General features: G+C 37.1%; 11 protein-coding genes and 4 pseudogenes across 15 annotated transcripts; 5 read left to right on the top strand and 10 right to left on the bottom strand.

The window, feature by feature from the left end:
* The first annotated feature begins 3209 nt into the window (after nt 1-3209).
* Nucleotides 3210-7671, top strand: LOC137726585 (heat stress transcription factor A-1e-like). Of its 2 annotated transcripts, XM_068465521.1 has the most exons (3): nt 3210-3747; nt 5326-6648; nt 7107-7671. In XM_068465521.1, exons 1-2 carry the CDS (start codon nt 3502-3504, stop codon nt 6601-6603), a joined length of 1524 nt encoding a protein of 507 aa, XP_068321622.1. In that variant the 5' UTR covers nt 3210-3501; the 3' UTR covers nt 6604-6648; nt 7107-7671. The 2 variants fall into 2 exon arrangements, with proteins under 2 accessions (XP_068321622.1, XP_068321621.1); XM_068465520.1 differs by lacking the exon at nt 7107-7671 and having other exon boundaries at nt 3211-3747; nt 5326-7079.
* A 1557-nt stretch (nt 7672-9228) lies between these two features.
* LOC137724717 (G-type lectin S-receptor-like serine/threonine-protein kinase At4g27290) lies at nt 9229-13970 on the bottom strand (annotated as a pseudogene).
* Nucleotides 13971-21949: 7979 nt separating this feature from the next.
* Nucleotides 21950-30576, bottom strand: LOC137726534 (G-type lectin S-receptor-like serine/threonine-protein kinase At4g27290; annotated as a pseudogene).
* A 769-nt stretch (nt 30577-31345) lies between these two features.
* LOC137724716 (uncharacterized) lies at nt 31346-38232 on the bottom strand (annotated as a pseudogene).
* A 152-nt stretch (nt 38233-38384) lies between these two features.
* Nucleotides 38385-39502, top strand: LOC137724397 (heat shock factor protein HSF8-like; annotated as a pseudogene).
* A 2575-nt stretch (nt 39503-42077) lies between these two features.
* LOC137726533 (G-type lectin S-receptor-like serine/threonine-protein kinase At4g27290) lies at nt 42078-45509 on the bottom strand. The gene is made up of 7 exons (XM_068465466.1): nt 44180-45509; nt 43923-44057; nt 43664-43818; nt 43376-43586; nt 43061-43298; nt 42816-42966; nt 42078-42639 (listed from the first exon to the last, which is right to left on the bottom strand). Exons 1-7 carry the CDS (start codon nt 45465-45467, stop codon nt 42343-42345), a joined length of 2475 nt encoding a protein of 824 aa, XP_068321567.1. The 5' UTR covers nt 45468-45509; the 3' UTR covers nt 42078-42342.
* A 4790-nt stretch (nt 45510-50299) lies between these two features.
* On the bottom strand, nt 50300-51385 carry LOC137724715 (uncharacterized). Its single transcript, XM_068463433.1, has one exon. The coding sequence runs from the start codon at nt 51383-51385 to the stop codon at nt 50300-50302; it is 1086 nt and encodes a 361-aa protein (XP_068319534.1).
* A 27847-nt stretch (nt 51386-79232) lies between these two features.
* Nucleotides 79233-80289, bottom strand: LOC137726292 (G-type lectin S-receptor-like serine/threonine-protein kinase SD1-1). The gene is made up of 4 exons (XM_068465202.1): nt 80215-80289; nt 79944-80098; nt 79656-79866; nt 79233-79573 (listed from the first exon to the last, which is right to left on the bottom strand). Exons 1-4 carry the CDS (start codon nt 80273-80275, stop codon nt 79335-79337), a joined length of 666 nt encoding a protein of 221 aa, XP_068321303.1. The 5' UTR covers nt 80276-80289; the 3' UTR covers nt 79233-79334.
* Nucleotides 80290-80382: 93 nt separating this feature from the next.
* Nucleotides 80383-81756, bottom strand: LOC137724714 (G-type lectin S-receptor-like serine/threonine-protein kinase At4g27290). The gene has a single exon (XM_068463432.1). The coding sequence runs from the start codon at nt 81754-81756 to the stop codon at nt 80455-80457; it is 1302 nt and encodes a 433-aa protein (XP_068319533.1). The 3' UTR covers nt 80383-80454.
* Nucleotides 81757-87076: 5320 nt separating this feature from the next.
* On the bottom strand, nt 87077-90930 carry LOC137726291 (G-type lectin S-receptor-like serine/threonine-protein kinase At4g27290). Of its 2 annotated transcripts, none has more exons than XM_068465199.1 (7): nt 89528-90929; nt 89271-89405; nt 89000-89154; nt 88712-88922; nt 88394-88631; nt 88150-88300; nt 87077-87985 (listed from the first exon to the last, which is right to left on the bottom strand). In XM_068465199.1, the coding sequence occupies exons 1-7, from the start codon at nt 90870-90872 to the stop codon at nt 87689-87691; spliced, it is 2532 nt and encodes an 843-aa protein (XP_068321300.1). In that variant the 5' UTR covers nt 90873-90929; the 3' UTR covers nt 87077-87688. The 2 variants fall into 2 exon arrangements, with proteins under 2 accessions (XP_068321300.1, XP_068321301.1); XM_068465200.1 differs by having other exon boundaries at nt 87769-87906; nt 89528-90930.
* Nucleotides 90931-102988: 12058 nt separating this feature from the next.
* LOC137726532 (uncharacterized) lies at nt 102989-104981 on the top strand. The gene is made up of 2 exons (XM_068465465.1): nt 102989-103650; nt 104496-104981. Exon 1 carries the CDS (start codon nt 103239-103241, stop codon nt 103626-103628), a length of 390 nt encoding a protein of 129 aa, XP_068321566.1. The 5' UTR covers nt 102989-103238; the 3' UTR covers nt 103629-103650; nt 104496-104981.
* A 122-nt stretch (nt 104982-105103) lies between these two features.
* LOC137726531 (uncharacterized) lies at nt 105104-119662 on the bottom strand. 2 transcript variants are annotated; one of them, XM_068465464.1, is made up of 10 exons: nt 119413-119662; nt 118592-119248; nt 116780-116909; nt 115416-115903; nt 115118-115198; nt 114891-114995; nt 106929-107042; nt 106718-106801; nt 106166-106237; nt 105104-105778 (listed from the first exon to the last, which is right to left on the bottom strand). In XM_068465464.1, the coding sequence occupies exons 2-10, from the start codon at nt 118910-118912 to the stop codon at nt 105512-105514; spliced, it is 1662 nt and encodes a 553-aa protein (XP_068321565.1). In that variant the 5' UTR covers nt 118913-119248; nt 119413-119662; the 3' UTR covers nt 105104-105511. The 2 variants fall into 2 exon arrangements, with proteins under 2 accessions (XP_068321565.1, XP_068321564.1); XM_068465463.1 differs by having other exon boundaries at nt 118592-119662.
* Nucleotides 119663-123472: 3810 nt separating this feature from the next.
* LOC137725884 (cold-responsive protein kinase 1-like) lies at nt 123473-127468 on the bottom strand. Of its 2 annotated transcripts, none has more exons than XM_068464718.1 (7): nt 127209-127468; nt 126457-126599; nt 126200-126312; nt 125861-126071; nt 125411-125645; nt 124705-124855; nt 123473-124190 (listed from the first exon to the last, which is right to left on the bottom strand). In XM_068464718.1, the coding sequence occupies exons 2-7, from the start codon at nt 126527-126529 to the stop codon at nt 123747-123749; spliced, it is 1227 nt and encodes a 408-aa protein (XP_068320819.1). In that variant the 5' UTR covers nt 126530-126599; nt 127209-127468; the 3' UTR covers nt 123473-123746. The 2 variants fall into 2 exon arrangements, with proteins under 2 accessions (XP_068320819.1, XP_068320818.1); XM_068464717.1 differs by having other exon boundaries at nt 126200-126315; nt 127209-127466.
* A 7556-nt stretch (nt 127469-135024) lies between these two features.
* Nucleotides 135025-138947, top strand: LOC137726313 (uncharacterized). The gene is made up of 9 exons (XM_068465225.1): nt 135025-135222; nt 135342-135441; nt 135967-136147; nt 136502-136577; nt 136681-136860; nt 137312-137409; nt 137624-137712; nt 137811-137984; nt 138570-138947. Exons 1-9 carry the CDS (start codon nt 135057-135059, stop codon nt 138739-138741), a joined length of 1236 nt encoding a protein of 411 aa, XP_068321326.1. The 5' UTR covers nt 135025-135056; the 3' UTR covers nt 138742-138947.
* Nucleotides 138948-140153: 1206 nt separating this feature from the next.
* Nucleotides 140154-142161, top strand: LOC137723511 (photosystem II 10 kDa polypeptide, chloroplastic-like). The gene is made up of 5 exons (XM_068462714.1): nt 140154-140380; nt 140553-140611; nt 141051-141106; nt 141666-141718; nt 141873-142161. The coding sequence occupies exons 1-5, from the start codon at nt 140221-140223 to the stop codon at nt 141962-141964; spliced, it is 420 nt and encodes a 139-aa protein (XP_068318815.1). The 5' UTR covers nt 140154-140220; the 3' UTR covers nt 141965-142161.
* The last annotated feature ends 1415 nt before the right edge of the window (nt 142162-143576 follow it).

Here is a 143576-nt window from a genome sequence, read left to right as displayed (position 1 = left end):
CTGAGCGTATTTATATACACCAGTCTGTCGTACAAACCACTATAGGTGGTTCCTGTTGGAAATGTGCCCTAAAACCAATCATATGATGATACTTTACGGACATTTCACAATGTTAAACTAATCTAGTTTAATATTAAGGGCAAACATTATTGTTTGAGCCGTCTCATATAAATGTTATATGCTTAAACGATAAGTCCAAGGAATATGTGATTGGGAGAATGCGATCTAAAGAAGTTAGATTCATGAGACCATTCTTTCGTTGACACATCCTAAACATTCCTGATCATAGGATTGTCAATTGGGCATTGACAGTCCGTTAAGATCAGTACGTGCTATGTCTTCTCTCAGGGAGAGTGACTAGTCTCGAGTCATTGGTGTGTGTGACATCAAGACAAGCATGTAGGTGCTCAATAGAGAATGAGTTCACTGAACACGATCAACGAGGGGTTCTCATATTCATGTCACATGAGAACTCATGGTTGGGATAATGCAAAGTAGTCCTTTGATCTGAGGCATCACAGCTGTCTTGTGGTTAGGTCCTTAATCTTTGATTATGTCAAAGTCACTCCATCAGGAGGGTGTCCACGGCATCGTCGGGGTTAAGCCACTTAGCCATGGAGGCAAGTGAATGCGCAACAAGGGATCTCTAACCTTCAAACTGTTTGAGGGAGAATACTCTATGATATGATTTAGAATCTCTGGCCAGAGTATGAATGAGATGTTGGAATGCGTTCCAAATCACATTCAAGGTAATCATATAAGCACAAGACTCACATTGGATAGTAGACATGAATAAACTATCAAACCAAACAATGTGGTCAAGAGTATTGTATTAGAGAAAGACCGTATTGCATTTGTAATCCTAAACTGAATAGGTTCTCCACCTCTTCTGATTAGCTTGGGTAACCATGACATGCTGCTAGGCGTCAACCATGGTTTGTGGAAGCCCTAAAAGTGTATTATCACTAACGGGAGAATTGAAAGTAAGTTTCAATTCACAATCGATTAGAAAGAGTTTTAATCGCCCACTGCCTCGCTAAAAGGAACCTAATGGATCGTTCACCGAGTAAGGTAGAGTTTGAAGAAACAACGGAGATGAGTAAGAATAATTAAATGGTTTAATTATTTATCTAAGGCTAGGATTAATTAATATGTTAATTAATCAAACGAATAAGTTCGTTAAAGACCTCGGGTTAGTTTTTGGCCGCAAGGCCCAATGGGATTTGAATGTCAAGCCCATTAACTCAAGTTGTATGACAACTTGAATAAACAAAGGGCTTGAAAGCCCAATAAACCCTATGGCCGGCCATGTTAGAAGAATAGGGCATTTGGTCCATTAGGTCACTTATTTGAAGGGACTATATAAAGGACTTTATAGCCTAAAATTCATTAAGGGTTATTTTTGGGGAAAGGATGAGAATACAAGCTCTCTTTTCTCTCTAAAATTTCGGCCACCTTGGAGGGATCATCTAGCAATCAAACTCCTCCAAGGTCACTCATTTCTTCTTCATTATGCCTTGGTGATGAATCATTAGAGGTTCTCAATTTTGGGAACTTGGAGAAACCTTTTCATCCATCCAAATCCATGGATCTAAGATGCAAGGAATGAAGGCCCTCTCTTTGGGTGATTAGCCTTTGCTTATGCAAAGAGGAATCTACAAAGGTATTGATTTTTCAACTCACTTTGTTTTGAGTTGAGTCTTGGTTCACCTATCTACTAGGCTTTGAAGTTCATGGGTTAAGTTTTGTTTTTGAGTGCATATAAACATGATTCCGCCTTTTAATTGTTAATTGCATGTTGTTGATGTTGCTCAAATGAACTTGTTTTTCACAAATCTTCCTTCAGTTCCGACTCATGTGCAGGATAATGGTTGAGGAGCTATAGATTCAGCCGTGCAGTCACTCTAGGTGACTCCGGCTGACGTGTTAATATTACCGGCATATTATGATTTGTTTATCTCAACTGCTTGATGCTTATACTGTTTGATTGGATATTTTGACATGGCATATTCTGGCATGGCATATTTGAGCTTTATCGTTTTTTTTTACATGATTGGGTATACAAGTACATATAGTATTTATGGGAAAGTATACGGGTTTTACAGAGAGTGGTAATAACTTGATATTGAAATGGTTTGAAAAACAAAAACTTTGTTTTTGCCCACTCATGTTTTCTATTTTGCGCCCCTCCAGGTTTTAGGTAGCGGTGACGTTGGTGGCGAACGAGGCATCGGGGCAGTTTTGACTGAGCACCCTCCATGTAGGATTTTCTAGTTATCGCTTGTGTAGTACTTGTTTATTTTGGACTGCACCTAGGATACTTGAACTTCTACTTTGCGTTTTTCCTTCCGTTTTCATCACTATCACTCACTGATCTTTTTATTGTAAATTATCTTGTCGGCTTTATTTCCTTGTATTTTCACTCTAATACTTTCGCATTGCGCACTTGGCTACGTCACCCTCACGTAACGGCTAGCACACCCCGATATTTGGATTGGGGTGTGTCAGGACATGTGGCCCACCCAAACATTTTTTATTTTTTATATTTTTCTAAAAAAAATTTAAAGCCAAAAAAACTAGACCGTTGATATGGAAATCAAACGGTTCAGATTCAAAGTGACTGAGTAGGGTTGACACGCGGGCCCCATCGTCTGAAAATTTGTCGTGAGACGCTCCTCCACGCGCCTGGCACAAATTTTTTTTTTAACGTGGTTGACGTCAACCTTGCATTAGTCTCCCTCAAGCGCTTGGGCTTTGGACTCCCACCTGCCCTCTCCCACGGGCTCCCCCTTGCCCAATTACCCAAATGGCCTGGAGCTAGTTTGGGAGGGGATTGAGTTGCTTTTGTTCCCTGTCCACCGAGCTAAACAGCACACTGGATTTGCTCTTCGAGCGGAGAGATTCGGGCTGGAGCTAGTTTGGGAGGGGATTGGGTTGCTTTTGTTCCCTGTCCGCCGAGCTAAAGAGATTTGCTCTTAGAGCGGAGAGATTTGGGTTGGAACTAGTTTGGGAGGGGATTGGGTTGCTTTTGTTCCCTGTCCGCCGAGCTAAAGAGATTTGCTCTTAGAGCGGAGAGGATTTGTTAAGTTTTGGGAATTCAGTCACTTAATCGGTTGGGCAAATTAGGAGGATGGTGGACTTGCTTTAAGTGAGAGGTAGTTTTAAATAGAAAAACTCGTTATTAAAATTGCTTCTGAGGATACGTGATTTTGAGAAGCAGCAATTCCAAACGCGTTCAGCTTCCAAAACCCACAAATTTATGCCAAAGCGCCAACGCATGGGAAAAACTACTTAAATGTAAATAGTACCAATTTCCGTGTAAATAATTGGACTTGTGTGGGCTGTTGTCATCGAAACTTGCCGCGACTCGTGATTTGTGACTAATGCATCTTCCCCCATCCCCTTCTCCCTCATCATCTCCTGCAATCTAGGGCTTTTCTCTTCCCACTCTCTCTCTCTCTCTCTCTCTCTCTCTAAAACACCCAGTTCTCCCAAACCCTGATGCAAACAGCCATGGAGGGAGTCGAAGACGCCGCGTCGGTCATCAACTCCGCCAACACTCCTCCTCCGTTTCTCAATAAAACCTACGATATGGTGGATGACCACTCCACCGACGCCGTCGTCTCCTGGAGCAACGGCAACAACAGCTTCGTCGTCTGGAACGTCCCCGAGTTCTCGAGGGACGTCCTGCCCAAGTATTTCAAGCACAACAACTTCTCTAGCTTCGTCAGGCAGTTGAATACTTATGTGGGTATTTCTTCCCTTTCCTAAATTTTGATTCTTTTGTGCTTTTCTGCATTTGATTCTTGTTTTCGCGGTGATTCCGATTGGAACTGTTAAATTTGGAGTGGTCAAGCAGGATCAATGTCCGATTTGGTTTTGCAATTGTTATTTTGGCAAAAGGGTTATCAATTTCAAAGGTTGTAAATAAGTAAATTGTGAATTCTGTTTGTGTGTATTTATATCACATGATTTAAACCATTGTTGTTGAATTGGATTCTTTGTCATTCACTGGGTTCCTTTGAGTCCATGCGATCACCATGTCATGTGATCGAGTAGAAAAGATTTCAATTTGTTTGGTTTTGTTTTGGACTAGTGGAAAACCTAGAAGGAAAAAGGACATTAGAGGTAGAACTACATTGAGATTTAAATTTCGAGCCAACTACTTATGCACAAACTGCCATATTTTATGTGTTTCTTTGAAAAATTTGTTCCGATTGCATTTTATTTACAATTGATGAAGATATTTTCTTTATAAAGTAAGACTGGAATTCTTTTTCTTTTCTGTTTTTGGTATTGAATCCATTCTGTATAAAGTGGAATGAAAATTTTCTTAGACGTGCTGATAATGTCCCGAAATTCCCATCTTATCTCGATGACTGAAAGGTTTTTTTCCCTTGCAGTTCATTAAAAACCTGGTGATAGGCATTGTGATCTTTTAAGCCAGTAGTTTGGTTTTTCTACATGTCAACCTAGTTAGTGATGTGATAGTTTGACATGTTGAAAATGTTTCTCTGTACAAGGACGATGTAGTTATATGCATAATACAAAATGTAGTAATACATGTTGTCTGAACTCTTACAGATAACAGGTATCAAGTAGTGATCCGGTTTTGGTAAATACTTATTGGCATTGTTAATAAAAAAACTAGCGAGGTGTAATAATTCATATGAACTGGTATGTTCTTGAGGTTTGTTCCTTTCCTCTTCTTTTACTTTTAGAGGTTTTAAGTTAAGAATTACTTTTTTCTTCCTTTTCGATTCATACATTCCCATCAAGACTTACTGTTTTAGAGTATACATGATATCAGCTTCTCTTTTCTAGTTTTTTATTTTTGGTTTAGAAAAAAACATGAAAGGTGAAGTTAAGCTATTTTGTTTCTGTGGTTGCATTATCCATGTGAGTATTCATCCACAAATAGATACATACATTTACATCCGTACTTATATACCAAATTGTCTCCTGCTCACAGTTGAACTAGAAAAAATGCTTGTTCACCAAGCAATATATCATAATCAAATGTCTAAAATATGTGTAAAGGAAGTTGTACTTGCGTTCATTATTGGAAATAAAGAAATAAATAGTGAGAGTAGAAAAAGAGGCAAAAGCTAAGGAGTTGCTCAGCAGCATTGGGCTGTTGGAGGTTGGAAACCACAACTAGGAGTATGAGAGGTGCTTGTTACCTAAGGCAAGATCATGAGATGAGAGAATCTGGCTCTGCCTTGTGCTCCAAAATAAATTTTTGTTTATGTTGTTTGTATAACTTCTAACTGACTATTTTCATTATATAGAATTAGTATTTATGCTTTCACATTCAATTTGCAGGGTTTTAGAAAGGTTGATCCAGACCGATGGGAATTTGCAAATGAAGGGTTTCTTAGAGGCCAGAAACACCTTTTGAAGACTGTAAGCAGGCGAAAACCAGCTCATGTACAGAGTCATCAACAACCAGCACCTCAAGTGCAGAGCTCTCAGGTTGGGGCATGTGTAGAGGTTGTAAATCCTGGGCTGGAGGAAGAGGTTGAAAGGCTTAAAGGAGATAAGAACACTCTTATGCAGGAACTTGTTAGGCTGAGGCAGCAACAGCAAGCAACAGATAATCAGTTGCATAATGTTGGGCAACGTATGCAGGGAATGGAGCAGCGGCAGCAGCAAATGATGTCATTTCTTGCAAAGGCTATGCATAGTCCCGGATTTTTATCACAGCTTGTACAGCATCAGAATGAAAACAATAGGCGCATCACTGGAAGCAATAAGAAAAGGAGACTCCCAAGGCAAGAAGATGAAATTTTAGTTGGGAACCTTGGCAGCAAAGTTCTTGATGGACAAATGGTGAAGTACCAGCCTTCAATGAATGAAGCAGCAAAAGCAATGCTGCGGCAGATCTTGAAGATGAATACATCTCCAAAGCTGGAACCATCATTGATCAATCCTGATGCTTTCCTAATTGATAATGTTCCTTCCAATGCAACAGATAGTAGGAACACCTCTAGTCGGAACTTAGGGGTGACCCTTTCAGAGGTTCCACCAATTTCTGCAGAGTGTTATATGCCTGAAGAGTCTAGATTTCCTGTCAGTTGTCATTCTACAGCCATTTCTGAGATCCAGTCTTCCCCTTATGCGGTTGCCAACTCTGCTAAAGAAACTCAAGTTTTGGAAGAGAACATGCATAATTTTCAACAAGATACAGCTATCCCTGAACTAACTCAAATGCAAGGTATTGTTTCAGAAAGCAATGCGGAAATCCCCAATGCAAACTTCATCAGCTCTGAGACTGGGAATGCAGGATACATGGGCATGTCAGCAGGTTTGGATGGGAGACTGTCTACAGATATTGAACCATTTTCTCCTGAGCCTGATTCTGATGCCTTGCCAGATGGGGTCTCTAGCCTTCCGAGCATTAACGATATCTTCTGGGAACAATTTCTTACAGCAAGCCCACTGCCTGGTGACACAGATGAAATTAGTTTGAGTTCCGATGATGGAGTGGCTGTGAATCAGGATTTGCAGTTGGGGAAGGAGAATGGATGGGAAAAGAGTCAACATATGAATCACATCACTGAACAAATGCAGCTCCTTGCATCGGGGAGCAGAACTGGTTGATCTCATCTTTCCAATTGTATATACATGTTTCTTGCTTATCAAGAGGTAAATTTACAATCCACCATTTACGGTTAAAAGATTGTGAATAGTTACCTTCCCTCAATATCAACCGTACCGAAGGCAGTCAACCACTCACGGTTGATCTTAAAGATGAAAACGTGTGTGCCTTTGCATGGATAACTTTTAGCTTTACAACTTATCTCTTCACCTATGCATCAATATATGCAATAATAGCTGTACTACTTACTCCTAAACACACAGAAACTAGCTTAAATAGCAACATTGGTTTCCAATTTGTACGAGCGATGATGTGCAATGCTTCTGATGCTACTATTTTGAAATCCCAGTCTAGTGAGGACTCTTCTTTTTTTGAGCTCCGACCGAACATCTGTTGCCTTTTATCCTTGGAACTGTTTTTCACTCGATCTGTTAGCAATTCAATTATGCTGCAGGAATATTAATATTGAGTTTCCAATTTTGCAATTTTTATGATGTTTGCACAGGTTGATGTTGTGCCCTGATGAGCAGGAAAATCTTGTATTCAAATGACTACTGACCACCTAGGATCCAAGTTTAAGGAACTCTTATCCGCCGTGTTGTATCCGGAATACCGGTATTTCTTGTTGCATTTTTGTCCAAGACCTTTACGGGCGCATATAGTGAAGTTTATTGTCACTAATCTAATAAGCGGCCTATCCTGTTCCGGGTTAGACGTAAATAGGTTGGGTGGTTGTTACTAATTAGGCATGGATTTTTTCTTCTTGTTTATTTGCATACGTGTATGTTATGTGCCTCTTATGAGGGAGAAAATTTTCGGTGGGTTAGGAACTTGGTCTAGTGCATCAAGTGTCATGATACAAAATTATATGAAAATTGAGCTTAATGCTAATGGCATGTTGAATCAAAGTAAAATGTTGGATCCTGGTTACGGACCGTTCATGGCTTACTAATCATAGAGGAATTAAAACCCAAAATTAAGAATTTTAACTTTCGAATTTGGAGGAATTTTACTTTTGAAGCCAAGTGGTATTTTGATATCTGGGGAAGCTTGCCATCGGAAATTCATTATTTTACTTGCACTCTTAAAAGAAAAAATTAGATTCCCCCACATCTCTTTCGCAGGTTTTAGACTTCATTCATTTTAAATATTCGGGAAAGGGATACTCTCCGGATCCCTTCCACCAAGGCCACAAATCCGGACTTTTAAAATTTGATACATCAGCTAAAGCTATTATAACTTTATTATCAAGGTATATAATTTTTTTTCTTTTTCCTGAATCTTTTGTTGGATGCAATCGTTTTTTGGTTTTTTTTTTTTTTTTTTTCGGAGGGACTATGTTTTGTTTGCATATGAGTGTTTTGTGGTTTTTGTTTGCATATTTCAGTTTTGACTATTTGTAGATAGTATTTCTCAATAAATAATGAAAAATGGGTCTCTGCTTTTTTTGAAAAAGGGAAATGGTGTGTTGTGAGTGATTGAATAATATTTACATTGCAATTAATAAAGTTAGCATGAATTGTGGTCAAGTCAATTGTAAATTATCCAAAATGACAATATGATTGGTAACGTTCTGGTTACGGCAACCAGCAATCTGTGATGTTGTGAAGATAACAATTTTAGTGTTTTTGGATTGAAAGCCTTGATTAAGAATGCCAAACTAATAAATTTATTGAAAAATTACAAGATCTAAAAAATATGCAGATTTGAAAATGTGTAAAATTGTATACACAAAGCGTAAGGATTGATGAGTATGGTTGGTTAAGAAAATTGGTTTTCTTATGTTAATCGTTGGACAAAAGCTTAGTGGGACTGATGGAGAGTATAATTTTAAAGAGAGTATATGTATGGACTTAGGTGACAAAATAGATTGAATACGAAGGCAACAAATTGGTTGCTGACAGCGCGATAGGGAGAGGTTTGCTTAGAGACTGAAATTTCAAAGATGGAGATATCTTTGTTTAAATATTTTTGAAAACAACAGTGCTGTAAAATGATAAAAGAAAGAGATTTTCTTAACTGATCAAATTGTTTATCATGACTAGCTTGCCTCTTTTGGGTTAATAAATGTTATATGCATTTTTAATATGTTAATTACAGAATTCTGCAAATGGCCTTTTACCACAATAGTGGAAAGGAGTTGAGCCATTGCATGACAACGTTGGTTCGAACACCGTCGGTGTTTAATCTAACAAATCTATCATTTGACGAAAAAAAAAAATTACAGAATTTTCTTTATATTTTTCAAATTTATCAGGTTTAGGACTATAATGGTTAAATCTAATTAAGTTTTTGGAATTTTCTAATCAACAGTATTTTCGTTCGTTGCAGGGTTTGGTGATTCTACTATTGAACTGCACAGAGTTGAGAAAGAAAAAAAAAAGACCATTTTGTTGGCAATCAATCTAAAGACATAATAGAAAAGGTATGAATAAAATTCCTTTGATGAAATCTCAAAAAATTTAATTCGTGTTTATGTTTTCTTATTTATTGGTTATCAATGAACTTGCCGTTGTTTCTGGACATCAAACATTCCAAATTGTATTTGTTTTGCAAATTGACCTCTGTATCGTGTGTAACCATGATGATCAGTCGTGGTAATTGAGTATCAATTTATAAATTGAGTATCAATTTATTTTAATGTAAAATATCATAACCTTGTTGGTTAAACTTGCATGTCCAAGAAGGTTGTAGTCATGATTTGGATGACGAAATACCCTGTTCTTCTTCCTACTCAACATCTCAAGCAGTATGACTCCCAAGCCAAACACATCAGATTTCATCGAGAAAATTCCATCTGCTGCGTATTCCGGAGACATATAACCATTGCCAGATTAATATGCAGTGACCAGTGAGAGAGAATTTCAAAAGCAGAACAATAAAATTATAAACCACAAAACAAGTCTAAGCATGCTTACTAGGTTCCAACCACTCTGTTTGTATTGGCCTGACTTTGGTCACCGCATAATGTTTTTGTTGGATAATGGCCAAATGTTTCCTTGTTTTGTGGCTTGTTTTGTGGCTTAATTGCTCCATGTTTTGTGGCTTTTTCAAAGCCATGTTTTGTGGTTTTTTCAAAGCCATGTTTTGTGGCTTTTTCAAAGCCATGTTTTGTGGGAGAATGCTTGGATTAAGAAAAGCATAAAAAGAGAGCATTTGGCAAAACAAGGATACGGATGTGAGAAGGAAAGCATCCAAAAGAGATGGTGTGAGCATTTTGGCTCTACCATGGGCATGGATGAGAGAAATCAAGAGAGCTAGAGTGAAAGATCTCTTGTGAAAGAACTCTTGGGGTAGAGTGAGGCTCTTGGGAAAATTCTGTGAGTGGGTGTACAAGGGTTATGGGATTGGGTTATGTCGATTTAACTCATGTGTAACTTGTACTGTTTTTTTTTTCTCATAGTGAAGAGCAATATCTCTCCGAGGACGTAGGCAGTTTTTTGCCGAACCTCGTAAATTTCTCGGTGTCTTTATTTCTTGTATTTTAAACTATTCAACTGTGTGTGATTTTGGTGAGGTTGTAATCTGAATCTCGGTTCCGCACTAACGAACGGGCCAAGGCACAACAATTGGTATCAGAGCATCGTTGGGGGCTTTGGTTCGTTGGAGGTCCAGATTTGTTGTTCACCATGGAATTTTCAGTTGAGCAGTTTAAATAGAGAGGCGGTTTTGCTCTTGGTAAAGGAGAGTAATGGAAGCCTGAAGAAATGGAAGCCGTGTTTAGGGATGCTTGGATCAACTGCGAAAGTTGATGTTGAGGAAGAAGACAAAGGCCTCTTTCTTCTTACCTCACTTTCAGATTTGTACGAGAACCTTGTGAAACTTTACTGCAAGGAAAGAAACAGTAAGTTTGGAGCAGATGCAAGTTTCTTTGGTGTGGAATGATACACACAAGAGACCATGGATGATGGTGGGCACAAGACTGCTTAAGCTATTCAAGGTTGAAATCGTGGAAGAAAATTGGAAAGAGGATCTGAGAGAGACAGCAGGTTCGGATCCGGTTCCGGAGGCAAGGGTCCACAATGCTACGGGTGCAAGGCCGGGTTAGCAAGTTTGTGGTGGAAGACTTTGAGTATGCCCTCTAGGTACTCGAAGCAACACTTCTCCTGGTGATGTTTAGTCTCAAGTGTTGCAGGGGTTTTGCAGCAGGTGGAGCTATGAGATTCACAGGTGATGAGAAGGTCCTGAGGTAGGAGGAAGTGTGGGAATTTTGTCTGGCTCGATGGGTTGTTGCTAGAAATAGGCGCGCTGACGAATTTCCAGGTTGCAGACAATGAAGAGGAGGAAAACCTGCTGGAGGAGACGAGGATGTGTTGAGATCCTGTCTGAAGCTAAATGGTGATTTTTAGCTTGCAGCAGCTGCACATGCATTGGCAGTAACTGAATCGGAACAGGACCAACGAGGTTGATTCAGAGTGTGCATGCTGGTACGTAAGGCCAATGGACTTTGGTACAATTTGGCCAAGGTGGAGATTGTTGGATAATGGCCAAATGTTTCCTTGTTTTGTGGCTTAAATTGCTCCATGTTTTGTGGCTTTTTCAAAGCCATGTTTTGTGGTTTTTTCAAAGCCATGTTTTGTGGCTTTTTCAAAGCCATGTTTTGTGGGAGAATGCTTGGATTAAGAAAAGCATAAAAAGAGAGCATTTGGCAAAACAAGGATACGGATGTGAGAAGGAAAGCATCCAAAAGAGATGGTGTGAGCATTTTGGCTCTACCATGGGCATGGATGAGAGAAATCAAGAGAGCTAGAGTGAAAGATCTCTTGTGAAAGAACTCTTGGGGTAGAGTGAGGCTCTTGGGAAAATTCTGTGAGTGGGTGTACAAGGGTTATGGGATTGGGTTATGGGATTGGGTTATGTCGATTTAACTCATGTGTAACTTGTACTGTTTTTTTTTTCTCATAGTGAAGAGCAATATCTCTCCGAGGACGTAGGCAGTTTTTTGCCGAACCTCGTAAATTTCTCGGTGTCTTTATTTCTTGTATTTTAAACTATTCAACTGTGTGTGATTTTGGTGAGGTTGTAATCTGAATCTCGGTTCCGCACTAACGAACGGGCCAAGGCACAACAGTTTTAGTCAGGCCGAAGTATGAAATCTTCGTGTTCATATTATTATCTAGCAGAATATTACTACATTTCAGATCTCGATGTATAATCCTTAATCTAGAGTCTTGGTGAAGATAAAGAAGCCCTCGAGCAACTCCACTGATAATGTGGAAGCACTTAGGCTAGTCGAGCAATTTTTGTCCCTCCTGATCTGAAGAAACTTTAAGCCTGTTATTTCAGTGCCACATTGAATCCTAGTATAATAAGGTTGAAAATTTAAGGATCATACCAAAAATATAGAAGTCCAAGCTTTTGTTGGGCATGAATTCATATATTAGAATCTTTTCGTCTTTTTGAATGCAACAACCGAGAAGCTTAACAAGATTGCGATGCTGAAGTCTGGCTATGAGTATAACTTCAGTTTTGAACTCTCTCATTCCTTGTCCGGAATTCTTTGAAAGCCTCTTTACTGCAATTTCTTTTCCTCCTATCAGTGTACCCTATGGACCATCATTTCGAAAAGGCTTAAATTTTGTATAGCAATTTAGCTAATTTTGATTGCATGAATTTATGTTACCTTGTACACAGGTCCAAAGCCACCTTCTCCCAGCTTGTTGCAGCTTGAAAAGTTGTCAGTGGCTTTAGCTATGGTGGTCAAGTCAAACAGTGGTAACTCCATCTCTTCCCCGTCTTCTCCGAGGTACTCGTCTCTGCAATCCTTTCTTCTGTGTCCTGGAATAGTAGGAAATTAAATACTACCTTATCTAATGCATTTTTAATGTGTCTGAAAATGGTTACCTTCATATCTGAGTTTCTTCTTCCGTATGTACAATATTGTTCCAACGAGAAAAACTGCAGAGCTGAGGAGAATTGCTAGTAGCTGTCTCTTGTTGAAATTGCTCTTTTTCTTAACATGATCTGAAATATCCGTATAAAACAAACTTTGCAAGTGCTCGTAGTGTTGCAGTAACTGTGGTTCTTCTAACACTAGCTTATTTAAACCCTAATTTGCATAATTGCAGATAAAGGTCTTAAGACGTACCTAGTTCTGAAGCTGCCATCCGTATATAGAGGTCTTGACCACTGCCGGGAGTGAATTCTTTTATGTCGATGAGGTTACCAAACCAATGCACGCAGCCACTTCCTCCCTCCCTGATGTCTAGATTTGCACACGCCGTGCAGGAGCAGTTTCCCCAACATAATCCCTTGCATTCCGCCAGGCTCATGCTTTTATCAAACCATGAGGAAGATGTGTCTGGCAATTTAATCCCACTATACTTAACGAAGCCATCTCCATCGCTGCAGGCCAACGGAGTCCTTCGAACACATCCATCAGACCAATATCCCGAATTCCAATCTTTCAAAGATTTTGGTACAAATCCCTTCAAGCATGCACATATTGCAGAGTTACTATTGATACTGCAACTAGAAAATGGACCACACAAGGCATAACCTTCACACCGATCTGTTAGGAATGTAAGGGCAAGTTCCCAACTCTCTGTTTGGTACACCCATGTGAACCGCTCTATGACCCCTGATGAGTTCAATACATATCTCGAGAACGCTGACATGTTCTGGAGCCTGTACTCATAATAGACCTCATCCTTGTTCATCACAAATTCAGACCCGGATATTGGATTTGGTTCTCTGACACCATATCCGTATCCTGTCAAATAAAGGCCATTCCATGACCCTCCTCTGGCTTGTATCTTAGCTCCTTTCACAATAAAAAATTGTGGTAAGCCACGCTGATCCATTCATGCCGAAAACTCTCCCGGAGCTCTGTGCTATTCCAAGACGATACATCCCTCTCAAAACCGGTAACCAAGTCCCAACCAAGCTTCATTTCCAGTAGGAATGTGTCACAAGGATATTCAAAACTCTGCCACAAGAAGTTATCGGGGTTAGTTTCTTTCCCATCTTGTACCACAAGATTTCCAGAATCCAATAGTTGCGATATAGGATTCCCCGCAATTCTTGATGAATTCGATGACCACACAATGCTGTTTGAGCTATTCAGGAGGACTAGAACTCCTTGTTCAGTGAGCTTCAAAAGTCCTGAAGAATCACCAAGTGGTGTTCCTCTGTTGGCTACCCACACAACTGCATCAGTAGAAAAAGTGTACCGTATTCCCAAGTACCGACTTTTCGATTTACCAGGGCTAAATAATCCCAGTTCATAGCTTCCACCTACTGAAACCAGAGTTTCGCCATCTCTTATATATCCACTCGGAGTGATCGTGACAAGTGCAGTTGCAACTGAGATTCTTAGGAGGGAGAATAAGAAGAACAAGCACATAAAAAAACTTGTCAAGGCTTGCATCGTTGTTATGAGATTGCATGCTCTATCCAAAGAAATTAATACAAAAAATTATGCAAAGAAGATGGAAAAATCAAAGTAAATTCAAATACTTGGGATCTCTTGATTGACCCAACACCTTTGGTTTGGAAAGTAAAAAAAAAAAAAATTGTACAAAAAAATTAATTATTAAAAAATATTGTTAAAATGACGAAAATACCTGTCTTATTCGATGCATTATTTTGGGATTCTTTTGAATTTTTTTTAATCTTGGGGGCATTTTTGTTCAAATATTTTTGTAGAAGCTTGATGACACCAAAAACACTATTCACCTTTGTGTCGGCTTTGTATATAAGATTCTTTAAAGTAATTTTATATATATTGTTGATTGGTACGTATATATTATGTCAATCATATTTTTATTATGTATTTATAAAAAATAAAAAAGATCGATTACCAAATGAAGACGTACCATTGCCAAATGAAAGCTATCGAAGACAAACTAAATCATATCAACACTAAATTAAAACATATTGATGCCAAATGAAGAAGTACCAATGTGAAATGAAACAGCCCAAGTGCAACCCGAACTGTGAGTTTAGAGCATCTCCAAAAGATATGTCAAATATAGCATGTCAAAATTTTATATGATGGTTGATATGGCAAATTGAATACAAATGCTAAATTGTCACATCCCGGCCCAGGGCGGATCACTTCCCGAGCCCACTCCACCACTGTAGCACAATATTGTCCGCTTTGGGCTTACCATTCCCTCACGGTTTTGTTTCTGGAAACTCACGAGCAACTTCCCAGTGGATCACCCATCATGGGATTGCTCTCGCACGAACTCGCTTAACTTCGGAGTTTCGATGAACTCCAAAGCCACTGAGCTCCCAAAATGTCTCGTGCTAGGTAGGGATGGGAATATACATATAAGGATCACTCCCTTGGGCGATGTGGGATCTTACAATCCACCCCCTTAAGGGCCCGACGTCCTAGTCGGCACACCACGGCCAGGGTTAGGCTCTGATACCAAATTGTTAAACGGAATGGTAAGCCCAAAGCAGATAATATCGTGTTATGGTGGTGGAGCGGGCCTGAGAAATGATCCGCCCCGGGCCGGGATGTGACAATTGGTATCAGAGCCTAACCCTGGCCGCATGTGTGCCGACGAGGATGTCGAGCCCCTAAGGAGGGTGGATTGTAACATCCCACATCGCCCAGGGGAGTGATCCTTAAATGTATATTTCCATCCCTACCTAACACGAGGCCTTTTGGGAGCTCACTGGCTTCGGGTTCCATCGAAACTCTGAAGTTAAGCGAGTAGCGCGCAAGAGCAATCCCATGATAGGTGACCCACTGGGAAGTTTTCACGTGAGTTCCCAGAAACAAAACTGTGAGGGCATGGTCGAGGCCCAAAGCGGACAATATCGTGCTATGGTGGTGGAGCGGGCTCGGGATGTGGTGGACCCCAAGCCGAGATGTGACATAAATCTTCTTCTTTTCTAGTGGATGTGTCAAATATTTATTTTATTGGGTCTAGAGTTACATTAACTATTAAAAAATAATCAAAATTAGTTTTAGTTTGTATTCTATTGATTGTTAACGGGACTCATACATTAAAAAAATTAAATAAAATATATTTGACTCATTCTTTGTTTGTTGTAAAAAAAGGTAGCTAAAAAGTAAGGAGTCAAATGACTCACATGGAACATCATATATGGCATATCCATTGGAAAACACTTGAATGTCTTTTAATCATATTTGGCATATTTGACATCTCCTTTGGAGATAGTCTTTGGCTACCTCAAAGCGCTCCGTTTGGTTCACGAGAAAACGTGAGAAAATATTCACTCTTTGTTTGTACCCAAGAGTGAAAAATCCAACGCACAACCAGATTTCTCTTGATTCAACTCACCATAAGAATCCATTGCTAACATTGATCTAAGGAACAATTTTAGGTTATGATGATATCAACATTGTGGATAGTGCAGACGAAATATTTAGCATATAACGATAATTGTAACAACACATAGCTATTGTAGACAACATTGATAATTATAACAACACATCGACAATCTATAGTTATTGTTGACAACATCGTGGACATATAGACAAGGTACTCACATTATAGACATAGTATCAATAATGTCTAAACAATATAATAATAACATATACTAAAACTCAACAAAAAACTTACTGTTTATTAACAGTAAACGGGCGAAAATACCCTCCAATTCCTTTGTTATTAGCCTTTTTTTCCGTCTCCACCTGTCGATCACTTCTCAGCTTCTGTCATTTTCAATGGCATAATTCTACACTTTTGTCTATCTGACGTCCTTTTGGTTGGTGGTTGTGCCGTCGGCCTTTAGCCGGGAAAAGGATCCTCTCCTGAGCACAGGACATCCTGACCATGAAATTCGGACCGTTCAAATTTAATCAAACGGTTACAATTATTATAACTTTTAAAGAACCTTCTGTTTGGATCCCCATCCTGAGCTCAAGAGAGGTTCCTCTTCCCTCCAGCCGGGTCTCTTTGACCCTGTTCTTAGTTTTCTAAAGTTACACGCAAGGTTTTGTGGCACAAAAACAGATTAAAATGATAATGTAATGGGTTGTTGGACAAAAAAATAAGATTAAAAAAATGTCAGGAGTTAAACACAAGTACATGATTTGGAATTCCATGATCGTAATTGTTAATCGTACATCATGCAATTAGTTTTCATTAAGTATTATTTATATTTAATTTTAAATATTAAATATTAAATTTTGAAATGATTTCTGACCATATAATGTATAATGAACGGTCACGATTAAGGAATGTTCAGGAGATCATAGGATCCTTAGAAAAAAATCCGACGAGAATCATTTTCCCATGATCTGTGGCACAGAAAATAATAAATAATGATAAAGAAATTAGTTAGAAAGAAAAAAATGATTAAAAAACTGTGAAAAGCTGGTTTGGTGTGTTCATTTTTATATGCGGTTCAGGTGCTTGAGATGTGCATTTTAGAGTTGTTTGCCTTTTTTTTTCGTTGGTTTTAATTCTGCTTTGCAGGCTCTGAACCCTTAGGCAAATATACGTATAAATTATTTGAGAAAGCAATTGGAAATTTTCTGGTTTGTAGCCATGTGAAGGGAAAGCAATTGAAAATCAATGTAGCTTTTGTCCATGTTGCCAAAAGCATTGAACCTGAACAGGATAGTTTCACTGCAAAAAATCCCTTTGTTCCATATTTTTAAAGGAACAAAGCATGCCATTTTAAGAGTTTCTATAAAAAATTATGTAAACCAACTAAAAATCCGACTTTTTTCCTACTTTTGAATGGATGAAGCATGCGGTTTGAAAATCAATCTAACTTTTCTTCATGTGGTCTGAACCATTGAACCAAAATAGGGGTAATTTGAATTCAAAAATCCTTTTTTTTTCCCCTACTTTTGAATGAATTAAGCATGGCATTTTAGGGCTTTGCATGGAAGATTATATAAACCAACTAAAAATCCTATTTTTTCCTACTTTTGAATGAATCAAACATGCCATTTCAAAATGAGTGGGGTGGATTGATATTGCCATAAAAAAATGTTGACTCTTTTTTATGACTTATTTTTGATGAGATTTATAATGTTGTCTGACACACCCTTTGATGAGATTTATAATGTTGTTTGACACACTTTGATTCGGAATGTTCACTTGAACTCCCAATCGAGTTGTGCTGACCGACACCTAAAATGTGACGAAGCCATAAAGTGTAGTGTAGTGGAAAAAGGATGTGAATAAATTTAAACCTAAAAGTGCCTAGTCAAAAGAGTGCGCGGGTGAACGGGATTGAACCCATTTCACACGTGATATCAGAACATAAAATAGTATAGTAAATAGGATGAGGGTTATACCACTGAAGATAACCATCTCCTGAGATTTGTTAGAATCGTCATTTACACATAAGCACAGCTACTAATCCCGGAGGTGTGAGAAAACAAAGTTAAGTGGGTTAGCAACAACATTTGTAAGAAAACCTTTATTTTCGAACATAGTAACCCCTCATTGTAAAACAAGTATAGCTTCCTTAAAACATACTACGTAAGTATGTAACAAAAGTACAACAACAATATAACTAGAAATATGCCAAATCATGATATATCAAATGCCGCAGTAATATAATCATGTGATAATCAAGTATAACTAAGTGCTCATCCATCTAAGCTGACACACGAGTTCGTATAGATAATTTCTGACAAGAATAGGACTGGGTGTAATCAATACACTCTAGTACTATGATCATGTGAACGCTGGTGCAGAAGCACAGTCACATACGAGTTAGGATTGCCTAATGCAATTTGTACGACAGAACTGGCACCTAACTTGGATCCAAGGCGAGCGAACGATGCGAATGTGAACATACACGTGAAGGACTGGCCCTGGGGCAGAGTACTAACACAGGGGTGCAGCAAGATGAGAATATACAAATATGTATGAATGTCATGACAGTAATTTCCCAACCATATAGTAGCATTTATCACATTTAATATCACAATAACCATACTTGGCAATATAAGCGTAAAAATGAAGTACATACGCATTCATGGAAACTATAACTATATATAGGTATAAAAAAAAATTGCCCACTCACAGATACGTAGTCAAAATGAAGCTTTCGAGCCTTACTTGACCCCATACACCCTCAGGATACATTTCCCCTATATATGAAATTACTAATTAACTTAGTTTAATAACACATAAATGGAAACTTAAATATAACCTCCGCAGATTGCTCAAACATAGGGTTTGAATATATGAAATCAATCTACTCGACGTCTCGGACCTACACAAATTTTTAGAAAAAATTTTGGACGCCGGACGCGCCGTTTATGGCATGGCCACATACGCATGCAGAGCTGACGGAGACCTAACAACCGTTAGGAATATTCCATGGAATTTTCTGTTAAATCCTTAACAAAAGTTAACGACATTACCTGAAGTCGTTAGAATATTCCATCAGAATTGATAGAATATTCCGTCATCTTCTTTGGTGATCCTCATCGGTCGCCGCCATCGGAACTTGTCGAAAACTGGAAAATTTCGATCGTGAACACGTCAATCTAAAACTCATCCGATTAGGACCCTCTGAGTTTGCGAGTCAAAACTCGTCCGTTTCGAGTTTGGTTGGTATGGTTGTGTTCGTGGAGTCAAGATGAACACAATGGTGCGGTTTTTGGGCTTGATGTGCGAGTTTTTGTGCTCGTTCATGGCGATTACAAAGAATGGGAGACTTCGGGAGGGAGGGAGAGAAGGAAGATAGAGAGTGAGAGTTGCTTTCTGATTGGTGAGGTAAGAAAGGGAAGAGCTGTGAGTGGTGGAGAAGGATTTGAGGGATTTGATTGGTGAAGGGAATCGGATCCACCAATTAATGAAGGGATTGGTGGATTTTGTACAATTTTTAATGTACAAAATCTGCCTCCCTATAGTGTTTCAAGCACTGATAAATTTATACGTGTTTGTACAAAATATCCGTAATTAACGTATTTTAACGGAGCGTAACTTTTTCGTTACAAATCCGATTCAGGTCTAACTCATTTTAAGAGTTTCTATAAAAAATTATGTAAACCAACTAAAAATCTGACTTTTTTCCTACTTTTAAATGGATGAAGCATGCGGTTTGAAAGCCAATCTAACTTTTTTCCATGTGGCCTGAACCATTGAACCAAAATAGACAAAAAATCACGTAATGCTTTGGAAAATTCCTTGGTGATTCTATTTGGTATGCTTTGAAAGGCCTCATCTTTTTATTCTGGGTTATTTTCCCCTTAATATGTATTTGTCCTGTTTGTGCGTTTGGTACAAGTCTGTCTTCTTATTATTTTACTGTCATTTGTGAGGATTATTTTTTACTACTTTCGTAATGTTTTGCAGGATACATAGATGATAGATTTCGTATGAGCTACCTGCGTCCAACTATGTAAGACAATGTTCTTTGTTTCATTTAAAATGACCTACAACGACATCAATTGTTTGTCTTCTTTGTTGTCATAGAGATTGGATTCAATGTCTTTGACTGAATTGATTGTTTCATTATCTATACTTTCATCTGTTTGGTTGTTGGAAAAATGTTGGCAAACAAAAGAACTCAATTTTAGTGCTATTGTTGTGATGAATACTTAGTTTGACAAACTCATAAAATTTTGGATATTTTAGGAATTTGAGATCTTGAGTTTTAGTATTTTGTTATAAAATTGTAATGAATTTGCAAATTTGTCAAGTATATTGATAGGGATTTTACCACACACACAAAAAGGTTAAAAACTCCTATAATACTTCCAAGAATGACAAGGTTATTGTAGTATAAACGGATTTCGCAAGGTCATTCTCCACATGGATTATTAAATAATTCGAAATAAACCAAATTCCAATTAATTATTGTAATGCAGAAATGTGAGATGATTGATTTTTATGACCTAATTTAATAAAACGAATTTAATTAATAAAAATAAAACAACCTGCAATGTTAAAGTTGAAGGAAAATGAAGCAGTTTTTTTAAATATCAATTTATAAAAACGCTAGGATTCCACCATCACCTAGCAATCCTATGCATTTTTTTACTAATTACTTATGATCTACCAATGCCACTTTGAAGGTTAGGTTTTCCTAATATATATCTTACTTGGAACCTCCAACATATAACGTATATCTAACATGCAATCCGTCCGGACGTTCGGATCAAATATGAACATGAGAGACTCATTAAGTTTTATGAAAACCCATTGAAAAATCATGCAACCCTTAAAACGTGGTGTTCATCTTAAGTGAAATTACAATTATTAATCACAAGAAGCCAGCGCCAATTTCAGGGAACCTTCCGACCAAAATTGCATCAAATTACTTTTATAAAGATCCTAATGGTGATCAGGCATTAAGACAATTAGATAGTTTTAATCACGGTGATTAATAATTCAAAGCATGCATGCAATCAATCATAAGCAATTAAATAGAAATTACATATTCTTGCTAAGGCTCAAGGCTTCGCCCTAGCAAAATGAATTAGTTACGCATACTCATAATAAAAATTAGAGAAAATATCATTAACTAGAAAAAGAATGAAAACACCTTGTATGTAAAAAGTCTAAAATTCTCCAAAGGTTTGTTAAATTCTCTCAATGTCACGTCCTGAACTCTAATGGCTAAAAACCTTATTTATACTACCCCAAATTAAAACCCTCCTAGAAAAAGGTTTTCTAAAAACTAGGAAATAAAATAATAAAATGATAATAGGAATTACATTTCCATTACGACTACGAAATCTGCCCAACACAGAAATAACCACGTTTCTGGACATTTAGGACTCCAAAATAGGCCCAAAATGACTCAAATTAAAGATTAGGACCTCCTCTTCAAGTTCCATGAAGAGCCCAAATCCAAAATCCATCATGTTCCAGCCCAAAAATCACAAATAAGCTCTGCGGCCCAATCTGCCAACACTGCACGCTGGGCATAAATTAATTTGTCACGATCAGATGCTTCGGAATAAAATTATAAAATTTTGACACAACCTTCTTGACAGATTCACAAATCGGCTCCAATTGGAATCACTCAAAAAAAAAATTCCACCGTTTGATTACTTTATGCTCCAAACAAGTTCGCATGTCCTACATTAAAAACACATAGCAAAGCATCAAAATCTCACCAAAATAATAACCAAAATATACCAAGAATAGGGAATAATATATAGTATAAAATCGACTCATCATATATCTTACATTCATGGTTCCATATTCACTTTACCCATAACTATTGAATTTTGTCTCTCAATTGGATGGATTTTTATAGTTTCCAGGATCTACAATTGCAATGCCTTTGATGGATAAAGCTATGAGGACCCGGCTACTCTTAAAGAGCTTCTTTAGCATCGTAAGTTAAAATTGCATATCATTTTTTTGCTTCACGGAATTCGTTATGTTTAATAGCAATTGTTATCTTAGCAGTTTCTAACAATTGGTAAAGTATGGATAAATGTGTAGAAGTTTGAATTATACATATGAAAGTTTCATCTATTACACTCCTTTACTAATTTTTGTTACACAATCAATCATTCATAGGTAATGCTATTCATAGAGTGGTTCAAAGAATTCCAAGAGCTCATTCACCCAATTTATACGCTTCATGTAATTTTTTTTTTTCAAAAAGCTCAAACATCTTTCAGTGTAGATAACATTAACATTCTGTAACAATATATTATAGCTTTGGAACATATTTTTTCATACAATTTCTAATCTTGCAGCAACGCACGGGCCATATTTCTTGTTAGTACTGTATGATATTAGCCAAATATGGCAATTCTTTAAAATGAATAAATAATAAACACAACTTTAGCTATAACTTCAATTTCCTTCAACAACCTAACAACCCCAAATCAATTCTTTGTTATCATTTAGGAACTACTAAACTTGTAATCATAAATATTTTTCATGCATAGTTATAATTGCATGTCTAATTGTTTGCCAGCAAAGACTATAAGCTTCATGTCAACCTTCTGAACACGTTTTATGATGGTAGATTGAAGGACTACCAAGCACTTCAATGTTGATCTACCGAGCTTCTATCATCGTAGTGCTGAAAGTATTCTCTGAACATGGAAGCGTCCTTGCTGGTGATTCATGGATGCTTCGTTCAGTGTAAAAACCAGGCTGCTTTGGAGGCGGCAAGACATCACCACTGCTTAGCATCAGAACCACAGATGACATGCTTGGTCTATCCTCAGGTACTCTTTGCACACATAATAGCCCCACGTGAAGACACCTTACCACTTCAGACATGTTGCGCGAATCACAAAACGTTTTATCGATCAGTTCTAGTGGTTTATCTTGAATCCATAGTATCCATGCCTTCAAACAAATTGAAACATGTATGATATGTTAGTGGCCTAATATGTAAAAGGGGCTTTGCTGCAGACCTCCTATACTGTTAAATGCATGTCATTAGAAGACCGTGCTTCGAAGAGCACCGTCTAATTCACTCTTCTTTTTAAAGTAAAATACCATCACCTCGTTTGTTATACTCACATGTCCAAGAAGGTTGTGGTCGTGATCTGGATGACGAAATCCCCTGTTCTTCTTCCTACTCAACATCTCGAGCAGTATGACTCCAAAGCTAAACACATCAGATTTCATCGAGAAGATTCCATTTGCTACATATTCTGGAGACATATAACCACTGCCAAATAAATATGCAGTGACCAGTCAGAAAGAATTTCAAAAACAGAACAATGAAAATTATAAACCACAAAACAAATCTAAGCATGCTTACTAGGTTCCAACCACTCTGTTTGTGTTGGCTTGACTTTGATCACCACCAAATGTTTTAGCCAAGCCAAAGTCTGAAATCTTCGGGTTCATATTATCATCTAGCAGAATATTGCTAGGTTTCAGATCTCGATGTATAATCCTTAATCTAGAGTCTTGGTGAAGGTAAAGAAGCCCTCGGGCAACTCCACCAATAATGTGGAAGCACTTAGGCCAGTCGAGCATTTTTTGTCCCTCTTGATCTGAAAAAAAAACTTTAAGCCTGTTATTTCAATGGCACATTGAATCCTAGGTAAATAAGGTTGAAAATGAAGGATCATACCAAAAATATAAAAGTCCAAGCTTTTGCTGGGCATGAATTCATATATTAGAATTTTTTCGTCCTTTTGAATGCAACAACCGAAAAGCTTAACAAGATTGCGATGCTGAAGTTTGGCTATGAATATAACTTCAGTTTTGAACTCTCTCATTCCTTGTCCGGAATTCTTTGAAAGCCTCTTTACTGCAATTTCTTTTCCTCCTAGCAGTGTACCCTATGGACCATCATTTCGAAAAGACATAAATTTTGTACAGCAATTTGGCTAATTTTGATTGCATGAATTTATGTTACCTTGTACACAGGTCCAAAGCCACCTTCTCCCAGCTTGTTGCAGCTTGAAAAGTTGTCAGTGGCTTTAGCTATGGGGGTCAAGTCAAACAGTGGTAACTCCATCTCTTCCCCGTCTTCTCCGAGGTACTCATCTCTGCAATCCTTTCTTCTGTATCCTGAAATAGTAGGAGATCTCTTCAGCATGGATAAAAAGATGCGAACAGTTAGCTACACTATCGAAATTAAATACCACCTTATCTGATGCATTTTTAATGTGTCTGAAAATGGTTACCTTCATTTTTGAGTTTCTTCTTCTGTATGTACAATATTACTCCAACTGTTAGCAGTCCCATGGGAAAAACTGCAGAGCTGAGGAGAATTCGAGGTAGCTGTCTCTTGTTGAAATTGCTCTTTTTCTTAACATGATCTGAAATATCCATATAAAACAAACTTTTCATGTGATCTCGTAGTGTTGCAGTAACTGTGGTTATAACACTAACTTATTTAAACCCTACTTTGCATAATTGCAGATAAAGGTCTAAGACGTACCTAGTTCCGAAGCTGCCACCCGTATATAGAGGTCTTGACCACCGCCGAGAGTGAATTCTCTTATGTCGGTGAGGTTATCAAACCAAAGCACGCAGCCACTTCCTCCCTCCCTGATGTCAAGATTTGCACACGCAGTACATGAGCAGTTTCCCAAACATAATCCCTTGCATTCCTTAAGACCCATGCTTTTATCAAACCACGAGGTTGATGTGTCTGGGAGTATAGAATTTTGAATGTCTATATTTGTATATGTGTGTAACTTACAAGGAAAGCTCATATATATATGAGCGGAAGAAAGGAAAGCAAAACATAAAGAAAGAAAAAACAAAGCATGAAACATGGAAGCATAAAACATGGAAGGAAACATGGAAAAGTAAAAAGCAAAGCATGAAACATGGAAGGAGAAAACATGGAAGGAAACATGGAAAAGTAAAGTTTCTTCCAATACTCCCCCTCAAGCTGGATCAAGGGGATTAATTGATCCAAGCTTGAACAAAAGACGTTGAAAATCAGCAGAGGGTAATCCTTTTGTGAAAATATCCGCAAGTTGATCATGACTGCGCGTGTAGTGAGTGTCGATCACCTTGGACTGAACTTGATTTCTGACGTAGTGACAATCAACTTCAATATGTTTAGTTCGCTCATGGAATACAGGATTCGATGCAATGTGCATCGCGGCCTGATTATCACAGTGTAGGGACATGGGTTGTTGATGAGGAAAACCTAAAGTCAACAGAAGGCTTTTGAGCCAAATAAGTTCACAAGCAGTGGACGCCATAGCACGATACTCTGCCTCTGCACTAGAGCGTGCAACAACACTTTGTTTCTTGCTTTTCCAGGTAACTAGGTTGCCTCCCACAAATGTACAAAACCCAGTGGTAGACTTGCGATCGAGAGAATTGCCTGCCCAGTCAGCATCGGTATAGCCTGAGATCTGAGTGTGACTATTGTTGCACATAAGAATTCCTCTACCAATGGAACCCTTAAGATAACGTAGCACACGATGAACAATCTTCAAATGATCCATGCTTGGAGAGTGCATAAACTGGCTAACAATGCTGACAGCATATGATATATCAGGACGTGTAATAGTCAGATAAATGAGTTTGCCAACCATTCTTTGATAGTAACTTAAATTGGGAACTGGATCACCGTGAGTTTTTAGCTTCAAGTTGCTATCCAAGGGGGTACGAGCAGGCTTGCAATCTGTCATTTTTGCTTCGTGAAGAAGATCCATGACATACTTGCGTTGGTTGAGGAAGAAACCCTTGTGAGAGTGTGCCATCTCGATGCCCAGAAAGTATTTGAGAGTGCCAAGATCCTTGATAGCAAACTTGTTGTTGAGATACTGTTTAAGAGCATTAATCTCTGACATATTATCACCTGTCACAATTAGATCATCAACATAAATGAGCACAACTAGTTTACCCACTAAGCTGGAACGAACAAATAGGGAAGAATCCGCAATACTTCGACAAAAACCAACCCTTTCCAGAACATGACTGAGCTTGGCATACCATGCACGTGGACTTTGCTTAAGACCATAAATGGATTTATGGAGTTTGCACACCATTTCTGGATTGTTTGATTGAGGATGACCTGGGGGTAGCTTCATGTAAACCTCTTCTTCAAGTTCACCATGCAGGAAAGCATTTTTAACATCCATTTGAAAGAGAGGCCATGCATTGTTAATTGCAACCGACAACAATACTCTAACAGTGTTCATTTTTGCCACCAGAGCAAATGTCTCTTTATAATCGACGCCATAGGTTTGTGTAAAACCTCGAGCAACCAAGCGAGCCTTATTCCTTTCGATTGTGCCATCTGAATGAAACTTAGTTTTGTACACCCAACGACTCCCCACTGCCTTCTTTCCTTTTGGAAGTTTCACTATAGTCCATGTGTTATTTTCATGGAGGGCTTGAAGCTCCTCTGCCATAGCATTTCTCCACTCACTGTAAAGATTGGCTTCTTGAAAACTTTGAGGTTCTCGAGCTTCATTAATGGCACTTAGGAATGTAGCAAAAGAAGATGAAACTTTGCTATAATCAATAACATCAGTCACGGGATACCTGGCAGTGTAGGTCACATAATCATGCAACTTGGATGGAAGTTTCCTCTCTCGTGCAGGATTGCGACGAACTGTAGGAGATTGAACTACAGGTATTTGAACAACATCATGGTTGGAAGGATCACTGGAGGGTGCAGTGTGAATCTCTGATGAGGAAGGGTTTTCATCTTCAAGATGTTCCACCGATTGAAGGTTAACATCATCCGGCACATGATCACTAGGAGTGCATGTTGCATCTTCTCCGTTTGGATATGGAAAAGGAAATAAGTCCATCAAATGCTCCCCCTGTCTAGAGTAATCCATTGATTGTGAGAAGTAAGGAACATGTTCTTCAAATTTAACATCCCTTGAAACAACCATTTTTCTAGTTGTTGAATTATAACACTTGTAACCTTTTTGGGTAGATGAATAACCTAGAAAGACACATTTGGCAGCCCTTGGGTCTAGCTTGTCACGATTTTGAGTTTGAATGTGAACAAAGCATGTACACCCAAAGACTCTCAAATGGGAAAAGTTGATCTTTCTATTTTTCAAGACCTCATAAGGTGATTTAAAATTCAACACTTTACTAGGCAATCTATTGATGAGATATGCCGCAGTAAGGACTCCTTGAGACCAAAACTTCTTAGGCACATTCATGTGAAACATAAGAGCTCTAGTCTTCTCAAGTAGATCTCTATTCTTCCTCTCGGCCACCCCATTTTGTTGAGGTGTTCCAACACAGCTTGTTTGGTGTAATATACCATGCGTGCTCAAGTAGTGTGACATGTTATGAGACATATATTCTGTGCCGTTATCTGATCGTAAAATATGAATTTTTGAAGCAAATTGGGTGGCCACAAGTCTATGAAAATCTTGAAAAACTTCCATCACTTCACTTTTAAATTTCAAAAGATACAACCAAGTAATCCTTGTGAAATCATCCACAAAAGTTACAAAATATTTGTATCCATCAAAAGACTCTATAGTTGGTCCCCAAACATCGGAATGCACAATTTCAAAAGGGTTACTAGCCCTAGACAAAGAGGAAATAAATGGTAATCTAGTAAACTTAGAAAAATGACAAACATCACAAGGACTTGTAACTTTGCACATATTTGGGAACAAGGTGGATAGAACTTTTTCAGAAGGATGTGCTAGACGTTGGTGCCAAAGTTGTTGTTCTTGAGCTAAGCTTGAAGTGACTTGAAAAACCTTGGGAACTTGAATATGCTTGGAAAGATAGTAGAGACCATTTAAGAAAAATCCTTCACCAATCGTCTTCTTGGTGACTACATCCTGAAAGATTACATTTTTGGGAGAGAAAATGGCAAGACAATTTAATGAGTTTGTGATCTTGCTAACAGATAAAAGTTGAAAAGGGAATGAGGGAACATAAAGAGCCTCAGACTCGACATCACTTGAGATCAAATGTATTTTTCCTTTTCCCACAACCATAGCATTTTTTCCATTGGCAACTGACACTTGGGATGGAATAGAAAATTTTTCAAATTTATGCAAGTTTGTAGACTTGTTAGTCATATGATCAGTGGCTCCAGAATCTATAATCCAATAATCATGCACATTACCAATGCTGAGAGCAGTTGAGAAGGAGTGTAAGATACCTGGGATGTCCCTTTGTACCACGCCTTCATTTCCAGCCATGAAGCCAGCAAACTGTCCTAGTAGTGCAGTTTGATTGTTGTCACACTGATTTAGTGGTCCTTCACTATCTCCAAGACCTTGTTTCTTGTGAAGAAACATAGCAAACTCGTTGATCAGTGCATCTAGATTAGTGGTGAACTTCAGTGCTCCATCAGAAGAAGTTGTGGCAACATGATTTGCCTTGTAAGAATGGTTGTACGAGCCTTTCGAGACACCTTTGTTATCCCTAGGAAACTTTGGTTTTAACTCTGGATGAAGAATCCAGCATCGGTCTCTTGAGTGCCCACCAGCATCACAATGGCTACATTTTAAGCCAATTTTCTTTCCTTTGTAGCCTCTCTCCTCACCAAGTTTTTGGTTAGAGAAGTAAGCCTTAGCTTCTGGTATATTTGCCTTCATGTCCAAGGTCATGACTTTCCTTCGAACTTCTTCTCTTTGAATTGTGGCACACACACTTGAAAAAGAAGGCAGGTCGGGATTCATGAGGATATGGCTTCGAAGATCTTCGAATTCAGGGCTCAGGCTTGCTAGGAGTTGGAATATTTTGTCTTCCTCGGCTCTTTTAGTTAGCACAGCAGCGTCGATGGTGTGTGGTCGATACACATTCAGCTCGTTCCACATAGTGGTCAGCTTTCCAAGATGTTGCACAAATGGCTTCCCTTCCTGTTGCAAACCAGCAATGTCCTTCTTTAACTGAAACACTCTAGCCGCATTGTTCTGATTTCCATACATTTCCTTGAGATTTTTCCAAAGAGTCATGGAGGATTCAGCATAGCTAAAAATTTCTGCAATCTTACGATCCATGGAATTGAGTAGCCACGACATGACCAACTGGTCTTTGCATAGCCAAGCATCATACTCCGGTGAGGTAGTCTCAGGCATTGGAATAGCACCATTAACATAACCAAGCTTTGATCGTCCTCCCAGAGCAAGAGAAACTGCTCTCTCCCATGGAAGATAGTTAAACTCATTTAGCAAAACAGAACTAAGACGTTGATTTGGGTTGATATCAATATCTGAGTGTGGTGATGGTGGAGTAGCATGAAAGCCGTCTCCTTCCAAATTTACTAAGCTTTCTTCAGCCATGATTGAAGGACAAGAAGCTCACAAATCTCTCAAGAGAACACCACAGGGACAGGCCGGTTAGGGTCACTGCTCTGATACCATATAGAATTTTGAATGTCTATATTTGTATATGTGTGTAACTTACAAGGAAAGCTCATATATATATGAGCGGAAGAAAGGAAAGCAAAACATAAAGAAAGAAAAAACAAAGCATGAAACATGGAAGCATAAAACATGGAAGGAAACATGGAAAAGTAAAAAGCAAAGCATGAAACATGGAAGGAGAAAACATGGAAGGAAACATGGAAAAGTAAAGTTTCTTCCAATAGGGAGTTTAATCCCACTGTACGTTATGAAGTCATCTCCATCGCTGCAGGCCAATGGAGTCCTTCGAACACATCCATCAGACCAATATCCCGAATTCCAATCTTTCGAAGATTTTGGTACAAATCCCTTCAAGCATGCACATTTTGGAGAGTTACCATTGCTACTGCAACTAGAAAATGGACCACACAAGGCATAACTTTCACACCGATCAGCTAGGAATGTAGAGGCAAGTTCCCAACTCCGTGTTTGGTACACCCATGGGAACCGCTCTCCGACCCCTAATGGGTTCAATACAAATCTCGAGAACACTGACATGTTTCGGAGGCTGTACTCAAAATAGACCTCTTCCTTGTTCAACACAAATTCAGTCCCAGATATTGGATTTGGTTCTCTGACACCATATCCTAGTCCTGTCAAATAAAGGCCATTCCATGACCCTGCTCTAGCCTTTATCTTGGCTCCTTTCATAAGAAGAAGTTGTGGTAAGCCACGATAATCCATTCGTATCGAAAACTCTCCTGGAGCTCTTCCAAGACGAGAGATACCTATCTAAACCAGTAACCAAGTCCCAACCAATCTTCATTTTCGGTAGAAATGTGTGACAAGGATAATCAAAACTCTGCCACAAGAAGTTATCCGGGTTAGTTTCGTCTCCATCTAGCACCACAAGATTTCCAGAATCCAAGAGTTGCGATACTGGATTCCCCGCGATTCTTGAAGAATTCGATGACCACACAATGCTGTTTGAGCTATTGTGAAGGAGGACCAGAACTCCTTGCTCGGTGAGCTTCAAAAGTCCCGAAGAATCACCAAGTGGTGTTTCTCTGTTGGCTACCCACACAACTACATCAGTAGAATCAGTGTACCATATTCCCACGTACCGGCTTTTCGATTTACCTGGGCTGAAGAATCCCAGTTCATAGCTTCCACCTACAGAAACCAGAGTTTCGCCATCTCTTATACATTGACTCGGAGTGATTGTGCCCAGTGTAGTTGCAGCTGAGATTCTTAGAAGGGAGAATGAGAAGAACAAGCACGTAAAAAAGCTTCTCAAGGCTTGCATCGTTGTTCTGAGATTGCATACTTTATCCAAAGAAATTTATACAAAAATTATGCAGAGAAGATGGACCGTTGGCCCAATGAAAAATCAAAGTAAATTAAAGACTTAGAAAAAAAAATTAAAATACTTAGGTTTCTTAGTTGACCCGACAACTTTGGTTTGGAAAGAAAGATGGACCGTTGACAATTCAGGGACAGCTGATAATAAGATCACATCTTCAATGGTGGATTGCCAAAGAAATTCCTATGACAATTGCCTCTCTCCCAGCTGTCATAAAATGGACATACTCATAAATTCTCATGACCGTTGTTACAATGTATTTGTACACAAGTCAAATATTTACGTGTCAAAATTAAATGACATCCATGGTGAATTGTTGAAATTCAAACCATAGGGTTATGCAAACGATCATTTGATAGCATCTTGTTTTCAGTTTATTTGAGGAGGTTACGTGTTCAAATCTTAAAAAATAATGCTAATCTTCTTATTTGAATTTTTAATCTACATTACTGACTCTTTTTTTTTATTTTTTATTATGCAACATTGCACCATGATTCGAAGAGTAAATTTTTTAAGTCACTTTTTAATTCTCATACCAACATTATATAATATTGTGCTAAAAATATGAGGTGTCAGAAAGTTAATAGAGAGTTCCAATTTTGAGAGTCTCCTTTGCATTTCTCATATGCAAGAATTTAACAAACTCTAAGATCGTTTAGTCATTTAACAATTATCCAATAAATAAACAAACTATAATATTTATTAAATACTAAAATTTTAACAACGTAATAAAAAATTCAAACTATTTTTTATTTGATGACCACACAATGCTGTTTGAGCTATTGAGAAGGTGGGCCAGAACTCCTCGCTCGGTGAGCTTTAAAAGTCCCGAAGAATCACCAACTGGTGTTTCTCTGTTGGCTACCCACACAACTGCATCAGTAGAAAGAGTGTACCATATTCCCAAGTACCGGTTTTTCGATTTACCAGGGCTGAAGAATCCCAATTCATAGCTTCCACCTGCTGAAACCAGAGTTTCGCCATGTCTTATATATCCACTCGGAGTGATTGTGCCCAGTGCAGTTGAAGCTGAGATTCCTAGAAGGGAGAATAAGAAGAACTAGCACGTAAAAATGCTTCTCAAGGCTTGCATCGTTGTTCTGAGATTGCATACTTTATCCAAAGAAATTAATACAAAAATTATGCAGAGAAGATGGACCGTTTGCCCAAAGAAAAATCAAAGTAAATTAAAAGACTTGGGTTTCTTAATTGACCCAACATCTTTGGTTTGGAAAGAAAGGCATGGACTATTGACAATGTAGACCCAACAAAGTTGACAGCTGATAATGACACTGGTCACATCTCCTATGGTGGATTGCCAAAGAAATTCATATGACAAATACCTCTCTCCCAGCTCACATTAAACAATAATTCACTTATTATACGTTTGCGGAAATCAAAAAATGGACAGACTCATAAATTCTAATGACCGTTCAACAATGTATTTGTACACACGTCAAACTTTTACATGTCAAAATTATATGACATCCATGGTGAATTGTTGAAATTCAAACCATAGGGTTATGCAAACGATCATTTGATAGCATCTTGTTTTCAGTTTATTTGGGGAGGTTACGTGTTCAAATCTTAAAAAATGAATGCTAATCTTCTTATTTGAATTTTTAATCTACATTACTGACTCTTTTTTTTATTTTTTATCATGCAACGTTGCACCATAATTCGAAGAGTAAATTTTTTAAGTCACTTTTTAATTCTCATGCCAACATTATATAACATTGTGCCAAAAATATAAGGTGGCAGAGAGTCAATAGAGAGTTCCAATTTTGAGAGTTTCCTTCGCATTTCTCATATGCAAGAACTTAACAAACTCTAAGATCGTTTAGTCATTTAACAATTATCCAATAAATAAACAAACTATAATATTTATTAAATACTAAAATTTTAACTACTTAATAGAAAATTCAAACTATTTTATATTTGGCTATTACAAAGTCTTACAAAAAGGAAAAAGAACAAACAAAACAAAATAAAATGCAATCTGGTGGAATGTCGTTCCATGCCTAAAAATAAAGCTCATAAACGCACGGAGCGTGTCGCTTATTACCTGTCTTGGTGCGAAGAAACGGTACTTCTCAACTGCTTTTCAAAAGCACTTGCAAACTCGAAGCTTCTCCCTGCAGATTACAAGATGCAAAAGCCATTAAAACAATAATATCACATGCTTTCAAAGCTACCTACCAACGTCCCGCCTCACCTGAGCCTTAGGTTCTTGAAAACCTACTGTAATTCCGGCGATTAACAACGTGCACGCCGCCTGTTCAATCAAATTCCCGAACCAGACCTGCGTGCGTGGACCGTGCTAATATCAGGTTACACGCGACATGGGTTCCTCAAGGAATCCATAAATCTTTATGCTTGGCTCAGAGCTCGGCGAATTGTGCCCGATAATCTTCTGCTTCTGTCAGTTGCTAAGGCGTGTGCTGCTCTTGGTGATGTTAGAAATGCTAAGGAGCTTCACGATGATGCAATTTAATTCGGGTTTCATTCGGATGTCTCTTTGGGCAATGCAATGGTCGATATATTTGGAAAATGTAAATATGTTGATGGGGCAAGACGGGTTTTTGATGCCATGGGGGTGAAAGATGTGGTGTCTTGGACCACTTTGTGTTCTTGTTATGTTAACTGCGGGGTGCCTAGACAAGGTTTAGACGCATTTCACGAGATGGGGTTGAATGCAGTGAGACCCAATGTAGTAACAGTTTCTTCAAACAGTTGAAAGCTGGATCTCATCCCTGAAAGTCACGAGAGCACTTCTGAACTTGTAACTCTCAAATTCCTACCTTTATTTACAGTCATTTCTGCAGTTCTGACATGCAACTCACACTTCAGTGAAATATTGTTTTGTTGTTTAACACGTTGATAAATGCATGTGAGGACAGCAGAACTATTTGCATAGGGTGAGAAAAAGGTGTTTCAGGGTATACACAATTAAGCTTGGAAAAATAGCACGAAAACTAGTGTGTAAAATACCTTATGTGGCCTATTAAAGACCAGAGTTCCTTTGTACTCAACCCATCCATCTCCATCCTTTGCTTGGTCACATTGACAGCAATCCTAATTGCACAACGGATCCGATACATCAGATGCATACAGCAATGATGCGAAAAAAAAATGAGAAAAGTACCATATTTGACACTGAAATTAGTTAAAAAGAACGGTAAAATCAGACCTGACACCATCTAGCCTTGGCCTTGCTTCTGTTTGTGCATACCCATATATGCGAATTTCCACACTTGGTGCACTGTATACGTCTCGACTCTTCAGAAAAATAATCTGGACCATCCTGCTTATACACAATTAAATAGGGGTTATATAAAAAAGCAGTAAATTGACTCAGGAAAATAACCCTGTGAAATACAGATTTATCATCGGGAAATAAGATGCGGAGTACAATGCAGACTGCTATAAAAAACAAAGATAGCTTCTTCTACATTGCATAATAATTGATGTAAATTGGAAATTATGCACCATACAAAATTTAATTAATATATTTTGAATTCACAATTACTAAGACAATATAGAAATATGGATTAATCTCAGTTTATTACCTTTGGTTTTCAACATTTGGTACATCAAGTTTTTTTTTTATCCCAGAATGGTACTTGAAGTCATAAATTTGGACCACTTTCATACATCCGTTAATGTTGCTGTTAAATCAGCTGTTAACTGATGACGTAACGTCTACATGAATAATGATTGGACGTCACGTGTCAATATGGGTCAACGTAAATATTTAAAAAAAAAAAGTTAAAATATATGGGCAACCCAACACTCCCTCCCTTCTCTCATGCGCCCACCCAACCCTCCCTTCTCTCCTCTGCGCCCACCCAACCCTCTTTGATCCCCCGCACATCCAACCTTCCCCCTCCCTCTTCGATTCCACTCTTCTCTCCCCTGATCCTTCCATACCCAACCCACCTCTCCCTCACCACCATACCCCAACCCCACCCATTTGACGATCGATGGTCAACAAAACCCAGATTTATTGCCAGAGAGTCACACCTACCAGATTTGACGGCGATGGAGAACAAAAACCTAGCGGACGATGGTGGGGAGCACAAACCCAATGGCCAAACCGATTTTTTAATCTTTTCAAATTTTCTTTCGATTTTTGCGTTGAACATGGCCTCTGTTCTGCCATCTGTTATGCAAGATTTGGTCTGATTTGGATTTTTTTCTACATTTGTTGTGGATTCGGATCCCAGGTGCCAAATAGGGACAAATAAAGTGAAAAGGGTTGGGTGGATGTGAAAAGGGAGTACAAGAGTATTTATCAAATGTAGCCAAAAATTCACATTTAATGTCCAAAATGTCATTTTTTCTAAAATCTTTCAAATATATCCAAAATTCCACTTAAATAGACACAAATACTCTTAAATTTAACAACTAAATAAATTAAAAGCATTTTAGCCAAAAATGATTTGTGACATTGACATAACTCCTCAATCTGGTCCTTAAATAATTAATGATAATCAATAGTAGTGTTCTTGAATTTATCTATTGTGAATCATTTTAGTCTTTCCTGAAATTTGTCCATCGTGATTATTTTAGTTTTTTCGTGAAAAATCTGTCAATTGCTCTGTTAGTATGATGATGTGGCGCCACGTGGGTCTCACAAATACAATCATATAACGATATGTGGTTTAAATTTAAAAACTATTTTTATATTTAAAACTAAAAATGGTATTAGTAAGGAAAAAGGCGTTGAAGGCATGATTGAAATTCTGCTGCTCCCACTTGCGGTAACCGTGGCTGTGCTCAATGTCGATGATGAAGGGGTCGAAGGGGATAGGGTTATGGTGGTGGAGTGTAGAAGCGAAGGTGAAGTTGGACAGGAGCTTGAGGCGACAGTAGCTAAAAAACTTTTAATTTATTTAATTGTTACATTTGAGGGTATGTGTCCATTTAGGTGAAATTTTGGATATATTTAAAAGTTTTTATAAAAAGTGACATTTTGAAACTAAGAGTTAATTTTGGTTATATTTAATAAATACTCGGAGTACATATTTAATAAATACTTGGAATACAGCGTTGCCCAGATTTTTTAATTTTAATTTTTTTAGTTTTGAATATCTACATGGGCCCATATTGACACGTGATGTTTAGTCATTGTCTATGTGGGCGACACATCACCAGTTAACAGATAATTAAACAGCAACCTTAACAAATGTATGAAAGTGTCCCAAAATTATAACTTTAGGTATTACTCTAGGATGAAAAAAACTTGATGTAACAAATGTTGAAAACCAAGAAACTTCAGGGTAGTAAACTGAGATTAACGCTAAAAATATTATAACTGCTCTCGTATCTATTGTTATTGATGACCACCATCAAAATGACAATCAGATAAATCTCAGGAATGTGCATGACACCACAACAACAACAACAATGCGCTCGATTCTGTGTCATGTCATCCGTTAGATCCAAGTACTCTAAGTCTTTTCTTAGAGTCTCTTCCAAAGTTTTCCTAGGTCTTCCTCTATCCCTTCAGCCCTGGACCTCTGTCTCGTAGTCGCATCTTCTAACCGGAGCGTCAGTAGGCCTTCTTTGCACATGTCCAAATCACCGTAACCAATTTTCTCTCATCTTTCCTTCAATTTCGGCTACTCCTACTTTACCTTGGATATCCTCATTCCTAATCTTATCATTTCTCATGTGCCCTCACATCCAACGAAGTATCCTCATCTCCGCTACATCCATTTTATGATACAGCATCGTTGGCCTTATTACCGTCCTGTAAAATTTTCCCTTAAGCTTCAATGGCATACGGCGATCACACAACACACCGGATGCACTCTTCCACTTCATCCATCTAGCTTGTATTCTATGGTTGAGGTCTCCATCTAATTCTTCGTTCTTTTGCAAGATAGATCCTAGGTAGCGAAAGCGATCGCTCGTTGGTACTTCCTGATCTCCGATCTTCACCCCTAACTCATTTTGGCCTCCTTTTATACTGAACTTGCACTCTATATATTCTATCTTTGATCAGCTTAGGCAAAGATCTTTAGATTCCAACACTTCTCTCCAATGGTTAAGCTTCGCATTTACCCCTTCCTAAGTTTCATCTATCAACACTATATCATCTGCGAAAAGTATACACCAAGGAATATCATCTTGAATATGTCCCGTTAATTCATCCATTACCAATGCAAAAAGGTAAGGACTTAAGGATAAGCCTTGATGTAACCTTACAGACTTACAATTATGGGGAAGCTTTCGGTTTGTCCTTCATAAGTTCTTACGGCAGTCTTTGCTCCATCATACATATGTTTTATAACTTGGATATATGCTACTAGTACTCCTTTCTTCTCTAAAATCCTCCAAAGAATGTCTATTGGGACCCTATCATACGCTTTCTCCAAATCTATAAAGACCATGTGTAAATCCTTTGTCCTATCTCTATATCTTTCCATCAATCTTCGTAAGAGATAGATTGCCTCCGTTGTTGAGTGCCCTGACATGAACCCGAATTGGTTGTCCGAAACCGGTGTCTCTTGCCTCAATCTATGCTCAATGACTCTCTCCTAAAGCTTCATTGTATGACTCATTAGCTTAATACCCCTATGGTTCATGCAAGGAATGTGCATGACACCAAACAACTAAATCTAATCAAATAACATAGCTTACCTGATGTGAAGTACCATAGGACTTCTTGCACACACTCTTAGTCTTGGATTCTTCCTTCCGCAACTGCTCATCATAGTCTCCCTTCTTTGTGGAATCAGAGAGAACCTAAAAATGCGTCATTGTGACAGGCACATACAGAATCACAATGAAGACATTATTTAGGTCTTATAATTCTCATTTCATACATGCAATGATTACTGTACAACTCGAATAACAAGTGTGTATAATTACCTCATATGCACGTTGAACTCTTTTAACCGCTTCACTTGCTAATGCACTTCCCATATTTTTATCAGGATGCACGAGCATGGCCTATACAAGAGATATCACGCACAATATAAATCAACTGCACATCAGATTCTTCAAAACTGTATTCAGCTACTAATGCTCCCACTTCTAAGTCAAATAGTAAAAGCACAATAAAGTACTTCCTCTACTTCACATAAACAATTTCACAATTCATACTTAGAATAAGGAGGAAAAAGAGAAATCTCCCATTGATGAAACAGAAGAAAGGAAAGGTAATATCCACCTTCTTCCGGTGTTCTTTTTTCAATATTGCTGCATCAATTTATAACAGTTGAAGTAGCTGGCGTGCTAGATGAGTTACATGAGTGCAGCTTTTCAGGTTCATCAGTAGGAATAGAGTATTCACATTCCCCAGAAAAATCATCCTCCACAATTGTTTCTGATTGCTTTTGCTCTTCAAAGTGTGTGCTTTCACTCACTTTATCACACCATTGGAGCATAATTTATTGCATCATTACAGAAAAATGCGAGTTTTATTGAGAGAACTGCACCATGCCATCCAACTTGAGCTTTGACACAATAAATAGAATAAACAGTTGCCATCAAGACCAGCAACCGGCATGATTTAGGGAGAGCAAATAACCTGCATTTGTAATAGAGTTTTTAGTATTTTCAACATCCATAGAAAAGCCACTGTATATCAGAATGCTTGTTCACCAAGCAATACATCATAATCAAATGGCCAAAATATGTGTAAAAGAAGTTGTACTTGCGTTCGTTATTGGAAATAAAGAAATAAATAGTAAGAGTAGAAAAAGAGGCAAAAGCTAAGGAGTTGCTCAGCAACGTTGGGCTGTTGGAGGTTCGAAACCACAACTACGAGTATGAGTAGAGGTGCTAAATCAGCTCATGTACAGAGTCATCAACAGCCACCACCTCAGAGCTCTCAGGTTGGGGCATGTGTAGAGGTGGTAAATCCTGGGCTGGAGGAAGAGGTTGAAAGACTTAAAAGAGATAAGAACACTCTTATGCAGGAACTTGTTAGGCTGAGGCAGCAACAGCAATCAACAGATAATCAGTTGCATAAAGTTGGGCAACGTAGGAATGGAGCAGCAGCAAATGATGTCATTTCTTGCAAAGGCTATGCAGAGTCCCGAATTTTTATCACAGCTTGCACAGCATCAGAATGATAATAGGGGCATCACTGAAATTTTGGTTGGGAACCTTGGCAGCAAAGTTCTTGATGAACAAATGGTGAAGTACCAGCCTTCAATGAATGAAGCAGCAAAAGCAATGCTGCGGCAGATCTTGAAGATGAATACATCTCCAAAGCTGGAACCATCATTGATCAATCCTGATGCTTTCCTAATTGATAATGTTCCTTCCAATGCAACAGATGGTAGGAACACCTCTAGTCGGAACTTAGGGGTGACCCTTTCAGAGGTTCCACCAATTTCTGCAGAGTGTCATATGCCTGAAGAGTCTAGATTTCCTGTCAGTTGTCATTCTACAGCCATTTCTGAGATCCAGTCTTCCCCTTACGCTGTTTCCAACTCTGTTAAAGAAACTCAAGTTTTGGAAGAGAACATGCATAATTTTCAACAAGATACAGTTATCCCTGAACCAACTTGAATGCAAGGTATTGTTTTAGAAAGCAATGTGGAAATCCCCAATGCAAACTTCATCAGCTCTGAGACTGGGAATGCAGGATACATGGGCATGTCAGCAAGTTTGCAGGTTTGGATGCAAATGCCTTGCCAGATGGGGTCTCTAGCCTTCCAAGCATTAACGATATCTTCTGGGAACAATTTCTCACAGCAAGCCCACCGCCTGGTGACACCGATGAAATTAGTTTGAGTTCTGATGATGGAGTGGCTGTGAATCAGGATTTGCAGTTGGGGAAGGAGAATGAACGGGAAAAGAGTCAACATATGAATCACATCACTGAACAAATGCAGTTCCTTGCATCGGGGAGCAGAACTGATTGATCTCGTCTTTCGAATTGTATAGACATGTTTCTTGTTTATCAAGAGGTAAATTTACAATCCACCATTTAGCGGTTAAAAGATTGTGAATAGTTACCGTCCCTCAATATCAACCTTACCAAAGGCAGTCAACTACTCACGGTTGATCTGAAAGATGAAAACGTGTGTGGCTTTGCATGGATAACTTTTAGCTTTACAACTTATCTCTTCACATATGCATCACTATATGCAATAATAGCTGTATTACTTACTCCTTAACACAGAGAAACTAGCTTAAATAGTAACATTGGTTTCCAATTTGTGCGAGCGATGATGTGCAATGCTTCTGATGCTACTATTTTCAAATCCCAGTCTAGTGAGGATTCTTCTTTTTTCGAGCTCCGACCGAACATCTGTTGCCTTTTATCCTTGGAACTGTCCTTCACTCGATCTGTTACCAATTCAATTATGCTGCAGGAATATTAATCTTGAGTTTCCAATTTTGCAATTTGTATGATGTTTGCACAGGTTGATGTTGTGCCCTGATGAGCAGGAAAATCTCGTATTCAAAAGACTACTGACCACCTAGGATCCAAGTTTAAGGAACTCTTATCCGCCGTGTTATATCTGGATTACTGTTATTTCTTGTTGCATTTTTGTCCGGGACGTTTCTAATAAGCGGCCTATATATCCTGTTTCGGGTCAGAAGTAAATAAGGTTGGCTGGTTGTTACTAATTAGGCATGGAGTTTTTCTTCTTGTTTATTTGCAGACGTGTATGTTATGTGCCTCTTATGATCGGGGAGAAACTTTTCGGTGTGCTGGGAACTTGGTCCAGTGCATCAAGTGTCATGATACAAAACTGTATGAAAATTGAGCTTAATGCTAATGGCATGTTGAATCAAAGTAAAATGTTGGATCCTGATTACGGATCGTTCATGACTTACTAATCATAGAGGAATTAAAACCCAAAATTTGTCGCAAAAATTGTGGAAATATATGTCCACATGCTTTAGCTAATAGTGAGGAAGACTTGAGAATAGTTGTGTTGTTGTTGATATGTGAGGTTTTTCAAAAGACAATCATTTCATTTTGTAAACCTTCATGGACATGTTCTATATAAAAAGCACTTTGTGTGTGATCACAATACAAAAGAAAAGAAGTGAAAGCAATAATATCAGTATCCCTCCCTTCCTCTCTTTACCTGCAATCTTTTTGTGTTATAGTTACGAAATTAAATAGTGTGATATTTTAAACCTGCTTCGCTCATTTCCCTAACAAAGGTTGTCTCTCTAACTTTTGCATATTTATAACAAAATTAAGAATTTTAACTTTTGATTTTGGAGGAATTTTACTTTTGAAGCAAGGTGGTACTTTGATTTCTGGAGAAGCTTGTCATCGAGAATTCATTATTTTACTTGCGCACTTTTAAAAGAGAAAATTAGATTCCCCACATCTCTTTCGCAGGTTTTAGACTGCATTCATTTTAAAGATTTGATCAAAGTGTTTTGCCCTGTAGACACGTCAGTAATTTTAATTTATTTAAATTACATGTTATTTTTGTGTTTTTCTAAAATAAAAATAGTATATATCTAAACTATCTTTATAGTTATTGGGTAATTGTATGTATCCTTGCCTGGTGGTTTTTTATTTATTAATTATTCGCAATAATTGAATTCAATTAATCACCAAAATAATATATGTTTAAATATGTCAGTCAAAATTAAAATTCTTTTATTTTTAATAATGATGGACGTCTTGATTTTTTTTTTTTTTATCAAAACATTTTTTTCGTTTTTAATCTATATCTTGGTCGGGTATATATAATATATGTATGATTATGATTTAGCACTTACTATTGATGGGTACATTTAACTTTAGTTTTGATATGTATGATTTAGTAAATAACCTTTTTTTTTTTTTTTTTTTCTAAAGACTTCGTAAATAACAGGGATTGTTGCATTTCTGTTGGGTTTTGGTACATTTGATTTTATAAATATTCTTTAAAGCAATTTTTTATATATTGTTGATTGGTATATATATTTTATGTCAATCATATTTTTATTATGTATTTATAAAAAAAATATCGATTACCAAATGAAGATGTACCATTGCCGAATGAAAGCTATCGAAGACAAACTAAATCATATCAATGTTAAATTAAAATATATTGATGCCAAATGAAGAAGTACCAATGCGAAATGAAACGGCCCAAGCATAACCCGAATTGTGAGTTTAAGCTACCTCTAAGTGCTCTGTTTGGTTCGCAAGAAAACGTAGGAAAATATTCACTCTTTGATTGTCTCAAGAGTGAAAATCCAATGCACAACTAGATTTCTCTTGATTCAACTCACCATAAGAATCCATTGCTAACATTGAGCTAAGGAACAATTTTAGGTTTTGATGATATCAACATTGTGGATAGAGCAAAACAAATATTTAGCATGTAATGATAATTATAACACACCGACAATCTATAATTATTGTAGACAGCATCGATAATTATAACTACATCAATAATCTATAGCTATTGTCGACAACATCGTGGACATATAGACAATATACTCACATTAGTATCAATAATGTCTAAACAATATATTAGTACCATATGATATTAGCCAAATATGGCAATTCTTTAAAATTAATAAATAATAAACACAACTTTAGATATAACTTCAATTTTCTTCAACAACCTAACAACCCCAAATCAATTCTTTGTTATGCTTTAGGAACTGCTAAACTTGTAATCACAAATATTTTTCTTGCAGAGTTATAATTGCATGTCTCATTGTTTGCCAACAAAGACTATAAGCTTCATGTCAACCTTCCGAACACGTTTTGTGATGGTAGATTGAAGGACTAAGCACTTCAATGATGATCTACCGAGCTTCTATCATCGTAATGCTGAAAGTATTCTCTGAACATGGAAGCGTCCTTGTTGGTGATTCATGGACGCTTCGTTCAGTGTAAAAACCAGGCTGCTTTGGAGGCGGCAAGACATCACCACTGCTCAACATCAGAACCACAGATGACATGCTTGGTCTATCCTCAGGTACTCTTTGCACACATAACAGGCCCACATGAAGACACCTTATCATTTCAGATATGTTGCATGAATCACAAAACGTCTTATCGATCAATTCTAGTGGTTTATCTTGAATCCATAGTATCCATGCCTTCAAACAAATTGAAACATGTATGATATGTTAGTGTGCTAATATGTAAGAGGGGTTTTGCTGCAGACTTCTATACTGTTAAATGCATGTCATTAGAAGACCGTGCTTCGAAGAGCACCGTCTAATTCACTCTTCTTTTTAAAGTAAAATATCATCACCTCGTTTGTTATACTTACATGTCCAAGAAGGTTGTGGTCGTGATCTGGATGACGAAATCCCCTATTCTTCTTCCTGCTCAACATCTCGAGCAATATGACTCCCAAGCTAAACACATCAGATTTCATCGAGAAAGTGCCATCTGTTGCATATTCTGGAGACATATAACCACTGCCAGATCATAATATGTAGTGACCAGTGAGAGAGAATTTCAAAAGCAGAACAATAAAATTATAAACCACAAAACAAGTCTAAGAATGCTTACTAGGTTCCAACCACTCTATTTGTATTGGCCTGACTTTGGTCACCGCCGAATGTTTTAGCCAGGCCGAAGTCTGAAATCTTCGGGTTCATATTATTATCTAACAGAATATTACTACATTTAAGATCTCGATGTATAATCCTTAATCTAGAGTCTTGGTGAAGATAAAGAAGCCCTCGAGCAACTCCACTAATAATGTGGAAGCACTTAGGCCAGTCGAGCAATTTTTTTCCCTCCTGATCTGAAGAAACTTTAAGCCTGTTATTTAAATGCCACATTGAATCCTAGTATAATAAGGTTGAAAATGAAGGATCGTACCAAAAATATAGAAGTCCAAGCTTTTGTTGGGCATGAATTCATATATTAGAATCTTTTCGTCTTTTTGAATGCAACAACCGAGAAGTTTAACAAGATTGCGATGCTGAAGTTTGGCTATGAGTATAACTTCTGTTTTGAACTCTCTCATTCCTTGTCCGGAATTCTTTGAAAGCCTCTTTACTGCAATTTCTTTTCCTCCTATTAGTGTACCCTATGGACCATCATATCGAAAAGACTTAAATTTTGTATAGCAATTTAGCTAATTTTGATTGCATGAATTTATGTTACCTTGTACACAGGTCCAAAGCCACCTTCTCCCAGCCTGTTGCGGCTTGAAAAGTTGTCAGTGGCTTTAGCTATGGTGGTCAAGTCAAACAGTGGTAACTCCATCTCTTCCCCGTCTTCTCCGAGGTACTCGTCACTGCAATCCTTTCTTCTGTGTCCTGAAATAGTAGGAGATCTCTTCAGCATGGATAAAAAGATGCGAACAGTCGAAATTAAATTCTACCTTATCTAATGCATTTTTAATGTGTCTGAAAATGGTTACCTTCATTTCTGAGTTTCTTCTTCTGTATGTACAATATTATTCCACCTATTAGCAGTCCCATGAGAAAAACTGCAGAGCTGAGGAGAATTGCTAGTAGCTGTCTCTTGTTGAAATTGCTCTTTTTCTTAACATGATCTGAAATATCCGTATAAAACAAACTTTTCATGTGATCTCGTAGTGTTGCAGTAACTGTGGTTCTGACACTAACTTATTTAAACCCTACTTTGCATAATTGCAGATAAAGGTCTAAGACGTACCTAGTTCTGAAGCTGCCGCCCGTATATAAAGGTCTTGACCACCGCCGGGAGTGAATTCTTTTATGTCGATGAGGTTACCAAACCAAAGCACGCAGCCACTTCCTCCCTCCCTGATGTCTAGATTTGCATACGCCGTGCATGAGCAGTTTCCCAAACATAATCCATTGCATTCACTAAGGCTCATTCTTTTATCAAACCATGAGGAAGATGTGTCTGGCAATTTAATCCCACTATACTTTAAGAAGCCATCTCCAACCCTGCAGGCCAACGGAGTCCTTCGAACACATCCATCAGACCAATATCCCGAATTCCAATCTTTCAAAGATTTTGGTACAAATCCCTTCAAGCATGCACATAATGGGGAGCTACTATTGATACTGCAACTAGAAAATGGACCACACAAGGCATAATTTTCACACCGATCTGCTAGGAATGAAAAGGCAAGTTCCCAACTCTGTGTTTGGTACACCCATGTGAACTTCTCAGCGACTCCTAATGGGTTCAATACATATCTCGAGAACACTGACATGTTCCGGAGCCTGTAATCAAAATAGACCTCATCCTTGTTCATCACAAATTCAGACCCAGATATTGGATTTGGTTCTGTGACACCATATCCGTATCCTGTCAAATAAAGGCCATTCCATGACCCTCCTCTGGCTTGTATCTTAGCTCCTTTCATAATAAAAAATTGTGGTAAGCCACGCTGATCTATTCGTCCGGAAAACTCTCCCGGAGCAGGATCTTCTGTGCTCTTCCAAGACGATATATACCTCTCTATACCGGTAACCAAGTCCCAACCAATCTTCATTTCCGGTAGGAATGTGTCACAAGGATAATCAAAACTCTGCCACAAGAAGTTATCCGGGTTAGTTTCTTTCCCATCTTGCACCACAAGATTTCCAGAATCCAATAGTTGCGATACTGGATTCCCCGCGATTCTTGATGAATTCGATGACCACACAATGCTGTTTGAGCTATTCAGGAGGACTAGAACTCCTTGCTCCGTGAGCTTCAAAAGTCCTGAAGAATCACCAAGTGGTGTTCCTCTGTTGGCTACCCACACAACTGCATCAGCAGAAACAGTGTACCATATTCCCAAGTAACGGCTTTTCGATTTACCAGGGCTGAAGAATCCCAGTTCATAGCTTCCACCTACTGAAACCAGAGTTTCGCCATCTCTTATATATCCACTCGGAGTGATTGTGCCCAGTGCTGTTGCAGCTGAGATTCTTAGAAGGGAGAATGAGAAGAACAAGCACGCAAAAAAGCTTCTCAAGGCTTGCATCGTTGTTCTGAGACTGTATACTTTATCCAAAGAAATTAATATAGAAATTATGCAGAGAAGATGGACTGTTGGCCCAAAGAAAAATCAAAGTAAATTAGAAGACTTGGGTTTCTTAATTGACCCGACAACTTTGGTTCGGAAAGAAAGTTTTGGAGTACTGACAATCAAACTTTACTAAGTTGAAAGCTGGTGACAACACTGATCACAAGGGCGGAGACAAGTACAAGGCTCCCCTAGAAATTCATATGACGAATACCTCTCTCCCAGCTGTCATGAAACAATAATTCACTACGGAAATCATAAAATGGACATGCTCATAAATTATTGTAACCGTTGAACAATGTATTTGTACACATCAAACTTTTACGTGTCAAAATTCGATGACTTTTTGAAATTCAAACCATAGGGTTATGCAAAAGATCATTTGACATCATCTTGTTTTCAGTTTATTTGGGGAGGTTACGTGTTCAAATCTTTAATAATGAATGTTAGCAATCTTCTTATTTGAATTTTTATTCTACATTACTGACTTTCTTTTTTTTTTTTTTTTTTTTTTTTTGAACACCAAAAACCATATCATAAAAGGCCTACAGAGAGGCAAACATACATACAATAAACAGGCAGCGACAATGGGAAAACCACAAAGACCCCTCCACCAAGTAGAGGTGTCACCCCTGGCACCACCAATTCAAGTTAATGAGGACAAGGTAGTCCGTCATTATTCAATACAAAGACCAACGAAGATGGGGGCCTAACGACCCAAACGACATCACTCATCTCCGTAAAACCACTCGATGCAATCTTGTGAGCCACGCCATTTGCAGAACGGGGCACCCAAGACCATCGACAATCAAAGAACTTCCCCCCCAATTGTTTAACCCGAGCCAGCATCGGGAATGCCTCCCAACTACCCCTAGACAGCGAACTAGTTAAACAATTAATCGCTTCAAGGGAGTCCGACTCAAGAATTACATACCTTACTCCCAACTCGTCACCAAGTTGGCACCCGTACAGCAACGCATAAGCCTCCGCTGCAGCAGCAGAAGGAGCAGATATAGCATACCGCGCTGCAGCCACGAATTTTCTTTCCATGTCCCGCGCAATCAAACCCACAAATCCCATCTTTGAGACCTTGGACCAACTAGCATCCACATTAATCTTCACAAAAGGAGAGGCCGGAGCACACCACCGCGCCACCTGGGTACCCCTTTTCCCGTCACCCCTTCCCCTAACCCCAGCCATTGCCTTAGCACCAAGAAACGAGCTCATAGCCGCAGAAACATCAGCCAATACTTTTAAAGGGTTAACAGACATCCCTTTGAAGACAAAATCACAACGAGCTTTCCAAATACACCAACAGGTACAAACAATATACGATTGTCTCCACGTTGTATCTCCAAAGTTGCATAAAGTCGAAGAGAATACCTTCTGAATCCATTCCAGCCAAGACGGGAGAGAAAGACGATCCAGTTTATACCCCAAAGCCCCACCAAACCAAATTGGCTCAACCCAAGAGCAAGCAAGGAAAATGTGCTCAATGGTTTCATCATGGCAGCAGCAAATAGGACACGTAGAGTTCAGAGAGGACCGTCGTCGGTACAAGGCTTCCCGAGTAGGAAGACAATTATGCATCGTAAGCCACATGAAATGTCGCAACTTGGGGGGCACCTCCAGCTTCCAAATCCCCTTCCAAAACGCCTTGGGAACCCCACGAACAGAAGGCCGACGCTTGTCCCGCCTAGCCAGTGATCTACCTTGCAGCCATCTATAACCCGACTTGACCGAATAAGTACCGTTCTTACTCACATCCCAGATAAGCCTATCATTGCGACTTAGATCCCCCAAAGGTGTCTCCTCAATAGCCTTCAAAGCCTCCCCCGATATGAAAGGTTGTAAAAAGCTAAGATTCCACCGCCCCAACTCCGGACAGATAAGCGCACTGACCCTTAAACTGGGAGTAACCGCAACCTGGCCAACCGGCACCGGATGACCAAGGGGCAATGAAGGAAGCCACCTATCCTGCCACACCCTCACCTCCTGACCGCCCAAAATCTGCCAATGGGAACCCTCCTTGATCACGTCCCTGCCACAGATGAGGCTGGTCCATGCCCAAGAAGCCCGACCACCTTTCTTCGCATCCCATATCGAGCAATGGGGAAAATACCGGGCTTTCATCACCCTAGCCCACAGCGAGTCCGGTTCCGTGATTAAACGCCAACATTGTTTAGCAAGCAGAGCATCATTAAATTCCATAAAGTTTCTGAAGCCTAAACCACCCAAGTCTTTTGGCAAACCCAAAACCTCTTTAGAGACCCAATGAATCTTTTGGGCTCCTTCCTTGCAACCCCACCAAAATCCAGCCACTAACGCATCCAATTCCTGACAAACGACGGCAGGGAATTTGAAAATGCACATTGGGTACGCCGGAATAGCTTGGATAACAGCCTTAATTAAAACCTCTTTACCGGCACGGGATAGAGTACTTTGTTTCCACCCTTGAAGTTTTTCCATTACTCTTCCTTTCACATAAGCAAGCCCACGCTTTTTCGACCGACCCCAAATAGCAGGGACCCCCAAATAAGTCCCCGGATTGCTAACCACCGTCATACCCAGGGCATTCCCCATCTGATCTGCATTCACTTTCGGAACATTTGCCCCAAAGAAAACACTGGATTTCTCCAAATTAACCTTCTGCCCAGACGCCACACAAAATTTGTCCAGCATATGTTTCAAATTCCTGCAGTTTTTCACATCTGCCCGTAGAAACAGAAGGGTATCATCCGCAAAGAAAAGGTGAGAAATTACGGGTCCGGATCCACCAATCTTAACACCCTCCAATCTACCTTGGTCCACCGCACCCTGAATCAGTTTTGAAAGAACTTCCCCCACCAAAATAAATAAATAAGGAGAAAGAGGATCCCCCTGACGGAGACCCCGCGAGGGAGCAAAAGACTCACCAGCCTGCCCATTTAGAAGAACAGCGAAACTCACCGACGAAATACATCCAATAATTAGCGATCTCCAACTACTACTGAACCCCATTCTTTCCATTACCGCATCCAAAAAGTCCCATTCAACCCTATCATACGCCTTCTGCATATCCAGTTTAATCCCCATTTCAAATCTGTTCCTGACTTTCCTTCCCTTCAGATAATGAAACATCTCATGGGCTATGCCAATGCAATCCTGAATTTGTCTACCCGCCACAAAAGCATTCTGAGATGGAGATATGATTTCAGGCAATAATACCTTCAACCGGTTAGCAAGAATCTTTGACAGTATTTTGTACGAATAGTTACAAAGGCTGATAGGCCTGAACTGCGACACAAATTCCGGATTAGGGACTTTGGGAATCAGAACTATGTTAGTCTGATTTATCAATCTCGAACCCTCGACGTCCTGAAGCAACTCTCTGACCAGAGCCGAAACATCTTCCTTCACAATCTCCCAGTATGTCTGATAGAAGATCCCCTGGAAACCATCGGGGCCGGGAGCCTTAAGACCTCCCATATTCCCAGCAGCCTCCTTTATCTCCTCCTCCGTAACCAGTGCAGTTAGCGCCTCATTCATTTCTGTCGAGACCGAGGGATTAATGCAATCTAGCAGTGACCCCCAATTACGATCCCCTGCCGAGCTAAAAACTGAAGAGAAATGATTATCCACTAAATGGCGTACCTGAGACGGATTTTCCACCCAGTTTCCATTTTCCGCCCTAAGCTTCACAATCTTATTTCTCCTACGCCTCTGAAGGGTTGAAGAGTGAAAAAACTGGGTGTTTGCATCCCCCTCCCTCAACCATTTTACCCTCGATCGCTGGCACCAATAACTCTCCTCTTGGAGTCTTAACTCATCAATCTGCCGAGATATCTCCCTTATCATTTCATAGTTTGGACCCCAGTCTCGCTGGAGTGAATCTAACTGTGAAAGAAGATCATGGATCCTGCTTCCCCTCCCCTTAAATTTGGTACGATTCCACCTGCTCAAACGATATCGACATTCGTTTAAAGATCTCACCCACCTATTCACAGGGCTACCATGATGCCGCTGGTCCCAGCACATTTCCACCGTTTTCTTGCACTCTTCCTCCGAGACCCAAAACGCCTCAAACCTGAACATCTTTCTTCCTTTCTGCCCATCAGATATAGAACTAAGAACAATTGGGCAGTGATCCGAGGCTAAAACCGTTTCATGCATAACATGGGAGTTCGGCCAGAGTTGCTGCCACTTTTCATTCGCCATGACCCTGTCTAATCGCTCCTCCACCCAATCCCCTTTTCTCAGCCCTCTCCACGTGAATGTTGGTCCATTGAACCCCAAGTCCATCAACTGAGAGGAAGACAAAAACTCTTCTAAGAATCTTGGTCTGTTGTACAAGACCTCAACTCCTCCAGACTTCTCATAATCCCACAGGAATTCATTGAAATCCCCGCCACAAATCCAAGGTATATCTGTGGGAGTAAAATGGTTAACCATCCATTCCCAAAACAGATTTTTCTCCACTCTATACGACGTTCCGTACACACCCGTAATCCGACTCCATTGCGTTTGCCCTTTAATTCTCATCACAGCATCAATAATATGCTTGGACGAAAAGATAATATTAACCTCCAGATTGTCCTCCCACCATAAACTCAATCCTCCAGCCATTCCAATTGGCGAAACATCAAAGCCATGTAAGTAACCCAATCGCCTCCTCACACCTAAAATTCTATGATCTTTCATTTTAGTCTCTGATAAAAAGATCATAGAGGGTCTTTTTTTGCAAATAAGCCCATGGAGAGCCCTGACTGTCGTTGCCGACCCTAGCCCACGACAGTTCCAGAATATATAACTCATGGCTGGCCTGCGGCTGTTGAAGGCCAGCCGCCACCGCCCCGAGCCAACTTGCCCGCCTTCTTTGTCACCAGCCTTCCTTTAACAATATCCGACTCCCCTTCCATTACTTCATGTCCTCTATGCTTCTCACTTTTTTCTTCCTTATCTTCACCCGTCGTATGGACTACTTGTTCCCCCAATAGATCTCCTTCCTTGCAATTTAACCTCCTCCCTGTTTCTACCACCCTTCCTTGGTAATTCTCTTCCGTATCCGGGCCCTTGAATTTCTTCTGTGGAGCTTGAGTTAGCATATTATCCTGTGCATCCCCACTTCTTTTACTACCCCATAATGGTTCATCATCCTGGGCGGACAGAAAGTTATTGCCCCCCTGGACCTCGCCCGACCTTCCTTCACCCACTGTTTTAATGCTCTCCATTTCTGAGCAGGAAGACGTATCCTCTGCCACCCCCCGCATTCTTCTACGCCATTTTTTTTGACCTGTGCCACGACTCTGTGATGCTCCCCCTGACTCCATGGTTTGATTGCACTCCATTCCTTGAGCCTGCAAATTCCGTAAACTACTTTGATTCTGTGCAGCCGTGATGCCTGGTCCGCGCACCGCCCCAGCCTGCCGGCGTTCCCCCCTGCCCACATACTCCACTTTCTTCGCTATCGCCACCTCCCTTACCGGCTGTGCCTTCATCCACTCTCCATACGCCACCTCCCCATCTCCAGACATCTCAACGGAACATTCTGTATTGATATGCCCGATCCGTCCACACCTGTAGCAAAAATCTTGAAGCCGTTCATACCGGAATTCCACCCAGGTTTCCTTATTTGAGTCCCTTCGAATCCAGCATCCCTTAAATAATGGCTTCTCCATATCAACTAAAATTCTGATTCGCACAAATCCACGAGCGTGTCCGGGATCCTCCATCGCTATAAATTTCCCAGCCTCTTTGGTTACACGCTGCACGTTCTCGACAGAGGCTAAGCCCAGCGGAATTCCCCTTATTTGAACCCAAAATGGAACAGCATCCAGCTCCAGCTCCTCCAAAGCGAGCTCCGGAGGCCATTTCACGACAGAGAACACCTTTTTCATTACTGCCCAGGGAACTTGCTCAAGGATTTTTTAGGCTACATTTTCATCTTTGACCGAAATAATAAAGACATTCTCCCTTACCCATTTTATTTCCACCTCACCCAATTCTTTCCACGCCGCTCTGAGAATATTCCTGACTCCCCACTTGTTCAATGGTTTTGGCGTTAGGACTTTCCCAACCAGCTTAACTCCCTGCTCCATGGTTGATAAATCCAGTGTTTGGTTCAATTGAATCACCAGTTCATCCACTCCATTTTTCGCCATCACAAAGGAACAGCACTGCCCCACACGGCCAGCCTGAGACGATGAAGAATGCTTGACTTGCTGGACACAAACTCAGAAACACACAGATAAGCACCCCGAATACTAACTGATTTCTTTCTTCTCCTCCCTGTCACCAAGACTTTCCATCCACTGATCCTGCCCCCTCAAACCCCGACTGACAGAATTAAAACCCCCCAACCCGATTCAAATTACCCACCCCATTACTTCTCGGAGAGAGACACACTAATTAGAGACAAACCACCCCACCCCATTCCCCCTCGAAGAGATATTCACCCTAGTTTGAGAAACCCCACCCCCTTCCCTTCACCCTAATCCCTTACCTCACCCATTCTACTACCTTCCAGTTGACGGAGTCCACCACCCCCCCCAAAACGAACCATAATAGTAGAAACCCCCAAGCTCACAGATTGCACAAAACCAAATTGACAGAGATAACACCCCCAATCAGATCAACACCACAGCCACTGCAACCCTCGTGGAGAACAACACACCAATTTGAAAAGCCCCAAATCCTTTTCGTCACCCTAGGCCCTGTCACCCCACGCCATCCTGTTTTCAGAGCCTCAGTTACCCAAACCCCAAGATCTTGACCTGCACAGTACAAAACACACGATCGAGACTCACCTGTAGCCACACGCCTAGATGCGGAACTCGCGAGAGTCAATCACTCTCACACCGGAGTGAAGAGATGCAGAAGTATCCCTCGGTCAGAACTTAGATGACGCTTTGCTCTTTTGCTCGACGCATCCGCCATCGTTCGCTGTGCTGGATGATCTGCAGAGGTGTTTGGAGAAGAGGATGTTTCCAGGTACGTGCACACCGGAGCTCAAAGGTGCGAGAGCTTCCCTGGATCTCAGCCGTCAGATCAACCTACGACGCCATGCCGATCGGCGTCCGCCAGAATCTCGAAGCCGTGTGGATCCTCTGCTCTTACGATTTATGATGGGTGTCGTGAGAGGAAAACAAGGTTGATGGCGTACAGAGAGGTTCAAGGGGAGTAAAGGCTCTGCAGATCACAGAAACGGGTTCAAAACCGTCAGATCTGAGGACTTAAGGATGGTCTGATCATCGGGAAACCGAATCACACCACGGAATCACTCCGGGGAGAAAGGACTCGCACTCAGGCGGACTCTCACAGAGGAGAGAAAGCTCTCACAGAGGAGAGAAGTTTACTTTTTTACTGACTTTCTTTTTTATCATGCAACGTTGCACCATGATTCAAAGAGTAAATTTTTTAAGTCACTTTTTAATTATCATGCCAACATTATATAACATTGTGCAAAAAATATGAGATGGCAGAGAGTTCATAGAGAGTCTCCTTCGCATTTCTCATCGGCTAAAACTCAACAAACTCTAAGATCGTTTGCACATTTAACAATTATCCACTAAATAAACAAACTAGAATATTTATTAAACATTGAAGTTTTAACAACCTAATAGAAAAATCAAACTATGTTTTATTTGGTGTTGTGAATAATATGTGGATGGCCCATATGAATAGTTTGTTACTATTTATGCACAATATTTTCACTATTCATTTGTGGAAAATTTGTAAAATGAATAGTGTTCTCTTTGCTTATAAAACGAATGAGGATATAGAAGCCAGGGAGGCTTACAGAAGAGGAAGAGAGAAAAGAGAAGAAGAGGAAGAGATAAAAGAGAGGAAGAGGAAAGGGGATAATAAAGAGAGTTATTTTGTATTCTTATTATTCTAAATTATAATGAAAGCACCACTGCTGCTCCGAGGATGTACTCCAGTCACACTGACTGTAGAGGAACCTCGTAAATTTTGTGTCTTGTTTCTTTTATTCCACTGCACACACCATCGATTTTACAACACGTTATTAGCACGAACGTCATAAATTTGGTAAAGCATTACCTACCTCTCACCTTTGCTAGCCAAAATCTCACAGAATAAAAGGTATGTCTGTAACAACCTGTCCCGGGATTTACGAAAGAAAATGGGTTGTATTTTCACTAAGTTTGGGGGATACTTTCCTTTTTAAAATTGTTTTTAAGTCTTAATTGGTGAGCCCAAGGGACCCACCCCCTGTTTTGTTCCCCGGTTCCCTTTCCCTTTCCCTTTCTTTTATTTCTTCTAAAAGTCTCTCTTCTCTCTTTCTTCCTCTGTGATATCTCCATTCCCCTTCTCGGTGCTCTTTTCTCCGACAAGAACGCACACACACACACCCGTGCCCACACCTCATCAACGACGACAGCATCACCATCATCACCACGTTAGCTCTCTCTCCCTCTTCGTCTCTGTGGAACACAGAGAAACTCGGACGAGTTCCTCGTCCTTCCGTTTTGGGTAAGCCTCAAAACACTCCAAATGCTTCTCTTTTGATCCTTATAATTCTGTTATGACCCTGTGGTTGTGTTTTGGACGTCAAACCACGAAGAAACCACCTCGGAGACATTTCCCCAGTTTTCCGGCAAGCACCGCCCTTTTCGAGGAAATTTCTGGCCAAACCACGGCGATTTGGCCGGCGTGCAAGGTATCAATCTCTTCGTCTCGCTGAGTACTACAACTTTCCTTTTTGTTTCACCCAATTTCATTGAGTATTGAAGAAGTTATACTCATTTGAATCTTACCCAGTTTCCGGCGGACACCTGTGGCTTCCAGGCTGTTTTCCGGCCAACTCCGGCCATGATGACGGGAACCAAGGGTATATTTCGATTCCTTACCTTCGGGATTTCAATTTGGTATATTGAATGACATGTTTTGGTTGAGTTTTGAGCTCCACCGGAGCTTGGGAATTCTCCGGCCGAAATTCGGCTTTCTCCTTCCTTGGAATCCGGTGAACCACCAAACCCAAGGCCTTTGGGCCTTTCCTGCCAAGCCCAAAACCCTGGGCAGCCCAACCCAACTCTTTTATTATTTATTTTTGTTTTGTTAATTTAAAGGCCTTTGGGCCATTTCCTTTAGGGTATTCGGCCCGTTAGATCCAAACCCTTTAAGCCCAAACCCGGATCCAACCCAAGTCCAAACCCTTTAACCCAATCCGGATCCAAGCCCAGACCCGTTTGACCTGCTGACCCGGACCCGGTCTGACCGTTGACCCGGTCAATGGTCAGTGTTGACTTTGACTTTGACTGTTCAACGGTCAACGTTGACTTGATGTTGACTTTTTGGGTTTTCGTGCGGGATCCCTCCTAGGCTAATTTCGACGTCCTGAACCCGTTTCCGATGTCCGTTTTCCCAAATTCAGTCGTTTGAGTAGAGTTTGACTAAATGTACCCTTTATGTGCTTAAGGGCGTTTATCTGTGGCGTTTCCTTCTTCGCTAGATGGCGTGACTTTTCGACGGTGAAGTACTGTGAGTGGACCCTTTCTAAAAATGCATGTTTTGATAGTATAAATGCATACATGAAAAACATGATTTGATGATTATGTTTTATGAAACGTTTTACGAGATAACATGCTTACTGAGGCTAGTTTGAATTATTACTATTTTTCCTATAACCCATGTTCTTATAGAATATCTGATGGATGACGATATGATATTTAGAACATGTTTAGAACACCTCTTTATAGTATAGATGATGCATGACTTTATACTATGAAGTTGATTTTCAATATATGTATGTTCACTGGTTTTGTACTTACCTAGTGGTCCTTTCCGCTACGGGACGTAGGGATAGATCCGGTCCGTCCCGGGCGACGGTTTGGTGTTGGCATAGGGCCTGGAGTGTGTTTCCCCTGGCTATTTAGCACAGGGACGGGGAGCTGGCATGGAGCTTGAAGTGTATGGTCCTCTGACTGTCTGCTCAGAGACGGGGAGCTGGCATGGGGCCTGGAGAGTTATATCGGACATTCACTAGTGATTATTATATATACAAGTTATGATTTGAGACATTATACGACATGCTAGGTTTCGGAAAACCTATGTTTATCATTATATTTGTGTTTTCATAAAATCTGGGGGTTAGTACGTTGATAACTGTTTTATTATATATATATATATGGTCCACTCATGTTTGTTTTGCGCCCCTTCAGGACTTAGAATCGAGGCATACAATCTTGACGTCCAGGCACTTCCGCATCGGCATCTTCGAGTCCTAGTGGTGTAGGACCCACTCCTTTGTCCCATTCAATTTTATATTATTTTCTTTTAGTGTTCTAGATTAGAGGTGTGCTCTAAACACGTTCCTTATTTGCATATTCATTATTCTTTTATATTTATAAGTCTTTTTTATCCTTTGTTTTCAGCATTTGCACTCAATAAATGGCTTTCATCACCCTCGGGTGTCGGCCAATACGTGCCTATTCTGGTATTCGGGGAATATCGGGGTCGGGGCTTGTCAATGTCTATTTTTCGTCTCTCCCATTGCGCCAGAAGCGCCCCACCGAATTCAGGTGAGAATTGAAATTTACAACAACCTGTAGTTGTCACGAGATAAGAAAACTCGTACCTGACAACTGGTTTCTAGAGATCCAGAAGAATCTCATCAAACTTGGAAACCCATATCGCGTCATTTTCGACGGATCTCAAGAACTCCTATGAATACTCGGTTATCTGAGATGGTGATGGCAGGACTGACTCCACACATGCCTCCCTCTCTTGTACCTCCATTAACTCCACTATTATCTATGTCCCTATAGGGAAGTTCTTGCTTTGCGATGCCATGTTCTCTGGGCCATGCAAGAACAACACTAGTCTCTGGTAGCCTTATTGGATTGAATTGGTTCTGTGTGACCTCCACAACAACCCAGATGGCCCTGGGTTTGATACTGGTAGAGACAGACAAAGAAGAAAAATGAATGAGGGATTATGGAATGGTGTTTCAGGCACCGTGTGAAAAAGAATTGGAAAAGTGGAATTTTTGGTGTATGATGCTGACACAAAAGGAGAAAATGACAAAGGTTTCTAACGATGTATCCACACCATATAGAAAAGAAAAGAAAAAAAATGAAAAAAGTGTTGTGAATAAGTGGATGTCCACTCAACTATACGTGGAATAATAGTTGTCCTCCACTATTTTATCCTACTACAAAAAGATGTAGATGCTTTGATCATGCTTCTTATAAATACAGAAGAGAGAGGCACAGCAGTGCAGAAAAATGAGAGAAAAGCCAAAAGGCTCACGGCAGAGAGAGGAAGAAGAGATGAGATAATAGAGATTTGTAATCTTATGATTTCAGATTATATATGAAAGCACTACTGTTGCCCCAAGGAAGTACTCTAGTCACACTGACTATAGAGGAACCTCGTAAATTTTGTGTCTTGTTTCTTTTATTCCACTGCACACACCATCAATTTTACAACACGTTAACTGCACGAGAAGCTCTCGTGTCAGTGGAAAGCACAACACCACAAATCCTGTTCACCTCTGTCGCCTGGAATCTTATAGATAAGAAAATCTTTTCATTTCATCTTAAAATATTTGTACTACTGATTTTCCAGAAGCAAATATATATATGTTGTTGTATGACTGTATATCATCCTTTGCAGAAGCAAAAGAGTACAGACTCAAAATTCGTAAAGAATCTGACAAACATATAAACAGCCTCGGAACTCTAACTTTTAGATATCGGATTGAAATACTTTCTTCTTCAAAGTTGTTCGTCCGCCCAATACCTACAACATATCAAATTTTCAGAAAATTCCAACGGTGCGATCATCGCAGATGCCTGAAATACCAAACTAGTTTCCAAATTCCGCAGAAAATTAGACAGGCACCTTATGAGTATCAAAACTCCATTTTGGTACTCAAATCGAAACTATTTCTTCATGAAAGTTGTTTGGTATCCTCTTATTCATATCATACTAAAATTTGAGCTAAATCTAACGGTTTGATCTTCTTATAACTTGTTGACACTCTTGTCTCCTAAACTTATGGGAACCGTTTCGATTTTTTCGAAACTCATCGAGGAGGAACACCAATTGGAACTTATTATTACTACTACTTCCTAAGTAACTAAAAGGACTTAGAGTTGTGAAATGAAAACAAAAATAAAAAGAACGAAACAAAAGAAGTGGCAGACCAAGAAAATGAAAAAGCAAAAAATGAGTATTTAATCATTACATTTTTTTGTTTTGGCATATTTATGTGAATGGTGTTCGATTAAAGCCCATGTCACAAGTTCTATTTATTTAAAGTAATTTATTTACAGTGGGTAGAATTATTACCCTTTGCTTTAAAGCTTTGATGTTTATGTGAATGATGTTGGATTAAAGCCCATATCACAAGTTCTATTTATTTAAAGCAATTTATTTACAGTGGGTGGAATTATTACTCTTTGCTTTAAAGCTTTGATATTTATGTGAATGGTGCTAAATCAAAGCCCTTGTCATAAGCTTTATTTACTTAAAAACAATTTATTTACCATGGTTGGAATTACCGTCTATTGCTTTTATTTATTTATTGTACTTCTTTTTGTTATGATGAGTACATACTGGACCCGAAGTTCCTTGATCAAATCAGAACCTGAAGTTTCTTGATCCTCATCACATAAAATGATTGGACCCAAAGTTCCATCATGCAAAAAGATCAAACATGAAGTCCCTAGATCGCCAAGATCGGACATGAAGTTCCTTGATGAGTGCCTTAAGTTTGAAGAGCCGAAGTGCCACAACATAATTGTACTAAAGGACATAAGAGTCTCAATCCATAGGCTATTAAATAAGGACCAAAAGTTTCTTGATGTATGTAAATGATAATATAATGCATATTTGCTGGAGAGTTTACGTCTCAAAGTCTTGCTGATTGTTGCATATCACTGGGCATTGATGTTGAACGCCATGTTCCTCATGTCCATACCCAAAAATGGTTTAGCAGAAGCATTTATTAAGCGAATGATATTGATAACCCGCGCTCTGCTCATGAAAATGAAATTGCCAAGCTTCTACATGGGTACATGTCATTTTACATGATGCAATATTAATTCGATTGAGACCTGTCGCCAACTATCAATATTTCTCAGTACAACTCGTGTTTGGGAACCAACCAAACATTACTCATTTACGAGTTTTTTGTTGTGTTATACATGTGCCTGTTATACTGGCACAACGTACTAAAATAAGGCATCAATACAAACTGGGAATTTATTTTGAATTTCATTCACCATCTATCATTCAACATTTGGAACCTTGATTGAGGATATGTTTACCGCGTGGTTTGCGGACTATCATTTTGATAAGACAATTTTCCCGCCATTAGGGGGAGAAAATAATTTCGTTCCAGAAGAACGATGAGAAAATATCATTCTAGAAGAATGATGAGAAAAGACTGTTCTAGAAGAACGAAGAGAATTTGTCTTATTTTGATTCATGAAGCAATCAATATAAAAATGAAGTGAAAATAATTGAATGATGCAACGATATGCAAATCAAATGCCAGATGCAATGAAAGTGATGAAATCACATATACTTGCTGCAAATGTGCCTATAAGAATTAATGTCCCTGTTAGACAATATAATGAGGCAGTAAATGATTTATCTGTTGCTCGCCTGAAGCATGGCAGACCTTCAGACTCAAAAGGTTTAGTCATTTGAAAGAAGAATATGGCACTACTGAACTATTGCATTCCCGAAGCATAACTGTTGCATGCCAGAAGCATGACAGTCGCTGCATGGATATACGTCCCAGAAAGAACAATCCGCGGACATGGGAATGTTGATGTCTCATGCATGAAGCATGATAGACATATAGGTTCCAATGACTCAACTCCCGGAATTAGAGATTAAAATCCAAGCTCTATAATGCTCAAGAGGAGGTTATGATCCGCATTCTCTAAATTATGACTATCCTGGAAGAGATAGTGTAATGCCTTTGAAGAGGCAATGGATATCCAAAAAGAAATGAAAAGCTTTTATGCATGCGCATGCACATGAGAATATGGGATCATAGATTGATGATAACCAATGGTAATTTTGGTTTCTACAAATAGCTACTAAATTCATCAATGAGCTGTGTTGATATTTAGTCCCGTTCCTTTTCTGTCAATAAAATTATTGGCGAAAATGGAGAAAGGCAATTCCATTACAATTTTGTAAGAACATGGAAAAATGGACCTATATACTTGAATACAATACAATTAGCCAAAGGATGTTGAACCAAGGAGGTTACATTGGGCATTTGTAATATGGTGAAATACACTCACATGATATGACACAAGGTTACTAATTGAAACCTGAAATTATACTCTTGTAAACAAGTTCATATGAATGGAGAATTATATACGAAGGGTTGTGAGTCACCCACATCATATCTCCATAAGTAAATCCCTCAAATATACATAGAAGCAAATTGCTTTGTATAAATTCCAAAGGAAAATGTGTCATGAAGTGTAGAAAATCCGTGAAGGATTCAAATTATTTGAAGTAAGCCCCAAAGGTTAAAACATAAAATATGTACTCAATGGTATAAATTGCCTTAGTGAGTACTTTCATTATGATATTGTTGTAACATACTAAAATCTCTTGCAAGAGTTGATGATATTAAATTGGGACTCCTGAAGAGTCTAGAAAGATTATAAAGTGTTGAGAGAAATATTGTCTCGAATTGCAGATTAAACAATATGCCAACACGAATCTTATCCATGATGTTTATGATATTAAAGAATCATATGGATTGAAGATTATGAGTTAAATACTCAAATGATGTCGACACTAAGAATGATCATTTAACTTTGTGAGGTAAAGATAAATTGATATTTGGTCCAGAAGTACCACATCTTAGTGAAGTATATGCTTTATTGTATTTGGCACAATACATTGAATAAAATAAAGCTTATCTATTAATATCTCCGAGAAATTACAAACATGTACATACACATGAGTTAAAAACAAACAGGATGAAGCCTTCACAAAGGTTGCTCATGTGAAGCCTCAGTACTCGGCAATACCCCAGAAGGGGGAGGCATTGGAGATTGATCATGTGACACCCCAGTACTTGGCAAAAGACCAGAAGAGGAAGGCATCAGTTGCCCTTGGAATCTAGCAACAAACCTCTGGTGATCACTTTGAATATGACTTTTGGATTCCTGTAGCTGGTCAAGATCTCTTTTCATGCTCGTCGAGTAATTATTTACAAGTATGTGTAACACTCTATTCTCGTGCTTGAGCCCTCTGATCTCTTGTTTAATACTTATCACCTCAGCCATCAATGATTCAACTTAGCAAGTTCGAGCAAGTAGGCGTTGGCCCATATTGGATACAGAGCCCGCACATTCAACACTGAGAGCCAAGGAGTCTTGAACGGCCGACTCATCAGACTGTTTTGAAAGGCTTCTGTTATCCTTTGGAGTGAAAAGATTCCTAGCTACCACTGTAGCGATAATGTTATTCTTCATCACATAGTCCCCAACCGTAAGAGGATCATTAGAAGATAAGAATGACGGGCGCCATATATTATCCTGACGCTGCTCGTCTGTATCACTCTTAAAACTCAAATCTAAGCAAATGTTAGATAGGCAAGCCATTTTCAGAAATGATGAAGGAAAAATGAGGTCAAATAAAATCTCCAAAGTGCAAGAAAGGGAAAATTTCTACAGGCAGCAACTTTCTGAGCATACTCTTGAACACAATTGATGTCTCTGTAAAAGAAGAGGCAACATAGCCACTTATTCAGAGATCAAAGAGGCATCGCTCTCTGAATTTCAAAAGCCAGATTTTCTTGAATAAAGTTCGTTAGCATTTTTCAGACGCAATCTCAACTTTTTAGGATATTGCGTGCAACTTTGTCAAAGATCTTTGACAAAGTTGAAAACGCGTAAATCTTACTGTTCTAATTGCACCACAGTTGCTGACAAGAGTAAAGGCACAACACCACTACTTGCTATTGAAAAATCTCTATATATGTCGACCTTTGTTCTCCATAATAAGGCAGACTTGCAAGAATACCTAACTCTTCCTTATCTCCGAGAATGCATCTTCAACAAAGCATCTCAAAATACTCAGTTTTCTTCCTCTCCGAGAATACCTCTTCAAAACCAGTAACACCAGAGCAAGATTATCTCATATCATCAGGGATGAAAGCAAGAGTATCTCATATCTTGCAATCTCCCTGTCATTTCCTTTGTCCTTATTCTCACCTGCAGGATAAGGAGAAAGAGAGCAATCAATCACCACATGGAATAAAGCTTTGCCTAGTTGCTTACCTTGCATTGCTCTCGAGTACTCATCTTCAACTTTTGATATGATATTGGCTATTTACACTAAAGCTGCCACACATGGATGAGTCACCAAGAAGTGATGAACCGTCCAAATGCAAAGGTTGCATTCCACTCTTGCATCAGTGAGCAAATACTGCAAGAGAAGATGCCATAACTGTATGGGGAAAAACTAGGAAAGATACCACTTCTGCAAGGGGAACATATAAGGCAAGTGAAAATGATACATTGAAGCATGTGGAGACATGCGCAACAAACATGTGCTGATTCATCCCTGAGAAATGCGAAGATCACTTGCCACGTGAAGCTCCTCATAGTCCAATTTCATTCAAGATCAAGCCTCGAAGGTCCTTAAAGAAATCACAAGTCCGATTCAAGATCAAGTGTCCATTACCCTTGAATCAAATTTAGCTCCAGATAAAAGGAGTAAATTCAGACCTTTGGAGGAAATCAGAAGACCCTCCAGCTCAGTTCAAGAACAAGACTATGGAAAGTTAACAACAAGTAAAGCACCTCTTTCGGCAACTCTTCTCGCTAAGAGACTGAAGCAAAATGATCAACTATCAGCCTAAATGATTTGAAATCAGGGGGAAATACTCATCAGGGGGAGCATCCAAAACAAATCAAGATTTTAACGAGTCAATCGAAGACTTGTGACCATCCAAGGGGGAGTGCTGTGAATAAGTGGATGTCCACTCAACTATATATGGAATAATAGTTGTCCTCCACTATTTTATCCCATTACAAAAAGATGTAGATGCTTTGATCATGCTTCTTATAAATACAAAAGAGAGAGGCACAGAAGTGCAGAAAAATGAGAGAAAAGCAACAAGGCTCATGGTAGAGAGAGGAAGAAGAGAGGAGAGAATAGAGATTTGTAATCTTATGATTTCAGATTATATAGGAAAGCACTACTGCTACCCCGATGACGTACTCTAATCACGTTAACTATAGAGGAACCTCGTAAATTTTGTGTCTTGTTTCTTTTATTCCACTACACACACCATCGATTTTACAACAAAAAGCAGAATGTTGCATCTGCACCATTTGAACGAAAAATAATAATGGGCCAAAGTTTTTGGAATGTTGCAACATGTGAATGAATAAGAAAAATAATAATAAAAAAAGGTAAAGGTTTTTGGATGGTGTTACACCATCTGAAAAGAAAGAAGGAAAAATATATGTATTGAAGTGCCGTAAGAACTCATGAAGGACAAACCGAAAGCTTCCCCATAATTGTAGGGTTACATCAAGGCTCATTCTTAAGTCCTTACCTTTTTACATTGGTAATGGATGAGTTAACGGGACATATTCAAGATGATATTCCTTGGTGTATGTTTTTCACAGACGATGTAGTGTTGATAGATGAAACTCAAGAAGGGGTAAATGCAAAGCTTAACTTTTGAAGACAAGTGTTGGAATCTAAAGGTCTTCGCCTAAGCCGATCAAAGACAGAATATATGGAGTGCAAGTTCAGTGTAAATAGAGGCCAAAATGAGTTAGGGGTGAGGATCGGAGATCAGGAAGTACCAAAGAGCGACCTTTTTCGCTACCTAGGATCTATCTTGCAAAAGAATGGAGAATTAAATGGAACTCTTTTTTGTCTAGTGAGGATTCTTCTTTTTTTGAGCTCCGACCGAACATCTGTTGCCTTTTGTCATTGGAACTGTTTTTCACTCGATCTGTTAGCAATTCAATTATGCTGCAGGAATATTAATCTTGAGTTTCCAATTTTGCAATTTTTATGATGTTTGCACAGGTTGATGTTGTGCCCTGATGAGCAGGAAAATCTTGTATTCAAAAGACTACTGACCACCTAGGATCCAAGTTTAAGGAACTCTTATCCGCCGTGTTGTATCTGGAATACCGGTATTTCTTGTTGCATTTTTGTCCAAGACCTTTATGGGCGCATATAGTGAAGTTTATTGTCACTAATCTAATAAGCGGCCTATCCTGTTCCGGGTTAGACGTAAATAGGTTGGGTGGTTGTTACTAATTAGGCATGGAGTTTTTCTTCTTGTTTATTTGCATACGTGTGTGTTATGTGCCTCTTATGAGGGAGAAACTTTTCGGTGTGCCGGGAACTTGGTCTAGTGCATCAAGTATCATGATACAAAACTATATGAAAATTGAGCTTAATGCTAATGGCATGTTGAATCAAAGTAAAATGTTGGATCCTGGTTACGGATCGTTCATGGCTTACTAATCATAGAGGAATTAAAACCCAAAATTAAGAATTTTAACTTTCGAATTTGGAGGAATTTTACTTTTGAAGTCAAGTGATATTTTGATTTCTGGGGAAGCTTGCCATCGGGAATTCATTATTTTACTTGCACTCTTAAAAGAAAAAATTAGATTCCCCCACATCTCTTTCGCAGGTTTTAGACTTCATTCATTTTAAATATTCGGGAAAGGGACACTCTCCGGATTCCTTCCACCAAGGCCACAAATCGAGGCTTTTGAAATTTCATCCAACATCTAAAGTTATTATAACTTTTAAAGTGGGCCCATGTTTGTAGCCGTTGGATCAAATTTCAAAGATCCGGATTTGTAACCTTGGTTGATTTGGTGGAAGGGATCCGGAGATGATCCCTTTTCTTAAGGTTTTGATCAAAGTGTTTTGCCCAGTAGACACGTCTGTATTTTTTTAATTTATTTAAAATACATGTTATTTTTGTGTTTTTCTGAAATAAAATAGTATAAGTCTAAAATTATCTTTTTAGATTATAGACAATGTGTGGTTCTCTAATGTGTTTTGATTTTTTATTTCAGGAAAAGTTAAGAATACGATCAAACGTTTACTGGTGATTTTTAGTTGCAGCAAAAGTTGTTGCTTGAATTTTTCAGTTTTTCTCTGTGGCTTTGCAAGCTCTTTATCATCAAGGTATATAATTTTTTTTCTTTTTCCTGAATCTTTTGTTGGATGCAATCGTTTTTTGGTTTTTTTTTTTTTTTTTTTTTCGGAGGGACTATGTTTTGTTTGCATATGAGTGTTTTGTGGTTTTTGTTTGCATATTTCAGTTTTGACTATTTGCAAATAGTATTTCTCAATAAATAATGAAAAATGGGTCAATGCTTTTTGTGAAAAAGGGAAATAGTGTGTTGTGAGTGATTGAATAATATTTACATTGCAATTAATAAAGATAGCATGAATTGTGGTCAAGTCAATTGTAAATTATCCAAAATGACAATATGATTGGTAACGCTTTGGCTACGGCAACCAGCAATCTTTGATGTTGTGAAGATAACAATTTTAGTGTTTTTGGATTGAAAGCCTTGATTAAGAATGCTAAACTAATAAATTTATTGAAAAATTACAAGATCTAAAAAATATGCAGATTTGAAAATGTGTAAAATTGTATACACAAAGCGTAAGGATTGATGAGCATGGTTGGTTAAGAAAATTGATTTTCTTATGTTAATCGTTGGACAAAAGCTTAGTGGGACTGATGGAGAGTATAATTTTAAAGAGAGTATATGTATGGATTTAGGTGAGAAAATAGATTGAATACGAAGGCAACAAATTGGTTGCTGACAGTGTGATAGGGAGAGGTTTGCTAAGAGACTGAAATTTCATAGATGGAGATATCTCTGTTTAAATATTTTTGAAAACAACAGTGTTGTAAAATGATAAAAGAAAGAGATTTTCTTAACTGATCAAATTGTTTATCATGACTAGCTTGCTTCTTTTGGATTAATAAATGTTATATGCATTTTTAATATGTTAATTACAAAATTCTGTAAATGGCCCTTTACCATAATAGTGGAAAGGAGTTGAGCCATTGCATGACAGCGTTTGTTCGAACCCTGTCAGTGTTTAATCTAACAAATTTATCATTTGACGAAAAACCAAAAAATTACAGAATTTTCTTTATATTTTTCAAATTTATCAGGTTTAGGACTGTATTGGATAAATCTAATTAAGTTTTTGGAATTTTCTAATCAATAGTATTTTCGTTCGTTGCAGGGTTTGGTGATTCTACTATTGAACTGCACAGAGTTGAGAAAGAAAAAAAAAAAGACCATTTTGTTGGCAATCAATCTAAAGACATAATAGAAAAGGTATGAATAAAATTCCTTTGATGAAATCTCAAAAAATTTAATTCGTGTTTATTGTCTATTTTCTTATTTATTGGTTATCAATGAACTTGCCGTTGTTTCCGGACATCAAACATTCCAAATTGTATTTGTTTTGCAAATTGACCTCTGTATCGTGTGTAACCATGATGATCAGTCGTGGTAATTGAGTATCAATTTATAGGTGTTGTCCTTTTTGTTGATTGTTTGGGGTTAGGGTTTAGGGTTATAAACGATAAATATTCCAAATCCTAAAAATGTAGTCTGGCTATGCTTCAGTTATAAGGAGTAGTTTTATACATCTGTTATAAACTCATGACCTTTTGATTTGATGAAATCATGTCACATATTACACCTTTCAACTTGCTCTTTTAATTTATCATTCTACCGATTTTTATCTTTGTAACAATTTTTATCCTTTTTTTTTTTTTTAACACCTCTCTTATTTTTCTCATTCAAATATGCATTATTGATGCTTTGTTATACACCTAGCTCTCTGCTTTTGTTGACTACTATCATTTTCTACTCATGCCTTTTTTTATCCAGCAATTACATAATTTCTCATTGTGTTTGCTTAAAAAATTGCAGAAAAAATCTGTGCCGATCAAATTAGTAAAAATCCTGAACAAAAAAAGATAATCCCAATTCACAGTTTTGACAATAGTTCAACTAACATCATTTTTCTACACCATTTCAAGTTGAAAATCTATTCATTTTCCTTTCAGGTTGAACCAACAAGTCTCCAGGATACACATTTTGGCATCTGCTTAGCATCTGGGCAGAACCTAGACCAACCTCTCCCATGATAAGTAAATTTCTTTTCATATATAACCAATCAACTGTTTTTCTATTCATAACACCATGACACAATGTGCTACTATTGTAATAGAACTTTTGACATGTTTTATAGACTTAAAACTTGTAATCATAAATATTTTTCTTGCAGAGTTATAATTGCATGTTTGTTTGCCAGCAAAAGACTATACGCTTCATGTCAACCTTCCGAACACGTTTTGTGATGGTAGATTGAAGGACTAACAAGCACTTCAATGATGATCTACCGAGCTTCTATCATCGCAGTGCTGAAAGTATTATCTGAACATGGAAGCGTCCTCGATGGTGATTCGTGAACGCTTCGTTCAGTGTAAAAACCAGGCTGCTTTGGAGGCGGCAAGGCAACATCACTGCTCAACATCAAAACCACAGATGACATGCTTGGTCTATCCTCAGGTACTCTTTGCACACATAACATCCCCACATGAAGACACCTTAACACTTCATATATGTTCCACGAATCACAAAATGTCTTATCGATCAGTTCTAGTGGTTTATCTTGAATCCAAAGTATCCAAAGTATCCATGCCTTAAAACAAATTGAAACATGTATGATATGTTAGTGGCCTAATATGTAAAAGGGGCTTTGCTGCAGACCTTCAACACTGTTAAATGGCATGTCATTACAAGACGTGCTTCGAAGAGCACCGTCTAATTCACTATTCTTTTTAATGTAAAATATCATAACCTCGTTGGTTAAACTTACATGTCCAAGAAGGTTGTGGTCGTGATCTGGATGACGAAATCCCCTGTTCTTCTTCCTACTCAACATCTCAAGCAGTTTGACTCCCAAGCCAAACACATCAGATTTCATCGAGAAAATTCCATCTGCTGCGTATTCCGGAGACATAACCACTGCCAGATCAATATGCAATAATCAGTGAGAGAGAACTTCAAAAGCAGAACAATAAAATTATCAACCACAAAACAAGTCTAAGCATGCTTACTAGGTTCCAACCACTCTGTTTGTATTGGCCTGACTTTGGTCACCGCAGAATGTTTTAGCTAGGCCGAAGTCTGAAATCTTCGGGTTCATATTATTATCTAGCAGAATATTACTACATTTCAGATCTCAATGTATAATCCTTAATCTAGAGTCTTGGTGAAGATAAAGAAGCCCTCGAGCAACTCCACTGATAATGTGGAAGCACTTAATCTAGAGTCTTGTTGCGATATAGGATTCCCCGCAATTCTTGATGAATTCGATGACCACACAATGCTGTTTGAGCTATTCAGGAGGACTAGAACTCCTTGCTCGGTGAGCTTCAAAAGTCCTGAAGAATCACCAAGTGGTGTTCCTCTGTTGGCTACCCACACAACTGCATCAGAAGAAAAACTGTACCATATTCCCAAGTACCGACTTTTCGATTTACCAGGGCTAAATAATCCCAGGTCATAGCTTCCACCTACTGAAACCAGAGTTTCGCCATCTCTTATATATCCACTCGGAGTGATCGTGACAAGTGCAGTTGCAGCTGAGATTCTTAGGAGGGAGAATAAGAAGAACAAGCACATAAAAAAACTTGTCAAGGCTTGCATCGTTGTTCTGAGATTGCATGCTCTATCCAAAGAAATTAATACAAAAAATTATGCAGAGAAGATGGAAAAATCAAAGTAAATTCAAAGACTTGGGTTCCTTGATTGACCCAACACCTTTGGCTTGGAAAGTTCAAAAAAAAAAATTGTACAAAAAAATTAATTATTAAAAAAATATTGTTAAAATGACGAAAATACCTCTACCTTATTCAATGCATTATTTTGGGATCCTTTTGAAGTCTTTTTTATCTTGGGAGCATTTTTGTTTAAATATTTTTGTAGAAGCTTGATGACACCAAAAACACTATTCACCTTTGTGTTGGCTTTGTATATAAGATTCTTTATAGTAATTTTATATATATTGTTGATTGGTACGTATATATTATGTCAATCATATTTTTATTATGTATTTATAAAAAATAAAAAAGATCGATTACCAAATGAAGACGTACCATTGCCAAATGAAAGCTATCGAAGACAAACTAAATCATATCAACGCTAAATTAAAACATATAGATGCCAAATGAAGAAGTACCAATGTGAAATGAAACGGCCCAAGTGCAACCCGAATTGTGAGTTTAGAGCATCTCCAAAAGATATGTCAAATATATCATGTCAAAATTTTATATAATGGTTGATATAACAAATTGAATACAAGTACTAAATCTTCTTCTTTTCTAGTAGATGTGTCAAATATTTATTTTATTGGGCATAGAGTTACATTAACTATTAAAAAATAATCAAACTTAGTTTTAGTTTGTATTCTATTGATTGTTAATGGGACCCATCCATTAAAAAAATTAAATTAAATATATTTGACTCATTCTTTGTTTGTTGTAAAAAAAGGTAGCTAAAAAGTAAGGAGTCAAATGACTCACATGGAACATCATATATAGCATATCTATTGGAGAACACTTGAATGTCTTTTAATCATATTTGGCATACTTGACATTTCCTTTGGAGATAGTCTTTGGCTACCTCGAAGCGCTCTGTTTGGTTCACGAGAAAACGTGAGAAAATATTCACTCTTTGTTTGTCCCCAAGAGTGAAAAATCCAACGCACAACCAGATTTCTCTTGATTCAACTCACCATAAGAATCCATTGCTAACATTGATCTAAGGAACAATTTTAGGTTTTGATGATATCAACATTGTGGATAGTACAGACGAAATATTTAGCATATAACGATAATTGTAACAACACATAGCTATTGTAGACAACATAGATAATTATAACAACACATCGACAATCTATAGTTGTTGACAACATCGTGGATATATAGACAATATACTCACATTATAGTCATAGTATCAATAATGTCTGAACAATATAATAACATAAACCAAAACTCAACAAAAAATTACTGTTTATTAACAGTAAACGGGCGAAAATACCCTCCAATTCCTTTGTTATTAGCCTTTTTTTCCGTCTCGATCACTTCTCAGCTTCTGTCATTTTCAATGGCATAATTCTACACGTCTGTCTATCTGACGTCCTTTTGGTTGGTGGTTGTGCCGCCGGCCTCCAGCCGGGTCTCTTTGACCCTGTTCTTAGTTTTCTAAAGTTACACGCAAGGTTTTGTGGCACAAAAACAGATTAATGATAATGTAATGGGTTGCTGGACGAAAAAATAAGATTAAAAAAATGTCAGGAGTTAAACACAAGTACATGATTTGGGATTCCGTGATCGTAATCGTTAATCGTATATCGTCCGATCAATTTTCGTTAGGTATTATTTATATTTAATTTTAAATATTAAAATGATTTCTGATCGCATAATATATAATGAACGATCACAATTAATAAACATTCATAGGATCCTAGAATCATCAGAAAAAGAATCCGACGATTATTTTCCCATTATTTGTGGCACAGAAAATAATAAAAATGATAAAGAAATTGGTTAGAAAGAAAAAAATGATTAAAAAACTGTGAAAAGCTGGTTTGGTGTGTTCAATTTTATACGCGGTTCCAGGTGCTTGAGATGTGCATTTTAGAGTTGTTTGCCTTTTTTTTTCGTTGGTTTTAATTCTGCTTTGCAGGCTCTGAACCCTTAAGGCAAATATACATATAAATTATTTGAGAAAGCAATTGGAAATTTGCTGGTTTGTAGCCATGTGAAGGGAAAGCAATTGAAAATCAATGTAGCTTTTGTCCATGTTGCCAAAAGCATTGAACCTGAACAGGATAGTTTCACTGCAAAAAAATCCCTTTGTTCCATATTTTTAAAGGAACAAAGCATGCCATTTTAAGAGTTTATATAAAAAAATTATGTAAACCAACTAAAAATCCGACTTTTTTCCTACTTTTGAATGGATGAAGCATGCGGTTTGAAAATCAATCTAACTTTTCTTCATGTGGTCTGAACCATTGAACCAAAATAGGGGTAATTTGACTTCAAAAATCTTTTTTTTTTCCCCTACTTTTGAATGAATTGAGCATGGCATTTTAGGGCTTTGCATGGAAGATTATATAAACCAACTAAAAATCCTGTTTTTTCCTACTTTTGAATGAATCAAACATGCCATTTCAAAATGAGTGGGGTGGATTGATATTGCCATAAAAAAATGTTGACTCTTTTTTATGACTTATTTTGATGAGATTTATAATGTTGTCTGACACACCCTTTGATGAGATTTATAATGTTGTTTGACACACCCTGATCCGGAATGTCCATTTGAACTCCGAATCGAGTTGTGCTGACTGACACCTGAAAGGTGACGAAGCCATAAAGTGTAGCGTAGTGGAAAAAGGATGTGAACAAATTTAAACCTAAAAGTGCCTAGTCAAAAGAGTGCGCGGGTGAGCGGAATTGAACCCATTTCACATGTGATATCAGAGCATAAACTAGTATAGTAAATAGGACGAGGGTTATACCACTGAAGATAACCATCTCCTGAGATTTGTCAGAATCCTCGTTTACACGTAAGCACAGCTACTAATCCTGGAGGTGTGAGAAAACAAAGTTAAGTGGGTCAGCAACAACATTTGTAAGAAAACCTTTATTTTCGAACATAGTAACCCTTCGCTGTAAAACAAGTATAGCTTCCACAAAACATACTACGTAAGTATGTAACAAAAGTACAACAACAATATAACCAGAAATATGCCAAATTATGATATATCAAATGCCGCAGTAATATAATCATGTGATAATCAAGTATAACTAAGTGCTCATCCATCTAAGTTGACACACGAGTTCGTATAGATAATTTCTGACACGAACAGGACTGGGTGTAATCAATACGCTCTAGTACTATGATCACGTGAACGCTGGTGCAGAAGCACGGTCACATACGAGTCAGGATTGCCTAATGCAATTTGTACGACAGAACTGGCACCTAACTTGGATCCAAGGCGAGCGAACGGTGCGAATGTGAACATACACGTGAAGGATTGACCCTGGGGCGAAGTACTAACACCGGGGTGCAGCAAGCTGAGCATATACAAATATGTATGAATGTCATGACAGTAATATCCCAACCATATAGCAACATTTATCACATTTAATATCACAATAACGATACTTGGCAATATAAGCGTAAAAATGAAGTACATACGCATTCATGGAAACTATAATTATATATAGGTATAAAAACAAATTGCCCACTCATAGATACGTAGTCAAAACGAAGCCTCTGAGCCTTGCTTGACCCCATACACCCTCGGGATACATTTCCCCTATATATGAAATTACTAATTAACTTAGTTTAATAACACATAAATGGAAACTTAAATAAAACCTCCGCAGATTGCTCAAACATAGGGTTTGAATATATGAAATCAATCTACTCGACATCTCGGACCTACACAAATTTTTAGAAAAAATTTTGGACGCCGAACGCCCCAGTTATGGCATGGCCACATACGCATGCAGAGCTGACGGAGGCCTAACAGCCGTTAGGAATATTCCATGGAATATTCAGTTAAATCCTTAACAAAAGTTAACGACATTACCTGACATCATTAGAATATTTCGTCGTCTTCTTCGGTGATCCTCGTCAGTTGCCGTTGTCGGAACTCGTCGAAAACTGGAAAATTTCGATCATAAACACGTCGATCTAAAACTCATTCGATTTGGACCTTCTAAGTTTGCGAGTCAAAACTCGTCCGTTCCAAGTTTGGTTGGTATGGTTGTGTTCGTGGAGTCAAGATGAACACAATGGTGTGGTCTTTGGGCTCGATGTGCGAGTTTTGGTGCTCGTTCATGGCGATTACAGAGAATGGGAAACTTCGGGAGGGAGGGAGAGAAGGAAGAGAGAGAGTGAGAGTTGCTTTCTGATTGGTGAGGTAAGAGAAGGAAGAGATGTGAGTGGTGGAGAAGGATTTGAGGGATTTGATTGGTGAAGGGAACCGGATCCACCAATTAATGAAGGGATTGGTGGATTTTGTACAATTTTTAATGTACAAAATCTGCCTCCCTACAGTGTTTTAAGCACTGATAAATTTGTACGTGTTTGTACAAAATACCCGTAATTAACGTATTTTAACAGAGCGTAACTTTTTCATTACAAATCCGATTCAGGTCTAACTCATTTTAAGAGTTTCTATAAAAAATTATGTAAACCAACTAAAAATCTGACTTTTTTCCTACTTTTAAATGGATGAAGCATGCGGTTTGAAAGCCAATCTAACTTTTTTCTATGTGGCCTGAACCATTGAACCAAAATAGACAAAAAATCACGTAATGCTTTGGAAAATTCCTTGGTGATTCTATTTGGTATGCTTTGAAAAGTCTCATCTTTTTATTCTGGGTTATTTTCCCCTTAATATGTATTTGTCCTGTTTGTGCGTTTGGTACAAGTCTGTCTTCTTATTATTTTACTGTCATCTGTGAGGATTATTTTTTACTACGTTCGTAATGTTTTGCAGGATACATAGATGATAGATTTCGTATGAGCTACCTGTGTCCAACTATGTAAGACAACGTTCTTTGTTTCATTTCAAATGACCTACAACGACATCAATTGTTTGTCTTCTTTGTTGTCATAGAGATTGGATTCAATTCAATGTCTTTGATTGAATTGATTGTTTCATTATCTATACTTTCATCTGTTTGGTTGCTGGAAAAATGTTGGCCAACAAAAGAACTCAATTTTAGTGCTATTGTTGTGATGAATACTTAGTTTGACAAACTTATCAAATTTTGGATATTTTATGAATTTAAGATCTTGAGTTTTAGTATTTTTTTATAAAATTGTAATGAATTTGCAAATTTGTCAAGTATATTGATAGGGATTTTACCACACACGCAAAAGGGTTAAAAACTCCTATAATACTTGCAAGAATGACAAGGTTATTGTAGTATAAACGGATTTCGCAAGGTCGTTCTCCACATAGATTATTAAATAATTCAAAACAAACCAAATTCCAATTAATTATTGTAATGCAGAAATGTGAGATGATTGATTTTTATGACCTAATTTAATAAAACAAATTTAATTAATAAAAATAAAACAATCTGCAATATTAAAGTTGAAGGAAAAGGAAGCAGTTTTTTTTAAATATCAATTTATAAAAGCACTAGGGTTCCACCATCACCTAGCAATCATATGCATTTTTTTATCAATTTCTTATGATCTACACATGCCACTTTGAAGGTTAGGTTTTCCTAATATATATCTTACTTGGAACCTCCAACATATAATGCACATCTTGTTAACTACATTGTGATGTTTGGAAATTGAAAGAAAATCAAGAAGAAAGCTGAAGAGAAGAAAGATCAACACAGAGAGTTTTACAGAGAGATAGATTTAGAGAGAGAAATATGCTTTTGTATTGATTGATAGAATGAAGGTTACATAACAGTTTTTATAAGGGAAAGCCTAACTACTCTAACCAACTTACTAATTGTATTGCTAACTTGTATACTTAATACTCCCCCTCAATCTCAACTGGGGAAACCCAGTTTGAGATTGGAAGAACATCTACAATCACTGAACACAATGTTGAACCATATGCAATCTTGCAATCCCACAACAAAGTCTCATGAGCAACTCTTTTGAGACACCAAATTCCTTATCGAAAACCTTGGTCCCGCCAGCCACAACCACTTCCAAAGCAGCAACCCTCTCTGTGAACTTATCAACCTAGGCTATGATTCTAGCAATTGCATGAGAATCTTTTGATATCACATTGCTTTTGCCTTCAACCTGTCCATCATTGTTTAGCATCTCTTGGCTATTGACTCCAACTTCTCCAGCATTGATTGGCATCACTAAACTGCGCAATTTCATATTGGTTCTTTCCAAAGAATTTCAGCCCCACAAATTGATGTCTACACCTCTTTAGCTACTGCAAACCAAATAGAAGTTTCCACCTTTTGCAGATACTATTTGTCCGTCCAAAAAAAATTCAATATTCATCTGCCTCTCGCAGGAGTTTCAATCAAAGAACAGCCTCTTATAAAATTGTAACACACCCTCAGGCCGGTTATAATAATTTCTTGTGGTATTACCCTTCGTGGGATTTACCGTCAAAAACTTCATTTAACATTGGCTTTGGCCTTTAAATAGAAAAATAACAAACTATAGTGTGGCATCAGCCTTAACTATAGCACCACGGGATTGCCCTTTGTGGATTTTACCAAAATACAGCTACCTTTAACAGTGGCATCAGCCTTCACAATTTCAAAAAAAGAAAATCAACATCTATGTAGGATTACCCTTCGTGGGATTTACCTACTCACATCACGGAATTACCCTTCGTGGGATTTACCGTTAACAACTTCTTCTACCCTTCATGGGATTTTCCTATTTACATCACGGAATTACCCTTCGTGGGATTAACTGTTTACAACTTCATCAAACTTCATCGTATAATCAGACTTACTTTAGATTCATGCTAACAATTGAGTTGGTTAGACTCGACATTATAGGCTATAAAAAGGAAAATACTACACCACTCCTCAGTTAGGTGCTGAACAATCTTCTTAGACATTACATTTCTCAATTTTGACACAAATCATAATCGGAACAACCACAAAATTGTACATGCCAGAATGCAAGAATTCACACGCATTTTTTCAAATATATCAAGAGTTGCAGAAAGATCAAACCCAATAACCTTGCAGACTATCAATGAAGCAGAGAAAGAACTGGACACCACCATACAAATTGCACAATCCATCAATGACCAATATTCTTTAATCCAAATATCACAAACATAGAAATTAAGAAGAAGTGGCTGAAAAACTTAACCTTCTCGAAAATTCTGAGCTTGGCATTTCGTCAAACACTTGGGCTGCACATAGGTCTAAACATTCTTCCATACCAGAAAACAGAGCACAAATCAAAATCGCAGAAAATAGAATTCAGAAAGCTGCACCACCAAGATGAATGAAGAAGCAGATAATCAATAGTGCAAAGAAAGCAAACTCTGTTCTCAGTCACATCTTGTTTTCAAGCACCAAGAAATCAAAAGACCGACGGTGGAGCAAAACCTTTCAACTTTGGCCAATGAGACCAAAGAAGTTCTCAAATCGATGGCCAAAAAACATGTATAGTCTGAGTACATGAACATTGCAGCATGTATGTTGCCACACTTGGCAGATGTCACATGCCACCATCCTCTGATTATTTGAGCTTGATTCTACAATCTCGAACCATGACTACGGAGGCTTTCTCACAGCCCAACGGCGTCAAGAAGTCGAGAATCCGACCCCTACAACTCCAGCTTTGACCAAATCCTTGACGTCACCGACAATCTACTCGCCGCCAACCGCCAAAACCCACCTGACTGGTACACCATTCTTCAAATATCTCAACCCAGATCCGCAAACCCAACTCTCATCCAGACCCAGTTCGAGAAACTCAGTACCCAGTTAGCAAACCCAACAAGAACTGGAAAAAAAAAAAATCAAAAGCAAAATCTACCCAGAAATTTGGAAAGAAAATAAGCTAGAAACAGAGGGAAAATAATGAGAAATGGAACTTGTTTCCTCCATAAGGCCGATAGCCGGAGTGAAAAGTTCTATCTCAAATTATGTGTTACTCCTTAAAGGCCGATAGCCGGAGTAACGTTCTTGACAAGTTTTGTTTGTTGTTATTGTGTGCAACTCTATTAAGGCCGATTGCCGGAGTGCAGTTCTTGTTCCCTTTCTTCATTGAAGGCCGATTGCCGAAGAAGGTTGTTTTTCTTGATTTCTATGATTGTAAAGCTTGTTCCTTCACCAAGAACAGCAAATCGTCCCACACAAATAGAGCAACAACACACTATGCGGCGGAAGAACGAAGACGGAAAAATCGATCCCCAAAATCGATGAGAAGTAAAGATCGATGAAAATCAATCACGTTCAGTAGAGAAATCTCTGATCATAGTCCAGAAAAAATCAACCCAGAAATAAAACAACGATCGCGGAAGCACCAGGAAATTTATCCAAACATCTAATGAATATTTGGAAAGAACTAAGCTAGAAACAGATGAAAAATAATCGGAAGTGGAACCACCAGAATCAATGGCGTGAGCCTGGTGGCTCTGATACCATGTTAACTACATTGTAATGTTTGGAAATTGAAAGAAAATCAAGAAGAAAGCTGAAGAGAAGAAAGATCAACACAGAGAGTTTTACAGAGAGGTAGATTTAGAGAGAGAAATATGCTTTTGTATTGATTGATAGAATGAAGGTTACACAACAGTTTTTATAAGGGAATGCCTAACTACTCTAACCAACTTACTAACTGTATTGCTAACTTGTATACTTAATATATCTAACATGCAATCCGTCCGGACGTTCGAATCAAATATGAACATGAGAGATTCATTAAGTTTTATGAAAACCTGTTGAAAAATCATGCAACCCTTAAAACGTGGTGTTCATCTTAAGTGAAATTACAATTATTAATCACAAGAAACCAGCGCCAATTTCAGGGAACCTTCCAACCAAAATTGCATCAAATTACTTTTCTAAAGATCCTAATGGTGATCAGGCATTAAGACAATTAGATAGTTTTAATCACGGTGATTAATAATTCAAAGTATGCATGCAATCAATCATAAACAATTAAATAAAAATTACATATTCTTGCTAAGGCTCAAGGCTTCGCCCTAGAAAATGAATTAGTTACGCATAATCATAATAAAAATCAAAGAAAATATCATTAACTAGAAAAAGAATGAAAACACATTGTAGGTAAAAGGTGTGAAATTCTCCAAAGGTTTGTTAAATCTCTCAATATCACGTCCTGAACGCTAATGGCTAAAAACCTTATTTATACTACCCCAAATGAAAACCCTCCTAGAAAAAGGTTTTCTAAAAACTAGGAAATAAAATAATAAAATGATAACTAGGAATTACATTTCCATTATAACTAGAAATCTGCCCAACACAGAAATAACCACGTTTCTGGACATTTAGGCTCCAAAACAGGCCCAAAACGACTCAAACTAAAGATCAGGACCACCTCTTCAAGTTACAAGAAGAGCCCAAATCCAAAATCCATCATATTCCAACCCAAAAATCACAAATAATCTCTGCGACCCAATCTGCCAGCACTGCACACTGGGCATAAATTAATTTGTCAAGATTAGATGCTTCGGAATAAAATTATGAAATTTTGACACAACCTTCTTGACAGATTCACGAATCGGCTCCAATTGGAATCACTCAAAAAAAATTCCACCGTTTGATTACTTTATGCTCCAAACAAGTTTGCATGTCCTACATTAAAAACACATAGTAAAGCATCAAAATCTCACCAAAATATACCAAGAATAGGGAATAATATATAGTGTAAAATCGACTCATCATATATCTTACATTCATGGTTCCATATTCACTTTACCCATAACTATTGAATTTTGTCTCTCAATTGGATGGATTTTTATAGTTTCCAGGATCTACAGTTGCAATGCGTTTGATGGATAAAGCACAGAGGACCTGGCTACTCTTATAGAGCTTCTTTAGCATCGTAAGTTAAAATTGCATATTATTTTTTTGCTTCACGGAATTCGTTATGTTTAACAGCATACCAATTATGTGATACCAATTGTTATCTTAGCAGTTTCTAACAATTGGTAAAGTATGGATAAATGTGTAGAAGTTTGAATTATACATATGAAAGTTTCATCTATTACACTCCTTCACTAATTTTTGTTACACAATCAATCATTCATAGGTAATGCTATTCATAGAGTGGTTCAAAGAAATCCAAGAGCTCATTCACCCAATTTATGCGCTTCATGTAAAAATTCTTTCAAAAAAACTCAAACATCTTTCAGTGTAGATAACATTAATATTCTGTAACAATATATTATAGCTTTGGAACATATTTTTTCATACAATTTCTAATCTCGCAGCAACGCGCGGGCTATATTTTGAATCCGTAGTATCCATGCCTTCAAACAAATTGAAACATGTATGATATGTTAGTGTGTGGGGGGGGGGGCTTTGCTGCAGACCTTCTATACTGTTAAATGCATGTCATTAGAAGACCGTGCTTCGAAGAGCACCGTCTAAGGGCTGGTTTGGTATTGTTGTGCTTTGAAAAAAAGCTGATTCTGCTGTGCTGTGAAAATAAGCAGCTGTGAAATAAAGCAGCAGAGTGTTTGGTAAACTTTTTTGTAAAAGTTCTTTTGAAAAAAAAAAAAAAACAGTATTATAGTGTTTGGTAAACTTTTATGTAAAACAGATGTGAAAAAAAGCCGGTTTTTCAAAGCTGGGTTTTACAGCTTCTTGTTTTTGGCTTTTTTCCACCCAAAACTGTGAAAAAAAGATGAAGCTGAATGTTTACCAAACACAAAAACAACTCCTAGCTTTTTTTTATACCAGTTTTTTTTCAGAATCACCTCAGTACCAAACCGGCCTAATTCACTCTTCTTTTTAAAGTAAAATACCATCACCTCGTTTGTTATACTTACATGTCCAAGAAGGTTGTGGTCATGATCTGGATGACGAAATCCCCTGTTCTTCTTCCTACTCAACATCTCGAGCAATATGACTCCAAAGCTAAACACATCAGATTTCATCGAGAAGATTCCATCTGCTACATATTCTGGAGACATATAACCACTGCCAGATAAATATGCAGTGACCAGTCAGAAAGAATTTCAAAAACAAAACAATGAAAATTATAAACCACAAAACAAATCTAAGCATTCTTACTAGGTTCCAACCACTCTATTTGTGTTGGCTTGACTTTGATCACCACCAAATGTTTTAGCCAGGCCGAAGTCTGAAATCTTCGGGTTCATATTATCATCTAGCAGAATATTGCTAGGTTTCAGATCTCGATGTATAATCCTTAATCTAGAGTCTTGGTGAAGATAAAGAAGCCCTCGGGCAACTCCACCGATAATGTGGAAGCACTTAGGCCAATCGAGCAATTTTTGTCCCTCCTGATCTAAAAAAAAAAAACTTTAAGCCTGTTATTTCAATGGCACATTGAATCCTAGGTAAATAAGGTTGAAAATGAAGGATCATACCAAAAATATAAAAGTCCAAGCTTTTGCTGGGCATGAATTCATATATTAGAATTTTTTCGTCCTTTTGAATGCAACAACCGAGAAGCTTAACAAGATTGCGATGCTGAAGCCTGGCTATGAGTATAACTTCAGTTCTGAACTCTCTCATTCCTTGTCCGGAATTCTTTGAAAGCCTCTTTACTGCAATTTCTTTTCCTCCTAGCAGTGTACCCTATTGACCATCATTTCGAAAAGACATAAATTTTGTACAGCAATTTAGCTAATTTTGATTGCATGAATTTATGTTACCTTGTACACAGGTCCAAAGCCACCTTCTCCCAGCTTGTTGCAGCTTGAAAAGTTTTCAGTGGCTTTAGCTATGGTGGTCAAGTCAAACAGTGGTAACTCCATCTCTTCCCCGTCTTCTCCGAGGTACTCATCTCTGCAATCCTTTCTTCTGTATCCTGAAATAGTAGGAGATCTCTTCAGCATGGATAAAAAGATGCGAACAGTTAGCTACACTATCGAAATTAAATACCACCTTATCTGATGCATTTTTAATGAGTCTGAAAATGGTTACCTTCATTTTTGAGTTTCTTCTTCTGTATGTACAATATTACTCCAACTGTTAGCAGTCCCATGAGAAAAACTGCAGAGCTGATTCCAGGTAGCTGTCTCTTGTTGAAATTGCTCTTTTTCTTAACATGATCTGAAATATCCGTATAAAACAAACTTTTCATGTGATTTCGTAGTGTTGCAGTAACTGTGGTTCTAACACTAACTTATATAAACCCTACTTTGCATAATTGCAGATAAAGGTCTAAGACGTACCTAGTTCCGAAGCTGCCACCCGTATATAGAGGTCTTGACCACCGCCGAGAGTGAATTCTCTTATGTCGGTGAGGTTATCAAACCAAAGCACGCAGCCACTTCCTCCATCCCTGATGTCTAGATTTGCACACGCAGTACATGAGCAGTTTCCCAAACATAATCCCTTGCATTCCTTAAGACTCATGCTTTTATCAAACCACGAGGTTGATGTGTCTGGCAGTTTAATCCCACTGTACGTTATGAAGTCATCTCCATCGCTGCAGGCCAACGGAGTCCTTCGAACACATCCATCAGACCAATATCCCGAATTCCAATCTTTCGAAGATTTTGGTACAAATCCCTTCAAGCATGCACATTTTGGAGAGTTACCATTGCTACTGCAACTAGAAAATGGACCACACAAGGCATAACTTTCACACCGATCAGCTAGGAATGTAGAGGCAAGTTCCCAACTCCGTGTTTGGTACACCCATGGGAACCGCTCTCCGACCCCTAATGGGTTCAATACAAATCTCGAGAACACTGACATGTTTCGGAGGCTGTACTCAAAATAGACCTCTTCCTTGTTCAACACAAATTCAGTCCCAGATATTGGATTTGGTTCTCTGACACCATATCCTAGTCCTGTCAAATAAAGGCCATTCCATGACCCTGCTCTAGCCTGTATCTTAGCTCCTTTCATAAGAAGAAGTTGTGGTAAGCCACGATAATCCATTCGTATTGAAAACTCTCCTGGAGCAGGATCTTCTGTGCTCTTCCAAGACGAGAGATACCTATCTAAACCAGTAACCAAGTCCCAACCAATCTTCATTTTCGGTAGAAATGTGTGACAAGGATAATCAAAACTCTGCCACAAGAAGTTATCCGGGTTAGTTTCGTTTCCGTCTAGCACCACAAGATTTCCAGAATCCAAGAGTTGCGACATTGGATTCCCCGCGATTCTTGAAGAATTCGATGACCACACAATGCTGTTTGAGCTATTGAGAAGGAGGACCAGAACTCCTTGCTCGGTGAGCTTCAAAAGTCCCGAAGAATCACCAAGTGGTGTTTCTCTGTTGGCTACCCACACAACTGCATCAGTAGAATCAGTGTACCATATTCCCACGTACCGGCTTTTCGATTTACCTGGGCTGAAGAATCCCAGTTCATAGCTTCCACCTACAGAAACCAGAGTTTCCCCATCTCTTATACATTGACTCGGAGTGATTGTGCTCAGTGCAGTTGCAGCTGAGATTCTTAGAAGGGAGAATAAGAAGAGCAAGCACGTAAAAAAGCTTCTCAAGGCTTGCATCGTTATTCTGAGATTGCATACTTTATCCAAAGAAATTTATACAAAAATTATGCAGAGAAGATGGACCGTTGGCCCAATGAAAAATCAAAGTAAATTAAAAGACTTAGAAAAAAAATTAAAATACTTAGGTTTCTTAGTTGACCCGACAACTTTGGTTTGGAAAGAAAGATGGACCGTTGACAATTCAGGGGCAGCTGATATAATAAGATCACATCTTCAACGGTGGATTGCCAAAGAAATTCATATGACAATTGCCTCTCTCCCAGCTGTCATGAAACAATAATTCAGTTATTATACATCTGCGGAAATCATAAAATGGACATGCTCATAAATTCTCATGACTATTGTTACAATGTATTTGTACACACGTCAAATTTTTACATGTCAAAATTAAATGACATCCATAGTGAATTGTTGAATTTCAAACCATAGGGTTATGCAAACGATCATTTGATAGCATCTTGTTTTCAGTCTATTTGGGGAGGTTACGTGTTCAAATCTTTAAAAATGAATGCTAGCAATCTTCTTATTTGAATTTTTATTCTACCTGACTCTCTTTTTTATCATGCAACGTTGCACCATGATTCAAAGAGTAAATTTTTTAAGTCACTTTTTAATTCTCATGCCAACATTATATAACATTGTGCAAAAAATATGAGGTGTTAGAGAGTCAATAGAGAGTTCTAATTTTGAGAGTCTCCTTCACATTTATCATATGCAAGAACTCAACAAACTCTAAGATCGTTTAGTCATTTAACAATTATCCAATAAATAAACAAACTATAATATTTATTAAATAATAAAATTTTAACAACGTAATAGAAAATTCAAACTATTTTTTATTTGGCTATTACAAAGTCTTACAAAAAGGAAAAAGAACAAACAAAACAAAATAAAATGCAATCTAGTGGAATGTCGTTCCATGCCTAAAAAAAAAGGGAGTTTTAACGAAAAACCCACAGTACTATTCATTTTAACGAAAAACCACATTTTTACACTAAAAAGTCAATTCTGGTACTATTCACTTTACCCTTTATTTTGTCCTTATCATTAAAACTCAAAATTTTCAAACCTTTTTCATTAATTTTTTTTTTTAAATAAAGCTAATTAACGCACGGAGCGTGTCGTTTCACCTAGTTACAGTCATTGTCGTTTATTACCTGTCTTGGCGCGAAGAAACGGCACTTCTCAACCGCTTTTCAAAAGCACTTGAAAAATGAAGCTTCTCCCCGCACATTACAAGATGCAAAAGCCATTAAAACAATAATATTACATGCTTTCAAAGCTACCCACCCACGTCCCGCCTCACCTGAGCCTTAGGTTCTTGAAAATCTACCGTAATTCCGGCGATTAACAACGTGCACGCCGCCTGTTCAATCAAATTCCCGAACCTGCGTGCGTGGACCGTGCACATATCAGGCTACACGCGACATGGGTTCCTCAACGAATCCATAAATCTTTATGCTTGGCTCAGAGCTCGGCGAATTGTGCCAGATAATCTTCTGCTTCTGTCAGTTGCTAAGGCGTGTGCTGCTCTTGGTGATGTTAGAAATGCTAAGGAGCTTCACGATGATGCAATTCAATTCGGGTTTCATTCGGATGTCTCTTTGGGCAATGCAATGGTCGATATGTTTGGAAAATGTAAATACGTTGATGGGGCAAGACGGGTTTTCGATGCCATGGGGGTGAAAGATGTGGTGTCTTGGACCACTTTGTGTTCCTGTCATGTTAACTGCGGGGTGCCTAGACAAGGTTTGGACGCGTTTCGCGAGATGGGGTTGAATGTAGTAAAAGTTTCTTCAAACACTTGAAAGCTGGATCTCATCCCTGAAAGTCACGAGAGCACTTCTGAACTTCTAACTCTCAAATTCCTACCTTTATTTATATGGTCATTTCCGCAGTTCTGACATGCAACTCACACTTCAGTGAAAAATTGTTTTGTTGTTTTACACATTGATAAATGCATGTGAGGACAGCAGAACTATTTGCACACCTTATGTGGCCTATTAAAGACTAGAGTTCCTTTGTACTCAACCCATCCATCTCCATCCTTTGCTTGGTGATATTGACAGCAATCCTAATAGCACAACGGATCCGATACATCAGATGCATACAGCAATGATGAGAAAAAAAATGAGAAAAGTAACATATTTGACACTGAAATTAGTTAAAAAGAACAGTTAAAAATAGAGAATAATGTCAGACCTCACACCATCTAGCCTTGGCCTTGCTTCTGTTTGTGCATACCCATATATACGTCTCGACTCTTCAGAAAAATAATCTGGACCATCCTGCTTATACACAATTAAATAGAGGTTAAATGAAAAAGCAGTAAATTGACTCAGAAAAATAACCCTGTGAAATACAGATTTATCATCGGGAAATAAGATGCGGAAGTACAACGCAGACTGCTATTAAAAAAAGATAGCTTCCTCTACATTGCATAATCATTGATATAAATTGGAAATTATGCACCATACAAAATTTAATAAATATATCTGGAATACCGGTATTTCTTGTTGCATTTTTGTCCAAGACCTTTATGCGCGCATATAGTGAAGTTTATTGTAACTAATCTAATAAGCGGCCTATCCTGTTTCGGGTCAGAATTAAATGGGTTGGGTGGTTGTTACTAATTAGGCATGGATTTTTTCTTCTTGTTTATTTGCGTACTTGTATGTTATGTGCCTCTTATGAGGGAGAAACTTTTCGGTGTGCTGGGAACTTGGTCCAGTGCATCAAGTGTCATGATACAAAACTATATAAAAATTGAGCTTAATGCTAATGGCATGTTGAATCAAAGTAAAATGTTGAATCCTGGTTACGAATTGTTCATGGCTTACTAATCATAGAGGAATTAAAACCCAAAATTTGTTGTAAAAATTGTGGAAATGTATGCTCATATGTTTTAGCTAATAGTGAGGAAGACTTGAGAATAGTTGTGTTGTTGTTGATATATATGTGAGGTTTTTCAAAAGACAATCACTTCATTTTGTAAACCTTCACGGATGCGGCTCTATATAAAGAGTATTCCATGTGTAATCACAATACACATAAAAGAAAAAAAGTGAAAGTAATAATATCAGTATCCCTCCCTTCCTCTCTTTACCTGCAATTCTTTTGTGTTGTAGTTACGAAACTAAATAGTGTGATATTTTGCACCAGCTTCACTCCTGTCTCTATCAAAGGTTATCTCTCTAACTTTTGCCTATTGATTTTGGAGGAATTTTACTTTTGAAGTGAGGTGGTATTTTGATTTATGGAGAAGCTTGCCATCGGGAATTCATTATTTTACTAGCACTCTTTAAAACAGAAAATTAGATTCCTCCACATCTCTTTCACAGGTTTTAGACTTCACTCGTTTTAAAGATTTGACCAAAGTGTTTTGCCCACTAGACATGGCAGTATTTTTTAATTTATATAAATTACATGTTATTTTTGTCTTTTTCTGAAATAAAAATAGTATAAATCTAAAATTATCTTTTCAGTTGCCGGGTAATTGTATGTATCCTTGCCTGGTGGTTTTTTTTATTAATTATTCGCAATAATTGAATTCAAATAATCACCAAAATATATATGTTTAAACAAGTCAGTCAAAACTAAAATTCTTTTATTTTTAATAATGATGGATGTTACAACCCGTCTATAATTTATTATATTTTATTTTTGAAGCATATGAAATGATCAAATTGCCCCTAGAGGGTGTGTGTCGACTTTTATTGACTTAGTAGTTAGGATACATGTGACATATTAATTAGTATATTCTTATAGTACTCGTAATTATGAACGACTAAGCACATGCATAGCGAAAATTGAAACCAGAAAAATTTTACAATGTATAAATTATTTTATTCAAAGTAGAGGGAAAATATAATATTACTAGATATAAAATATTAATGATAGAATACAATAATAATAAAATAAGAAAGAGTGGAAGGGTGGAGAACCACCGGGGGTGGGGGTGCGGGTGGGGGTTGGGGGTGGGGGGGTAAGGGGAGGAATGGAGAAGGGGGAAGGCGGTGGAGAAATAAAAAAAAAGAAAGAAGGGGGATCTCTGGGATCTCAGCGTCTCTTTCTCTTCAAACTCAGGAGGTAGGCAATTCTTCCATTCCCCTTTACTTTTCTCTTAAATTAATTGATAAATTTTATTATTTCGTTTAGATTTTTAGCATGACGATCATTTGTTTGCATAATTCACTTGATACTGATAATTTCAACTATCTGGGTTGGTGATCATTCTATTTTTCCTTTCGTTGTTTTCTTTCTTGGATGCGAGTATCTGGAAATTAATTGTTTGATTTTGCAGTTGTTCGTTCCATTTATGCTCAGTAAGTTGGAGAGTCTTTTACCATTTACATGAAGGAGATATATATCATATTTGATCATCCTGTGTAAGCCCAATACTTGATCGATTTCTCTGACAAAATAATGTAATGTCAAGAAAAATATGGTGAAGTGCATTCAGTTTTTGCATGCTTCATTAATAATTAATATGCATGATACCTCCATGACTAGCAAAAATTTATTAGAGTTAGAATTTAATGATATTGCAGCTTGGCGGCATGACTTTTGATAACTCGAAGAAAACCACCAAAAGAAAAGGAAAAGATTAGTAACCTGACAAAAAATCATAATCAAGGAAAAGATTAGTAGTTTGATTAAAAGTAGTGTGTTTAGCACTTTGAAAATGTCTTTTGCACTCCAACCTAGCGTATAAAATAAAAATATGTGCGGCAGTGAATGTGGGTTTCGGACATCGAATTTGGAAATTCAAGTCCCGTTTTGAGTAATTTTAGTAGAAATCGATTAGGTTGCTAATTAAAGGTAATGGAATTTTGGCTGTGTTTGAATAGATTTGGTTGGTGGATATTTGGTAATTGTGGTTTCTTCTTGGAAAGACAAAATTAAATTAAAAAGTGAATTACGAATGGTTTGATCCCGTCTTTGGGTACGTAGGTAGTCTAACACAAAGGTTAGATGCAGCCATGAAATAAAGGAAAAAGTTATTGCGTTGTTGAACCTTTCATTTGTGTTTTCGGTCATGTCTCAGAGGCAAGGCATGATAGATGTACAAGTACCAGTCACGTCACGATCCTAGATGTATCTTGGGATCGGGACGTGACAATGGACGTCTTTATATTTTTTTTATCAAACTATTTTTTTTCATTTTTAATCTATATCTTGGTCTGGTAATATGTATGATTTAGTAAATAACTTTTTTTCTAAAGATTTCGTAAATAACATGGATTGTTGCATTTCTGTTGGGTTGTGGTACATTTGATTTTATACATATTCTTTAAAGCAATTTTATATGTATTGTTGATTGGTACATATATATTATGTCAATCATATTTTTATTGTGTATTGATAAAAAAATATCGATTACCAAATGAAGCATACCATTGCCAAATGAAAGCTATCGAAGACAAACTAAATCATATCAACGCTAAATTAAAACATATTGATGCTAAATGAAGAAGTACCAATGCGAAATGAAACAGCCCAAGTGTAACCCGAATTGTGAGTTTAGGCTACCTCGAAGTGCTCCGTTTGGTTCACAAGAAAACGTGGGAAAATATTCACTCTTTGATTGTCCCAAGAGTGAAAAATCCAATGCACAACTAGATTTCTCTTGATTCAACGCACCATAAGAATCCATTGCTAACATTGTTCTAAGGAACAATTTTAAAATTAATAAATAATAAACACAACATTAGCTATAACTTCAATTTTCTTCAACAACCAAACAACCCCAAATCAATTCTTTGTTATGATTTAGGAATCGCTAAACTTGTAATCATAAATATTTTTCTTGCAGAGTTATAATTGTATGTCTCATTGTTTGCCAGCAAAGACTTTAAGCTTCATGTCAACCTTCCGAACACGTTTTGTGATGGTAGATTGAAGGACTAACAAGCACTTCAATGATGATCTACCGAGCTTCTATCATCATAGTGCTGAAAGTAGTCTCTGAACATGGAAGCGTCCTTGTTGGTGATTCATGCTTGCTTCGTTCAGTGTAAAAACCAGGCTGCTTTGGAGGCGGCAAGACATCACAACTGCTTAACATCAGAACCACAGATGACATGCTTGGTCTATCCTCAGGTACACTTTGCACACATAATAGCCCGACGTGAAGACACCTTACCACTTCAGACATGTTGCACGAATCACAAAACGTTTTATCGATCAGTTCTAGTGGTTTATCTTGAATCCATAGTATCCATGCCTTCAAACAAATTGAAACATGTATGATATGTTAGTGGCGGGGCTTTGCTGCAGACCTTCTATACTGTTAAATGCATGTCATTAGAAGACCGTACTTCGAAGAGCACCGTCTAATTCACTCTTCTTTTTAAAGTAAAATACCATCACCTCGTTTGTTATACTTACATGTCCAAGAAGGTTGTGGTCGTGATTTGGATGACGAAATCCCCTGTTCTTCTTCCTACTCAACATCTCGAGCAGTATGACTCCAAAGCTAAACACATCAGATTTCATCGAGAAGATTCCATCTACTACATATTCTGGAGACATATAACCACTGCCAAATAAATATGCAGTGATCAGTCAGAAAGAATTTCAAAAACAGAACAATGAAAATTATAAATCACAAAACAAATCTAAGCATGCTTACTAGGTTCCAACCACTATGTTTGTGTTGGCTTGACTTTGATCACCACCAAATGTTTTAGCCAGGCCGAAGTCTGAAATCTTCGGGTTCATATTATCATCTAGCAGAATATTGCTAGGTTTCAGATCTCGATGTATAATCCTTAATCTAGAGTCTTGGTGAAGATAAAGAAGCCCTCGGGCAACTCCACCAATAATGTGGAAGCACTTAGGCCAGTCGAGCAATTTTTGTCCCTCCTGATCTGAAAAAAAAACTTTAAGCCTGTTATTTCAATGGCACATTGAATCCTAGGTAAATAAGGTTGAAAATGAAGGATCATACCAAAAATATAAAAGTCCAAGCTTTTGCTGGGCATGAATTCATATATTAGAATTTTTTCGTCCCTTTGAATGCAACAACCGAGAAGCTTAACAAGATTGCGATGCTGAAGTCTGGCTATGAGTATAACTTCAGTTTTGAACTCTGTCATTCCTTGTCCGGAATTCTTTGAAAGCCTCTTTACTGCAATTTCTTTTCCTCCTAGCAGTGTACCCTATGGACCATCATTTCGAAAAGACATAAAATTTGTACAGTAATTTAGCTAATTTTGATTGCATGAATTTATGTTACCTTGTACACAGGTCCAAAGCCACCTTCTCCCAGCTTGTTGCAGCTTGAAAAGTTGTCAGTGGCTTTAGCTATGGTGGTCAAGTCAAACAGTGGTAACTCCATCTCTTCCCCGTCTTCTCTGAGGTACTCGTCTCTGCAATCCTGTCTTCTGTGTCCTGAAATAGTAGGAGATCTCTTCAGCGTGGACAAAAAGATGCGAACAGTTAGCTACACTATCGAAATTAAATACTACCTTGTCTAATGCATTTTTAATGTGTCTGAAAATGGTTACCTTCACATCTGAGTTTCTTCTTCCGTATGTTCAATATTATTCCAACTATTAGCAGTCCCATGAGAAAAACTGCAGAGCTGAGGAGAATTGCAAGTAGCTGTCTCTTGTTGAAATTGCTCTTTTTCTTAACATGATCTGAAATATTCGTATAAAACAAACTTTTCATGTGATCTCGTAGTGTTGTAGTAACTGTGGTTCTAACACTAACTTATTTAAACCCTACTTTGCATAATTGCAGATAAAGGTTGAAGACGTACCTAGTTCTGAAGCTGCCATCCGTATATAGAGGTCTTGACCACCGCCAAGAGTGAATTCTCTTATGTCGGTGAGGTTACCAAACCAAAGCACGCAGCCACTTCCTCCATCCCTGATGTCTAGATTTGCACACGCAGTACATGAGCAGTTTCGCCAACATAATCCCCTGCATTCCGCCAGGCTCATGCTTTTATCAAACCATGAGGAAGATGTGTCTGGCAATTTAATCCCACTATACTTTACGAAGCCATCTCCATCGCCGCAGGCCAACGGAGTCCTTCGAACACATCCATCAGACCAATATCCCGAATTCCAATCTTTCAAAGATTTTGGTACAAATCCCTTCAAGCATGCACATATTGCAGAGTTACTGTTGATAGTGCAACTAGAAAATGGACCGCACAAGGCATAACTTTCACACCGATCTGTTAGGAATGTAAAGGCAAGTTCCCAACTGTGTGTTTGGTACAACCATGTGAACCGCTCTATCACCCCTGATGTGTTCAATACATATCTCGAGAACGTTGACATGTTCTTGAGCCTGTACTCATAATAGACCTCATCCTTGTTCATCACAAATTCAGACCCAGATATTAGATTTGGTTCTCTGACACCATATCCGTATCCTGTCAAATATTCAGACCCAGAGATTGGATTTGGTTCTCTGACACCGTATCCGTATCCTGTAAAATAAAGGCCATTCCATGACCCTCCTCTGGCTTGTATCTTAGCTCCTTTCATAACAAAAAATTGTGGTAAGCCACGCTGATCCATTCGTGCCAAAAACTCTCCCGGAGCAGGATCTTCTGTGCTATTCCAAGACGAAAAAGACCTCTCAAAACCGGTAACCAAGTCCCAACCAAGCTTCATTTCCGGTAGGAATGTGTCGCAAGGATAGTCAAAACTCTGCCACAAGAAGTTATCGGGGTTAGTTTCTTTCCCATCTTGTACCACAAGATTTCCAGAATCCAATAGTTGCGATATAGGATTCCCCGCAATTCTTGATGAATTCGATGACCACACAATGCTGTTTGAGCTATTCAGGAGGACTAGAACTCCTTGCTCAGTGAGCTTCAAAAGTCCTGAAGAATCACCAAGTGGTGTTCCTCTGTTGGCTACCCACACAACTGCATCAGTAGAAAAAGTGTACCATATTCCCAAGTACCGACTTTTCGATTTACCAGGGCTAAAGAATCCCAGTTCATAGCTTCCACCTACTGAAACCAGAGTTTCGCCATCTCTTATATATCCACTCGGAGTGATCCTGACAAGTGCAGTTGCAGCTGAGATTCTTAGGAGGGAGAATAAGAAGAACAAGCACATAGAAAAACTTGTCAAGGCTTGCATCGTTGTTCTGAGATTGCATGCTTTATCCAAAGAAATTAATACAAAAAATTATGCAGAGAAGATGGAAATATCGAAGTAAATTGAAAGACTTGGGTTTCGTGATTGACCCAACCCCTTTGGTTAGGAAAGTAAGTAATGGACTATTGACAATTTAGACTCAATTGAGTTGACAGCTGATAATAACACTGATCACATCACCAACGGTGGATAATCAAAGAAATTCATATGACAAATACCTCTCTCTCGGCTGACATGAAACTATTATTCATTTATTATCAATTAACGGAAATTATATAATGGACCGGCTCATAAAATCTCATGACCTTTAAATCTTTAATCGTCGAATCTAAAAAGGACAAACGTAACCCTATCATTGGGGTAAAGGGAACCAACTTTTTTGTACCAAGTTTAGTCATTAAATATGTTTGTATTTGAGAAAATAAATAATGTATTTGTATACATGTCAAAGTTCTACATGTTAAAAATAAATGACATCCATGGTGAATTGTTGAAATTCAAACCATAGGGTTATGCAAACCATCATTTGATAGCATCTTGTCTTCAGTTTATTTGAAGAGGTTATGAGTTCAAATTTCAAAAGAGAAACGTGTTCAAATTTTAAACAGGAATGTCAACAATCTTCTTATTTGAAATTTTTTTATTCTACATTACTGACTCTCTTTTTCATCGTGCAATGTTACAAAATGGTTCATACTGTAGATTTTTTAAGTCATTCTTCAAATGTCAAATCTACTAAAAATCAACCAATTTTAAGATCATTTAGTCATTTAACAATTATCAAATAAATAAACAAATTGTGATTCTATTAAACATTAACATTTTGAGAACGTAAATCGAAAGATCAAACTATCTTTTATTTGACTATTACAAAGTCTTACAAAAAGGAAAAAGAACAAACAAAGCATAAAATGCAATCGGGTGGAATGTCGTTCCATGCCTAAAATAAAGCTAATAAACCTACGGGGCATGTCGTTTCTTGCCTAAAAAGTAGGCCTGGCAAACGGGTCGTGTCTATCGTGTTCGTGTCGTTTTTGTGTAACACCTGTTATCTTAACGGGTCGTGTCGTGTCACACCCGTTATCTTAACGGGTCCTTAACAGGTCCCCGACCCGTTATGACCCGTTAAGAAAAAATATATTTTTTAAAAATTTGCACATACCACACATTGCCACATAAATATTACTTCAAAATATTAAAACATTTCTCGTTCAAGTACTATATCTACACTCGAAAATAAAAGCCTAATAAAAAAATAATACATACACTACTAATCTATTACAAATATTAAATGTGCAAGGATAAAGAGTTTTTGTTTTTAAGATTGTAAGTCTTTCTCAAAAGTTTACACCTCCATTTACAAAACCTTCAATTTACATCGATCATCATGAAATTGTATTGGAACTTTGGCTTGATCTATTGCCTTCAAGAGTTATGTTGAAGATGTTTTCAGTAAGATTTTCCACGTCAGAACTCTCTTCGGCATAAACTAAGTATAGAAAAAGCAAACATTACAAATCATTCAATTATGAAAAGTTAAACAAAATAATTATGAAAAGAAATAAAATAATAATACTATACCATATAAAAATATATTACCTCCTTTTCCAAATAGTTGATTCATACTTTTATTAAGTATATAAATTATAACATAAGATTTTGTGATATCCACTAGTGTAAATATTTTAAATTGAAGATCAAATTCATTCTTTGTATTCATATAGGGTCAAGGAGTGTAGCTGTAAAAATTCATCAAAATCAGAGTTAAAATAACCGTTAAATCTTGATTTTTCGTTTAAAACCGTCAAAAAGTTTTGTCCCGTTACTTGATCTCTGAATGTTTTTTTTTTGTGATTTTTTGCTGATGTGATCTCCAAGCATATACAAACAATTTTGACAGTTTGGATCGTTGAAATTAGTTTTGGAGAATTCGTAAAACGATAGATTGCCTAACACTTAGAGTTTATTTATACTTTCATTAAGTATAACATAAGATTTTGTGGTATCCACTTGTGTAAATATTTTAAATTGAAGATCGAATTCATTCATTGTATTCATATAGGGTCAAGCAGAGTAGTTATAAAAAATCATCAAAATCGGAGTTAAAATAACCGTTAAATCGTGATTTTTCGTTTATAACCGTTGAAAAGCTTTGTCCCGTTACTTGATCTCTGAATGTTTTTTTTTGTGATTTTTTTGCTGATGTAATCTCCAAGCATATCCAAACAATTTTGACGGTTTGGATCGTTGAAATTAGTTTTGGAGAATTCGTAAAACGATAGATTGACTAACACTTAGAGTTTATTTATACTTTTATTAAGTATAACATAAGATTTTGTGGTATCCACTTGTGTAAATATTTTAAATTGAAGATCGAATTCATTCATTGTATTCATATAGGGTCAAGGAGTGTAGTTATAAAAAATCATCAAAATCGGAGTTAAAATAACCGTTAAATCGTGATTTTTCGTTTATAACCGTTGAAAAGCTTTGTCCGGTTACTTGATCTTTGAATGTTTTTTTTTTTTGTGATTTTTTGCTGATATGATCTCCAAGCATATACAAACAATTTTGACGGTTTGGATCATTGAAATTAGTTTTGGAGAATTCGTAAAACGATAGATTGACTAACACTTAGAGTTTATTTATACTTTTATTAAGTATAACATAAGATTTTGTGGTATCCACTTGTGTAAATATTTTAAATTGAAGATCGAATTCATTCATTGTATTCATATAGGGTCAAGGAGTGTAGTTATAAAAAATCATCAAAATCGGAGTTAAAATAACCGTTAATCGTGATTTTTCGTTTATAACCGTTGAAAAGCTTTGTCCCGTTACTTGATCTTTGAATGTTTTTTTTTTGTCATTTTTTGCTGTTGTGATCTCCAAGCATATACAAACAATTTTGACGGTTTGGATCGTTGAAATTAGTTTTGGAGAATTCGTAAAACGATAAATTGACTAACACTTAGAGTTTATTTATGCTTTCATTAAGTATAACATAAGATTTTGTGGTATCCACTTGTGTAAATATTTTAAATTGAAGATCGAATTCATTCATTGTATTCATATAGGGTCAAGGAGTGTAGTTATAAAAAATCATCAAAATCGGAGTTAAAATAACCGTTAAATCGTGATTTTTCGTTTATAACCGTTGAAAAGCTTTGTCCGGTTACTTGATCTTTGAATGTTTTTTTTTTTTGTGATTTTTTGCTGATATGATCTCCAAGCATATACAAACAATTTTGACGGTTTGGATCATTGAAATTAGTTTTGGAGAATTCGTAAAACGATAGATTGACTAACACTTAGAGTTTATTTATACTTTTATTAAGTATAACATAAGATTTTGTGGTATCCACTTGTGTAAATATTTTAAATTGAAGATCGAATTCATTCATTGTATTCATATAGGGTCAAGGAGTGTAGTTATAAAAAATCATCAAAATCGGAGTTAAAATAACCGTTAATCGTGATTTTTCGTTTATAACCGTTGAAAAGCTTTGTCCCGTTACTTGATCTTTGAATGTTTTTTTTTTGTCATTTTTTGCTGTTGTGATCTCCAAGCATATACAAACAATTTTGACGGTTTGGATCGTTGAAATTAGTTTTGGAGAATTCGTAAAACGATAAATTGACTAACACTTAGAGTTTATTTATGCTTTCATTAAGTATAACATAAGATTTTGTGGTATCCACTTGTGTAAATATTTTAAATTGAAGATCGAATTCATTCATTGTATTCATATAGGGTCAATGAGTGTAGTTATAAAAAAATCATCAAAATCGGAGTTAAAATAGCCGTTAAATCGTGATTTTTCGTTTATAACCGTTGAAAAGCTTTGTCCCGTTACTTGATCTTTGAACGTTTTTATTTTTTGTGATTTTTTACTGATGTGATCTCCAAGCATATACAAACAATTTTGACGTTTTGGATCGTTGAAATTAGTTTTGGAGAATTCGTAAAACGATAGATTGACTAACACTTAGAGTTTATTTATACTTTTATTAAGTATAACATAAGATTTTGTGGTATCCACTTGTGTAAATATTTTAAATTGAAGATCGAATTCATTCATTGTATTCATATAGAGTCAAGGAGTGTAGTCATAAAAAATCATCAAAATCGGAGTTAAAATAACCGTTAAATCGTGATTTTTCGTTTATAACCGTTGAAAAGCTTTGTCCCGTTACTTGATCTTTGAATGTTTTTTTTTTTGTGATTTTTTGCTGTTGTGATCTCCAAGCATATACAAACAATTTTGACGGTTTGGATCGTTGAAATTTGTTTTGGAGAATTCGTAAAACGATAGATTGACTAACACTTAGAGTTTATTTATACTTTCATTAAGTATAACATAAGATTTTGTGGTATCCACTTGTGTAAATATTTTAAATTGAATATCGAATTCATTCATTGTATTCATATAGGGTCAATGAGTGTAGTTATAAAAAATCATAAAAATCGGAGTTAAAATAACTGTTAAATCGTGATTTTTCGTTTATAACCGTTGAAAAGCTTTGTCCCGTTACTTGATCTTTGAATGTTTTTATTTTTGTGATTTTTTTGTTGATGTGATCTCCAAGCATATCCAAACAATTTTGACGGTTTGGATCGTTGAAATTAGTTTTGGAGAATTCGTAAAACGATAGATTGACTAACATTTAGAGTTTATTTTTACTTTTATTAAGTATAACATAAGATTTTGTGGTATCCACTTGTGTAAATATTTTAAATTGAAGATCGAATTCATTCATTGTATTCATATAGGGTCAAGGAATGTAGTTATAAAAAATCATCAAAATCGGAGTTAAAATAACCGTTAAATGGTGATTTTTCGTTTATAACCGTTGAAAAGCTTTGTCCCGTTACTTGATCTTTGAATGTTTTTTTTTTTGTGATTTTTTGCTGATGTAATCTCCAAGCATATACAAACAATTTTGACGGTTTCGATCGTTGAAATTAGTTTTGGAGAATTCGTAAAACGATAGATTGACTAACACTTAGAGTTTATTTATACTTTTATTAAGTATAACATAAGATTTTGTGGTATCCACTTGTGTAAATATTTTAAATTGAAAATCGAATTCATTCATTGTATTCATATAGAGTCAAGGAGTGTAGTTATAAAAAATCATCAAAATCGGAGTTAAAATAACCGTTAAATCGTGATTTTTCGTTTATAACCGTTGAAAAGCTTTGTCCCGTTACTTGATCTTTGAATGTTTTTTTTTTTTATGATTTTTTGCTGTTGTGATCTCCAATCATATACAAACAATTTTGATCGTTTGGATCGTTGAAATTAGTTTTGGAGAATTCGTAAAACGATAGATTGACTAACACTTGAAGTTTATTTATACTTTCATTAAGTATAACATAAGATTTTGTGGTATCCACTTGTGTAAATATTTTAAATTGAAGATCGAATTCATTCATTGTATTCATATAGGGTCAATTAGTGTAGTTATAAAAAATCATCAAAATCGGAGTTAAAATAACCGTTAAATCGTTATTTTTCGTTTATAACTGTTGAAAAGCTTTGTCCCGTTACTTGATCTTTGAATGTTTTTTTTTTTTGTGATTTTTTGCTGATGTGATCTCCAAGCATATACAAACAATTTTGACGGTTTGGATCGTTGAAATTAGTTTTGGAGAATTCGTAAAACGATAGATTGACTAACACTTAGAGTTTATTTATACTTTTATTAAGTATAACATAAGATTTTGTGGTATCCACTTGTGTAAATTTTTTAATTGAAGATCGAATTCATTCATTGTATTCATATAGGGTTAAGGAGTGTAGTTGTAAAAAATCATCAAAATCGGAGTTAAAATAACCGTTAAATCGTGATTTTTCGTTTATAACCGTTGAAAAGCTTTGTCCCGTTACTTGATCTTTGAATATTTTTTTTTTTGTGATTTTTTGCTGATGTGATCTCCAAGCATATACAAACAATTTTGACGGTTTGGATCGTTGAAATTAGTTTTGAAGAATTCGTAAAACGATAGATTGACTAACACTTAGAGTTTATTTATACTTTTATTAAGTATAACATAAGATTTTGTGGTATTCACTTATGTAAATATTTTAAATTGAAGATCGAATTCATTCATTGTATTCATATAGGGTCAAGGAGTGTAGTTATAAAAAATCATCAAAATCGAAGTTAAAATAACCGTTAAATCGTGATTTTTCGTTTATAACCGTTGAAAAGCTTTGTCCCGTTACTTGATCTTTGAATGTTTTTTTTTTTTGTGATTTTTTGCTGATTTGATCTCCAAGCATATACAAACAATTTTGACGGTTTGGATCGTTGAAATTTGTTTTGGAGAATTCGTAAAACGATAGATTGACTAACACTTATAGTTTATTTATACTTTCATTAATTATAACATAAGATTTTGTGGTATCCACTTGTGTAAATATTTTAAATTGAAGATCGAATTCATTCATTGTATTCATATAGGGTCAATGAGTGTAGTTATAAAAAATCATCAAAATCGGAGTTAAAATAACTGTTAAATCGTGATTTTTCGTTTATAACCGTTGAAAAGCTTTGTCCCGTTACTTGATCTTTGAATGTTTTTTTTTTTGTGATTTTTTTGTTGATGTGATCTCCAAGCATATCCAAACAATTTTGACGGTTTGGATCGTTGAAATTAGTTTTGGAGAATTCGTAAAACGATAGATTGACTAACACTTAGAGTTTATTTCTACTTTTATTAAGTATGACATAAGATTTTGTGGTATCCACTTGTGTAAATATTTTAAATTGAAGATCGAATTCATTCATTGTATTCATATAGGGTCAAGGAATGTAGTTATAAAAAATCATCAAAATCGGAGTTAAAATAACCGTTAAATGGTGATTTTTCGTTTATAACCGTTGAAAAGCTTTGTCCCGTTACTTGATCTTTGAATGTTTTTTTTTTTGTGATTTTTTGCTGATGTGATCTCCAAGCATATACAAACAATTTTGACGGTTTGGATCGTTGAAATTAGTTTTGGAGAATTCGTAAAACGATAGATTGACTAACACTTAGAGTTTATTTATACTTTTATTAAGTATAACATAAGATTTTGTGGTATCCACTTGTGTAAATATTTTAAATTGAAAATCGAATTCATTCATTGTATTCATATAGAGTCAAGGAGTGTAGTTATAAAAAATCATCAAAATCGGAGTTAAAATAACCGTTAAATCGAGATTTTTCGTTTATAACCGTTGAAAAGCTTTGTCCCGTTACTTGATCTTTGAATGTTTTTTTTTTTTGTGATTTTTTGCTGTTGTGATCTCCAATCATATACAAACAATTTTGATCGTTTGGATCGTTGAAATTAGTTTTGGAGAATTCGTAAAACGATAGATTGACTAACACTTGGAGTTTATTTATACTTTCATTAAGTATAACATAAGATTTTGTGGTATCCACTTGTGTAAATATTTTAAATTGAAGATCGAATTCATTCATTGTATTCATATAGGGTCAATTAGTGTAGTTATAAAAAATCATCAAAATCGGAGTTAAAATAACGGTTAAATCGTTATTTTTCGTTTATAACTGTTGAAAAGCTTTGTTCCGTTACTTGATCTTTGAATGTTTTTTTTTTTTGTGATTTTTTGCTGATGTGATCTCCAAGCATATACAAACAATTTTGACGGTTTGGATCGTTGAAATTAGTTTTGGAGAATTCGTAAAACGATAGATTGACTAACACTTAGAGTTTATTTATACTTTTATTAAGTATAACATAAGATTTTGTGGTATCCACTTGTGTAAATTTTTTAATTGAAGATCGAATTCATTCATTGTATTCATATAGGGTTAAGGAGTGTAGTTGTAAAAAATCATCAAAATCGGAGTTAAAATAACCGTTAAATCGTGATTTTTCGTTTATAACCGTTGAAAAGCTTTGTCCCGTTACTTGGTCTTTGAATATTTTTTTTTTTGTGATTTTTTGCTGATGTGATCTCCAAGCATATACAAACAATTTTGACGGTTTGGATCGTTGAAATTAGTTTTGGAGAATTCGTAAAACGATAGATTGACTAACACTTAGAGTTTATTTATACTTTTATTAAGTATAACATAAGATTTTGTGGTATCCACTTATGTAAATATTTTAAATTGAAGATCGAATTCATTCATTGTACACATAAAGGGTCAAGGAGTGTAGTTATAAAAAATCATCAAAATCGAAGTTAAAATAACCGTTAAATCGTGATTTTTCGTTTATAACCGTTGAAAAGCTTTGTCCCGTTACTTGATCTTTGAATGTTTTTTTTTTGTGATTTTTTGCTGATTTGATCTCCAAGCATATACAAACAATTTTGACGGTTTGGATCGTTGAAATTTGTTTTGGAGAATTCGTAAAACGATTGATTGACTAACACTTATAGTTTATTTATACTTTCATTAATTATAACATAAGATTTTGTGGTATCCACTTGTGTAAATATTTTAAATTGAAGATCGAATTCATTCATTGTATTCATATAGTGTCAATGAGTGTAGTTATAAAAAATCATCAAAATCGGAGTTAAAATAACCGTTGAAAAGCTTTGTCCCGTTACTTGATCTCTGAATGTTTTTTTTTTTTGTGATTTTTTGCTGATGTGATCTCCAAGAATATACAAACAATTTTGACGGTTTGGATCGTTGAAATTAGTTTTGGAGAATTCGTAAAACGATAGATTGACTAACACTTAGAGTTATTTATTCTTTCATTAAGTATAACATAAGATTTTGTGGTATCCACATCCACTTGTGTAAATATTTTAAATTGAAGATCGAATTCATTCATTGTATTCATATAGGGTCAAGGTGTGTAGTTATAAAAAATCATCAAAATCGGAGTTAAAATAACCGTTAAATCGTGATTTTTCGTTTATAACCGTTGAAAAGTTTTGTCCCGTTACTTGATCTCTGAATGTTTATTTTTTATTATTTTTTGTTGATGTGATCTCAAAGCATATACAAACAAGTTTGACGGTTGGGATCGTTGATAGGAGCATATTTATGCTACTTAGTTGTGTTGTTTCCTTACACTTAGTGAGTTAATTACTATGTATTTCAGTCTTTTAAAGTATTTTCGTGTGTTTTTAGGTTCTAATGGCAAAAGGAGCAAGAAAGTGCATTTTGAGGCTATTTGGAGCATTTTTAGGCATGGATTGGATAGCTTAATCATGGAGCAAAGAGGATGGACGAAATTGAAGACTAGAAGAGTTAGGAAAGGCTACAAATCTGGTGGAAGAAGTTCTATTCCAATGAAGATAAGGAAGAAGCAAGAAACAAGGGATCTTATCCAAACCTTATCTTATCCAACCTTATCCAAACCTTATCCTATCCTATCTCTAACATTATCCTATTCTTTCCTATCCAAATCAGGTGGGGACTTAAACTTAGCTATTTAGGTGGGATTAGATATATATCTAAACACTTAGAACAGATTCTAGACCCCCATTCCTTTGTATGTCGCATGTACACCACTCCTAGTAGGTTTAGGAATCGAAAACCTTCTCCTACTCTTATATCACATGTTCATATCCCTTTAGGATTAGGAATCTGATCTAAACCCTTCTTTCTAGAAGCCTTATCTTATCCCTACAGCCCTTGCCGCACCTATCCTTCTAGAAGGGCCTAAATCCATGACGTGCACTACCTATCCCAATCCCATTTGGTTTCTACCTTAAAATACCCCTTTTTCAATAGGATTAGGCAATCCTTCTCCTTCACTAAGTGTGCCAAACTAGCCTATATAAACAGCCTTGCCGTGCCATTTAATCACCACCACCCCCTTCACACAACATTCAGACATTCCTTCAGAAAACACCATTTGCCGTGACCTTGCAACCACCCATCCATCATTCCCCTACTTCCACACCTCCATCCCAACCTCCATACACCACCATCATCCTTTGCCGCACCACCATACATACCTAAATCCATCCAAATCCCAGAAAATCATCCACAAACCCACCATAGACCTTGTGCCGTGACTTAGCAAGGAAGAGGAGAAGGAAGACCAAGCCTTGGGCGTTTGTGCATTCAAGTTGGAGTGTTGGACGTTTTTAGGTGTAATCTATCTTTTATTTTCAATGTTTAAATCTATATTGCTTTGTTTTGTCATGAACATGAGAGGCTAAACTCGTTTTAGCCTAGGGATGCTTTGAAACCATGATTACATTTATAATATGAGTTGATTAAGTCCAGTTGTGATTTCATAAGGCGTGAACGCAATTTGCTTAACCGTTTGATGGATAACTTATTCTTGTATGTTTATTAGGGAGGCCTACTTAATTTGCATGCTTGAATTTGGGGCTAGAATATAAGGGTGTTTCACATAATCGTTACAAACTTATATTCACAAGTAGTTAAGGTTGTTTTCACAATCATGTTAAGTAAATTCCTAGCATGCGTATCATGATGTCATAGTTACAAGTGCTTTGTCAATACTTATGATTTCCATTGAACGTAATGATCTTTGACCGTATCTCTATTATGATGTCATGTAGGGGACGTTTTGAAGAATGCTTTGGGTTGTCGTATGATGTCATCCAATCCACTAACTTAAGGGAAATCTGAGGGTTAATTAGTGATGTCACGGTTAATCTGGGGTGTTGAGGCTCATGGTTTATCGGAAAAGCAACTGAAAATCAATTTATGTTAGAAAGTATCATGTGTGGAGAAGTATCCCTTGGCTATCCCATCATCCATTAGTTTTTCTAAAATTCGTCCAAAATCTGTTTTAAAGTTTTAAGTTACTTGTTTTCTTTTAAATTCGTCCAAAATCAAAACCCCCTTTCTTATTTGTTCCAAATCTGTCCAAAAGAGTCTTTTTGAGTCTTTAGAGTCAAAACCAAGTGTATTTTCGTCCAAATTAAGTCCTAGAGTCTAAATTGAGTCTTTTTGGTTGTTTTAAGTTGTTTTGAGTCTTTTCAAGTTAGTAAGAGTCTTGTGAGTTTATTTAAAGTGTTTTAAAGCCTATTTTCACTTCTTTGAGTCAATTTTCATTAGGTTAGCAATCCCTCCTAATTCCCCGCCTAAAACGATCCCTACTTATATCTATACTACAATTGTCAAAAAGAGGGTTTAATTTGTGTGCTTATATATTTCACATCAATCATTGAAATTAGTTTTGGAGAATTCGTATGCCATCAATCAAGTTCCGTGTGTGTGTGTGTGTATATATATTTATTAAGTAGATTTAAATCTATTTATTTTGTACGTATAAATTATAATTGACTGGTACACGGAATAGTACATATATCACGTGTCACGTGTGTCATTATAAAAATAGTGAGATATGTCATGACAGTCATGTGTGTGATAAAAAGTTAATAACTTAAAAAAAAAAAAAATTTCTCACCACTTCTATTAATTTTCATTTTTCCCTCTCTTTTTTGTTTCCTTTTCAACTTTTTCTTATTATTTTCACTTTTCCCTAATTCCTTCACTTTTTTGTTTCATTTTCAACTTTTCTTAACATTTTCATTTTCCCTCCATTTTTTTTTTCAAAAAGGGCGGCAAGTTGGCAACGGCAAGAAATTCATTATTGAAATTTGAATGGAAACAAATCACATCAAATTTCAATGGATGCAATGCAATGCATCATATTCATGCATATTAAATTATTAATTAATAATTATTATAGTTTTTATAAAATTTAATATATATATATATATAATTATTATAGATAGACTTAATATTTTGGGGGTATAATTATTATAGTATATATAATTATTATCATTATTATAAATTTTATAGTTAATTTAATATATATATATATATATATATATATTTATTATAATTTTTAGGGGTATAAAATTGTAAAATTAATGTATATGATTATTACAGTATTTTTTTAGGGTTATAAAATTATAAAAATAATATTCTGCTTATCGTGTATCGTGCTCCCGTTATCTTAACAGGTGCTTATCGGGTTACCCGATAACGACCCGATTCGTTATCGTGTCGATCCAAACACCTGTTAATTTCGTGTCGTGTCGTGTCAGGTTATCGGGTCGTGTCAGAAATTGCCAGGCCTACTAGAAAGTCATCGTCCGCTTATTAATGTGTATTAATTTAAATTTTTTAAATCACAGTTCCTTAAACCTTCTCTTTTCACAAACCTCCACCGCTCCGTTTGCTCTTCTTCTTCAATACCACCACCACCCACCTCCCCAATACCCCAAATCCCTCTCTTTCTACGGCCGCCCACCCACTCAGCCACCGCCTCCGACACGACTGGGCCAACACCCTCGCTTCCTCTGTTGGGTCAACTCGTCGACTTGGACAACGGTCCGGACTCGACCCTTCTGCGTAGAGAGCTCAAACGGCTCATGGAGGACGCAATTGAAGAACCCGAAAATGTTGATAACAATGGGGGAAGCGTTAGGGTGAGGGTGGAAATCGAGGAGCTTTATATGTTGTGGAAGCAGAGGGTTGAGGAGAGGAGGCCTTTTCAGTATGTTGTCGGGTGCGAGCATTGGAGGGACTTGGTGTTGTGTGTTGAAGAAGGGGTTTTGATTCCGAGGCCGGGGACTGAGCTCATTGTTGGTTTGGTTGGGGATGTGGTTTTGGGGAATGAGGGGTTGAGGGAGGGGTTGTGGGCTGATTTGGGGACGGGGAGCGGCGCAATTGCGATTGGGATTGCGAGGGTTTTGGGGAGTGGTGGGAGAGTCATTGCTACAGATTTGAGTCCCGCGGCAATTAGGGTTTGCATCTTTTAATGTGCAGAGGTATGGTTTGCAGGTTAGTGTTTAAAGATTTAGTGCTAATGTACTGGGGATGCATTTGGTTCATATGATTGGCTTGGATTTGATAACCGATAACTCACGAGATTCAAGGTACTTGAAATTAGAAATGAACGTCAACTTCCATATTTTGGTCCATGTTAAAGACTTTAGATAGATTACAAACTCACAAGAATGATAGTTGAGTTCATATGCTATATATCTACATCTCATGCTGTGTTATGAAGAGAAATATTGAGTGGTGACTTATAGGCTTTTAAACATTCGATAAGTTTTAAGGAAATGATACTATCAACTCATGTGAATTGGGTAACAAGTGTGTTTTGATTGCCAAGTAACTTGAAGATGGAAGTTCCAAATATTTGAACTTTCAAATAGAACCTAGAGTTGCATTGAACGGTGGTATCAATGGCATGGATGATCCTTTACATCTTTGCAAAGGTGCTGCTTTTATGTTGAAACCTGGTGGATTCTTTGCGTTCGAGGTATCTATTTTTGCGTTTGCTAAATGTTAAAAGTGTTATCATTTGCCTTTCAAAAGTTAGTTATTTTGTACTTTTTATGTTGATAGAGATCAGCTGAAGTTACAATCAAAATAGACGGTTAAAAACTAGTTTGTATGCCGTGAATTGTGTAGTCTATGCTTCAGATCCCGTCCATTCCTCGCTTTGCTAGAACTTTAGAAAGTAAAAATGAGGTCCGAGTGAAAGCAAAACACTCTGTGTTTCCAAATTGCAACTACGAGGTGCCTCATGAGAAAGACATCGTGATATGCATTTACTGATTTCAGCTAGTTTGTAATTGATCTAATCTCTCTTCCCCTTCAATCTTATGATGTTGCAGACAAATGGCGAGGAGCAGTGCGCAAGAATCTTGTAGAGTACATGGAAAACGATGCTGGAGGCAGCTTTTGTAATTTGAACGTAGTTCCCGATTTTGCTGGTGTTAATAGATTTGTTACTGGATTCCGAACGCAAGCGATATGAAGTATGATCTCCTACCTGGAATCCGAGTCACTCTTTCTTTGACTCATAGATATAAACAAGAAATAGTCAAATTTGTTTATGAGTAAGATTGAGATTAGGCGGAAGTGTTGTCTATACGCTAGTTTTCTAGTACTACAGATCATTAATTTTTTAAGTTCCAAGTTTCCTACATTGCTAGCACAATCTCCTATTTGTTTGACAATGATATAGATTGTTTTTCTTCTTTGGTGGAGAATAGCCGATAAAATGATAACATGTTGACGTATTTAGAATAGGAAAAGTCATGTTTACTTAATTGGACGGAAAAAATCGCGTATTGAACAAGTTGGGGATAGGAAAGTCAAAAATCGGAAGAACTCCATCATGCATGGTAACGTAGAGCCCACATACTTTCATTTCCGAATGTGTTATCAAACACAATGAAAGTAAAGAATAACTCCATTACGCATTCCATGAAAGTAACACTAAACTAAACGGAGTAAAATTTTTATTGACAAGATAAATATGTACAAAAAGGGGAACACTTGGTGGTGGCTTTTCATCCGTAGAACACTTTGAGATTAACGTATGTCAGATGTGATTGGAAGTATGGGGTTAAACTAAACGTGCAACAAGAGCAACAAAAACCTGAGCTCTTATGCCGGAAATCGGGCACTAACCCTTTGGGTCGAGATACAAAGCGTGTCAATCTTTGGTCTTAATTTTCAAGACACTAAACCATTCCCCTTCTTTGTTGAGCACCAACCTTCGTTTGGTGACACTAGCAACAAACCTATTAATCAGTATCTTGACAAATCCTCACTACATCCTGAAAAATCATTTGCTCTTTCTTGAGATGGGAACATCTTCCGGCATAGCCCTCTTAAGCTGGGCTCAGCACGACGTTCTTCGCGATTGCCTCTTCACTCTCTGGGGCAACTTGAATGGACTCCAGCTCTTTCGGCGTTTAGAGGACTCACAAAAGAGGCCAGAGGCCAGAGCTTGCTGAAGCCACTCCTCAAATTCTTGTTCATCTTCATCCATCTTTTCAGCATCCAAATCCCATGGGAATCTACTTGAGTTGGATCTTTGAGTTTTCTCCAAACCAACCATGTTAACGTGGAAGCTAGGCCTATGAGTGTTGGGCCTGCACGCCATTCCCTGCATGGAACAAGTTGAAGCGATAAGATATCAATCTCGTTTCTCCCTGGCACAAAGTAGAGATGCACACCAAAAACATAATAATGGATCAAGGGTACTTGTTCTCTTAGTCCAAGGAACAATTAAAAGTCCTTCCAATATAGTGTCTTCTGTGCTACAAGGTTCAGCAGGATGTCTGCCAGGTAACTGGGTCCGCTCGCTCACTGTTCTACTCAAATTTGAATACTTTCAAGATCAAGTTTTAAATAAGAATGATGCTTTTCAGGCAATTTGCCTGATTCATGTAATTTTGCAGTTCCACCGCTGTATAGGGTACAAAACATGCAGACAGTAGAACAAGGACAAGCTTGCAGAACTTAGATATTATATCCTGATTAAAACCATTACCTGACAAATAGCCCATTCAGACACATCAAAGATTTTGCTCTCAGCACAGACAAAGGCCCGCGGTATTTCCACCTAAATGAAAAGAGAAAAAAAAATAAAAAAATAAAAACCAACAAAGACAACAAAAATCACAAGGGATGCTTAAATGTACATGTCTGCAACGAGGGAAATGATTCAGCTTAACAAATCATGCAAATCAGTGTTATGAAGATATTAACATGCATTATAGAAACAGGGAAACCACGTGAAAGTCACAAGAGCCCTTGAAAGATGGATCTCATCCCTGAAAGTCACGAGAGCACCATTTAAGCATTTGAATTCTGAACTTCTAACTCTCAAATTCCTACCTTTATTTATATAGTCATTTCTGCAGTTCTGACATGCAACTCACACTTCAGTGAAAAATTGTTTTGTTGTTTAACGCATTGATAAATGCATGTGAGGACAGCAGAACCATTTGCATAGGGTGAGAAAAAGGTGTTCAGGTAAAAACTCTCAAGGTATACACAATTAAGATTGGAAAAATAACACGAAAAGTACTGTGTAAAATACCTTATGTGGCCTATTAAATACTAGAGTTCCTTTGTACTCAACCCATCCATCTCCATCCTTTGCTTGGTGATATTGACAGCAATCCTAATTGCACAATGGATCCAATACATCAGATGCATACAGCAATGATGTGAAAAAAATGAGAAAAGTAACATATTCGACACTGAAATTAGTTAAAAAGAACAGCAACAAATAGAGAATAATGTCAGACCTGACACCATCTAGCCTTGGCTTTGCTTCTGTTTGTGCATACCCATATATGCGAATTTCCACACTTAGTGCACTGTATACGTCTCGACTCTTCAGAAAAATAATCTGGACCATCCTGCTTATACACAATTAAATGGGGGTTATATACCAAAAGCAGTAAATTGACTCAGAAAAATGACCCAGTGAAATACAGATTTATCATCGGGCAATAAGATGCGGAAGTACAATGACTGCTACAAAAAAAGATAGCTTCTTCTACATTGCATAATTGATATAAATTGGAAATTATGCACCATAGAAAATTTAATTAATATATTTTGAATTCGCAATTACTAAGACAATATAGAAATATGGGTTAATCTCAATTTACTACCCTTGGTTTTCAACATTTGGTACATTAAATTTTTTTTTTTTTTTAATTCCAGAGTGTTACCTGAAGTCATAAATTTGGGAAACTTTCATACATCCGTTAAGGTTGCTGATAAATCAGTCGGTGATGTGGCACCCATATGGACACTGATTGGACGCCACATGTCAATATGGGCCCATGTAAATATTTTTTAAAAAAGGGTTAAAATATCTGGGCAGCCCAACCCTCCCTCCATTCCCTCCTGCACCCACCCAACCCTCCCTTCTCTCCTCTGCGCCCACCCAACCCTCTTCGATCCCCCGAACATCCAACCTTCCCCCTCCCTCTTTGACTCCACTCTTCTCTCCCCTAATCCTTCCATACTCAAACCACCTCTCCCTCACCACCATACCCCAACCCCACCCATTTGACGGCCAGTGGTCAACAAAACCCAGATTTACGGCCGGAGAGTCACACCTACCAGATTTGACGGCGGTGAAGAACAAAACCCAGCAGCCGGAGAAGTCGGTGGTGGGGAGCACAAACCCAGCAGCCAAACCGATTTTTTAATCTTTTCAAATTTTCTTTCGATTTTTGTGTTTAACATGGCCTCCGTTCTGCCATCTGTTATGCAAGATTTGATCTGATTTGGATTTTTTTTTTTTTCCTGCATTTGTTGTGGATTCGGATCCCAGGTGCCAAATAGGGACAAATAAAGTGAAAAGGGTTGGGTGGATATAAAAAGGGAGTTCAGCGCTGCCCAGATTTTTTTTTTTTTTTATTTTTTTAAATTTTTTAATTTTTTAATTTTTAATAGCTACTGTGAACACGAAAGTTTCCTTGAAACAAGAAACCAGAATAACGTGTACAAAATAATATTTTTTGTGTTTATGATTTTTGGGGTTACGATCTCTCTTAAATTTGGTCCTCTGATTCTATCTCCGTAAGATCTAGATTTGTTGATCCAAGGGCCGTCGAGGCTTGATCTTGGATGAACAGTTGTAAGTTTCTTCAAGGGCCTTCGGGGCTTGATCTTGAATGTTGATGGATGAGCGGATCTTCAAGGGCTTTTGGGCTTGATCTTGAAGAACGGTTGGTTTTCTTTAAGGGCCGTCGAGGCTTGATCTTGAATGAACAGTTGGTTTTCTTCAAGGGCTTTTGGGCTTGATCTTGAAGAATAGATGTGTGGATTTGTTTGTTGATCCAAGGACCGTCGGGGCTTGATCTTGGATGAACAGTTGTTGAACGGATCTTCAAGGGACGTTGGGCTTGATCTTGAAGAATGGGTGTATGGGTTTGTTGAGGTTGTTGATCCAAAGGGCCGTTGGGGCTTGATCTTAGGATGAACGGATGAACACTTTCTTCAAGGGCCGTCGGGGCTTGATCTTGAAAGAGGATTTAACGAAGAACGAAGAGTGCTTTCTTGATCCTTCGGGATTTGCTTGAAAGTTTTAGAGTTTCAAAGCTTCAAGGATTTGGGGAGTTCTCTTCCAATTTGGGAGTAGAGAAATGTATTTGTGAATTCCTTGATGCTTGATACCTTGATGGAGAAGCCTATTTATAGGCTTTGAGAATGAATGACCACCACAAAATATTTTTTTCCTTTCCAAGCACCATTGCCTAATTTTCCCACTTAATGCAATATTGAAATTGAAGTGGTGTAACTTATGGCCTAATTTCCCACTTAATACCATTTTAAACTTGAAATGTGTATGCTTTGTCATTGCCCAAATGAGAAAAACTTTCTTTGATCCGTAATGGATTGAAGTGTGCTTACCTTGTCATTGCCCAACATGAGAAGAAAAACTTGTTTTGATCCTCAATGGATTGAAATGTACTTGCCTTGTCATTGCCCAAAATGAGAAGAAAAACTTGTTTAATCCTTCAAGGGTATTTCTTCCTATTTTGTTGAGTCACACGCCATGTGTACAATTTGTACAACACGTGGCGTATACCATGTATGCCTTGACACGTCAAAACTTTAATGCATTGGTGAACATTTGTTTTACTGAAATTTCGATGTCTACAAATGCCCCCACTTCAAGGCGCGTCGTAGACATGTGCTTGTCACGTGTAGAAGATGCGTTTTGAAGTCCCTTAATGTAGATGTCAACCCAAGGGCCGTCGAGGCTTGATCTTGAAGGTTGATGGATGAGCGGATCTTCAACCCGTCTTCTGCCATGATTAAGTAGGCGTCATTGGTGTAGATCTCTTGTATTACGTAGGGTCCATCTCACTTTGATGTGAACTTGCTTTTTGTCTTATGAGTTGTAATGATAGGCCTACGCAATGCCAGCACGAGATCTCCGGCTTGGAAAGACCTTGGGCGGACTTTCTTGTTGAATGCCTTGGATAACCGTGCTTGGTAGCATTCCAAGTGTTGTTGAGCTTCGAGCCTTCTCTCATCCAGCGCTTCCAACTCCTGAAGGCGCAACTTTGCATTTTCTTCATCAGTCAAGCCTTCTTGTATAGCCATCCTTAGTGAGGGAATTTGACTTTCGAGCGGTAGAACAGCTTCTACGCCATATACGAGAGAATAAGGTGTAGCTTGGGTAGGAGTCCTATGTGTAGTCCTATATGCCCAAAGTGCTTCACTTATTCTTTCATGCCAATCTCTCTTTGTTCGGCCGATTACCTTTTTCAGGAGGTTGCACAGCGTCTTGTTGAATGCTTCCGCGAGGCCGTTGGCTGGAGCATGATACATGGAAGACTTGTGCTGCTTGAACTTGTATTTGTCGCAAAGCTCGTCCACGAGTCGGTTGGAGAACTGCTTTCCGTTGTCAGTGATAATGTAGCGAGGCACCCCATATCGGTGGATGATATGCTCCTTGATGAAACGAACAACAGTTTCCTTTTTTACTTCCCTTAAAGGGATGGCTTCAGCCCACTTGGAGAAGTAATCTGTTGCAGCTAAGATGTAAGCTTCCCCTGCAGATGACTTTGGCGTAATTGGTCCTACAACGTCCAATCCCCATGCGTCAAACGGCCATGAAGCAACTGTAGGGTGTAATGGTTCAGGCGGTTGATGTATGAAGTTGGCGTGGAATTGGCAGGCTTGGCACCTTTTGGCGTGTTCCAGGCAGTCCTTCACCATGCTCGACCAGTAATAACCCATTCTTTTAAGCCGGAAATGTAGCTTTGGTCTAGACTGATGTGCCCCACACACACCTGAATGTGCTTCTTCCATGGCTAGATTAACTTCTTCCTCACCTAGGCATCTCAGGAGCACTCCTTCAAAAGAGCGTCGATAGAGTGTTCCTTTGTAGTAAAGGAAGCGAGGTGCTCATCGACGTATTTCAGAACGGTGTCTGAGATCATCTGGAAGCTTTCCGTGCTCTAAGTAGTCGATCAGCGGCTGTCTCCACTCTTCAGCATCGACTGGAAGTACTGAGATGACATTTGTATCATCTAGTGACATTTCATTAACGAGCGGAATCACCCATCTTTGGCAAACTGGCACGTCTGCAACTTCATCTTTTCCTAGTGTCATACTCGAGGCTAGATTGGCGAGAGCGTCTGCCATTTGATTTTCCTTTCTTGGCACATGTTCTAGTGTCACGGCTTCGAACTTTTGTAGCAGTTGGGTCGCTAGCCGGAAGTATGGGACGAGATCATCTTTCCTTACCTCATATTCAGTTAAGAGTTGATTGATTATGAGCTTGGAATCGCCATATACCTCAAGAGCTGTGATTTCCATGTTGATCGCCATTTGGAGCCCGATGATCAATGCTTGGTACTCAGCAACATTGTTGGAGCATAGCTCATTCAGTTGGAAGGAGTAAGGTAGTATTTGCCTTTGTGGCGACATGAATACCACTACTGCCCCCGCTCCGTCTGCTCATGCGGATCCATCGAAGAACATCGTCCATGTTGGGAAGATGTCGATGTAGAACACCTCCTCGTCAGTTTGGTGCTGTTTGCAGTTTCAGCTCGTGCAGGCAATGAGCGTTTGGTGCCGTTTGCAGTTTCAGCTCGTGCAGGCAAGGAGCGTTTTGGTGCCGTTTGCAGTTTCAGCTCGTGCAGGCAAGGAGCGTTTGGTGCCGTTTGCAGTTTCAGCTCGTGCAGGCAAGGAGCGTTTGTTGTCACCTTTTAGGCTCGTGCGAACGAGGAGCTTTGGTTGTCGCCTTTTAGGCTCGTGCGAACGAGGAGCGTTGGTTGTCGCCTTTTAGGCTCGTGCGAACGAGGAGCGTTGGTTGTCGCCTTTTAGGCTCGTGCGGACGAGGAGCTTTTTTTTGAATTTGTCAAACGATCTTAGAGAGGCATTCCTTGCAATCTTCATAGCAAGGAGTCTTGACCGAGTGATTGAAGAAGTCTTTTGGGAAGAAATCGCGCATCGTGATGGCAACGGACGATCTTTGTGTCATAACTTCCTCATCCTCAACACTTTCATGTAGCTTTGAAGGTTGACGGTAGCTGCTTTGCCCCCTTTCCGATTGGTGAACTTGTGGACAAGATGGTTGCTGCTTCTCCAATTTCTTCGAAGCGATCTTCAAAAGGCATTCCTCACAATCTTCATAGCAAGGAGCCTTGATCGAGAATTTGAATAAGTCTTCGAGGAAGAAAAGATCCCGCATAAACGATCTTTGTGTTGAAATTTTCTTATCTTCAACATTTTCACATTGCTTTGGAGGTTGGCGAAAGCTGCTTTCCCTCCTTTCTGATTGGTGCACTTGTGGAGAAGACATATGTTTCTCGTGCAGTTTCTTCGGAGTGACATGAGTCCATCCTTCAATTTCACTTGACTTGGAACATGCCCCCAACAGTCGAGGTGAAGACTTTGAGTCGAAAGAGCCAGAAGTGACATCTTTCTTAGGGATTTCATCTTCAGTGCCGTTCTCTTGGGTTTGTTGGCATGAAGATTTGCCAATGTGGACGATGATGCGCCTCTTTACCTTCAGTGGTCCTTTTGTGTCGACCTCTAGGATTGCTTGGCGCTTCATCCTTGAAGGAATCAAGCTTCAAACGTCGCCTTTTTCTGCTAACCCATCGAGCTTTTCTTCCTTTGGTGTTGTCTTCCTCTTTCCAAAAGGCTTCTCATTATCTTCAAATCTTTCCGAAGCTGATCGTCGCAGAGGAGAGATAGCTGTGTTGCTTTGTTTCTTAGGCTTTAACAACCTTTCAAAAACAGAGCTTTGGGATGTTGGCGCGTTAAGCCTCTTGAAGACGGAAGTTCGGTCTTGCCCACCAATACGATCAAGTGCCGAAATTCTGGGTTTTGAATGATTCAGCCTATCGAAGACTGACACTCGAATAGGAGGTTTAGGCTCCTCTTGATTTTGTTCAATGCTCACGCTGATGTGTTGAGCGCTAGCGTTTTTCGCTTTGCTTGAAATCTTCACGAGTGCATTTGGTGTGAAGCCAAGTCCAGCTTTGTTGTTGTCAACTCCGTAATCATGCTCCTTCAACTTCTTTTGAGTCTCGGTGAGGTCACGATCTTTGTCGTTGACGGTGTTTGAAACCTTCTTTCCAAGATTTGAAGAGGAAGCAAAGTTATGCCTAGCCTTTGACATGAGTTCGTAGGCATTTGGGTCAAAGCCTTCTTCGGTCTTCTTAGTTGGAAGAGAGCTTGGTTTCACTTTGACGCCATGCTGTGCCTCCAGACGGTTGATGAGTCCGGCGGTTTGCAAGTTTTTCTCCTCTGCAGTCTTTATCAGCCTTGCAACTGTTTCCTTCATCTGAACCAGCTGTTTTTCAATGGAGGTAGTGCCGATAGTCATGACTTGTTCTTTGTTTGAAGCCATGGACTGTGCTTGAATATCTTGAACGGAGACAGAGATGAGAGGTAGAGATTGTCCCACTGGGCGTGCCAAATTTGTGAACACGAAAGTTTCCTTGAAACAAGGAACCAGAATAACGTGTACAAAATAATATTTTTTGTGTTTATGATTTTTGGGGTTACGATCTCTCTTAAATTTGGTCCTCTGATTCTATCTCCGTAAGATCTAGATTTGTTGATCCAAGGGCCGTCGAGGCTTGATCTTGGATGAACAGTTGTAAGTTTCTTCAAGGGCCTTCGGGGCTTGATCTTGAATGTTGATGGATGAGCGGATCTTCAAGGGCTTTTGGGCTTGATCTTGAAGAACGGTTGGTTTTCTTCAAGGGCCGTCGAGGCTTGATCTTGAATGAACAGTTGGTTTTCTTCAAGGGCTTTTGGGCTTGATCTTGAAGAATAGATGTGTGGATTTGTTTGTTGATCCAAGGACCGTCGGGGCTTGATCTTGGATGAACAGTTGTTGAACGGATCTTCAAGGGGCGTTGGGCTTGATCTTGAAGAATGGGTGTATGGGTTTGTTGAGGTTGTTGATCCAAAGGGCCGTTGGGGCTTGATCTTAGGATGAACGGATGAACACTTTCTTCAAGGGCCGTCGGGGCTTGATCTTGAAAGAGGATTTAACGAAGAACGAAGAGTGCTTTCTTGATCCTTCGGGATTTGCTTGAAAGTTTTAGAGTTTCAAAGCTTCAAGGATTTGGGGAGTTCTCTTCCAATTTGAGAGTAGAGAAATGTATTTGTGAATTCCTTGATGCTTGATACCTTGATGGAGAAGCCTATTTATAGGCTTTGAGAATGAATGACCACCACAAAATATTTTTTTCCTTTCCAAGCACCATTGCCTAATTTTCCCACTTAATGCAATATTGAAATTGAAGTGGTGTAACTTATGGCCTAATTTCCCACTTAATGCAATATTGAAATTGAAGTGGTGTAACTTATGGCCTAATTTCCCACTTAATACCATTTTAAACTTGAAATGTGTATGCTTTGTCATTGCCCAAATGAGAAAAACTTTCTTTGATCCGTAATGGATTGAAGTGTGCTTACCTTGTCATTGCCCAACATGAGAAGAAAAACTTGTTTTGATCCTCAATGGATTGAAATGTACTTGCCTTGTCATTGCCCAAAATGAGAAGAAAAACTTGTTTAATCCTTCAAGGGTATTTCTTCCTATTTTGTTGAGTCACACGCCATGTGTACAATTTGTACAACACGTGGCGTATACCATGTATGCCTTGACACGTCAAAACTTTAATGCATTGGTGAACATTTGTTTTACTGAAATTTCGATGTCTACAGCTACATGCGCCCAAATTGACACATGGTATCCAGTCATTGTCCACATGGGCGCCACATCACCAACTGTATGAAAGTGTCCTAAAATTATGACTTTAGGTACCGCTCTAGGATGAAAAAAACTTAATGTACCAAATGTTGAAAACCATGAAACTTCAAGGTAGTAAACTGAGATTAACCCTAGAAATATTATAACTGCTCTCATATCTGTAGTTATTAATGACCTCCATCAAAATGACAATCAGATAAATCTCAGGAAAGTGCATGACACTAAACAACTAAGGGCTCGTTTGGATGTGCTTTTAAAATAACTAAAAGCGCTTTTCGAGAAAATATTTTTGGGTTCCAAAAGCAATTAAAATTGCTTTCTGTAAGAAGCATTAGTTATGTGCTTCTTCCAAGAAGCACTGTAAGTAATTTTTCGAGATTTACTTGCATCTTTACCAAAGATTAGTTCTAAAAATAATTTTACCAAATGCACTTTCAGTCATTTTAAAAGCACATCCAAACAAACTCTAAATCTACAATCAAATAACATAGCTCACCTGATGTGAAGTACTATAGGACTTCTGGCACACACTCTTAGTCTTGGATTCTTCCTTCCGCAACTGCTCATCATAGTCTCTTTTCTTTGTGGAATCAGAGAGAACCTAAAAATGCGTCATTGTGACAGGCACATACAGAATCACAAGGAAGACATTATTTAGGTCTTATAAATCTCATTTCAGACATGCAATGATTACTATACAACTCGAATAACAAGTATAATTACCTCATATGCACATTGAACTCTCTTAAACGCTTCACTTGCTAATGCACTTCCCATATTTTTATCAGGATGCACAAGCATGGCCTATACGAGAGATAATCACACACAATATAACTCAATTGCACATCAGATTCTTCAAAATTGTATTCAGACACTAATGCTACCACTTCTTAGTCAAATAGTAAAAATAAAGTACTTCCTCTACTTCACATAAACAATTTCACAATTCATACTTAGAATAAGAGGGAAAAAGAGGCTCCCATTGATGAAACAGAAGAAAGAAAGGAAAGGTAATATCCACCTTCTTCCGGTATTCTTTTTTCAATATTGCTGCATCAATTTTTTTGTGGCGAGGAAATCCTAGTGCTTCATAATGATCAATACTGTCCAAAATCTTTTTCATTTCATCATCTGAACTTTTTTCCTCTTTAACCACCTTAATAGGGAAAGATTCTATTCGGTCATTTATAACAGTTGAAGTAGCTGGCGTGCTAGATGAGTTACATGAGTGCAGCTTTTCAGGTTCATCGGTAGGAACAGAGTATTCACATTCCCCAGAAAAATCATCCTCCATAATTGTTTCTGATTGCTTTTGCTCGTCAAAGTGTGTGCTTTCGCTCACTTTGTCACACCATTGGAGCATATAATTTAATGCATCATTAGAGAAAAATGCAAGGTTTATTGAGAGAACTACACCATGCCATCCAACTTGAACTTTGACACAATAAATAGCATAAACAGTTGCCATCAAGACCAGCAACCGTGCATGATTTAGGGAGAACAAATAACCTGCATTTGTAATAGAGTTTTTAGTATTTTCAAAATCAATAGAAAAGCCACTATATATCAGAATGCTGATCCACTTATATGACCTCTAAATGCTTAAGTCTTGGAACTATTACCCAAGATTGTTTAGTACAAAACTGCCCACACATGAGGACACTTATTAAATGAAGGAAATAGCAAAAGCACGAGACACATGTTCTAAAACAAGAACACAAGAGCTTTAAAGTTTTGACTTCTTTGTTCAGGCCTGGTGCCTCCCCTCTGCTATATTACCTTCCCCACTATGACAATCACAAGTATCTATTTCTATATCATTAGCCACCTACTCAGCAACATGAGAACATCAAGGGACAAATCTTATCAGCATTATGAATCTCTCACTATGTTAAAAGAGAGTTAATTCTCAAAATTCTATATAATTCACATATCCTCTATTTCAAATTGAAACATTAATAAGAGTTCGTCGACAGTTTCTCTAATAAAATAAATAATTGAACTTAAAAACTTTTTCTATTATAATCTGTTTTGGTAGGATGATTTCTAAGATAAATTACAATCTTCTAGGTTGATGCGGTCAGAAGGCTAAGGATATCTCCTCAGTTCTTGCGTTACTCCTAGATACATATTGAATGGGAAATCATCCAACAGATTGCAGCATGGCTGCTAAACTCAACTATGGATGCCAGAACTGTTTTTGTTCATGTTTTTCTTTTAGGTACATATTCATTTATGTGTGGTACACATGCACCCTGGCATATTTCATAGAGCACAAATAACGGCAACATGGGTACAGTGAGAACAATGATAGCCACATAGAAGTCAAAAGAATATTGTATTGCATCATGTTATAATTCAGATTTCACAAAAAAATTAGCATACCTCCAACTATAAATAAGATTCCTGTTATCCAAAAGTTAGCGTACATCCATAAAATCAGAATAGCGAAGATCCCTACAATAAAAAGTCCTGGAGTGTAACCCAAGTACTGGATGGCAGCTCCAGCAACTCCCTGAAATATTGGACCCAACTGTAAGTCACAGTTTGTTCTGTAGCAATGTAAATAATTTAAGTAAATATACCTTTTTTTTTGTCAAATAAGTAAATATACCATAATTATGTATGTTTGAGTTACAAAAAAAACCATTACTGTCATCTCATAGCTATCCATTATTCCAAATTATGTCACCCTGCATTAAGTAATTCTAAGAAAAGAACACTATGATGGTTCCACAAACTTAACGAAAAAATTCACTACTGTCATCTCATGGCTATCCATTATTCTAAGTTATGTCACTCTGCATTCAGTAATTCTAGGAAAAAACACTATGCATGTTCCACAAAGTTACAAACCTAATCCAATGCACAAGTACTATATATTGGTATCTAAAGTATGAAAATTTTCTAGATTATTCGTTAGATTTTTGATAAGGGTAGCGCTATTCACACGCCCATTTTTACTTCTCACACACCCTTGTTAATTTTCATCAATTGATCTTCTTCAATTCATTTGATCTGACGGCCGGCAATTGAGATGGGTGTGTGAGAGGTAAAAATGGGCGTGTGGATAGCACCACCCTTTGATAAATACTTTCTTTTGTGTATTTTTTTTTTTTTTTTTTTCCATTTAAGACCCTATTCCGGCAACCTTAAGTATTTTCTGCTAAGTCTTCGATAAGACAGCGTCAAACTTGAAATATTCAGTTCACAATACACCTGGAACCTGAATTCTTAAACCAAGCTTCTGTAATTCTACATACCCTACAACCTTGATATTTACGTGTCCTGGTTGACCTCATGAGCAAACATCCACCAGTGTTGCAGCCTATCCTTTCATCATTTTTTGCACTCCTAAAATCTTCTCCAGAAACACCTAAGCACTAAAGTCGCACATCATAAACTGTCCATGAAAAACATTACTTCTACACTGCACATCATAAGCACCTAAGCACTAAAGTATGAAAATTTTCTAGATTATTCGTTAGATTTTTTATAAGGGTAGCGCTATTCACATGCCCATTTTTAATTCTCACACACCCTTGTTAATTTTCATCAATTGATCTTCTTCAATTCATTTAATCTGACAGCCAGCAATTGAGATGGGTGTGTGAGAGGTAAAAATGGGCGTGTGGATAGCACCACCCTTTGATAAATACTTTCTTTTGTGTATTTTTATTTTTTATTTTTCCATTTAAGACCCTATTCTGGCAACCTTAAGTATTTTCTGCTAAGTCTTCGATAAGACAGCGTCAAACTTGAAATATTCAGTTCACAATACACCTGGAACCTGAATTCTTAAACCAAGCTTCTGTAATTCTACATACCCTACAACCTTGATATTTACGTGTCCTGGTTGACCTCATGAGCAAACATCCACCAGTGTTGCAGCCTATCCTTTCATCATTTTTTGCACTCCTAAAATCTTCTCCAGAAACACCTAAGCACTAAAGTTGCACATCATAAACTGTCCATGAAAAACATTACTTCTACGCTACCCTTATAAGAAAACATCTGTCAGACTTTATAACCAGTTATAACTTTAAAGGATCCATAATTCTTTTATGGGTCTGATATTGCTGCATATCTTTGCCATCTAATAATCAAATTAAACGGCTGTAATAGAAGACTAAGCATTGAATAAAAAACAACAACTAAATGCTCAAGAGTAAAAAAGGAAATACCAAGGAAACATACCATACTAAGAAGTACATAAACCAGGCAAGAAATTGAAGTCAAACTGAGAAAGCAACTCCACATAATAAGGAGCAAAGTTGCAGAACCCAACCCAATAAAGGATTGAAAACCTCTTATGATGCAGTCCCACCAATAAATCAACAACAGGATCAACAACCTCCCTGTCCTGGCGCACCCACTGCACACCAACGGCCAATGCCGCTCTACAAACATCCCGATTTTATCTCCACACCCACCGATCGCAGTTCCGGATCGTGAATAAATGTGTTTCTGTGACTGCAGCCATTTCCAAGCTTGTCTAAACAACCCTATATCCTCCATCACTACAAATTATGAACTTATGGGTTCACCAGAGAAGCAGATTATCGTCGAATACAGACCCTGATATCTATAACCATAGATTCGAAACTGGAAACCGAAATTGGTAACAACCCAAACTCTGAGATCCTAAATCATCAATGAAGTCCATAAAACCGAGAGCAACCCAAATCCTGATCCGCTAAAATATCAAGCTGGAAAGCGGTAAAATCAGCTGAAATTCACGGGTTTGGAGCAAGATCTAGAATCCCCAACCTCCCGAACCAAAACCAACAAGTAAATTCAATCACGTTCTTCTTTCAGTGAGTGAGTCAGCTCCCGCATTGCTTCACATGCAAGCTTCCAATAAATAAAGCAACCAAAAACCAGACATTCAAAATCTAAAAAGCACGGATAGAAAATTCGCAAATATTCCGCTTTATTGAAATAATGTCTCACTAGCTTTTCAGACGCGAATATCTGTGTCTATGAAAACCCACAGCAAGTAGTCCCAATTCACATACCAAAAATAGAAGCTTTTGCTGCTGCTGCTGCATCAGTCGCTTCCGGAACAAATTGAAATGGGGGCGATGGAGATTGAGCTGCAGAGCTGGCTATGGCGGAAACCCACAGAGAGAGGGAGTTGATTGAACCACCGACAGGGGAGAAAAGGGGGTTGGAGCCTTAAAGGCGGATGCTTTAGGGGATTCGGGGAGAGAGGGGTGGAGAGAGAGGGAGAGAGGGAGAGATAAACCCTATCTTTTTGCAGGCATTGCTCGTGAAAAAGAAATAGTTTGAAGGGGTGTGACACACACTTTTTTTACTTTTTCACAGTTTTTTAATTTTTGATTAGATGGATTGAAAAAAATTAACAGATAAAAATTAATAAAAAAAAAAATGTAAAAAAGTAAAAAAGGTATGAAAAGGTGAAGAGGGAGAGAGAAAGAGGGGAGAATGAGGGTGCACAGGAAGAAGGAGAAGACACTCTCCTACTTGAACTTGTCTTTTTTTATCATAATTATTATGACCCACTGGAATTTCGAACCCACTTGACGCCACTGTTTTTTATTCCTCAAAGAAAAAAAAATGTTTTGTAGTGTGTGGTTTATATTCAAAGAAGATATCAAATCTTTTGATGGAATGGAACGCAGTAGAAAAAAGTTTTAACTGATATATAAGGATGGTAACGGTTTGATTTAGGGACGAAAATACTATATTGATCCACATAATCATGAAAATTAACCATATTCATAACCGTAACCATATACATCGGGTAACGAATTTTCAATCGGTTATCGGTTATATCCATCCTCGTCAAAAAATAAAAACAAAAAAAAAAATTATATTTATCCAATTGACACGTTATAAATTTTAGTAGATACTAATTCCGTCATTAAATAGCAACATTCAATTACAAAAACTAACAATATATTTGAAGTTGTTCATGATAAACTTGTAATATTTAATACTTGATATTTAAAATGATTCAATGAATTAATTTGATTGAGTATAACTATAAGTGTATTGAATTGATGAGGTTGTTGGTATGCCCCATGCATAATGTTTGGTGCATAATAAAGATAGTATAGGGTTTGATGTATACATAATAAATTAGTATAGGGAGGGTTCGGTAAATTGAATAAAATTATATTATATATCAAATATATATATATATATATATATATATATATATATATTTAGGGACGGATATGGATTGGGGACCCCTATAACCATATCCAAAACCCTAACTAAATAAAGTTCACGGTTTTTCCCCATATCCATACCATACCTGAATTTTCATATCCAAATCCAATCCATTCAGGTGGTTATCCACGGTTATCGGGTTTAACGGTTAGAATTGTCATCCCTACTGATATGCGAAGGTTCAATTTCTTTTCATCACTGTGATAAAAAGATCACTTGCAACAAATGAATTTTTTTAAGTTGATTTTTTTTTAACAAACGATATTATCAACACTAAGGGGTGAGAGAGTGAGCTAAGCTTCATAATGAGCTAGTAATAATGTGGTTCAAATTCATATTTGGCCAGAGTTAAACCTAAAATCTTTCACTTACAAATGAAGATGAATACCATTAGACCATAGTACTAAGTGAGGGTGTCGACTTTAACATATGAGATTGAGTAATGTGCTGTTAAATAAATTTTTTAATTATTTTATAGTATGTATCTCATTGATGTATCAATTATAAATTTTAAACTATGGAAAATTTGGAATGTAGAATGAGAATTTTAGAGTGTCAATAACAATTCCCTTTATGTTAATTAATTATTTTTTAAAATGAATGCTACAAATATTATTTATAATAAATAACATATAAGTTGGAAGAAGATGAAATTTGACATTATCACATCAGCCATCAAATTAACAATTACATTGAAGATATTCTAATTTTTATTTTGAGTATTTTTATTGTTATGTAGTGGATGTGTTAGATATTACTTTAATTAGTTTAAAAATTGAAAATTTTTATTTCTTATCGTTTTATCCAATTTTTTCCTCAAAATTTTGGTTCTATAGTTGCTTTCAACAAGAGAAGAAAAAAAGAAACCCTTAAATTTTCTTAGTTAAAAAATTTAGTATATTTACCATGAAATCAATATTTAGGTCTTTAAAATTTGGTGGCAACTGAAAATAATCAAAACACACACTTGTTTTTGGCTAAACAATTGAATTACAAAGTAAAACTAAATCTTATTGGACTGCAGTTCTGACTGTGGTCACTTTATTTAATATTTATTTTCTTATGAAAAATAATATAGTGCAACATAGGCCTCTATATTCAGTAGGAAGTTAGGAACCAACCGAAAATTGTACCGTATTCAATGGCTAACAAACAGCAGGTGATGGATTGTATTGGGGTGGTATTGGTATGATTACCGTACCAAAACTTATATACCAATTATCATACTAAATTTTTAGTATGACAAAATCTATTACCATTATCATATCAAATTTTTGGTATACCAAATTTCGGCATGCCAAATAGTTCGATTGGAATGGTATAGTAATGGTAATTACCATTTTGTTTTGGACCATTCTTTTAGGCCAAATTTTGATTTTTTTTCAACCCAATTCAAGGCCCAAACTTGTTTTGGCCACTCTCTTTGGGTTTCTAAAAAATTTTAATTTAATTATGAGAATTTTATAAAAATTCATTTGAGAAACAAGAAGTAAATAGATGGAAGAATTGCTGAAAGAACCCAACATCCTTAAAAAAAATAGTACAAAGATTCCTAAATTTCATCTCTACATTCTTTAAAATTGTACAAAAATTAACTTGATAGACAAAGCCAGGGAGAAAAACATCCCAATTTGATGAAGGAGAAGATGATATGGATTGCGAAGAGAGAGAGAGTTGTCAGAACGGGAGCAACATAGATGAAGCCGATGGCTAGATGAGTGAAAAGATGAAAAGTCGCAGCACAAAAAAGCTTAGGTTTGTTTATTGGAAAAGTAGAGGTTAGAGATTGAGATGATTAGATAAATGACTAAAAAAAAAAAAAATTATATATATATATATATATAAAGTGCATATATAATGATAATAATACTTAATTATATATATAAATGAATAAATAAATGGTATAATATTACTAATAGTGGTACGGTACAGTATACCACTGGTAATGGTTTTGAATACTATTATCGTACCGAAAATGTACGGTACGGTACAAATACCGTACCATTACCAATGGTACAAATTTTTTGGCACAATTTTAGTATGGTGCGGTTAGTATGGTAATTTGGCAAAAAATTACACCTCTTATATTGATGGTTAGGGTATTTATCTTCAATTCACTGTGTATAAGGTTCAAACCGCCCTCCCTTCTCTTTAGTATAAAATAGATTAACAATATCTCTTGTACCGAAAAAATGGCTAACAAGCAAATATTGAACGCGTATTCAGTAGCTAGCAACAAAAAATCATTGACATTTTGTATTGTTTTATGTCAAACACAAGTTCATAGCTAACACTACCAATGTTGTAAGTCGTCGCCATCTCCAGCGTCATTGTTGTTCGCCATGGGAGATTTGAGTGTTGAAATCTATTTGACAATAGCGGGTTGATACTTACAAAGGATGTTTAGGTAAGTTAGGCATGTGATTTTAGTTCATGCATAGATTTAGAAGTACATGAGGGTGCTTTGAGCGAAAGAAATTTCAATAAAATTGTCTTAGTAGGCATGCCTTACAAGTACGACTAACATGAAATTAGGTAAGATTAAAATACTGGGAGTTTCGTATCTCATGGTCGGAATGTTTTTACACAAGCTGTTTCGCTTTCAGTAACCACCTATTATTTTTGGTGAACCTCGTCTAGTATTCAATGTTCTTCCATTTGTTTGGTTGGGTTTTCATTCTTCCAACCACTTCATGTTTCTTTACAATCTGCATTCAATAATTATATTGTCTTACCTACCATCTCCTTATTAATTTAATTTTTTTGTCAGCTTTAGAACAACGTCATGTGAAGGGTATTTTGAGAATTATTGGGCTAGAGAGCAAGATTAGCTCGTGTGATACTATTAGATTATGAATTAGAAGCGCACATTTGGACGTGATTCGATAAATGTAACGTTAAGACAATCTAATAAAGAGAGAGTACTTGCGTATACTCTATTACCGAGTCAAAATATGACACACGAAACTAAAATAATCAACATTTCAAGAACAAATTACAAAACTTTTTGGCTTACCAAGCCATGATCACATTTACAAAGGAGTATCTCCAGCTCGAAGGGTCTAGCTGAAAAAGAAGAGAGAAACACAATACAGCCGGCTGTAAAAAACTGCATAGGATAAAAATCCATGAAATCAAATTTTGTGTGGATGTGTCATATGGTGCGGAAGCTGAAGTTCTTGGTATTAGCGGCTGAGGTTTCCGATGACAAGTTCAAAATGAAGGTGGTAGTGGTGGTAGCAGCAGCTGAGGATGCTAATGAGAAGGTTGAATTGTACTGGTTGTCTGAGCCTGAGCCAGCGGACGCATTATAGGAAGATGTTGTCGTCTCTGCGCTAGGCTTGGTGTCATGAGGGCCTCGTACTCTGAGATCCATGAAATCGGATATTAAGCCTGGCTTTGTTATCTTGTCGTCCACAACCTTCTCGCCTTTTAGCATCTTGACCACATTTGACATGGATGGCCTGAGCTTCGGAGTGTCTTGGGTGCAGAGGAGACCGATCTTTAGAAACCTACAAGCCTCCTCAGCGTCAAAATCACCGTCGAGTGATGTGTCTACTAGCCCAACAAGCTCCCTCTGTTCGTAGAGTTTCCATGTCTGCAACACAAGAAGGCACTTGTCATTAATAGTGTGTAAGGTAATAGACTGGTTATCTGCACTGCATAACTCAATACAAACAAGAATTCCAGCATATTTTTAGGCAGAAATCGATATGATATAATTGAATCAACGAGTGAAACAAGTAAAACAATGAGTTATTACAAAGCATTTTATTAAAAAAATCAGCTTTTTCCCTCATCACAAACCATTGCAGTACCCTTGGTAATACAAAGCCAACATGGCTATGATTGTATGAAATGAAGATGTTATAACACGCAACTCAAAGACACACAGAACTTGTAGAACAACTTCATTTCATACAATCATACAACATTGTCCACCAACACTGTCAACAAACAACTTGCTTCAGAAGCCTTCTTGGACAAACAAAAATGTCCAGAAACATTACCAAAAATCACATATGACACATGCAGTTTTCATTAAATGCGTTTTACTTAAACAAGATTGAAAGCAAAAGCTTGTAAGGACTGAATATATCTGAAATTTATACCCTTTCAAGCAGATACTGTTCGCCAATTGGTAGTCGTGTATTTGTATTACATCTGCCACTGACTATTTCCATTAGGAGCACTCCGAAGCTATAAATATCTGCTTTCCTTGTCAATTGCCCACGTATTGCATATTCTGGTGCCAAATAACCTCTGAAACCAGAAACATAGATTTGATTACAAGACAGAAAATCTTTTTGATTATAATAGATCAACAAAGAGATAGGTAGACATCCAAAGGAAGATTTAAACACCTAATCCAATAGTACGAGTAGTTTGTAGGGACATTGAAGGGAATGACTAAACCTACTCAGGTATAGATAAATTGAAGCCTATTTTTACTTATTATGGTATCGTCTGCTTCTTGTACCAACAAAAGGAAGGTCATACAAGTAGAATCTGCTACAAAACTAGCAAGGAAATGATATAGCATGACTATTATTCAAAAGTTATTTTCTTTCCAGAACGGTAAAAATCCAAAAAGTAGAATAAACAAGTTGTTGTAAACTTGTAAACAAGATGATATTCTGTTTATCACATTTCGTGGAGGACAAAAGATCTATTGATTTCCTAACTGGCCACTGTTTTATGCGATTCACAATTGCAAACACAAAGGAAGGCAAAATTTGTAGTTATGCTTATAGAACAGATGTTAGGTTTGAATTTCAATTGCTCAATTCTAAAAGGAAGAGAGACATCACAGCTTACATTGTTCCTGCAACACGTGTGCTAACATGGGTCATGTTGGGAGGGATAAGTTTTGCAAGACCAAAATCTGAAATTTTAGGCATTAGGTCTTTATTGAGGAGAATATTGCTTGCTTTGATATCTCTATGAATAATATGTGGACGTACTTCCTCATGAAGGAAGGCAAGCCCACATGCAATCCCAATGCATATTTCACGCCTAGTTCGCCAACTAAACTGGAGATTACTGCTTCCACCTGGAATGAAAAGTTTAACAACCTAAGTTTCAAGAATAAATTGATCTCAGGAAAGGACTGATTCAATACTGATGGAAATACACCTCTGGATGTAAGATACAGAAATTGCAGAACTGATCCTTTATCGTACCCAAGCACATTAACTACACATTCACGCATTCACACGCACAAATGTAAATGCCAATTTCAGCTCAAGAACAAAGCTAATAACTTACCAATAAGATTTTGTGCAAGGCTATTATTCTCAAGGTAGTTGTAGACCAGAATTCTTTGGTTTCCTTCAACACAACAGCCATAGAGCTCAACTAGATTTTCATGCTTTATTTTTGAGATCACGTCAATCTCAGTCAAAAACTCCTTCACCCCTTGTCTTGATTCAGCTGAAAGAACTTTTATAGCAGCAAATTTTCTGTCTTTAAGTTGGCCCTGATTATTCACAATAACAATTCAAATGGACGTCACTCACAATGTCGAGGAGAAAGAATGTTTCAATTATGTACCAAATGCAATATTTGTATACAAAACATATATTAAAACAATAAATCCAAGTTTACCTTATAGACAGAACCAAAACCACCTTCGCCGATTTTATTGGCTGGACTAAAATCTTCAGTTGCGATTCTCAACTCTTTGTAAGTGAATAGTTTAACATTGTGAATGCCAGAAACTTCTGTTACAAAAAACCTTATTCAGGAACTTAAGGCAGGCATATAAGAAAAGTACTTTGGGACATTTGATTCTGATAACCATGCCAATGAACAATAATCTCATAAGAGTAATGCTACCTAAAATTATCAAGCTTTCAGCTTACCTTCATCAATATCAGAACTGGGTTTTCTTGATTTGTTCACAATTCTACCGCATAAGAAGGAAAAACAACCCATAACTGTAAGAGACGCCAATTACCAAAAGGTCAACCGTTAACAGATGCTTCAAACAAAACGACTTCAGGACCTGCCACATTGAACCGGTGTAAGAACACATGTTATACAGAAGCACAATTGGATCAAAATGAAATATCAAAGGCTTTGAGTAGGATATAAACTTTCAAACAACATTACTTATTGCTCTAAATCCAAAAACTTTAACATTGAACTAATAATCTCGACAAATAAAGAGTTGTCCTTGTCTCGATCGAACTAGATAAAGTATGGCTTCACATAACACCATAACAGTAAGAAATGCAAAAACAAGATAAAAATGAAACACACACAATCTACAACCAATGTTTCGAATTCGAAAAGCCATGGAGTTGACAGGAACAGAATGAAACAAGCATACAAGAAAGAACCAAGAATGCATCCAAACTGAAATCATTTTTCCCTTTCGGATCAATCAAAACTATGACAAAGATGTTCAGTCAATCTGGATGTTTGATGGACTGAAAAGGTTTCAACTTTAAGCAAAACCAAAACTTAACAAAAATGCAACAGCAAAATAAACACCTCAAATAGTTAAAACAGATAGAACCCAGAAAACAAATGATCAACATCTACCCAAATAATTAATCCAGAAGAAAAAAAAAAGATCGAAAATTTAAAAGAACCCAGGAGAGAAGATCACCTGAGGAGCTCAGAGAAAGAAGGACAGAGAGGATCTTGGCTGCTTGTTAGTCGTTGGCGTTGGAAGAGAGAATTGTGGGGTTTGGAGAAGATGAAATAGAAGAAAGCAAATATTTGGATTTTTTTGTACGGTGAATGAATGTGAGAGGGTGAGGACACAGAAAGTCTCGGCAGAGTCCAGTTTGGTTTGCGTACGCCTTTGAATTTTCAATTTTGTATAATATGAACCAAATGGCATTCGCCATGTAAGTGGCGCGTATGCTATTGCTGGTGCCGTTTACTTGTAATTTTATATGGGAACAACCGAACAAGTACAAGAGAAGAAGATTGGAATTGTCAGAAAGTCAAGCTTCAAGCGCTGATCCTCTTCCATCTTATCCTCTTATATTCCTTAATTTATTTTTCTTTTTTTATAAAAAAATTAATATAAAATATTAACGTGACTTAACCGTGATCGTTCAAATAAGAGAGAGAAGGGAACGAAAAAAAAAAAAAAGAGGGAAGAGACGTCTCTTTATTTTGGTGCCTAAGACTTGAAATTGGCATAACCCTGAGTTGTTTACCATCAATTATTTTAACATTTTCATGAAAAATTTTGTTAAATAAGGACAACAATAACAAAAACACACAATTTAATAAACAATGGACCAAAATAATTTGACAAAAATTGAGGACATTTTTGTTGTTTAATTAATGGAGAATTTTCACATAATAACTAAAATGATTGATAGTGAACAAACTCAGAGACTACTTATATTGATTTCAAATCTTAATGACTAAAGTGAATAGTTATGTCAATATCAGAGATTATTTTAACTAAAAAACTTTATTTGTCATTTGTACTGCAGTTTAGTGGTATTCCTCTTCATTTGTAGATGAGAGGTTTATTGTTGGATTCTTGCCAAAGATGAATTTGAACCACATTATTAGAGCTAGCTCAGTGTGAAGCTTAGTCCACTCCCCAACCCACTTAGTGTTAATAATTTCGTGTGTGAACAAAAATAATAATAATAAATTATTTTAATTTTTATTTATTAAAAGCGATATTTTATTAAACTGTACAGAAAGAATGGTTTAAAATCTGAGAAGAAGACATAATATTGTAATTTTGTCTAGCATTTCATGGGTGCGCCTCCTTTACACCGACTGTACGTGCAAAGAGAACTTACATAAGCAAGCCTATCTTTTCACCCCATGCCCCAACCTGAACGAGTTGGCTCCAAATCCAACCTCCTCATTCTAATAACCTTCAGAACAAGTAGTTAAGAATATGAGCAAAATTAATCCCAATACAATTGACATTGAATCAGAGGGGGTGTTGAGGGAAAGCGAAATGTGCAATCGCACAGTACTCCAAATTTAAAGAGGTTCTTAAAATTTTTGTCACCTGATATTTATATGTAATAATGTTTTATATTTAAAAATTATTTTTGTTAGCACTTTAAATTCTCATCGTGCATTCCTTATAAGCTTTAATTTTTTTCCTTTCTAAATATAAAAATTTGGAATACAATGAGATACTTTTAATGGCAATAATAACACCTTAAAAAAACGGTATTTTTCAATTTATTATATAATAATGTTATATATTCAAGTGAAATTTTAAAGTTAGAGTTTTTGAAGTTTTTTTTTTCTTGTTTGGTTATTTAAGATTGAACTGCTTTTGATTATTTAGTGAACGTTATGTTTGTAACTCTTTTTATTTATTATTAATGATATTTTTTAACTTGCAATTAGTGAGTGCTAAACTTTTTTTTTTTATTTAAGTGATTACTTTCTAGCGTTAATACATTGTTTTACCTTTTTTTTTTTTTTTAAACTATCTTAAATAGGGGCTCTTTTATTAATTTCGCACAGAGTCTTCAAAATCTTAGAGACGGCCCTGCATTGAATCAAGTGGTCCAAAACCCTTTGAGCTCTTTATTATAGGCTTCTACTTTTAACGTGTGCGAAAGCGCACAAAGACGGTGATGTTTTCATCGGCTATATACTATTCTGCATCTTATATTTGATGAGTAACCTTTAAATTTTACTATTATTAGAGGAGGGGGGAGGATTCAAAACTATTACAATAATTTAGAAGAGGAGGGAGTTTTGAATTCAGGACACATGCGTAGAAACACAACATCCGATCCAGTAGAATATTGGACCACATACAAACGTTGAAGATGAAATCCTACCTAATATAAATAGTTTCATTCATTTTTAATTAGTTTTGAATCGAATGCTCACATCCTCTCATATCGTCAAGGTTTCCTAAAATAAAATAAAAATAAAAAAAACATAATATCAGAGAGATAGCCACCTAAAATAAATAGATGGTTTCATTATGGTTAAATTGTCAAAGATATAATAAGGAGAGAATTTGTTGAACCAACCGTGTTTAAGTGGACTTTATTGTATGGGGTCATGCTCTCCTAAGGTCTTCGTTTTGCGAACATGTGAAATGCATATTAGCTACAAAATTATATTAGTTTAGATTCAAAGGCTTAACATATTTGACAACTTAATAAAACAAAACCAACTTAAAATATTTCAAACCTTTGAATCTCTACTAATTAATAAAGCACTCATTATCAACCAAAATCCTATAAAATTACCAATTTAACCCTCTAATTAAAACAGAACATGAATAAGAAATATGGGGCGGAAATGTAACTTCATACAACCAAATTTTGCTTTTTTTTTTTTTCAAAGCCTCACTTACATGTGAAACTAACATATCTCTAATTATAAATTGGAAAAAAGAAAAAAAGAAAAAAAAAAAAAAAAAAAACACTTCTCACTTCCACATTTTCTATCACTTCCTTCCTCTCTCCTTCTATTTCAAAAACAAATATAAAAAATTTTCTCTCACACTTTATATGTATTCATATTCTAGTGTAAACTAATATAATTTTATAATTAATATATAAATCCGCAAAATAACGAGATGGGACCTGTATTGAGTGTCATGGAATCTGCATAATGACATTTTGTATTGTCCGTACAAGTACCGGGTCCCAGTCCCACCTAAAAGCTGTACAAGATATGATCAAGTGGGTTTAGCGGAGACTTTTTCTTTATGTCGAAGGGTTTTTTATATGAAGACTTTGAATTCTATTTCTTGAAGGCTTCATCGTTCACATTTCAGCCGTATAGGAAGTGTCTTTAAATGACGTAAAAGCTACTAATGAAAATGTTTTGAAATCAATTTTTAATAAAAATACAACTACCATTAATTTTAGGAATCGAACACAAGATATACCCGTGTAAAATATGTATCTGAAATTTGTTTTCAAACTACTTAATCACCATGTGATGATTATATATGTACACACGATTTCGAAGTTTGAACATGAGCATGGTGTTCATGTTTTGTTGGGTGGAGGGGGGGGGGGGGGGGAAGAATGATGAATGTCAAAAACCTTTGTTTATTTTCTTGACAAAGGAATACACAAGATATTGACGAATGAAAAACCCAAAAAAGGAATCTGAAAACTTTATATTTGGAAAAGTAATCTCATGACTTTGAATAGCATCCACGTTAATGGAGAAGAATGATACATGTCAAAAGTTAAAACTTTGATTTATTCAAATATTTTTAGTTAAATTAGTTGCTATGTACAACCTACGATGTATTTGAGCCGTTTTCTAGCAGTAATTTTGCCGCTTAAAGACAAGTTGTAGTAAGTGGTCATCTCAGTTTATACAATGTATTTAAGAGCATCTTTAAAAGAGTTGTTAAATTCACATTTTAATTAAATATGTAGAGCCACAGAGTGGCTAATTTATGAAAAATTATTCGAATGGTCACATGTAAAAGTTTACAAACTTTTCTTAGACGTATAATAACCTTAACAACTAAACCATAGTTCCATCATTCATAACCTATAAAACAAATAACAACACAAATTACAATTGCCCGCGATGCGTTTTCATATTTTGAAAACATTGCATTACAACTTCATTATCAATGAAAAAAAATATTGCTCTCAATATAAACCACCATGCTATCACCCAACCATTGATCTTCCATTCGGTTACGCAATAGACTATTCATAGTAATCATGCGGAAAAGGCTCTCTCCACTGACACAGTAGCAACCAGTAGAAGTAAAGCCAATGTAATTAACAAATACATATGATTATATACTTTATTCCTCCCTATCTCCACCATTTTTTTTTTTTTTTTTTTTTTTTTTTGGCAAGACTACAAATTCCTTTCAATTGAGAAAATTCAACACTCAAATGCATATAAAAAAATATAATGCCCAAGTTGATCTTGAAGTGCCAAGGGTTGACAAGTAGAAAATTCATTAAGATAAAATTATCAAAACGAATTAGCTTTTGTTCATCAAAAGCCGAGAATGAATCATCCGGACCAAACATGCCAAACAAAGAAGCAATTATGTATTTACTTTATCAAAGCAACTATTTAATTCCACAAGTTGCTTGTCAACGATAGCCATAAAGAGCTCTACATGATAATGATGGAAGTTTGTGATTCTTTGAGCTCCATGTCTGATCTCCCTCAAGTAACTTATCCATCATCCATGCTAGAAATCTCAATATCATGATTTGTCACAAAATGAAGACACTTGATCAAGCAAAAGATAAAATCCATTATCTCTCATGTTTTATAGTTGTTGCTTGCATACCTTGACCGAAGCCATTGGATTCATAATCTTTTGATCTCTCTTCTGTAATGTTTGTAACAAATCTTTTGTAGCCCCAAATATAGATTTCATTAAGAATAGGTGAAACACAAACTCGAAAGATTGTGTATCTCCCAATGACCTATTTGTTTCTCCTGTTTACCTATTGAATCATCATCAAGAATCATTTCAAACACTTTCACCAAGGAACCAAACGTGGAAATGATACTAATCAAGGTACCATAATGTGAGTTCTAACGTGTGAGACCAATATGCTTAAGACTAGTTTCTTGATTTAAGCGTCGCTCTGTTATAAGACAATCGTCTTCAAGAACTTCTGTAAGATCCTTTTGTAGTTGACCCCTAACTGGATCACGATGCTTACAAGACGCTCCAACAATAGTAACCACATTATTTGTCAATGTGAAAAAGTGGCAATATCAACATTTCCATTTGCCACTGCAACAAAAGCTAGTTAAAGTTGATATGCAAAACATGAACATAAAAAGCACAAGGATTTTCTCTTGACATCCTTGATTTAAGACCACTGAACTCATTATTTATTATACTAGCTCCACCGTATCCTTGCTCTCATAGTATGGAAATACTCAATTTGTTTCTTGAAAGCAATTGATCTATGGACTTCTTTAACTCAATTGAGGTAGTCTCAGTAACATGTTGAACATTCACAAACCTTCCGATTACTTCTCCTCTTTTATCTACATAGCGAAACATCACCACCATTTGCTCTTTAGTTCAAACATCACGTAATTCATCAACCATTCTAGAAAGAAAAAAAATGCACCATTCATATCACAAAAGGATAACATCAATTGTTTTAGTGGCATACCCATTAACAAGGTCCTTTTGAATTGAAGGAGCAACTAACTTTCTCGGGAGCATTTTATAAGACAACAACCTTAATTTTCTCATCATGATGCTAGAGAAATTGCAAGAGCTCTATATAGTTCTTCCTATTATCCGAAACTTCTTTTTCATCAAGCCCACGAAAAGGAAGATCTCGCAATAAATATCTAGTACAATCAATTGCCACATTCAACATAACGCGATAGTCAATATGGCTCTGGTAGGTGTGCTTGATCAAAACTGTTTTAATATGTTGCTTTTGATTTATTAGATCCAAACATTTTTGCTAGCTTTATTGTGAATACTAGAAACACATCCTTCATGTCCCCTAAGAAATTCTAATCATTTCTTCCAATTTTGGAACCCTTTCCCAACAAAGACATCATTACTTCTTTGTTGAAAATTGCAACTAAATAGATAGCAACATATACAATATGTTGCATCCTTTTTTTATATTACACACTAGCCAATGGAACTCATCACACTATTCAAAATTAAAGCGTCGAGGAACCCCAAAAAAAAAGTCTATTGATGTCACGCTCTAACCCGTGAATAAGGAGTATTCACGAGTTAGAGTGTGAGTTATATCTTAGCTATAGACAAATTCTATAACCAAGACATGATAGGAAAAAAATTTCAAATATTTGTATTGTAATTGAAACACAATACATCATATAACAAAATTTTACATAAAATTCCTCGAAAAAAGGTGAGAATAAAATGAAGTCCTAAGGATCATAACAAAAAATAAGAAAAAAAAAATCTATACTTTCTAGGGGTGAGCACTTGGGACCGAAACTGAAACACGAATTGAATTGAACCGCAACTAACAGTTTGGTTTTGCGATTTTGAAACGGTTTCGGTTTCAAAACCAAACTGCAACAAAGAAAACAGTTTGGTTTCGGTTTTGGGTTTTCAAAACCACACCGAAACCGCATTTTATGTTTTAAACTTTTAATTAGTTCAACTAGGTTACTGGACTATCATCCAATTTTTCACTTCGAGTCCTGAAGGCTGAAACTCATCTTCATCTTTTCCTTAAAACTCATCTTCATCTCTCTCTCAAAAGTCAAAACCCATCTTCATCTCTTCCACAGTCGACATCAGTGCCTTGAACTCACTACGTGCGACCTGGCTACTTGCATCTCTGCGACCTCACTGCTTGCATCCCTAGATCCCCTTCATCTGCAAATCAAAAGCTTTGCAAAACAGACTTGGCAATTCATTCACCTGCTCTTCATTCCAGCTAATATGGTAAGAACTTGGAACTGGTATTAGTTAGTTTAGTTAATAATTTGTAATTAAATTAATTTTACAGTTAAGGTTCGTTTGAATCAAAGATTCAAAAGGGGAATTGGGTTAGGGTTCGTTTGAATCAAAGATTCAAAGGCCTCCTAAACCTTCAAAGAATAAGTGTCCAAAAGGAAAAGGAAAGGCAAAGGTTTGAAACTTGAACGATGCAATGTAAGTTGAAACCAAGACTTTGTTGAATTCCATGAACCATTTATTTTTTTTGTTGTACTAATGCCATAAGGCATTTTGACATTGAACTTTGTTTGAAACTTTGAAGTTTGAACTTTAGTTGTATTATGACAAACTTAACTTTTCAAATGGGTTGTAGTAAAGTATTGTGATTGGTGATCAAGTTGAATTTTAGTAGATGTGATGCGTAAGGATTTAAAGTTTAAACCCATTGATGCATTGGATGTTGTCTCAATTTAGTAGTTGTCATTTGTTGCAGTTTTGGTACATGTTAGCTACTGTTTTTTGCTGCACTATTAGACGATATGGGGTGACTGATGTTGCATATGGATATTAGACGATATGGTGTGACTGATGTTGCTAGATTTTATGTTTCCTCTTTCCATGAGATTCTCTATTAAGTTTAATCCCTTAATTTGACGAAGATTGACATCTAGATGCTGCCAGATTTTATGTTTCCTCTTTTTTTGCAGTTTTGCCACTGTTTGTTGTTGTAGTTTTGCTGCATTGTTGTTGCTATTTTTGGCTTTGCTGCATATTCATTAATTAATATATGAGGAAAATAAGACCATCTTATGCATAAATATGTGTATATTTTAAATTGTACATTTTTTTTCTCAAAAACCAAACTGAAGCCGTTTGAAACCGCATCGAACCGAACCAAACGGTCTAGTTTCATTTCTGTTTTGACTTCAAAAACGCACCGAACCGTACCGCAAAAAGTTTTGGTTTCGATTGCGGTTTCACTCGAAACCACACCAAACCACACCGCGCCCACCCCAAATACTTTCGTTTTTGTAGAACCGTGGGCCGATTATTGAGGCCCGTTAAGAGCAAGCTTGAATCTTTAATGGTCCAACAATAATGCTGAAAGCTGAGTTAATGGTAGAGATCCAACTACCAACTGCCTTTCAGTTTGTGCCGGAAAGTGAAGCAACGAACGGTGGGAAGGAAGGAAAGAGAGCAGAGCAGACTTTGAGCAGCAGTGAAGCAATGAATACCACTAAAGTTGCGGTGGTGGGAAGTGGAAGTAAAAGCATCAAAATTCAGAACCCATTTTTTACTTTCCTTTTTCCTTTTGATTTGTAATTTGTTTGTTTAATCTCGTGATTAAATCATATTATCTGATCACTGATTTGATTATTGCAGTTTCAGGAGCAGTGTGTGCATCAACTCTCGCCAGAAATGGAGTGTCTGTAACTTTGTTCGAGTCTGCCAGAGGCCCCGGCGGCCGCATGTCTCAAAGAAGGTACCTTTTCTACTCTTGTTTTACAAATTTACGTCCACTTTCTTTTCAAATTTTTTTTATTTAGTTTGGGGATTAAATGTGCAATTGGTTATCAGAAATGGGTTTTTTTCTTTATTATGCTTTGTTTGGTTAGTGGGAAAATTTTGGCACACTGCATAAGATTATATTTTGAATTCTCATTATTTGATTGACCCTTTGTTGATTGGAAGAAGTCCAAAAGACAAAGACTGAGGTTTTAATGTATGCGATTAGGGAAATGTTAGAGGATTTTGCTAAATTATTCAAGTTGTTTTCAAACTGATACGACTGCTATTTTGAAATGCCGTATCGGTTGGTTTATCGCTGTTGTACAAACTGATGTGACCACGTAGTACATTTACCATTTTATCAAGAAAGAAAGCCCTTTGATTTCAATGTTATTTGGAAATTCAAATAACTTGGGAAGGAGTTGTTACAAATGATTTTCTTTTCTCTTCCCGTTCTTACAACAAATTCACTTATTGTATCCTTTTCAAATTCATATAGAGAAGTTGTTGAAGATGAGAAGGAGCTATTGTTTGACCATGGTGCTCCATTTTTCAATGCCAACAAAACCGAGGTTCTCGGTCTTGTTCATGAATGGGAATCAAAGGGTCTTGTTGCTTGCTGGAAAGAGAAATTTGGCTTCTTTGATCGCATTTCCAACAAATTTTTTGACCTTGAACAGGTTTGCAAGTACTGCTTTAATCAGCAAGCGTGTTTTATAATGACTGGAAACATGTCATTTGTGAAATATGTTGGGTCATGGGTACCTATGCTTCATCTTGATTACATCATAAATCATTTATGTGTTTATCTAGTATTGTCGTGTTAAGTTGGCTCCAAATTATAATCGTAAGGATTTCTGGATATGTTTTATCCTCTATGTCACTCTTTTCTGTTATCATTAGTCTTATAATAAAAATTTCAATTTCTTATTGTTGTTTCTGCTGAGTTTTGTTAAACAAATGTCCCACCTGTCTCATCTATTTTATTGTCAAGAAATGTCATTTCAGCCAATCTGAATATCAATTTCATTTAGGAAGGATTAATAAGTAAGAGATATGTGGGTATCCCAGGCATGAATTCTATATGCAGAGCATTAAGCCAGGAGCCCGGTATGTACTAAACTACTGATTTTGTTGGAATGATTTCCATTCAAGGTTGAATATCTACTTCCATTATCCCTAATTGCTTACTTTGCGTTATAATTTTCTTTAGGAGTGGAAAGTAAGTTTGGGGCGAGTGTTGGGAAATTGGAGTGGCTAGAGGATGAAAATTTGTGGTCATTGATAGGTTCAGATGGGCAAAATCTTGGCCAGTTTAAGGGAGTGGTTGCAACAGACAAAAACCTAGTTTCGCCCAGGTTTACAAGTGTTACAGGAAGACAACCACCTCTTGGTATTGAACTCACTCCTTCAAGTTCTTTTTATTTGAAGTATGTCTAGAAAATTGTCTGCAATATTTATTCCTTTTATTAAGTGGCAGTTCTTGGTGAGCTTGCCAGTGTTAGTGGTTTATGTTATGCATACTTTGTCCTATTGGTGGGTCAAATCGACGATCTTGTCCTGCTTGGTTAATATTTACGTGGATACTACAACCATGACATAGCAGCAAATACTTGTTTTTACTACATATCCCTTCCTTCTTCTGACCATTTGGACTCTAGCTATGGAGGAAATGAAACTTGAGTAGGATGCATCACATTGAACAACAGTTGGAATGCTTACAAAGTGTCATTGCATTGAATAAAGCCTCCTATTTTCTGACCTCTTAATTGGAACTTGACCGCGTTATTTTCTGAAGAATAGCATAATAGCATTGTGGATCTAACCATTTGTGATGTGTGCAGATTTAAATTTAATTCCAGAGTTGGCGGTTAAGTTAAATGATATTCCTGTCCATCCATGCTTTGCTCTCATGATAGCATTTTCAGAGCCTGTGTCATCAGTAAGATATTTATTACGCCTCCTTAAAGTTTATGGTCATCTGTAGACTGTGCATTCATCAAATTCTACATGGTTCAACTTTTCCTTTTTCTCGGGATTCTAGGTTTGGCTTCATGTATTCCTGCAACCTTTTGTATCACATTTTTAGTTTGAACTCTCTTTTCTTGTATTTGATGTTGATCTGGGCTGACCCTGGTGCCTAATTTCTGACTCAGATACCCTTCAAAGGTTTCTCAATAAAAGGTTCTGAAGTCTTAAGCTGGGCTCATTGTGACAGCAGCAAGCCCGGCCGTTCTGCCTCTAGGTATTCATGGAATATAACAATCCACCTCGTCATTTTTATTTGGTGTTGGCGTTATCCTTATCATTTTGCCATCTTCCGTTTATTTGTTTCTTTTTAAGCGAGCGATGGGTTTTGCATTCAACAATGGAGTATGCTCAGAGTGTAATTGCTCAAACTGGACTTCAGAAACTTTCGAATGCAACATTGACAAAAGTGGCTGAAGAACTATTCCAAGAATTTCAAAGCATGGGACTTAATATTCCACACCCCTTTTTCAAGAAAGCTCATAGATGGTCAGTATATTCTAGAACTCAATATTTAGTGCTAGTTGTCTAATACTAATCATATCACAAACATAAATAAAAGGACCTTTTTTGGCCAGCAATACAAGGACTGTTTGAACTCGGGCCATTCGGTACAGTATGGGGACCAAGCTTTATTAGTAAGCCAGAAAAGGCAGTCGAGGTCAATTACCTCGATTTTCAGGCTGAATCAGCCTGAACAATCTTTCCTCTTGTGCATTCTTGTACTTGGTTTTAATCGCACAGATAAATGTCTTTTATAATGTAGCTGTCTTTTCACACAATGAGGATCCCTTTGAATGTTGTCCAAGCCTAAGCCAATCTGTGAAATGCACGGTTAGAGATTTAGAAAAATCTTTGCATCAAAGTTTCCATAAATTTCTTTTTTTTCTTTCTGTTATATTAGTTTAAAGTCCACAACAGGAACGAAAATACTTGTGAGTTTGGGGATCTGAAATAATTAGGTGAAGGTGTAATCTCAAAATGCAGTCTAAAATCATTTATATATATTTGAGTTCATTCTTGATACGCTGCAATGCTTTAAAGCTGTGTGATACCATTGGATTTTGTTTGTAGGGGAAGTGCTTTTCCAGCCGCAAGCGTAGCCAGAGACGAGAAATGCCTTTGGGATAAAAACAAGAGGTTTGCCATCTGTGGAGATTTCTGTGTTAGTCCGAATGTTGAAGGTGCTATAGCTAGCGGAATAGCTGCTGCTTCAAAACTCACAGAGATCCTCAGCTGCTTATGATAATTATCATTAGTGTTATTATTTTAACCAGTAATTTGCTTTCTTTTCCTCTGTATTTGGTTCTTAGTACTGAAGTTTGTAACAACTTGGTTCGACTCTACTAAGAAAATAATCTCAAATTTATAAGCAAATGTGTTGTTCATTATTCACTATGAATTATGATGTTATAAACCATATATGAAGAAATTCCATTTCATTTCAAGTTCTTTGTTCTGAGCTCAATGTAGCACTACTTTATTATATTTTTTTTTTGATTTGGAGGTAATTCATTTGCACTTCTTTAGTGTAATTTCTCGCTTGATTTTCGATTACCACTAAAATGTAGCATGAAATTGAAAACATGTAATAGGGAAGTAAGGAATCAAAGTAGTTAGGTATAGAGGAAGTAGAGAAAGTGAATCAGAGCCTGTAGTCTCCTCTAGTTGATTTGATTCTTGATTTTAAAATCGTACATTACGAATTTTAAGGATAAACATTACACTTTTTTATTTATTTTTATTTCATGTGTCAGTAAACATATATAAAGAAATATAAATTAAAATGATTTCACTACCTCATATTTTAACAAACACAAGCAATTCAATAGTCAAAATGGTTCTAATTCACGTTCTACGTAAACTAGCATGTTGCCACACACATGTGTGTGTCAATTGGCTCTATATTTTTTTTTTCGTTTTTGTGAATTTCTTATTTTATTTGAAAATTTAATGGGAGAAACAATTTTAAAATTATGAATGTTTCACCGATTTTTCCTTTTGACATTATATATACATATAATTTACCCTATATATATATATATAGTGAATTAGATACAGATAAAAGTAGAGAAGTGTTATTGACACTCTAAAAATCTTATTCTACACTTTTTACAAATGTATTTTTTTTTTCCAATATAGAAAGTTTGGAGTGTAGAATGAGATTTTTGGAGTGCTAATAACAATTCCCTAAAAGTAACAATTCCCTAAAAGATCCTCATCGGATCATTTTTCTGGGAATCCTAGCGATCCAGTAATTATGACCGTTCATCGTACATCGTTCGGTCAAAAATCGTTAAATACTATTTATATTTAATTTAAAATTTAAAATTTTCTAACTATATGTTGTACGATGAATAATCAAAATCATTAGATCCCTAGGATCTCCCGCGGATCCTTTTCCGTAATTAAGAGGCGTCTAGGTTCAATCCCGAAAGTTCCAAACCACAAATCTCTTTCCCATTTGGCCCTAGTCCACGTGTCAGATTCAAAGACGGGGTCTTGGATTTGCATATATCCAAAGAGGAGAAAATTCAGAGCAAAAATATTCCCATTTGGATAATGTTTTGCAATATCATATCCACAACCACCCAATGAACCATTGCCACGTGTCCACTCTCCCCCATGCTTAGTGTTTTTATTATCAGGGACTTCGATGCCGCACAACACACGATCAGCAAAAGAAAAAGCAGCAGGAGTCCAGAGAAGAGAAGCTTAAGCAAAAATGGCAGCCTCAGTCATGACTTCTTCAGTGAGCCTAAAACCATCTCCTTTCACTGTTGACAAGCCAGCAGTGAGAGGCCTTCCCTCTCTTTCCAGGTCTTCTGCTTCATTCAAGGTGCAAGCAAGTGGCGGCAAGAAGATCAGGACTGCCACCCCCTATGGTAGCACTATGTGTATGATAATCTAGTTTTTCTGAATTCAAATCTCATGGAAGAAAACAAACTATATCTCAATTAAAATATAAAAACAAAAAGTTCGATAGAACTACATAGACGGGCCTTTTTCTTAGCTAGGATTGATTTTGATAATACATAAAATAAAAATGTGTTGCAGGAATTAATGGCGGCATGGACTTGAGGGATGGTGCCGATGCCTCCGGGAGGAAGGGTAAGGTAATTAATTTGTCTTTCTTACTTTTCATTTTTGTTACCATTTACGTAATAGCCAAACTACTGTGCTTCGCATCAAACAAAGAAAATCATTAAAATTGTGTTTCACATCGGTTCATGTACTAGGTCAATATGAACTATATAAGCGCTTGCATGAGAGACTTATTAGTGAGTAGTTTTTTCTTTTGTTTTTGTTAATAAGTTGAACCTGTGATCTATTACTCTAATCCTAACTCATTACTCCCTTCGTTCGCTACGCATGCGCACTTGGACTAACCTAAAGGCTTTACATGCCCGTTATAGAAATCTATATATATGTATCTATGAATGTTCATTTCAATCTGCAGAAATATATAGATTCCTTCTTGTTGTTCTTTGATCAGTGTCATGCATATTCAATCGATCTGCTTTGTAATTTTTGGACCCTTAAACTTTGATTCAGGGAAAGGGTGTCTACCAGTTTGTAGACAAGTACGGTGCTAATGTTGATGGATACAGGTACAACTCTCAAACTTCATTCGTGCCATATATATGTGTGAATATTCTCACTGTTCTATTTAGTTTACTTTTGGATTTAGATTATCTACTTCTCGTGGTACTGAGTTTTTTATATGAGTCCTTTTTTCCCAATTTAAGGGTTAAACTTAAATGTGTAAATTATATTTGCTAAAATTATCATTGATTGACTTGATAACCTATCTCTTATTTCAATGTTTTTGAAGCATCCATAATATTACCTATGGTATGAAAGAGTATTATATATGGATGCTTCTAAACCCTAGCATCCCAGACTATGGTTTTAAGATTCAGAAGTTGTTTTCGATTTAGTTATCAAACATTTCGGATTTTGTAATAACGTGAGATCGTTAATTAGACTATTAATAACAGCTCCCTATTAGAAGAAACTAGCTCTCTTTTTTGTTATATTTTCTATTTTTGTTTGACAAGGAGTATCCTTTTAGTTGCTTGATGCCCTCTAACGGTCTAGGCATTCTCAAAATGAATAAATTTTCAAATTAATTAGGCTGTTAAGTTATTTCTGATAATTGATATGCAGCCCCATCTACAACAAAGATGACTGGTCTCCAAGTGGTGATGTCTATGCTGGGGGTAAGCAACTTCAACTTCATAAGAATATTGTTTAATATGCTTAAATTTAAGAATTCAGAAGGCACAGTTGCATTATCTTCTTGCTTGACCTGATGTAGTAATTAAGTAATGCTTATGAAAGCGAATTAATAAATTAATATGCATGAAAGTGCAGGTGTTACTGGATTGGCCATCTGGGCAGTTACCCTAATTGGCATTCTTGCAGGGGGTGCTCTTCTTGTCTACAACACAAGTGCTTTGTCATAGTAAATTTATTAATTATTCATCTTTGGTTGTAATTTATGTGTTTTTAATTACTATAGCCTGTCCCAACTAGCTGCTCTAAACAAGAACATTAAAGAAATACTGTGTAAACCTTAATTGTAATGTTTTGGCATGGATCCAGTTTGATGCCTGTAGTATATTGTGCTGGACTTCTTTATTTATTGTTCGAATTTTATTTAGTTCTGAGCTGGGTTGGATGTGGATTGTATTTGGCGGGTGAGTACGCTGTCCGTGCATATAAGGTTTATTTTCCTTTGTCCCTGATCTCGAGGAAGAGGGGAATTGAACTTGAAAACTCCTTTAACAAAATTGTGTTGAGAGTATGAATTCGACATCAAAGAAAGAAGCATGCATGTTATAAGTAATTAGGCTATTCTCCATATTATTAATTAGTTTTATGGTAGAACTTCAACTTTCTTCAAGTTGAAACAAGTATTACTAACCAATAGTTATGTACGTATCAGTCAATTGTGTAAATGTCAGAGGTGTTGGGTATGCATGTTAGAAGAAGAAAGAAACTTAAGCTTCCCAAAAGAAACTTGGAGTTCTAGTTATTTTGACTCATAATTAATCTACTTTATGATAAAAGCATGAGCATCTCAAATAGGATAAAGTTTTTAGTAGGTTAGCCTTATCAAGTTGATTATATGCACGACAAATCTCACAGAAGCATAAAACTTATATTTTGGTTCACCCAAATCCACGATAGTCTCATCCTTTATTAAGAACTGCTCTATCAAAATTTATCTCATTAACAGAAGCTTACTTTTAGTTTTCACCTAGAATTTTCTATAGGCAATAAAGCAAAAGGAAAATGATTTCCTGACATAAATAGGAGAAGAAGAAAGGAATGGAAAAACCCAACTGCAACATAGCAAGGGGAATGGATACAAGGAGAAAAGGAGGACTATAAATTTTCTCCATCTGTGAGTTGACTGGTTATGTAGTCATAAATGTTTCTTGCTATTGTAAGATGTATTAAAATTAACATACACATACTAACTTTGTATTTATAACGTGGATTTTTCCCTTTAACTTGTAAGAACTTGCCAATTTTCTCCTGAACTTTAATCTTAGCCGATTATCCTCTGAACTTTTAGAATTGATCAGTTTCCTCCCTAAACTTTAATTTTAGTTGATTACCCCGTGAACATTTATAATTGACCAGTTTCTAGGAATGAATCTGTTGAGATGAGTAATTACTTTTCTTATTTGAATTTGGATCTTGAATTGAAATATGTAAACCAAGAGCTCATGTGAATCAAGTCATAAGGAAGGATAACGAAATGCACAACATTTTGCTAAAAAAACAAGACAATGGAGAAGATTCATAGTTGTCTACATTAGAGATAAAATTGAAACAAAGTGCATAGAGTGAACTAGAGGAAGAGAAGAAGAATAAAAAAAACAAGATATTGTCCACATTAACCATAAAATTACCTTTTGGCCCCTAGACAATTGCCACATGTCGTGCACCTGACCAAGATAGATGGAAAATTGAATGAAAAATTCCAAAATCTGACGCTAGTGGGAAAGTGGGGAAATTGGCCAACTATAAAAGTTTTTTTTTTTGGTGGGTGGTGGGTGGGGAGTA

The sequence above is a fragment of the Pyrus communis genome, chromosome 2 (genome assembly GCF_963583255.1).
Source record: "Pyrus communis chromosome 2, drPyrComm1.1, whole genome shotgun sequence".
Lineage (NCBI taxonomy): Eukaryota > Viridiplantae > Streptophyta > Magnoliopsida > Rosales > Rosaceae > Pyrus > Pyrus communis.
The sequence above is the reverse complement of the archived record's forward strand: the minus strand, read 5'-3'. Positions and strand labels throughout refer to the sequence as shown.

Coding starts and splice junctions, on each gene's coding strand:
- LOC137726291 (XM_068465199.1), bottom strand. CDS start 90,872: ATGCAAGCCTTGACAAGTTTTTCTATGTGCTTGTTCTTCTTATTCTCC. Junction 89,406..89,527: donor GATGGCAGCTTCAGAACTAG/GTACGTCTTCAA, acceptor CGAATATTTCAG/ATCATGTTAAGAAAAAGAGC. Junction 88,301..88,393: donor AACATAGTGGTTGGAACCTA/GTAAGCATGCTT, acceptor TTTATTTGGCAG/TGGTTATATGTCTCCAGAAT.
- LOC137726531 (XM_068465463.1), bottom strand. CDS start 118,912: ATGGAGGATATAGGGTTGTTTAGACAAGCTTGGAAATGGCTGCAGTCA. Junction 116,910..118,591: donor TTTATGTACTTCTTAGTATG/GTATGTTTCCTT, acceptor CCAATATTTCAG/GGAGTTGCTGGAGCTGCCAT. Junction 106,802..106,928: donor CCAAGGCTAGATGGTGTCAG/GTCTGACATTAT, acceptor TTGTGCAATTAG/GATTGCTGTCAATATCACCA.
- LOC137724715 (XM_068463433.1), bottom strand. CDS start 51,385: ATGAAAAAGGTGTTCTCTGTCGTGAAATGGCCTCCGGAGCTCGCTTTG.
- LOC137723511 (XM_068462714.1), top strand. CDS start 140,221: ATGGCAGCCTCAGTCATGACTTCTTCAGTGAGCCTAAAACCATCTCCT. Junction 140,612..141,050: donor CCTCCGGGAGGAAGGGTAAG/GTAATTAATTTG, acceptor ACTTTGATTCAG/GGAAAGGGTGTCTACCAGTT. Junction 141,719..141,872: donor TGGTGATGTCTATGCTGGGG/GTAAGCAACTTC, acceptor ATGAAAGTGCAG/GTGTTACTGGATTGGCCATC.
- LOC137726313 (XM_068465225.1), top strand. CDS start 135,057: ATGCTGAAAGCTGAGTTAATGGTAGAGATCCAACTACCAACTGCCTTT. Junction 136,861..137,311: donor AGGAAGACAACCACCTCTTG/GTATTGAACTCA, acceptor TGATGTGTGCAG/ATTTAAATTTAATTCCAGAG. Junction 137,713..137,810: donor CCCGGCCGTTCTGCCTCTAG/GTATTCATGGAA, acceptor TTTCTTTTTAAG/CGAGCGATGGGTTTTGCATT.
- LOC137726292 (XM_068465202.1), bottom strand. CDS start 80,275: ATGGGACTGCTAACAGTTGGAGTAATATTGTACATACAGAAGAAGAAA. Junction 80,099..80,214: donor GAAGAAACTCAAAAATGAAG/GTAACCATTTTC, acceptor CTACTATTTCAG/GATACAGAAGAAAGGATTGC. Junction 79,867..79,943: donor GCTTTGGACCTGTGTACAAG/GTAACATAAATT, acceptor GATGGTCAATAG/GGTACACTGCTAGGAGGAAA.
- LOC137724714 (XM_068463432.1), bottom strand. CDS start 81,756: ATGCAAGCCTTGAGAAGCTTTTTTACGTGCTTGCTCTTCTTATTCTCC.
- LOC137726585 (XM_068465521.1), top strand. CDS start 3,502: ATGCAAACAGCCATGGAGGGAGTCGAAGACGCCGCGTCGGTCATCAAC. Junction 3,748..5,325: donor TCAGGCAGTTGAATACTTAT/GTGGGTATTTCT, acceptor TTCAATTTGCAG/GGTTTTAGAAAGGTTGATCC.
- LOC137726533 (XM_068465466.1), bottom strand. CDS start 45,467: ATGCAAGCCTTGAGAAGCTTTTTTGCGTGCTTGTTCTTCTCATTCTCC. Junction 44,058..44,179: donor GGCGGCAGCTTCAGAACTAG/GTACGTCTTAGA, acceptor CGGATATTTCAG/ATCATGTTAAGAAAAAGAGC. Junction 43,299..43,375: donor CTTGGACTTCTATATTTTTG/GTACGATCCTTC, acceptor AAGTTTCTTCAG/ATCAGGAGGGAAAAAAATTG.
- LOC137725884 (XM_068464717.1), bottom strand. CDS start 126,529: ATGGGTTGTTTTTCCTTCTTATGCGGTAGAATTGTGAACAAATCAAGA. Junction 126,316..126,456: donor CAGTTCTGATATTGATGAAG/GTAAGCTGAAAG, acceptor TTTTTGTAACAG/AAGTTTCTGGCATTCACAAT. Junction 126,072..126,199: donor GTTTTGGTTCTGTCTATAAG/GTAAACTTGGAT, acceptor GTGAATAATCAG/GGCCAACTTAAAGACAGAAA.
- LOC137726532 (XM_068465465.1), top strand. CDS start 103,239: ATGGAGGACGCAATTGAAGAACCCGAAAATGTTGATAACAATGGGGGA.